Here is a 113,944-nt window from a genome sequence, read left to right as displayed (position 1 = left end):
TCCTTCCTATGCTGTTTGTTGATAAAAATAACTCCTCTTTTTCTTCCAGCTGCCCATGGAACCCAGTAAGTGCCTCCTATTCACCTTCACCCCATCCTAGACCCAGGCATGTGACCTATGTTCGTCCTCTGACTAGAGTTCCTCATATTTCCAGGGGCTATTTTGGGCCATGTCTTTGGGCCAATCCTCTAGTGATATTGCTTTACTGATCTCTCCTCTGGAAGTTGTCCTTTCTCTCCTATCTCATCCACTCCTCTTCCTGTCTCAAACTCTTCTTATATATCAATATTTTGTTTATAAGATGATTCTCAATCTAACCAAAGAGTTAGGATACACAAAAAGATACACAAATGAATGCAATAGAAAGGTCCTGTAGTATATATGGCCCTTATATGCCTTGGGGGCAGGTATTTTTAGTCCAACTCCCACTTACACTGAAGAGTTGGGTCCCTACAATGCTAGTTAGGCATATTTCTCCCTCAAGGTTCTAAGGGTACCCCTAAGGAGGTAATGGGTATTTTCCTAATAATACTAGGGGCTTGAGCACATATCACTGATTAGCAGCCCAATATCATTTAACCAATTAACAACAATTATAATTACAACAATTACAATTTTCAAACTTACTAAGAAGACATACGAATAACAGAAATACAAAACATTTTCCCAACAGCTAAGAGCCAGCCCAGTAGAACCTATATTGTTCTCTTATGGAGTCATTAACTCCTATGTTATCCATTCTAATTTTCTTAGAATGGTCTTAGATAAGTTTTGTACCCCTTGTGCTAATAATTTTGTGACTCTTTAAAAAAACAAACAAAAACCTCTTGTTTCACTTCTTTTTTTTTGTTTTTTTTTTGTTTTTTTTTAGTGAGGCAATTGGGGTTAAGTGACTTGCCCAGGGTCACACAGCTAGTAAGTGTTAAGTGTCTGAGGCAGGATTTGAACTCAGGTCCTCCTGACTCCAGGGCCGGTGCTCTATCCACTGTGCCACCTAGCTGCCCCCTCTTGCTTCACTTCTTACAGGAATTCTAGTTGAACCTGTGCCAAGTTGGGTTTTACTTTGAGACTATGCATGTGGATGTTTGGGAGCCATTCTTTTCTTTTCAGTTTGTGTCTTGGGTGTCCCTGGCACCATAAAAGCTCTTTGTGGTAAGATTCTATTCTTTGCTCATTCTTATTCAAATCCAGCCTCACTTCTGGATTTTAGACTTTGTGTTAGGGCCTTGATACAGGGCAAAGTCTCATAGCTTCCTTCATGGTCTGAGTTGTGCAACCTCCTATTTGGGTTTTGGGTCTGAGCAACACAACTGTGGACTTGTCCCTGGTTGGAGCTCCAGTAGAAAGCTGCAGGACTCAAATACTGTCAGCAATCTGAAAAAAAAAATTGCAGATTCAGAGTGATAGAATTGCAAGCTCTCCTTTGTCTTCAGACTGCTCTGGAGGTAGGATCTGAGATCCTGCTGCACTCCCAGGGTCAGAGCCATACAGCTGCTGTTTGCTTCTGTTCCCACTCCTTTTCTACTACAGGACCTCAGCCCACAACTGCTCTTTGTCCTGGACCCTAGGCCCAGGTCCTCTTCTCAGTTTGCATTGGATCAGTTCTGGAATATGAGGAACAGACCTTCCAGTTGCCATCTATAGATGCTCTTTGGACAGCATCAGAGCCCATTGTGATAGATCTAGGATCTCTTCTTGCCCTGGTGTAAAGCCACCCACCCTCATTCACCATGCCTTCCTAGCTAGACTCTATCCTTAGTATCTGAAGACATTTCTGTTTTCTCGTTCCAACCTGGGTTGGAAAAATTACTCAATATTTTTTTTTCTTGGATCTCCCCATCAAGATTCAGGCTGGTACATTTTCTAGATGTTTGTGGAGTAGTTGTGAAAAGATGGATTATGCTGCTTTCTCTTCTTTTGCCATCTCGGCTGGCTCCTGAGCAATCTATTTCCTGTGAAGCTTAATTGCTGAGTAGGCTATAACACATTTCTGAGGTAAATTTAGTGGGGTGAAAGCTTTATACTCTCTCCAGAGATCCAGGTAGTATATGGAGAAATGTGTTGGGAGGTAATGTTTTGTATCTGTTTGAAGTATGTGCATCTTAACTCCCTGACTAGGTAATACTCTTGTAAAAGGGAGCAGCTAGGTTGCACAGTGGATAGCGCACCGGCCCTGGATTCAGGAGTACCTGAGTTCAAATCCGACCTCAGACACTTAACACTTGCTAGCTGTGTGACCCTGAGCAAGTCACTTAACCCTAACTGCCTCACCAAAAAAAAAAAAATAATAATAATCTCGTAAAAAAGGGGTTTCTCCCCTTTTGCGGTGCGCCAGAGCAGTAGCCGGCGTGGTCTCTGCACAGGTGTTTGCTTGGTCAGTTCTCTGCTGAGAGCGTGTGTGCGAGAGCTTCACGCACAACTCAAAATGGCTGGCGGGAAGGCTGGGAAGGACTCCGGAAAGACGAAGACAAAGGTGGTTTCCCGCTCGCAGAGTGCTGGCTTGCAGTTCCCAGTTGGACGCATCCACCGGCATCTGAAGTCCCCGAACAACGAGCCACTGCCGGCCGCGTAGGGGCCGCCGCCGCTGTGTACAGCGCAGCCGTCCTGGAGTATTTCACCACAGAGGTTCTTGAGCTGGCGGGAAAGATATCAAAAAACTTAAAGGTGAAGCACGTCACTCCTCGCCACTTGCAGCTGGCCATTTGTGGGGACGAAGAGTTGGACTCACTGATAAAGACGACGATTGCTGGCGGTGGTGTGGTTCCACACATCCACAAATCTCTGATTGGAAAGAAAGGACAACAGAAGCTGTTTAAAGGATGCCTGGATTCCATGTTATCTCAGGATTCTAAATACTCTTAACAACTATCGAGTGTTGGTGATTTCCAGTGAGCTGTATAAAACCACAATTTTGCCTTTTTGTAATTCTATTTTGATTAAGTTGGAAGCTTGCTTAGCTTACCAGCCAACCAAATTTCTGCACTGAAGTCTTAACCATATTTAAGTGTTACTGTGGCTTCAAAAAAGCTACTGATTCTGAAATAGTGGGTTTTGATTGAGTTGACTGCTTTTAAAAATCTGGATGTTAATTGTGATGCAGAAGTTATAGTAACTGGTTTTGTTTCCACTCTGGTGGATAAGTTCAATAAAGGTCATATCCAAAACAAAACAAACAAAAAAAAAGGGGGTCTTCCCAGCTTTCTTCCCAGGAGGACATAATTTGGTGGAAAGGGCACTAAACTTGGAGTCAGAAAACTTGAGTTGTAATGACAACTCTGTTACCAGCTGTGTGATCTTGGGCAAGGTATTTCACCCGTGGGCCTCAGTTTTTTCTTCTGTAAAATGGCCTACATAATTGAAAGTGAGGGTCTTGATTCAAATCCCACCTCTAGCACTTACTACCAGTGTGACCTTAGGCCAGTCCTTTAGCCACTTAGTTTCCTCATCGGTAAAATGAAGATTGGACTTAGATGGCCTCTGGTTTCCCCTCCAGTTCTGAAATTATGCTCTGTCATATGACTGCTAAATTTCTTCCAGCTTCAAATCCTAGAAGGCTAAATTTCCAAAACCAGTCACCACTTCCCCATCCCCTTTTTGATCAAGGGAGCACGGAAGATCGTCTGACCCGTAGCAAGGCTGTTTGGCCACTAGGGGCGCTGCGGTTTGGGGTTTGGCCACCAGAGGGAGCTGTGTGCTTGGGTTTGACCGCCAGGAGCCCTGTGAAGCCAGGTCCGGCCACTAGGGGACGCCGCAGGGTCGGTTACGGGGCCCCGCGGAGCCAGAGTTGGCCGCCAGGGGGCGGAGCGCAGCCAGATCTGGTCGCCACCGGTGCTACGGGACGACAGTGGGGCCGGCTGGCCCTGTCGGGAGGTCCGGGGGGCCGGAGCTGCGGGGCCCAGTGTGGCCGCCAGGGGGTGCTGCCGGCTCCCGCTCGCCCGCCTCCCGGTAGGCGGGGCCCCGCTCTCCCAGCAGCCGCTACCGTCGCTGCCGCCGCCGCCGCTGCCCCGTGTCCCCGGTGGAGCCGCCGCCGCTGCCTCCGGGAGCTCGATGCGGACGGAGCCTGGGCCGGGCCATGGGGATCCTCAGCATCACGGATCAGGTTAGTCACCACGCTGGCCGCCGCCCGCCGGGCGCTACCGCCACGCGAGCTCGGGGATGTGCGGCCTAGGCCTAGCCCGCGCCCCGGCCTCCCGCGGCCCCGGCCCCCCGCTCCCCGGCCCCCCGGGCCGGGTCGGGCCGGCCTCCCCGCGGCCCGCCCCGCCCCGCGCCGCCCCGCATCGCGCACACCCAGCCCGCCCGCAGGGCCGTCCGGCCCCGCCTCCGCGGCCCGCTGCCCTTGCGGCGGTGACAGGGCGCCCGGCGGGCCCCTCGCGGCGCCCTCCCGGCCAGCCCCCTGAGCCGCCCGCCCGCCGCTCTCTCCCCGCAGCCGCCCCTGGTCCAGGCCATCTTTAGCCGGGATGTGGAGGAAGTGCGCTCCCTCCTCTCGCAGAAGGAGAACATCAACGTGCTGGTGAGCGGGGGGGCGCCCCTACCGCCGCCCCCGTCCCGGGGGGGAGGTGCCCAGAAGCGGGGGTGGGGGGGGGCTGGCCCTGCCCCGCCCGGGGTGCAGGTCGGGGGTGGGGGGGGCCGGGGTGGTGGCCGGATGCTTCGAGCGGGGTCTGACCTTCCTCCACTCCCCGCCTTCTGGTGGGGTGAGACAGCATTCCCTCCCCTCCGTGAAGACCTGCCTTAAGAAGGTGCAGGGCAAAGGGGAGGTGATGGAGAGATGGGCCGAGCCGGGGCAAGGGGGCATCAGGGCTTGAGCCAGCCACGTCCCTTTCCCTCCTAGGACCAAGAGAGAAGAACCCCTCTGCATGCTGCTGCATATGTAGGAGATGTCCCCATCCTCCAGTTGCTACTGCTGTCAGGTAAAAGAGGATGGAAGGTTTCTCTTCTCCACTCGCTCAGTGAGGCGTTTGGCGGCCGGCGCCGGCACTGGCCGGGCTAGTCTCGGCCTCCTTGGCTTCCCCAATCCCACCCCACCCCACCCCACACGCGTTTATTTACTTCTCCCCAGGTGCTAATGTCAATGCTAAGGACACACTGTGGCTGACCCCCCTACATCGTGCTGCTGCCTCTAGGAATGAGGTAGGGTCAGCTGGGCCCTTCTTCCCAGAAGGAATAGCTAAATAAGGTGCATGGGGGAGGCTCATTCCTCTGTCATCCTCCTTGTGTAGTCTCACCTCTTGTACCATCTGGGGAGGAAAGTCAGGTCTTGGCTCCTCCCTTCTGACCTCTGGGCAGGCTGTTTATGGGGGGCTGAGCTCTGCCAGCTGATTTGACGTCAGGGGCAGCTTAGCACTCTGCTGGCAGACTGCAGGGGGCTCCTATGCCAGGCCTTAATGACTCATCCCTCCCTGAGGGGCCACCCTAGAGCCTGCTCCCCTTTTGGGCCCTGGGAAGAGCAGGGGAGGGCCCCTCCCAGGGCTCCCCTGGCACTCCCCTGGCTTGAGCCATCATCCTGGGGGTCAGAGCATTGTGCTTAGGGGGAGTTGCTGAGGTTGATGTGTTAAAGGGCAGGGGGCTGGCTCCATTTTTCCTGGGGAATGGGGGTGGAGGTCGTCTGTTTTTTTAAGGTAGATACTGGATTTGATTTCAGTGGTTGTGGAAGGGTTGAAGGTGGGTGTATACATGAAGGTGGGAAGCTTTATTTTTCCTGGAATTCCCATGGGGATACGGAGGAGTCTTTAGGATGGTTGTGTTTGCTTGGGGAAGGGATGTGAGGAGTACTGAGACTACCAAGATTGGGAGGATGGAGTTCGTTGTGCTTGAGGAAGGGGGTTAGGGACTTAGGGTCCGTGTTTACCCTGGAAAGATGAGGAAGGAGGTTCTACGTAGATGACTCTCAGTTGATGTTAAGTGGTTTCTGTGTTTTCTCGGGGAACTGGGGTTAAGATTGTGTGGATGAAGAGATTCTGTATTTATTGGACGCTGTCTCTCTTTTCATTTCTGGGGTTAAAGCACCCATGCTAATTTGTCCCCTCACCTCCTGTTCTTTGTTCTTCCTGTCCTGACAAATTCCCACTAACAGAAAGTACTGGGGCTGCTCCTAGCACATTCCGCAGATGTGAATGCCCGGGACAAGCTATGGCAGACACCACTGCATGTGGCTGCTGCCAACCGGGCCACCAAATGTGCTGAAGCCCTAGCCCCGCTGCTGAGCAGCCTCAACGTGGCCGATCGAAGCGGGCGCAGTGCCTTGCACCATGCCGTGCACAGTGGGCACCTGGAGGTACGGACTCTGGATGCCCCAGGTACCCTGGTTATGGGACTTGGTTTTCCATGCCCATTCCCTGGTGCTTTTCTTTCCCTGGTCTCTGTGTTCCCCATTAGTCCCTGTCCATGGTCCTTTCAGCCTTACATCAGTTAGTATAAGATGGCTTTGGATAGTGAAGAGTGGAAAGGGACATATGCCAAACACTGAATGGAAGTGTCCCCTGTTCTCACACAGATGGTGAACCTGCTTCTGAACAAGGGGGCCAGTCTGAATGTCTGTGACAAAAAGGAGCGACAGCCACTGCATTGGGCAGCCTTTTTAGGTGCGGAAAACTCTAGATCGAAAGAAGGGGTTTGGCCTACATAGGCATAATTTAAAGATTGGATGCTCTGGGGTTGGGGACCTGGAACAGTTTATTCTCTGTTCCCTTTAGTCTTGCCTTGTCTCTGATCTTCTTATTCCCCTCTCTTAGGGCATTTGGAGGTCCTGAAGCTTTTGGTGGCACGGGGTGCAGATCCTAGTTGCAAGGACCGGAAGGGTTATGGGCTGCTCCACACAGCTGCTGCCAATGGCCAGATCGATGTGGTCAAGCACCTGCTACGGCTGGGGGCTGAGGTCAGGGGTTTGGGGGACTAAAGTCAGGGACTTAAGAACTGTAGAAGAGGTTATGTGGGGAGATATGGTCAGCATAAGGAAGCTTGGGTTAGGTGGGTCTATGGGCACCAGGGAGGTTTGGGAGGACAGGCCCAAGAGCCACAGATCATAGGAGTTGGGAACCTAAACAGGTGGAAACTGGAGTATTGGGATTCTGGGTTCCTTGGCTAGGCATACCATGCTCCCTATTCTGGCATTCCCCACCATTGCAGATCGATGAGCCCAATGCCTATGGGAACACAGCTCTGCATATTGCCTGCTACCTGGGCCAGGATGCTGTGGCCAATGAGCTGGTGAACGCAGGCGCTAACGTCAACCAGCCCAATGACAAAGGATTTACTCCATTACATGTGGCTGCAGTCTCCACTAATGGTGCACTCTGCTTGGAACTATTGGTCAATAACGGGGCAGATGTCAATTTCCAGGTGACTGGGAAGGAGGAGGCATGAGAACAGTCGGGAGAAGGGAATGGGGCAGAGTTGGAAGATCTTGATCAGAGGAGCCTAGAAAATTCCCATGTTACCAAACTCCTCAGAAGAGTTTCCAGGGTTTTAAGCCATAGTTACTCCCTCTCCTCCAGAACTTTATGCAATACTCTGCTAGTCTCCAGGGAAATGCCTGCTTACACCTTAGGATGATCACATTGAGCCAGGGGCTCAGGGTATCACTGTCTGCTTGACTTTTCTGGACCCAAGGACTGGTCCTTTGGGAGGGAATCTGGGTTAGGCTCTTCTCTGCTTTATTTATACTGAGGGGTCTTGTTTTCTACAGAGCAAGGAGGGAAAGAGTCCCCTGCATATGGCAGCCATTCATGGGCGTTTCACCAGATCTCAGATCCTTATCCAGAATGGTATGGACCCCAGAGATTATGAGTCATCTTCCTTTCCATAGGGATTCTAGATCTCGATCCTCTGTGAGCTTTTCAAAGACTATTATGTTGATCAGTCTTGCCTGTCTTCTTTCTTTTAAATAAATTTTAGTGCTATCTTTTGTTTTTACATTGCTTACATCTTCTCCTTTCCCCTTCTCAGAGAGTTATCCCATATTACCTGACTTTTTATAGGTTTGCTCTCCAAAGCTTGTTACTAGCCCGAGGCCCAAGGTCTGTTCTGTGTCTGAGTTGGTATATATCTCTTTCTCAGGCAGTGAGATTGACTGTGCTGACAAATATGGGAATACACCATTGCATGTGGCTGCCCGCTACGGACACGAGCTGCTTATCAGCACCCTTATGACCAATGGTGCTGATACTGCCCGGTGAGCCACCTCCCTCACCTCCAAACCTCATAGGCTGGCCCGACCAGCTTCCCATGTCTCGGCCAGGCATGTGGTGCTGGAACAAACGGAGTTGCCGCTAGCTCCTCCTAACCCCAGGGCTGACTGGTGTCCTCTCTTTTCTCTAGTCGAGGCATCCATGACATGTTCCCCCTGCACTTAGCTGTTCTCTTTGGATTCTCAGACTGTTGTCGTAAGCTTCTCTCCTCAGGTACCTCCTATCTGGAATTTTAGCTGGGGATCAGTGGGGAATAGCATCAGCCTTTCTCTGCTTATTGCCCAGAGGCCTGAACTCTGGATATTCCTGCCCTTGCAGGTCAGCTGTACAGCATTGTGTCTTCACTCAGCAATGAACATGTTCTCTCTGCTGGTTTTGACATCAACACACCTGATAACCTTGGCCGAACCTGTCTCCATGCTGCTGCTTCTGGAGGGTAAGCTCCCTTTTCCTTGTGCTCCAGGGAAGACCCCTGGACTGGCTCCCAGGAGTCATTGTTTTCTCTTGCCCAATCCCATTTCTTTGCTACCAATGAAGTACCAGCTGTTTTCTGTCCATTCTCAGGCCTTCTTTGGTCTTCCTCAGAGTCTGTTTCTTCTTAACCCTCACTCATCCTTCCCCCTCTTTACAGGAATGTTGAATGTCTTAATTTGCTGTTGAGCAGTGGAGCTGACTTGAGAAGGAGAGACAAATTTGGAAGGTGTGCGGGAAGGGCTAAGTGGGCTCTGGGCAGTGTGGGCCCAATTATGTCTGATTGGGGCAATGTTGTGAGGAAAGCTTCTGACTTACCCCTTAGCAGAATTAGGAGGTCTCCATTAGTCCTTTGCCACCTACTCACCATCTTGCTATCCTCTGCCAGGACCCCATTGCACTATGCAGCCGCCAATGGCAGCTACCAGTGTGCGGTGACGCTGGTGAATGCTGGAGCGGGCATCAATGAGGCTGACTGTAAAGGCTGCTCCCCTCTGCACTATGCTGCCGCTTCCGACACCTACCGGAGGTGAGTCTTCTCTCTTGTCCCCCAACCCCAGCTCCCCTCCCATTTTCCTGCCCCCCCTGAGTCTGCCCATTGTACCTAGAGCGGAGCCGCATGCAGCCACCAGCCATGACCCTGAAGAGGACGAGCCACTGAAGGCATCCCGGAGGAAGGAGGCCTTCTTGTGAGTAGCTTCAGGGACCTGAAGTCCCCAAGGCCCCACATCACCTGTGTCCCTTGTGTCCTGTCCTCTTCTCCTGGGCTCCCCCTAGTCTATTTCTCTACCAACACTCAGTGCTCATTGAGCGGGGTCCCAGATCCTCAGGGAGTTTGAGGCAAGGGGCTCATGCTGTAGCTGAGGTTGAGGCAGCGCATGGGGCTATACTTGTGAAATATTCCACTGTCCAGAGGCATTGTTCAACAAGTGTTCTGTTTGACCCTTCTGAGGCCTGTGGAACAAGAAGCGCAAGGCCACTGTCTCCTTTTTACAGGGAGCAGCTAGGTGGTGCAGTGGATAAAGCACCAACCATGGATTCAGGAGGACCTGAGTTCAAATCTGGCCTCAGATACTTGACACTTACTAGCTGTGTGACCCTGGGCAAGTCACTTAACCCTCATTACTCCGCCAAAAAAAAAAAAGTTGATCCTTTTTACAGATGGCAAACAGGCTCAGAGAGGTTTAGTGACTGGCCCTGGGTCACATGGTCAGGGAGGGAGGGAGTGAGACTCTCCCACTGCCCATTCTGCTTCTCAATGGAATTCCAATTGAGGGTTGCAGGAGATTAAGAGAGATGAGACTAGGAAGGGCCGGTGTAGATGACAAGCTGGCATCTAAGCTGGCTTTGAAGGTGGAAGTAGGGGAGAGCATTCTAGGTGTGGGGAGCCCCCTGAGGAAGAGGAGAGAGGATAGAGTGAGCCTAGAGCATGAGGACTTAGCCTGACTAGAGCAGAGGATGTGTCCTAAGGGGGGGTGGGACATGAAAAAGCATTGCCCCCATGCTGCCTCTGGGTCCTCCCGGGGCCCTTCTCTGAGGTGCTTTCTCCCCCTCAGCTGTCTGGAGTTTTTACTGGATAACGGTGCAGACCCCTCCCTGCGGGACAGGCAGGGTTACACAGCCGTGCACTATGCAGCCGCCTATGGCAACAGACAGAACCTTGAGCTGGTACGTGGGAGGTGGTGCTGGGAAAGGTCTGAAGAGACCCACTGTGGCCAAGGAGGAGGCAGGGATCAGACTTGGGGGGTGGGGGACATGGGAGAAGCCTGGGGGCATCCCTTGGGCAGCTCCCCATCCTCACAGCCACCTCATCCTTTTCAGCTCCTAGAAATGTCTTTTAACTGCCTGGAAGAAGTGGAGAACACCATTCCAGTCAGCCCTTTGCACTTAGCTGTGAGTCCTGCCTGGGTACCGATTTCCTCCATGGTTGTTCCTTTTCTTCTCGGACTCTGGGGTGCCCTCATGGGAGCCCAGCCCTGGGCACCAGCTCCAGTTGGGAGCCCTCTCCTGGCTTTGATTCCTTCGTTTTGCCTTCTTTGGGGGAGCAATCTGGGTAGGCACAGACTTGGCAAAGAGAGTTAACCAAAGATGTCAAGCCTGTGGTGTCCAGTGGTTTGGGAGAAATTTCATCAGGGCCCTTCCCGGCTAGGTGTGAGGGACTGGCCATGTACACGGAGGACAAGGTCCATTTTGGTTCCCATGCTCTCCCAGGCCTATAATGGTCACTGTGAAGCACTGAAGACACTAGCAGAGACGCTGGTGAACCTGGACGTGAGGGACCACAAAGGCCGGACTGCACTGTTCCTGGCCACAGAACGGGGCTCCACCGAGTGTGTGGAGGTGCTCACGGCCCACGGAGCCTCTGCCCTGGTCAAGGAGCGCAAGCGGAAGTGGACACCCCTCCATGCTGCCGGTAGGGGCCTCTCAGAAATTCACCCAGCCATGCTATACGACAGAGGGGTCAGGCAGGTCAGAACTGGGTGAAAGTAGCATTGGAAAACGCTGAACAAAATAAACACAAGTAGAGTAGAACATAGGTAATGTTGATATATGGTTTTCTAAGCCATCATGCAGCCTGTAGGCATCCTTATGCATGGTTTGGTGTGGTCCCTTTTCTGTTTGACTTTGCTGAGCACCCTTGGCATCAAATTCAAATAGAAGCTGACCGCTGCTGCCCACTTCTTGACTTAGACAACCACAAATTGGCATTATCTCTGTTTTACTGTATTTGTATTTATTTTTTGTTAAACATTTCCCACTTGCATTTTTATCTGCTTCCAATAACTGGGGAGTTTTTCAGGCCAGAGATAAACACCTCTACCATACCTTAGCAGGTCCTAAGTATGGGTAGGGGCAATCTGGAGAATACCCACAACTATCTTTGTCAAGCTCTGTGTCCATTGTCTTTGGTGTTATTCTGAATCACGCATTAATAGGATATTAAGTTCCAGTGTTGGGTCACTACTCTACATCTCATGGGGTCCCTCCCTTCTCAGGCTTCCCCAGAACCCCTAAAGAGAATCCCATTTCCCTCCACGCTGCCCCTCTTATGACCTGACTCTGCCTTTCTCGGAGGCCTCTCCTCCATCATCTCTTTCCCTGGTCCCTTTTTCTTTCTTGGCCTGTCTCTGTTCCCCATTCCCTATCCCCATCCTGCTCTGACATGCCTCCTTTTCCCCCAGCTGCTTCTGGTCACACAGACTCCCTGCACCTGCTGATTGACAGTGGAGATCGAGCTAATATCACTGATGTCATGGATGCCCATGGACAGTGAGTGGAGGGGCTGAGGGTCCCCATGCCTTGGTTTAGGGCAGACATTCCCACCTCTTGGCCTGACACTCTTTCCCTTTTCCTGTCCTGCCTTCAGGACCCCACTAATGTTGGCCATCATGAATGGCCATGTAGATTGTGTGCATCTCCTGCTGGAAAAGGGGTCAACGGCTGATGCAGCTGATCGCCGGGGTCGAACTGCCTTGCACCGTGGGGTGAGTGACAGATTTTCCTAGGCAGGGCCATGGTAACACATAGATTTAATTGCATGAGACTGACCAGTATTTGGGAGTCAGTTTGAGGGTCCCAAGCGTGGCTATCAGCCATCTTATCATCCTGTGGGGAGGGTTTTTTGTTTGTTTGTTTGTTTTGGTGAGGCAATTGGGGTTAAGTGACTTGCCCAGGGTCACACAGCTAGTACGTGTCAAGTGTCTGATACGGAATTTGAACTCAGGTCCTCCTGAATCCAAGGCTGGTGCTTTATCTACTGTGCCACCTAGCTGCCCTCCCTGTGGGGAGGTTATTAAAACCTCCATCCTGTTTTCTTGATATCCTGCTCAGAGGCCATGTAGTATAGGCAAAGGAACATTGAACTTGGAATCAGATCATCTTGGGTTCAGATCTGGTCTCCAGCACTTGGTGATCATGGGCAAGTCATTGAATCTCACCAAGCTTCTTCATCTCTCCAATGGGCTTAAGTCTGGCAGAACTTATCTCACAGGGCTATTCAGAGTTAAGTGCTTTGTAAACCTTAACATTATATCCATATATGTACATATAAATGGGAGCTGTTGGGATCTCACTCAGTTATGTATGGAGCTCCTACACACTCCTGCATCCCCATCCCTCACTCTTCCCCTTCCCACAGTAAAGCCACCTGATGGACTTGATGGACTTCAAAGTTTGACCCACCTCATTCCCTGTAGTTTCTGCCTCCTTAGCTCCTTTCTTTTTCTTCTTGTATCTGTCAGCTCCCGTGTCAGGGCCTTGGGATCAATCCTTTTGGTGCCATTTGGCTTCCCCTGATAGGGCGGTGGGTGGTAAAGAGGAGGAGGAATTCGGCCCAGCCTTCAGTGGTCAGGCTCAGGCTCCTGGGACTGGGGGTGAGAGATCGGTTAACCACTCGTGTTGCTGGCTCCTAGGCGGTGACCGGCTGTGAGGACTGCCTGGCTGCCCTTCTGGACCATGACGCCTTTGTACTCTGCCGAGATTTTAAGGGCAGGACACCAATCCACCTGGCCTCAGCCTGTGGCCACACGGCGGTCTTGAGGACCTTGTTACAAGCCGCCCTCTCCACAGATCCCCTGGATGCAGTAGTGGACTACAGCGGCTACTCTCCCATGCACTGGGCCTCCTACACTGGTCAGGGGCCTGGGGATGGGCGGGCACTGGGGACTAGGGGACGGGACTGAGGCTGAATGTGCTTTTGGGCTGAAGAGAGCTGAGGCCTGGGAGCATGATGGGATTGATTTGGCAGATTGCTGAATTGCAGACTGAATGGAAGGAGCTTTGTTCTTACTTCCTCCCTTTCTCCCTGTGTCTCTGTTCTCTCCGCCCCGTCATTCAGGACATGAAGATTGTCTGGAGTTGTTACTTGAACACAGCCCGTTCTCATACCTGGAAGGAAACCCCTTCACTCCTTTGCACTGTGCAGTGTGAGTGACCTCCCTCCTAGCCTATCCCCAGAGTCCGATGGTCAGTTGCTCTTTCTCCTCAGTGAGACAGACCCCTTTTCTGTCTTCCCCCAGAATCAACAACCAGGACAGCACCACCGAGATGCTCCTGGGAGCGCTGGGGGCCAAGATTGTGAATAGCCGAGATGCCAAAGGACGGTGAGTGGGCAGGTCCTGGGGACTGAGAACGGAGGCCCTCCCCACTAGCTGGACTCCCCTTGGCTGAGTAGCCTCTCCTGTGTTTTCTGCAGGACCCCCCTTCATGCTGCTGCCTTCGCAGACAACGTCTCCGGGCTCCAGATGCTGCTGAGGCACCAAGCTGAGGTGGATGCCGTCGATCAGGCTGGTAGAACGGCCCTCATGACAGCAGCTGAGAACGGGCAAACTGCTGCTGTGGGTGCGTGCCAAGGGTGCCCCCGGGGGAGCCGTGAATGTGGCAGGGGGTGTGCAGAAGCAGCCCCGCTGGGATTCCTTCCCGGGCTGGCCTCTACCTGAGAGCAGGGGCTGAGTATTTGGGTTAGGAGGCTGTAGTTGAAAAAAAGAGTAAGAGCTTCCTAATGAGAGATCCCCTGGCAGGCAGATGGGTCAAGCAGAAAGTCCAGTGCCTGTTAAGCTTGACAAGGTGGGGGAGGCTCTGGGGCCCTAAAGTGGGCAGCTTCTGATCTTTCTCTTTCCCCGGCTGGCAGAGTTTCTGTTATATCAAGCAAAAGCAGACCTTACTGTGCTGGATGGGAATAAGAACACTGCCCTGCACCTGGCATGCAGTAAGGTAGGGGGCCGCATCCCTGAGGGCATGTGGGAGGTGTGTAGGGATGAGGCAAGGACACAATGACAGGTTGTCGCCACCAGGAGGAGTAGGAAGGGGACATGTGTTAGGGAGCCTGGACAAGGAAGCTGGAAGCAGCTTTGGGGGGGGGGCGGTCCTGGCACTGTGGTCAGACTGTTTGCCTGTTGTTTCTCCCATGCTCTCATCTTTCTATGCCCTCCCTTCTCCCATTTTTTCTCAGGGCCACGAAAAATGTGCCCTGTTAATTCTGGCGGAAACTCAAGACCTTGGCCTTATCAATGCCACCAACAGTGCACTGCAGATGTGAGTGTTCACGGAAGGGGGCCTAAGGTTGGGTGGCAGATGGGGAAAGAAAGGGGTACTCCCAGGGGCAGCAGACTCCTTACGCCTCTGGATCAGGCTGCAAGGGCAGCCGGGCGTCCCGCTCATTTATTCCTCTTCTCCCTCCAAGGCCACTCCACATCGCTGCCCGGAATGGCCTGGCTTCTGTGGTGCAGGCGCTGCTCAGTCGTGGGGCCACAGTGCTGGCTGTAGATGAAGAAGGTGGGATGGGACCCAGAGCCCCCCCTAGGTTGGGGGCAGGGATGCTATGCAGGAGATAACTTCCTGACCTGGGGTGTCCAAGCTTCTCCTTGCAGGGGCCTCTTCAGGGTAGGGGGCCTGGGCTCCCCCATCACACATTCTGGGGCCACTGAAAGAAAGGCCAAGTGACAGAATGCTCGGGAATGTGTGCTTCCTGCACCCTCCTTTCCTGCCCTCCCATTCTAGACACACAAACATGTGCTCTTTTGCTAACTAAGGATGTGTGTACCTGCACACTTAACATTCTAGGAACACTAGGCTGGTGGGGGTGCAGATGGAAGGGCCTGTACCTCAGTTTTCCCCCAATCTGCCCTGCAGGTCACACTCCAGCCCTGGCCTGTGCGCCCAACAAAGATGTGGCGGACTGTCTGGCCTTGATCCTCTCCACCATGAAGCCTTTCCCACCCAAGGACGCCGTCAGCCCCTTCGGCTTCAGCCTGCTCAAGAACTGTGGCATCGCGGCTGCCAAGACGGTGGGCGGCTGTGGTGCCCTGCCCCACGGGGCCTCCTGCCCCTACAGCCAGGAACGGCACGGCGCCATCGGCTTAGACGGCTGCTACTCAGAGTAGATCCTCAGCTGGTCTCCCCACACCGGTGACCTGATATCTTATTCTATTTATTTAGAAAATGTCTATAAATATAGGGCACTTTAAAGGAGAACACGACTTGGGTGATGGGGGGGCTGGGAGTGGGGAGAAGTGAAGGGAGAAGGAGGGAGAGAGTCGGAGGAAAGCTGCTCACCCCTCTGCCACCCAAACTGAGCAGGGTATTAGTGGGCTACCAGGGAGTCCCGGATGCTCTTGGTGCCCCCAGGGCAGGCCCTTCTGCCAAGTTATCTGAAGAAATTACTAAATGCCTGGCTCCCCTCCTCTCTGCCCATCCTTGCCCCTTTTCTTCCCCCCTCCCAGCCCAGCCCCGTTCTGCTTTCCGCTCGACCCCTCTCTCCTCTCTCTGCCCCTGCTCTTCCTCTTCGGTCCTCTCTCGTTTCCCTGCCTCTGGAGCCAGGCAGATTCCTGTCCCCCATCCTTATCACTGCCCTTCCTGCTCGGCTAGCCTCTCTACCCCCGAAGCAGTGAGAAGCCTTAATTTCTGGTACTGTGTGAGCACTCTGGAGGTGTCCCCCCCCTCCCGGTAGGGGCAGCTGGGGGTGGGGGAAAGACTTAGCACTGAGGCCTGGAGCTTCCTCCTCTCCCCTCCAGTCTCCCCCGTCATCCCCCCTCCAATTCAAATGCAAAACACTTGAAGCAACAACTACTGTACCTGGGACTCTAAAACCTGCTCCCTCCTCTCCCCACTTCCTCATATGCAAATCAAGGGCCGGCTCTGCCCCTTCTCCCCCCAGCTTGGCCCTTCTCGGCCCCCTCACCGTGCACTTTAACCTCGCTGCTTCATTTGAACTTCCTCGGGGAGGCGGCGTCTCGGGCTCCTTCCTCCTCGGCTCGTCATGAATTTTTAAGTAAGCATTTACCCTTTAGTGGAAGAGACAAATGAATTTCCTGCCCATTTCAAAGCCAGGCCCTCTTGTATTCTCTGTGCTTGTGCTTGTATGTGTGTGTGGAAGGAGGGCCATCCCCACCCATAGTTCCTCTGGGTCTCCCTCATTGCCTCTACCATCCCCTCCTGTCCAAGAACACCCCCACCCCCAATCACTGCTGATCTGAAGCCAAAGATGGTGGGAGGGGCAGGGGCAGATAAGAGACCGTCCGAAGCCTCCTCCAGAGCTAGGGCCCTTGGCTCAGGAGCGGGAAGGTAGACCAGAATCCCTGACTCCCAGTGACTGGGGGTGTGTGGGGAGGGCCGGGGGTTGTACCAACAGGATTCCTAAAGCCCCACCCTAAACACCAAACTAGGCAAGGTGAGGGGGGCCAATTTTTCTCTAAATGTAGCATTGAATTTGGCCCTGGTCCCCTTAAATGCCCTTCCAAAATATTCCCCTGACCCCCTTCCATGCAGCACCCCCTTCCTCACACGCAATACCTCAGCCAGGAGCCAAGACACATAACTTGAACAGAGGCCATACCCTTTCCCCTCCCTCAGTCTCCCTCAGTTGCCATCAGTATTGTTTCCTGAAAACTGGACTGGCCTCGTTTACATAGTGCTTTTGTCCCCCGCCCCCGCCCCGCCCCCCAGAGAAACACGAGGGCCCCTGGCCCCCAGCCTTGCTTGCATTCTTCACAATTTGACTTCCTGTCCTGTTCTGGACTTAGTTCTGCCATCTCTGCCTCCAGTGATGTTGGGGCATTAGGGGACATCCCAGGCACCCCTTCCTCTCTAGAACCGCCCTCCCATTCATCCAGTTCTCTGTAGCTTGTCTGCAACCTCATCTCTGCCATTCCTCTTGGTCTTTCCGTTCCCCACTATCTCTCTGTTCCCTCTCATTCTCTTCACCTGCCCCCCAGTCACTGTTCTGAAACCATTTCAAAGCTTCTAAATGACCATTTGTGGTGAGAAGGGTTGTGCAGCTTTTCGTTTTCGATCCTGCTGAAGCCAAAGGGCCTTGTGCTGCCCCTATCCCCGTGTCCTTCCCTAAATGACAATCAATGTGACCTCTCTCTAAGGGCTGCAGCCCCCCCCCTCCCGCTGGCTTTTCCAAGTGCCCTCACCCACTCTGCTGACTCCCTTCTAAGCCTTCTCACTCTCCCTTCCCATTCTCATCTCGATGCAGGCAGTTAGGTAGGAGGGGACAGCACAGGTTCTCCAGAGGAGCCCATCCGTGTGTCAGCCGTGTTCTCCTTTATCGATGCTCAGCCATGTCAGTGAGAATCTGAGTGTTTGCAAAGCGCCCCGTTATTTTGCTCAAAGAGATTGCTGGTGGCTGCCCGGTCTTTGCCCCTTCAGCACAGTGTCACCATTGCTGGGGGAGTAGGGGGAGCCCTTTGCGTCTCCTCCTGTCATTGGTGAGGGGGTCAGAGGATGAGCAGCCTCCTCTCCTTATGCCAAAGGAAATTCCCTGCCCCACCCTGGGCTCCTAAGCCCCCTGTTGTTTTTGAAGCGTCTTGTCCCATACTCATGGCCACTGCATATTTATTTTAATTTTCAGGGTTTTTTTTTTAAACCTTTTTGACTTAAACGGGTGTGGAGAAATTAAACAAAGGCAGAATGGCCCCCAGTCCTTCTCCAGGAAGGGGAGGGAGTAGACCTCTCTTTCTCCTTCCTTCCCTAGGCTCTCCTCCCTCCCCTCCCCCCCCAAAAGCTCTAAAGCACTTGCTTCAAGTAATAAGCACTTTTGTGGAGAAGGCCTCTCTAAAGAGGTCATGGAGAGCAGCCCCAGGGTCCCAGCCAAGAGCGCAATGGAGGAGACAGACAGATAGACAGACAAATGAAGTTGGTAGGAAAATGGAAAGACAGCCAATGAGAGCCAGTTTTTCATTTCTGATTTGGGGGACATTGGGCAGTTGGAGGGGGTGTGCCCTCTCCCCAAAAAGAAAGGCACAAATTGTGGGTCCTGGTAGAACAGATAGACCAGGGTCACTGCCACTTGTCCAGCTGAGACTGATGGGGCTACCTCCCCCACCCTGCAACCCCCGAGCCATAGGACTGCTGAAAACCACTGAATGTACAGCCCAGGTGGGGGTGGGGGGCGGCCCAGAGGGGAAGGGCTTCTATTCTTCTTGTTTGGTGCTGTGGGGGGTGGGGAGATAACACTGAGGGACCCCCACCCCCAATAAGACTTGTGTTTCTTGGGGTGGAAGAATGGAGGAGGGCCCCCCCTTCCTTCATCTCCCCCCAGGACCCTTTCCCTCTCTTCACCCCCTCCGTTTAGACTGTAAGTCCAGCTCACCTTTGCCTTCAATATGTAACCAAAGGAAAACTCAATACTGTTTCCACCAATGTCCGCCAATGTTGCCCCACTGGACCGCCCATATGTTCCCTTGGCCTTGAAGGGGAAATGAGGCTGTGAGGGCCATGGGGAGTGCTCTGCAGAGCTCCAGCATCTCCGCCAGAGTCCTTCAAGTGCTCCTGAGAGCTGGGCTGGAGAGCCGGACGGGGGCAATTGGAGGGGAGAGGGTGAGTCTCTGCATCTTCCGCACACAAGTGTCTCTGTTAACAACAAGCTCCGGCAGACCTCACGTTCCAGGAAGGAAGCCCTTCCCTCCTTTCCCCTCCTTGGCCATCCCCAACCCCAGCCCCTAGTGTGTTCATCCTCTCCCCCTTCCCTGATTCCAGCAAAGGAAAATAGCCTTACAGACAATAGCCCAGGAGCCCCCCTTAGGGGGAAACAATAGTTTGGGGACCTCCCCACCCCTGTCTTTTCAGAATGGGGGGTTGGGGAGAAGAACAAAGCAGCCCCCTCCTCTGCCTGGTAAAAGTGGTTCCAGCCCTCTCCGTCCAAGGGGTCCTTAGCATGGTCAGGTTGGCACTCCGCTGGTGAGCAAGGGTCAAGGCAACAAATACTTGAGGTCCAAGCCCAGAGGTCTGAGAGGAGGGTCTGGCTTGTCTCCCCCAAACCCCTTCCTAGAGAAGTGACCAAACGCCAGACTTGGGGAGGGCTGGGAGTGGGGGGGTGCTGCTTTTTTAACTACTTGAAGGTACTAACTCCAAGGCTGCTGTTGCCCATTTGTGTGAAGTGATAGAAACTGTAGCTAACTAGCACTTGGGAGGAGGGCATGTCATAGTGAGGGTGGATTCTTCCCAGTCCTGGTCCTCCCGCCCCCTCCCTTACCTTGGGCCTGAGCACTGGACTGCCCACCCTGAGCCTCCCTTCCCTAGGGAGCCGGCTCCCCCTCATCCTGGGCACCATCTCCAATTGCACTAAAGTAGCTGTTGTGCCAGTCTTGCCCCCACTACAGGGTGGGGTCTCTGCTTCCAATCCCTGCTCCCCACCCTCAGTCTCCTCATTCCCTTGTCACACCTGGATATCTTGGCATTGTGTATGTGTCCAGGGCAAAGGGAGGGGGGAATCTGGCTGGAGAGGGGTCAGTTAATGAAGATAGGAAAAGAGTGGAGAACAAAACCCTCCCTCGAGCCATGGGGGCCCAGGGGTGAGGGTGCCTACCCTCAATGCTATGTGTCTTGCAGATGTGCCAAATTGGGGTGGGGGCAGGGACGAGGTGGTGCTGCTCTGCCAGCAGCCCCTTCCCCCAAGGTGGCGCTCTCAAAGCAATACAGTTCCCCCTCCTTCCTGGGAGCCCAGCAAGACAGGGGAGAGGGAAGAATGGGGGGCCCGACGACTTCCTCATGTATAGCTGTGTCCATGGGGGCACAGGAGAGTGTTCTTTGTATGGTGCCCACTGTGTGTCTGCTCCTCTCCCCTCATGACCTGCATGACCTGTGATGCTGCAAACACCACCATCCTGTGTGCAGGTGTGTTGGGGGGCAGAGGGGACGGACTGTGTCCCTTCCTCCCCCCATCCCCACCCCGTGACCCATGTACTCGGTTGTAGGAAGTAAAAAGAACTGAGCACAATTCACTGGATTCTAGTGGAATCTTTCTCTAAGCAATTGTCACACCTGCCTCTCCTCCCTGCCCCAAACCCACCCCGTGGTGCTAGTGTCGGAATCGGGGAGGGGTCTGAGGGAGAGGATGTAGAACTACTGGGCCATAAGAACAAGTCTGGATTCTACCTGGGATGCAGACACCCAGAGTGCTGAGGGCAGCGTGGGGAGAGGGCGCTTAGCCCTGGGGTAAAGCACAAAGACTCCCTGCAAATAGACATGCCCATGCCCCCATGGAAGCTAGGCTGGGGGGGAGGGGGGAGGGAGAGGTAGAAGAGAGCCCCCTCCGCCCCCTCCCCGTGGCCTCAGGCCAGACCTTGGTGTGAGAACAACTGTTAAGTCATCATGGCTTTGGGATGGGTTCTGTTTATTAAAGTCCTATTGCTCCTATTGGCCCTGTGTCCGGCCTCTGTTCCTGGGATGGAGGGGGGGCGGTGGGCAGGGGAGAGGAGCCGTGACCCCTTCCTTCTGTGACTCCACTTCAGCCGTCCAAGGGCAGGGGAAGCAGCTGCTCCTCAAACAGGGCAATAGTCAGCATGAGGCATGCCCCCAGCAGCAGGCCCAGCCCCTGCAGCAGGATGTGGGATGTAGGCAGGGGGTCTGGGGGATGAAGCAGGGTGGGTAGCTGAAGGAAAAACATGGTGATCAGATCCATGGCCGTGGGCCGCAGAAAAGGCTCAGAAGTGATATTTGGCAATCTCCAAGGATCCCTTTGGGCACGGGAGGGGGGCAGGGAGCAGAGAATCAGACCCTACCCAACCACCACCACCACTTGGCAATGAGAATGCTCACCACCCCCTCAGTAATCTCCACATTTATCTGTTAACCCCATTTCCCCCCTTACCATATCCACAAGCGCCACATAAAGGAAGACCCCAGCAGTAATCCCGAAAACCCAGGGAGTGAATGGGGCAGGGCCCTGGCTGAGACCCACTCCCAGGGCTGCACCTCCCAGCCCCAGGGCCCCTGACACCAAGCTTAACAGCAGAAGCCTTTTGTAGGGCAGCCCAGCCTGGAGCAGCATAGCGAAATCACCTGTTGGGAAGAGGGAGGTAGTGGTAGAAAGAGACAACTCTCAGCCCAAGCTTAACCCAGCGTCTCCCTACCCCCACCACCCAAGATGGGTCTTTGTTCTCCTTGAGCACTCCCCTCCAACTCAATCCAGAACTGGCATGGGGGGTATTCTGGCCTTGTGTCTTGTTTGTGTCATCTCCCTACCCAATTCATGGGGAAGCTCGTGGCAGAAGACAGCCAAGGTAGTGCTGATGCCACTGGGAAAACCATCAGAGAAGGCAGCACCTGAAAGGAATCTGTTATCAGCCACTGAGAGGTTCTGCTTTATGTAGCCCAGCAGCTCTGCACCCAGGGGTCCTCCCATTCCCCTGCTCCCTCCCCCGTGTCCGAGTCCTCTAAGTCATCCCATCCCTTTCCAATGGGCCCTCTCTTTCACCAATGGCAAGCCCATCAGTGAAGTTGTGAAGTCCATCTCCCAGCAGGACCATCCATGTGACTTGAGTGTTCCCACTGCTTGGGTGCCCGTGGCTATGTCCGTGGCCTTGGTGTCCCAGAGGGAGCAGGGCTGGGGAAGGTTGACCACCCAGCTCCTGTGGCCCTTCCATCACTGTAGTCACAGGGAGAGAAATGAAGGGTGTGGATGCTACTACTAAATTAAGGGAAATTCGACTCCCATTTGTCCTTTCCCCCAAGTCTGGCCCCACCTGGCACTCACCTGGGCCTTCCCTTAGGGGTTGGAGAGCTGTTCCCCTGCCATTCTCTAGGTCTTGCACTTCAGGGTCTCTTCTCATCTGCTTACAACATCTCTAAAACAGGAGTGGGCCCAGGACTTAGGAGGGAGAAAAGTAAAACCAGAGGGCTAAGGGGCAACATCTGGGTCCATCACTGATGTCCATGGGCCGGCCACCTTTCTCTATTGGTTTGTCTTCCTCAGAAAGGAAACAAGAGGCAGGACGCCTGGACACTGTCAGGAGGGGAGGTGAAAGGAACTGCCACCCAACACCCTCACACACGGACAAGTGTTACTGAATGTGGGAGGAAAATGTCTACCCTTTTCTCCTCCCCTTCCTCACCTATTTTGGAAACAGTTGAGTGGATTCTGGGCTCGTGGGCAGGGGTTACTCACCGATCGTAGCCCACCGTGCTGAAAAATCCCTAGCAGATTCTCCAAGACAAAGAGTAGGAAGAGACCTCCCAGCACAGCCAACCCAGGGCCTAGGTCCCCCCCATGACGTCCTCCCTGAGCCTGAGACAAAGAAGTTGGAAGGTGAAACTGAGGCCCCCCTCCCCCAGAGGAGGCCTCACCCAACCTCTCAGAGCAAGCCAGCTTCTTCCCCCAACTCATATTTCTCTCTGAAAAAACCCATGGATGTAGATGGGGGCGGGGTGGAGAGAAAGGGGCACACCGGGGAGACAAGGAAGTGAGATGCTCAAAAGCAACTGGAACAAAAACCAGAGACAGAAACCCAGGGGAAGGTTGGAGAGAGAGTCTCAGAAGTCTGGGGTTTTACTTCACGTACGTGTGGCAGCAGGTGCAGCAGAGCATCTCCACAAAGTGTGCCCACAGCCAGTGCCCCCAAGAAGCCCAGCAGAGGACGCAGCAGCCAGGACCCCAGGAGTCGGAACAGTAGTATGGAGAAGGGAGCCAGAGCACTGAGCACCAGGACAGCCAGGGCACTGTGCGCCAAGGCTGGGAGAGAAGGGGAGGTGGCACCATCAAAGGTCAGCCTGGGGCCAGGAAGGGCTCCAAGAGGAGAGAGTTGGGAATAAGGGCTAGAGGGAGGGGGTTAGGAAAAATAGATCTCTTTGCCCAAGCACGGGACCCAACTCTCCACTGAGAATGAGGTATCCCAGTTTAATGGGGACATCACCACCACCACACCCTGAAGTGAAATTTCTACCCATCCAGGTCACTGACCTGACAGTAAGTCCCCTTGGGGGGCAGGAGCTGGGGCCTGGATGCAGACTCGGCTGTCAATCTGGTACAGCAGGGCTGGGCACAGAAGGGCAAACTGACGAGGGGTCAAGGGAGCAGCGGGGCTTAAGCCAAAATTGACGAGAAGCTGGGAGCCATTTAGACACTGGGGAATTTGGAAGTCAGAGGTCAGGAGACCTTGGGGATTGTGACTGAGGACCCTAAAGCTCTGCCTCCAAGTTCATCTCCCCCAAGGTTTCAACTCTTGGGCCAAGGGGCTCTTGAAGCCCTTGGATAGCATCCACCATGTCTGTCCTGGTGTGTCCAACACAAATGGACACACTAGGAATTGGGAGGAGGGTACTGTCAAGATCAGATAGCTACAGAGGTGAGGGAATACTGGCCAAAGTACGATCTGCACATGCTAACAATGGGAATTACATAGAAAAAGTCCATTTCTCACACATATCCCAAGTCATCAGTGGAGGCCCTATAGGTGAGAAGATGATTTTGTTGCCTCAGCCACTCTCAAATCTGAGAGTCTTAAAGTCTATTTAGACTACAGTCATCTCCAGGGGCAGGAAACTATCAGTTCAGCCCAATAACTGGAAAACACATTTTTTAGAAATGTCTTTGTCACTGTCTCCCAGTAATTATGGTCCATTTGTCTCATTCCACACTCTCTGAACAATTTACCATGAGACATCCCTTTAGATTGCCCCAGTCTGCAAGCTAAAGATCCTCGCCTGGACATTCTCCACTTTGTCAGTGTCTTTCAAATATGGTCACTAAACTTAGGCAGCATTCTCCAGAGACTTTTGTTAACCAAGGGATTATGGTCCTAATGAGCATCTGATCACTTCAGATAACAGAGGATTTCTATGTTCTGGACACCATCCTTCTGTTACTGCAGGTGAAGATAGCTGTTCTTTTATTAGCCACGTTGTTCTGTGCTTAATGAAAATTCCCTCATTTCTCCCTTCTCAGGCTTCCCCTACTCACGTCTTCATTAAGATGGTCAGAAAGTGAGTGGTCCAGGAGTAGTAGTCTGTGAAAGAGGTCAAGACCAGAGGATGGTGGCCCCTGAGGCATGTGGGAGGCTCCTGTCTTCTCTGGATCTCTCCACTCGGAGGGTCCCAGGGGCAGTCCTGCCCAGACATCCACACTCAGCCCAGGGTCCAATAGCCTGGAAAAGGATGGCAATAAGGAATGAACTGGGGGTTCAGAAGACCTCTTCTTCCAGAAATTTTAGAAAATCACTTCTAGGGGGCAGCTAAGTGGGCAGTAGATAAAGCACCGGCCCTGGAGTCAGGAGGAAGGACCTGAGTTCAAATCCAGCCTCAGACACTTGACACTTACTAGCTGTGTGACCCTGGGCAAGTCACTTAACCCTCATTGCCCTGCAAAAAAGGAAGGAAGGGAGGGAGGAAGAAAGAAAGAAAGAAAGGAAGGAAGGAAGGAAGGAAGGAAGGAAGGAAGGAAGAAAAGAAAGAAAGAAAATCACTTATCAGGAAGCCCAGAGGGCGTGAGATTGCAGTGGGGAACTGGGTGGGGGGGTGGCATTTGGGATGTTGCATGGGGGAGATTAAGGAATTCACAAATAGAAAACAAAGTGAGATTGAATTGGGAGATAGTGGGGGGGGGTAGAATTAGGAAACAGCTGAAAGCTGCAGATTGGAAAGCTATGGGAGGGAACAAGGATCAGGATTGATGAAATGGGAAACTAGGAATTATACAGGGACTGAGACTTAGGGAGAATAGTACTGAGGGAACGGAGAATTTGGGGAACTAGAGAGTGGAAGATTGGGGGGCCTTAGCACACATCCGAAGCTAGGTGATTTGGTGCTCTGGGGACTTAGTACCTGTGTGTGAAATTGTCCCCAGGGGAGGGCCCAGCCCTCCCCACTGTGGGGCCCGAGTGTCCTAGTCGAAGTCCCTGAACCCGACCCAGGCCCAGGCTATGAAGGAGCCTGGCAAGGCCACCGACACTCAGGGTTCCGTTCTCTCCATACAAGCCAAACAGCTGTGCCAAATAATGTCCCTGCTCCTGTTCTGCAGGGCCCAGGGGAGCCGCAGCACCTGTGGAGGGGTCCAAAGCCCCCACCCACCCTATAGCCACCCAAATACACAGTCCAGCCAACGGGAGCCCCATGGTGGAGCAGGAGAATGGAAACCACAGGCGAGGTTTCAGGTGTTGGACTTCTAGTCCCCTTGGGGCATCCTGGGACCTAGGCACACCTGAGAGAACACGGGGAGAGGGGAATTCAGAGAAAATGTTCCCCCAGCTTTCAAAGCTATTTAGCGTCCCCCTGCCCATCTCACAACATTGTCATTTGTTCTTTTTTACCTGGGGCTCCCACAATCCAATTTTCCTTTCTAGCCTACCTCTCGTCCAGCCTCACCCCATCTCCCTCCTTTCCAGTGTCTCCTCCTCATAGTACCGTAGTGACCCCTGCATCATCACCACTGCCCACACCCTACCCTGTCTGCCCATATCCAACAGGATTCTTCCTTCTGGACTCCCCTTGGCTTCCCTCCTCAAATAGGATCTTACCCCCCCCCACCCCATCCCTTCTGCCTTTTGCTCTGCCCAAGCCTCCCAAACCTCCCCTTCCCAGGGCCTCACCCACCACTGGCAATCAGTCTTCAGGCATAGACCCTATCTGGTTCTCTTGGGGAGCTCCTGTGAGGGGAAGCCCGGCCTCAGCCTCCAGCTTCCAAAGTGAAGCATAAGACACGTCAGGACGGCCAGACTGACACCCTAACACACCTGCCTGGGGGCGGGGTGAGGGAAGGAGGGCTCATATCTGGAGTTAATGGTTCACTTGACTCTGTGCTAGGGTCGAAGGCCACTGGACAGGGAAGGGTTACCCTCTGCCCCATTTTGGGGAGCCATATGGCTGCGTAAGGCCAGTTTAGGGAGTGCAGGTCTCTGATTCTGAATCTCCTGCCCTACCCTCTAATCCCTGCTTTGCCAGCTGGGGCACACACCAGCTGTTCCCCACCTTGCAGTTCTTTCTCCCAGTACAACACCCACCTCAAACACCCCACTCCCCCCAGGTGGATACTAGCTCATTCATTTCCCTGATGCCCCACTTCCAGGAATAGTTTTGGCTGGGACCGGGATCAAAGAATCTTAAAGCCGGACCAAGGATGACCAGGCTGAACAAGCTGCAAGTCCCAGACTGCTGGGAAGGGCATGGTTTATTACTACTCCTGACCCAGAAAGATCTAGAGACTAGGGAAGGGGAAGCCCTTCTGCAGAGAGAAGACTCGGTTCTTTACTTTTGGCCTAGAGCCCAATGGGCAGAGACTGGCATTACCTGAGCACTGCAGAGATGTAAGGAACCCTGATGGCAAGAGGACCCAGGCTTCTTACTTTCAGCAAAAGGGGTGGGGGGTGTCAAGGGTCAGCAGCTGAAAGCTTGGGGGAGGGACACTACCTTAAAGGGGCAGGCCTGCCTTCCCCAAGGTGCCTTTTCTCTACTTTCTCTCCCCAGATGTCTCCCATCCCAAGGCTACCCCCACACCCCTTCCAAGTCCAGAGGCAGTAACTCTCTGCCTTCCCCCATATATCAAGGCCACAGGAAGCAAAAAAGGCAGGCACACTGGGTGTAAGTATTTATTAGGGAAGTCCCCTATATCACACACATTTAACATACTCACCCCAAATTTGGTTTCTAAAAATGGCAGAGGAGGTTTGGAGCGCTCAGGAGACAAGGTACTCTGGCTTGAGTAGGGGGGTTGGCGCAGGGAATAAGGGGGAGAAATGACTGCCCCCCTACACATCACCTCAGAAAGTCTGAGGCTAGAATATGTCCCCACACCACACACATGCTGCTAGCTCCCAATGGACAGTCTTTGCTCCCGGTGGGGAGATACATGGAAGGGTTGTCTTCAGTAAGAAGGGTGTCTTGCTATCTCTTGCTGCTCCTCCGAGTCTCTTTGCCGTTGCTGACGGGGGTGGAGGAAGGACCTGGAGGGCCAGCAGGTGTGTGGCTAGGCTGACTTCGAGTAATTCGGGTGCTGATAGGGTGAGAAGGGGCATGGGGTGCATGGGAGCCACTGCCTGGGCCAGAAGGGGTGCTTAGGCCGTTCCCATTTTGACTCTCAGAGGCTGGTTTTAGGAAAGGGGGAAGAAATACAGAGGACAGGAATTAAAATAAAGGACCTTTTGTGTCCCTCCCCCCCAAAGAACCAGACAGGTAGGGATGGACCCATGTCTTCAGCCCCCCTGGAAGTGCTGTAGAGTGACCTAGGGCAACCCTCCACACATGCCACCTTGAGGGACAGGAGGGAGGATGCTCTACTGGCTCACTACTGTGGACACGAGAGATGGACGTCATGCAGGACAAAGTGCCCTGTCTCCTCTCAACCTGGGTGGCACTCAGGCTCCACCTGGGGCTTTAATCCTGGGCTAGAGTAGGACAGCATGTTCCCTCCATGGTGGGGGTGGGGGTAGTTAGGGAGTTAGGCAGGGATTGCCTTGAATGGGAAGGACACTCTGGATTCCTGAACTGGTAGATTGGTATCCAGCAGCCTGGAGACACAAGTCACAATGGTGACTTGGAGAGGGGAGAAACTCTACAAAGCCAGAGAGTATTTGGAAGGGGAGACACGAGATTCAGAGCATGAGGACTGAGACACAACCCAAGAAAAGGGAACAGAACAGCCCAAATGAGAGACCTGAGAACAGGAGCTCGGGATGCAGCCCGAGGGAGGGCAAGGGGGGAGAGAACAAGGAGATGACATTCCAGAAGACAACCGAGTGGATGGAGAGGAAGAACTACGGGGCTACTTTGGACCCAAAAGTCATGAGGTTCTCCTTGGAAAGGACTGTACTCTTCTGGATACCCAAGGAGAGGCTAAAGACTAGAGGAACTTCTTTCCATTCTTTGCTGATTTGGGGGACTATGGGTGTGGATCACTCACTGTATATACTAGCAAGACTTGCTTGATGTTTTTTTGGGGGGGTTGGTTTGTGTCCCCTCCCCCTCCCCTGCTTTCTCATTCTATGTTTCAGGGAATAGTTCCCTGCGTTTTTTTGTTTGTTCTTGCGGGGCAATAGGGGAATGACTTGCCCAGGGTCACACAGCTAGTGTCAAGTGTCTGAGGCCGGATTTGAACTCAGGCACTCCTGAATCCAGAGTTGGTGCTTTATCCACTGCGCCACCCAACTCCCCACCCACCCCTCCCAGTTGTTGAGTCTATTTGTTGTTTGTTATCTTGGCAGAGATACTGAAACGTTTTGCCATTTCCTTCTCCAGCTCATTTGACAGATGAGGAAACTGAGGCAAATAGAGTTAAGTGACTTGCCCAGGGTCACACAGCTAGTAAGGCTGGATTTGAACTAAGAAAGTTGAGTCTTTCTGACTTTAGGTCCAGTGCTCTTTGCTACCTAGCTGCCTCAATTCCCTGGATTCCCTAGATATAACTGGAAATGGATGTGGTCTAAAAATTAAAGAGACAGACAGACAGACACACACACACACACAGACTGACTGACTGACTGACTAGCTGGATCTAAGACTAAGAGATTACAAGTATAACCTTAAAGCCAGAAGCTAGAAAGGCTTAATGGATAGGCAGAGCCAGGTGTTGGAGTGGATAGAGTGCTGGACTTGGAGTCAAGACCCCAGTCTGAATCTTGTCTAAGACAAAATACTAATTGGGTGGCTCTTGGGAAGTAATTTCATTTTCCATCTTCAGCTGCCTCATCTGCAGAATAGGTATAATGACTGCACCTAACTCAGGGTTACTGTGAGGATCCAACAAGGTATTTGTAAAAGTGTTAGTTATTATTATTATCATCATTATCATTATCATTATCATAAAAGGGCAGAACTAACAGATGATGGCCTTCACCTGCCAAAGAGAAGAGTAAGTAAAACTTTCCTGGAGTGGAGGGGAATTTGAGGGGTAAACAATATATGGCTGAAGTAGATGAACAAAATCAGCCACACACCTGCAGACTGCCATGAGCAGTATGGGCTGGGAGGGAGGGAGGGGTGCCAGTGACTGCCAGGGAAAAGGTACTGGGGAAGAAGCTGGTAATTAGGGGTTTTTCTTTCTTTCTTTTTTTTTTTGCAGGGCAAATGGGGGTTAAGTGACTTGTCCAGGGTCACACAGCTAGCAAGTGTCAAGTGTCTGAGGCCGGATTTGAACTCAGGTACTCCTGAATCCAGGGCTGGTGCTTTGTCCACTGTGCCACCTAGCTGCCCCTTGGGGTTTTTCTTTAACAGAAAAAATTCCAAATTTTTTGTCCTTAGGTGGTGGTAGCAGCAGGATGACCTAGGACCTAGCAATGAACTGAAGGCATCATATCCATTTTCACCCCATGGACCATGGGGAAGTAAGCAAAAGTAGAAAGGAAAGAGAAGCATTTTGGGAGTGTGAGCCTGAATTCTGAAAGGTTCCTCAAGGTGCTGATTGGGAAGGAACCACCACACCCCCAGATGGGAGGGTGAGGCAACAAAAGGAGGGATGCTGAACCTTCCAAGGCATCTCCTAATGTCTCTCCCACACAGAAAAATACAAAAAGGTTTGGACGTTGCCCTTACCACAAAGCAGAGTGGGGATTTACATTGGTGTGGACTGACGCTACCTGGGCTTACAGGGAATGATGTCCAGAGGGCCCCTTTTCCATTCACTGGGATGGAGGGTAAAGGGAGAATTTTACCTGGAGAGCCAGCAGGAGGGCCAGCTGGAGACTGGGAAGTGGCAGAGGTGCTGTCGTTCTGTACCTGCAGAGACCAAAACTGCACTTAGGCCCTGTTCCCTTGCTAGCCATCCTGAATTGTGAACCCGAATTTGAGCAAGCACCCATGCCAGCCATCCAGTTCTTTTCAAACATCGTTTTGAACCTCCCCTGGCATCCTTTAAGTCCATCTAAAATCCCATCTTTTACGGGAAGCTTTCTCAACCCCTCCTGATCCCAGTGCCTTCCATCTGTTAATTATTTCCTATTTATTCCTTATACCACTTGTTTGTACATATTTGTTTGTATGTTGTTTCCTCCATTAAATGGCAAGCTTCTCGAAGGCAGGAACTGATTTTTTTAAATCTCTTTTTGTGTCTCCAGCACTTAGCACACAGTAGGCACTTAATAAATGTTTACTGAAACCCTAAGCAGCCCAAGATGCCCCAGACCAGTGTATCAAACTCAAATAGAAACAGATTCCTGTGGCTGTTTAAAACTTAGAAAACCACAAATCAACATTGTTGTACTGTAGTTTGATATATTTTTGTTAAACATTTCCAAATTACATTTTAATCTGGTCTGCTGCTCTTAGGAGCTTTGTTCAGCAGCTAACAGCCTGCCAATCTGACCCCTCTGCCCCAGACTTCCTCTCCCTCTTGCCATGGGTACCCTTCCTCCTCCACATTTTCAGCTCCCCTTAATGGTCTGTCTTCTCCTACTAGAATACAAACTCCTTAAAGGCAGGGACAGTCTTTCTTTTTGCTTTATCTACCTATCCACCTCCTGATACCCTTGTTAAAGCAACTGTATCCCTCTTTTTCCTACTGTTTACAGGGATCTCAGGGACTCACCGTTTTGCTGGGGAGCTGCTGGGCACTGTATTCAGGATTTGGCTCACTGAAGTTGGGGACCTCAGAATAGACCATACAGAATCTGCCAGGAAAGGAAACAGCCAAAACCTGGGTCAAATCCTTATGGGCCAGTCTCAGAGGTATCAAAAAATGTGGAATAAGATCATAGTTTTGGAGCTAGAAGGAACCCTAGAGGCCACTGGATCCAACCTCTTTATTTTACAAATGAGGAACCAGACCCAGAGAGATGTTTGTCAAAGTTCATATAGGTAGTTAAGTGGCAGAGCCAGAATCAGAACAGAGATCTGATGACTGCCAAGCCACCACTTCACTCTACCTTGATGGTCCCCCTTCATTACCACCTTCCCTACCTTCTCCCCTTCCTTAGGGGAGAAATGCTTCTCCAACCCAATCCCATCGCTCCAATCTAGCCCTTACTCTCCGATCTTCTGTAGATCACCCCCTCGGCCAGTGTAGAGTGTCAGACAGCCTTTAAACACTGAAGCGTACCTGTGGGGGGAAGACAGCACATAGGGAATGCAGGGAGGACACAGACTTCTGTCCCCGTGCCTTTACTGTGATTCCCACACCTAGAGCGAGGAGTACTTTACTGGCCTTACCCCTTAGTGAGTCGAATAATGTCCCCTGGCTGGATCAGGTTGCCAACATCATCCCAAACAGATATATTGATGCTCCCTGTTTTGTCTGCTACTTTGCAGGTCCTCACTTCGTGTCCATCTTTTGTCTTGGTCACTCGGCCTGGAAAGAGTGGGGAGGTGAGGAAATCAGAGGTAGATAGAGAGATCTCGGTGACAGGATAGGTTTTACAAACCACCCTAACACCACTGAAACGGTTTCATGATGATAACCAGTGGTACCTGGAATACATATGATGCCCGGACAAGAGATAGATACTATCGTGCATCTCAACCCGACCCACCGGCACTGCCCCCAATCCCGACCTTGAGCAGGCAGTCCGGTGGGTAGCCACTCCGAAAGAACTGTCTTGGGCCAATTCACTTTCCTCACTCTGACCTCTGATGCACAGCCAGGTCACAAGTGGCTCTACCCCCCTGACACCCCTCACCCACCTGTCTCGAGCACAATGAAGATGAGATTCAGATTCTTAAGTCCTGGCTTGATATCTTTCACAAAGGTTTCCGTCGTCATGCTGCCCAGGCCTCCACTCCCTGCTAATGGAAAGAAAGGGGTGAGGATGGGGGAATGCAGCAGTCCACTCTCCGGCTCTTCCAGAACATTCACCAGCCTCCTCCCATTGTTAAAACACTGCTTTTTATTTTGACAATATCTCCCAAATTAGGGGTGGGGGCTCCCAGAAAAGGTAGCCCTAAAGCTTGGAGGTGGGGTGCCCAAGGAACGCGTCTTGGGCCGGGGAGGGGTGGGGGGAGGGCCTTCCCATTCTTAGGACAGGGAGACGAGATAGGAGGGAGAACGGGGCCCCTCCCTGCCCAAAGGCCAGGACCTGCCTCCCGTCCCCCCCACCCCCCCACGCTACCACCACCCACCCAGCGGGGAGGATGGTGCACGCCGCTTAGCCACCCCCAGGGGGAGCCAGGGTCCTGACCGCAGCCGGATGCAGCCCGATGGAACGTAGAGTCGCAGACATTCCAGGAAGTATCCCGGTCCGGCGGGTGCGGGCCAATCAACGCGCTCGAGATGCCGTAACGACGCACGCGACCCCTCCTCCCCTGCGTTCTCCCTCCCTCCGCACGGCCGCCCCCAGGCCCCGGCCAATCCGGGGTTCGCGGCGTCCCGGGGGGGGGGGGGGGGGGAAGGGGCGGGCCCTCGCCCTTAAAGGGGCCTCGGAAAGTTAAAGCTCTGGCGGAGGAGGAGCCAGCCCTCGCTTCGAGAGCATCGCCAGTCAATCTGGCTCCCCCTTCTTCGCCGCGGGACCTTTAATTTCCGGGGTCCGAAGTAAAAGCGACAGGTCACGAAGCCGCCGGACGGAGCGGGGTCCTACAGAAGGAAGGCGGGAGAAGCCGCTCTCTGGCCATCCCCAGGCCTCTCTCCTGTCCCCCCGCCCCCAACCCTCAGCCATTTCCCCGCCACGCTCCCTCCCTCCGCCTCCTGGCTTCCCTGGCAGCCTTCGAGTTCCAGTTCCTATCTCCCCTCTCCGGATCCTCCGCATCGCCTTGCCTTGAGTCACCAGTGCCCAACACCGAAGAGGCACTTCACAAATGTTTAGTGACTGACTCCAATGCCTTGACTGTCTTTTACGGTGTAAGCGGCATGAGCGTCTCCTTCCGGAGGCCAGCCCGTCCGCCTCCGGGCAGAGGAGGGAGCTCTAAGACTGACTATTCCTCGGCAGTACCAGCCCAGCCCTGGCTCCAAAGGGATGCGCGCGTGCACGCACACACCACACCCCCCACCCCCCACCACCCACACCCACCCACACACACACGTGAACTTCCACATTTCTCAAGCCTCCCTAATGTCTCATCTGTTCTGCCGGGAGGGGGAAAGGGAGGCTTAATTCCATCGCCTTCGGCATGGGATGTCACATTTACATAGATCTTCAACAATTTTAGGAGATTGCCATATCAACAAAGACGATTGACATCCCGTGCGAGAACCCTACCCGGGAATAAAAATGTTTATATACATAGCAAGCGTCCATAATTTATCATTTAAAACCTAGATTAACTTGAGAAAAACAACCATAATTATACCTTGGATTTACAGGCCACCTACCTTCTCCAGTAGAATTTAAGTTCCTCGAAGGCAGGGACTGATTTAATTTTTGGTATCCCAGAACCATGTACAGAGTAGGCGCACAATATATGTTTGCTGAATTGAATGTCCAGAAATCACGGTGTTTTACACCGGTTACCCACAGACCCCCGAGGATCAAATGAGATATATTTGTAAAGGGCTTAGCAAAGTGCCTGGCACAGAGTAGGCCTTTGATCCCCATTCTATTCTATCTGGCCTGTGCTCATTTAAGAAGCTTGAGTTTCCCCCAAGCACGGGGAGATGGTCGATCTCGGTCCCTCATGTTCCCCACAAGAGTCCCCGAAACCCCTCAGAGCACCTGAGGGAATACATTCAACGAGCGTCCTTGAGAAGGAGGTAGCTTTTGGGGGGCATACGGGAGCATATAAGTGTGACTCCCAAAAAGGGCCGGGGCGGGGGGCATCTCTAAACCTCTTCATCAAACTTATCTTGGCCTCCCCAAGAGAGGCAGGCCTTATTCTCAGAGAGGGGGCTTCGACTTCCGGCTGGGGAGATAGGGAACGCTAAAGGAGCCGGCCACGGAAAGACCAGCGGAAGGCTCCGGAGGACGAGGAGGATCGACGCCCAAAGGGGAGAGCCTAGAGGAGAGAGGAAGTCGAAGCCCAAACGAGGCTCTTCTCCAGTCTTCCCACCACACCTACAGCCAAATAAGCCCGCGAGGCGAAACACGTGCGAGCGAGCAGCTCCATAAAGGAACCCCGCCCCCTAACGACACCCTTCTAGGCAATTCAATAACAAAACATCCTTCCCAGCGAGTGGAGAGGGGGAGACATAGAGTCTTCTCCCCTCCCAGTGAGCTACGTCCTCCTCTTTCGGAATCATGAAAACTTCCGGTCGGGGGAGCTGGGCCTAGCTAGAGTTTTCTCCTTTTTCATTGGCCAGCCGAGCTCTCTCCCACTTTCCGGCCAGAGAGTCCATTAGGAGGAGGGCCGTGACGTGGCGACGTGTTTCCGGTGGGATGCGTAGCAGGGGTGGGCGGAGCGAGAAGTCTAGCTTGGACGGATCCAGACTGGGCTCAGAGTCTTCCCCCCTTCCCCCTTTCTCTGGGGAGCTACGGGGAAGAAGCTTTTAGGGTCCAGCCCGCGGCCGCAGCCGCTTCTCCTCCAACGGGAGCCCGGAGCGCAAGGAGGCTAGGCCAGGCCAGGCCGAGCCCGGGGGGCGACGGGTCCAGACCGCTCCCAGGGCGGTGCGTATTGCGCTTGCGCGCGCGGGGTGTCTGGGAGGTGGGCCTGGAGGAGTCGGGGTTTGGAGGGGTGGGCTGGCAGGTGGGGAAGATCAAAATTGAGTAGGGGCGTTGGCTGGCTTAAAGGTGGAAGGGACTGGCCGGGGAGGAGTCTCGAGGGGCCTGAAGAGGCAGAAAAGCTGAGAGTGGGCAGATGGGGCCGGGGAACAAAATGATGTTAAATGGGTAGTGGTTCTAGTTCCAGGAGAGATTAGGCAAGCCTGGAGTCCCAACTCACCTGGGACCTACCAGCCTTTACTCCCTCACCCACTTTGCACCAGTGGGTGCCTGAGCGGCTCTTCCCCACTTCTTTCCTTCCTACTCCAGGGAGGAAGCCCATATTTTTTTCATCCCTGCCTGTAGTTTTCTCCCTAGCCTTTAAATATGAATGCAAGGAAATCTCCCCAAACAGGAGGCTGAGGGGAGACTAGGGAGCGGGCAGGGGGAGGAGAGGAAGGGCTTTCTCACAGGAATTGACTAACACCCAGAAACAGGCAGCTCATTTTGCCTAACAGTACTCAGGTAACCCCAGTAACCCCAAAAGACATTGTTTAATTAGGCCAGCAAAATGAAAGAACAAGAAAGAGGTATTTTTCCCTATCTCAACTTTTAATGAAGAACAACTGTAAAACCAAAGAGGGTTTACAGGTGGAATTTCAGAAAGTATGTGACTGATTCAGTTATGTTATTTTTTAAGAAGCAGCTTAGTAGTCTCTGGTCCCTCTCAAGCATTTCCACCTTGATACCCAATATTTGTAGGGCAGAGCTCTAGGATGAGCTAGCTGATAGTAAAGTTTACAGGGAAGTAGACATCACCTTACAGAAACACTCCTAGCGTTTAGAGCTGACCAAAAATTAAATGTACTGCCTTAAGGTTGGTGAGTTCCTCATTAGGTGGAGGTTGGACTAGGTGCCCTTTGGAGACAAGTTGGGTTTCAAACTTGTCAATTGAACCTTCTCTGGCATTGTGTTAATATAAGAATACCATCTCACCTGGCTGTATTATGTTTCCCTGTGCATTCCCCTATCTCGTTGAATTCCACAACAGCTCATACATTGGGAAGATATTTTCTGTTTGACAAAACAAAGAAATAGAAGTATGAAGACATTAGCTGACCTAATTGAAGTTGGACAGCCAGTGGCAGAATCATACAACAACTCTGACCCCTTCCTTGTCTTCCAGTTTTGTATTCTTTTGGAAAATTGAGAGATACTATGTCACCATGACCCGACCAAGGTGGCTTACAAATTGGAGGATTTGTGGTACCTAGGAAAGTATTGGCTGAGGGGGAGAATGAGGCTGGTTTAGTGACATACTCTTTATTTTATTTATTTATTTTTTTTGCGGGGCCAAAAGGGTTAAGTGACTTGCCCAGGGTCACACAGCTAGTAAATGTCAAGTGTCTGAGGCCAGACTTGAACTCGGGTCCTCCTGAATCCAGGGCCGGTGCTCCATCCACTGTGCCACCTAGCTGGTCCGACATACTCTTTAGAAACACTATGGGCATGGTGAATGCCTGCTAAATCACCAGTTTTAGGTTTCTACTTAGGCCTGGGCCATGAATTGAACAGATAGTCTGTGGCACTGATGGGGTGTTGTCAGACTGAATGAGAGAAGTATGACATCTGATCTTTGGTATTGTGGAGTTTCCTAAACCAAAGAGCCTCCAAGATGACAATATGAATGGCACTGCCCTCACCCTTTTATCAGAGTCAATCTCTAGTTTAAATAGTACTCCTAATACTTATGTCACTATTGTATGCCAGTGTCAAACTAATTGACATTTACACTAGGCTCAGAAGATGAAACATGCCCTTTATTATACATAATAGCAATAATTATTCTTCTACTTCCCTTTAAGATTATTTAACACGAGAAGTATGTGTTTGGTGTATAGATAAGTGTGTTTAGGGTACAAAAAGTGATTAGTTCTTATCACTTCTTTCCTTAATGCCTTTATCTGGACCTCTTGCCTGTGTGTCTGCAGCCATCTCTTTAGCAAATTAACCTTTTCACTTGAGTCATTTAATCTTCCTTAATATTGTAGGACTACTGGGGGCGGCTAGGTAGCGCAGTAGATAAAGCACCGGCCCTGGATTCAGGAGTACCTGAGTTCAAATCCGGCCTCAGACACTTGACACTTACTAGCTGTGTGACCCTGGGCAAGTCACTTAACCCCCCATTGCCCTGCAAAAAAAACACAAACAAAACAAAAAAAAATATTGTAGGACTACTTCCTCTTGTATTACCTCATCCTTTCTTATCCTAAAACCTGTCCAACACTTTCTGATTAACTGCAGAGTGGGGAATTTCTATCTGAACCAAGCATTCCACAATTATTTCATCACTACATACCTAAGATGCTTCCCCTTCTTAACTTTAACTCCTGGCTTCCTTCAACTCAAATTTTACTGCCCTTCCCTCAACTCCCCCTACCTCTCCCCTCTACCAGTTTCTTACCTCTGAGGTTACCTTCCATTAGGCTGCTAGGTGGTGCAGTAGAGAGAGCACTAGCTCTGAAGTTTGGAGGATCTGAGTTCAAATTTCACCTGAGACACTTATTAACTGTGTGATCCTAGGTAAGTTACTTAACCACAACTGCCTTAAACATCCAGGGCAATCTCCCGTCATCCTAATATATATATATCTATATATCTATATATATATCTTGCTACTGGACCCACATGGCTCTGGAGGAGAGAGTGCCCTCCCTCACTTAAATCCAATTCACTACAAGTCATGGCATCACCCCATGTCCTGGTTCGAGAAAGAAGGACTAACAACAACCTTCCATTTGCTCTGTATTATTGTGTAATACAGTTACATGAATTTTGTTACCCCTTATTAGAATGTGAGCTCTTTGAGGGCGGAAAGTTTTTTTTGTGTGTTGCTTGTATGTTTAGGGTTTAGCACAGTGTTTGACACATAGTAAGCACATGATAAATGCTTATTGATTGACATCTGAGCGAGATCAAACCTGTGAGAAAAGCATCTTGCACCTTCTGTTTGAAGGGAGGATCGGTGCTCTCTACGTGAGACAATGAAACATTTGGTAAACTATAAAGAATGATAGCACTGGAGCAGCTAGGTGGCGAAGTGGATAGAGCACGGGCCCTGGATTCAGGAAGACCTGAGTTCAAATCCAGCCTCAGACACTTGACACTTACCATTAGCTGTGTGACCCTGGGCAAGTCACTTAACCCTCATTGACCCACCAAAAAACAAACAAACAAAAACCAAGAATGATAGAGCTATGAGGGGGTGTTATGGGATCTGGGCAGTGCCTAGCTGAAGGCTTATGGCTTTGGGGAATTGAAATCACATTTCTTCACAGAGTATCTTAAATAGATGATTATCTATTTCTCATGTACCAACCCTGGATTCAGGAGGACCTGAGTTCAAATCCAGCCTCAGACACTCAGCACTAGTTATATGACCCTGGGCAAGTCACTTAATCCTCATTGCCCCACCAAAAAAAGATTGTCTGTTTCTCTCTCTTTGTTCCCTTTTTTCCTCCTCCCTATCCTTTCACTGAAACCTGTGTTTGAGCCTCTTCCACAGTGACTATGATTATATATTCAAACCCTTCTCCCTGATGGGGATGGAGGGAGGGGGGTTCCACTGGAATGCTTGTGCTTGACCTCAGCTACCGGTTCCGAGTCTGTTTACCTATTCCCTTCCCCACCCCCCCCCATTAGGTAGAGTCGAGTTTTCCCTGACTCACTTTTCTTTTCCTTGTTCCTATTAATAGAACAATCCTGATTATGACATCACGACCATCCCCTTGGTGATGGAGCTCATCATTAGGATGGAAGAATGAGTCTGAGCATAACATACAAGATGGGTTACTGGGAGCACACCATGAGAGGCACTGAGTGGAGCCGTGAGGGGGCTGGAGCCTTGTGAACAGGGACCCTGCCCCACACCACCTGCCAGGTAAAGACAGACCATTGGCTCAAGACCATGCCGTAAGTTTCAGCTCCCTTTCCTTTCCCTTCCTCAGAGTTGAGTCTTTCCAGTCAAAAACCCTAATTCCTAATTCACTCCACAGAGCTTTGCTTGTCTCTTTGTTCTTCATTTCCCAACGTTTTATGCTCTGGCACCTATGTTCGTTTTCACTTGTTTTTCGTTGCCTAGGAAATCTTAATGATTTTCACATGTGTCTGGCTTGTCTGCCAGCAGGCTTAAGGCTGCATCTTAGATGATAATTCTTTTGGGAAAAGAAATTGACTTAGATTCCTTTTATCATGCCCAAACACAGAGCAGGGAGACTAAGAGAGTTTCTGTTCTGAGTGTTCAGAATGTTATTTAAGTGATAAATAACTGGCCTTTTGATGTAAATATGCCTTGTTTTATATTAGATTTTTTCCTAGAAAATTGTATACAAGCTGAACTCATTTGTTTTTTTTTTATTTTTTTTATTTTTTTTGCAGGGCAATGGGAGTTAAGTGACTTGCCCAGGGTCACACACCTAGTAAGTGTCAAGTGTCTTAGGCTGGATTTGAACTCAGGTACTCCTGAAACCAGGGCCGGTGCTTTATCCACTGTTCCACCTCGCTGCCCCCTGAACTCATTTATAAATATGATTATATTTTAAATATGCTGAGGGAGTTTAGCCTCTACAGAATTCTATTCTCATGTCCCATGAAAGCATGGCGGTGACCCTAGGACCTTGAAGGCTACTAGTGCTAGCAGAACATAAACTTGAGCCAGAGTCTACTAGGATGGCAGGGTGTTTTTTTGTTTTTCTTTTTTTAGTGAGGCAGTTGGGGTTAAGTGACTTGCCCAGGGTCACACAGCTAGTAAGTGTTAAGTGTCTGAGGCCAGATTTGAACTCAGGTACTCCTGACTCCAGGGCCAGTTCTCTATCCACTGCTCCACCTAGCTGCCCCATGGATACTTTTTAGAGAGACAAAGAAGGGAAGTAGTTTTATCATACTGCCAAAGGCAGTGATACATATCATTTCATGAGCTACCCAATATTTGCAAAAAAATCACCAATGCAACTTATGCACCAACATTGGTTTCAGGGGGAAATAGAGAAATTTCTGAGAAAGACTAGAAAAAGCTCTTGCAATCAAATCAGCATTGTTTGATACACAGTGATTTCAGTGTAGAAGTTGAAATAGGTGATGGTGAGAAATATATAGGTGAGGGGGCAGCTAGGTGGCGCAGTGGATAAAGCACTGGCCCTGGATTCAGGAGTACCTGAGTTCAAATTCAGCCTCAGACACTTGACACTTACTAGCTGTATGACCCTGGGCAAGTCACTTAACTCTCATTGCCCCCCCCCCAACACACACACAAAAAGAAATATATAGGTCAGTAATAAAGGGATGAAAGGTCAAAGCTTCTGTTTAGTCTTATTAATACCTTATTTGAGAAAAGAATCAGGCTCCAGATGTGATGAACACCAAATAACATCACAAAGCATTAAACTGGCTATAATTGAACAGCCCGCCAAAGACCAGGTACTATTGTAAAGCAGGACAGTGCCTGGTACATGATAGGTACTTAATAAATAATTATTTCTTCCCTTCCTGTTTTAGGAGTCATTCTTGGCTTGGTTGTCTCTGTGTTTGTCTCAGTTAGACTTTGTCAGAGCAAAGGTCAAAGTCAGTCTAAAGTTAGAAGAAAAGGGGCGGCTAGGAAGCGCAGTGGTTAGAGCACCGGCCCTGGAGTCAGGAGTACCTGAGTTCAAATGTGGCCTCAGACACTTGACATTTACTAGCTGCGTGACCCTCGGCAAGTCACTTAACCCCAATTGCCTCACTTAAAAAAAAAGTTTAAAGTTAGAAGAAAAAATTATAAAGATGAAAAGACATGGAACTTAGTCCTGACCTAATTGAACAAGTTATCGATAATGAAAATTGGTGGACAAGGAAAAGGACACGGACATTGATTATAATTTTATACAGAAGTTTTTAACTAATATAAATCAATCACCACAGTGAGAAGACCAAATCAACCTGAAAAACATGCCTCAGTGAGCAAACGTTTGACTTGCCGAGAGTAGTGACACCCAAAGCAATGTGATTTGAGACTATAAGCTCATTTGTTCTTTTTTTTTTTTTTGCGGGACAGTGGGGGTTAAGTGACTTGCCCAGAGTCACACAGCTAGTAAGTGTCAAGTGTCTGAGGCCAGATTTGAACTCAGGTACTCCTGAATCAGGGCTGGTGCTTTATCCACTGCGCCATCTAGCTGCCCCTCATTTGTTCTTAACACACACACACACACACACACACACACACACACACACACACACACACACACTCTCTCTCTCTCTCTCTCTCACTCACTCACTCACTCACTCACTCACACTCATATACTCATACTCAGGGCAGCTAGGTGGTGCAGTGGATAAAGCACCGGCCCTGGATTCAGGAGGTCCTGAGTTCAAGTCCAACCTCAGACACTTAACACTTAATAGCTGTGTGACCCTGGGCAAGTCACTTAACCCTCATTGCCCCGCAAAAAAAAGAAATATAGCAGGGGACCTAATTAAGCAGTCATCCTGAAGCCATTTAAGGGGAACAACAAACAGCAAAAATAGGAAAGATCTGCAAAGATTTTATGAAAAAAATTTGCATTATCAGGGCCACCACACATGGATATCACAGTCATAGTCCTAGATGTACTTATAAAAGAGGTAAGAAGCAACTGGATTAAATTCCATTCAATTCAGTAAACATTTATTAAGCACCTACTTGGCTAGACTGGTCTGTATCTTTGGAGGAGATATTTAGATCAATGTAATCACAGTTCCTTTTGAGTTAAGGGAATTTTGGTGTTTTAAAAACTCCTTGTGGTAAAGCCTTTTGTAAAGTAGAATTTTAGTGTTGGAAGACACTTTCCAAAGTGTCTCAGATGACCTCAGACAACTTCTTTATTTCCGAGTCTCAGAAAGATTTTAACAATAGGAATTCACAGCTGTTAAGGGTTAGAGCTTTTGTAATATGAATAAACACCACCTAACTTGGGGGAGGTGGGGATGTGTATGTGTACATACACATATGCATATTTGGGAGGGGACATATCTGTACTCAGTACTTGTATTAGTCTGGTTTTCTTCTGGGGTTTTGTCTATTTCCTAATTGAAAGGTGGTAAAATACCATAACCTAGTTTGAGAATACCCATGATGTCCTTATACAGCTGCTGTTTGCATTGAAATAGCCAGTCAGTTCTCTTAGCTGGAGCACGATGTCTGTGGCTAGTATATAGAAATTCTATTTTTTTTTAAATATAATAAACATTTTTTAAATAGTTTTGGGTTCCATTTTTTATCCTTCCTTCCCTCCCTCCCCTCTCCCCTCCCTTAGGTGGCAAACAATCAGATATGGGTTATACATGTATGATTATGTAAAGCATGACCATATGTGTCATTTTGTACAAGAAAACTTGATTAAATGAAAGAAAGTGAAAAATAGCCTGCTTCAGTCTGTTCCATCAATATCAGTTCTTATTTGGAGGTGGATAGTATGTTTCATCGGTAGTACTTTGGGATTGTCTTGGATCATTGTATTGTTGAGAGTAGTTAAGTCAGTCATAGTTCTTCATCAAACAGTTGCTGTCTCTGTGTACAGTATTCTCTTGCTTCTCCTCCATTCACTATACATTAGTTCATACAAGTCTTTCCAAGCCTTTCTGAAATCATCCTGCTTATCGTTTCTTATAGCACAATAATATTCCATCACCATCATATACCACAGCTTGTTTAGCTTGTTTACCCCAATGGATGGGCATTGATGGGTTTCCAATTCATAGCCTCTACAAAAAGATCTGCTATAAATACTTTTGTACAAATAAGTCTTTCTCTTTTTGGGGATGTCTTTGGGATATAAACCTAGCAGTGGTATTGCTGGATCAAAGGGTATGCCTAGTTCTATGGCCCTTTGGGCATAAGGAACTCTAAGTTTTTAGAGACCTAGGGATTGGTAGAAGGGAAACCCAGAATATCCACAGCTCTCCAAAGACAGCACCCTGGCAAAGAAGAATGCCGAAACCTGCCTGGTGGCCAGAGCATGGGTGTAATTGGGTCCAGGGTGTGTTATTCTCTTCTCTGTTACTACTGGAAAGGTTCCCAAGTGGTTTTCTGGCCCTTGAAGAATGGCAGCCTTCTGCAAATCCTAGGACCTCCTAAAGGACAGAAGCAGGTTAGTTGAGGTGCTGATTGTTCTTTCTTTTTAGATTTTTTTTTTTTTGGTGAGGCAGTTGGGGTTAAGTGACTTGCCCAAGGTCACACAGCTAGTAAGTGTTAAGTGTCTGAGGCCGGATTTCAACTTAGGTACTCCTGAATCCAGGGCTGGTGCTTTTTCCACTGCGCCATCTAGCTGCCCCTGGTGCTGATTGTTCTTTCATCATTTATTGGACATACAACCACCCTGAGAGGGACTCTTAGGAGCAGGCTTGCCTCCTTCAAGGAGTGAGGTGTAAATACAGAGCTTCTCTTCCTTTCCTAGATTCTCTTGTGGCAGGCGAGGCTCATTAGGGAACAAATAGGTTCTCTTTCTCAAATCTTCTCCTTGTCTGGATTTTGATGATTAAAATGTGTATCTTTGGGGCAGCTAGGTGGCACAGTGGATAGAGCACCGGCCCTGGAGTCAGGAGTACCTGAGTTCAAATCCGGCCTCAGACACTTAACACTAGCTGTGTGACCCTGGGCAAGTCACTTAACCCCAATTGCCTCACTTAAAAAAAAAAAAGAAAAAGAAAGGTAATGGGCATAGGGAACAATGCAGTGACTTGGCTTGTCTCCTAACAATGTCCTCAGCAGATGGTAGAGGAAGTGTCTGATTACACCAAGACTGTTGGTTGTTTTCCACTATTTCTGCCAAAGATGATTATTGCGTTTGTGTGAGTGTGTGTACGTGTGTGCACATGCACGCGCGCACGCCCCCCCCCCTACACTCTAAGGGACAAGAAGTGATTAAAAATGAAAGTTCCCAGGTACCCTATTACCCCTGAGGCAGACTAGAAAAGGTTGGTTCAGCTGGAGCCTCAGGATGTTGGAGCTTCATCTGTGCCCCAGTCTGAGGAGAATCTCTGACCTCTCTGATAAGCACGGGAAGGATACCAGGCTCCAGTGTCCACGTGGTGTGCTCCTGACCTTGAGAATAAGGAGTAGGGTTAGTCCATCATCTGCACACCATTTGCAAGACCTTGTGCGCCCAAGGCTGAAAAGGATACTTGGTTACTCAGTAGACATACAGGTAGCTTAGGGCTATAGGTGCTTTTGCCTCTGTTAGCCCAATGCTGTCTCTTCCCTGCCTTCCTTTTGGATTTCTGCGTTTAAAACAAAGCAAAACAAACTCCAGCTTTGATTAGGGTTGCTGAGCCAGAGAATGGGGCTTGGAGATTTCATGGGCCCAGAACTGTTCTCTTTGATTTCTTTCTGCCCGAAATGCTTCCTCTGACTTTGAGGGCCTTGTATCTCCTCTTCCCTTTAGTTTTTTATAACTGAAGTACTTCCTTCTGGAGGAGGGAGGAAAATAGAAAGAGGGTATTGAGTGCCCAGGGGTTTAGAGTGTTCCTCTTCCCCTTTCTGCATTCAGCTTCTCAGAACAATCTTTGTGGGGAAATTGTTCTGTGTGGAAGTGGAAGCAAACTTAGGACCCGCCCCCTTACTCTTCATCATCCTGGCAGCCTGTTCCAGCCCCAGAAGATAGCCTGACCTGGCTAGTTACGACTCCCTGAGATTTTTCCAGATCTCTAGAGCTCCTGGTATTGACCTGGCAGTGAGAGCCCTTGTCGGGGACCTTATGTGCCATTAGGGCAGATGTCTGTGTCTCTGAAGTCAGATTACTATAGAAATCCTCACAGGCACGGGCAAGATTTCACCCAAACCACTGAAATGACAGGTTGCCAGAAGATCCTCAGGTTGAAGGGGGGAAATGTATATGTCAGGGAAGGGAAGTAGATGCCAAGCCTTCCTAGGTTTTGTCTGAATTGGGGAAGCAAATTGAATTCAGAGTTGAGCTATTGAAACACTTTGGAGTTCTTTCCACTCTCTAATTTAGACAGACCTCATTGTGAGACATTGCAGAATCCAGAACAGGTCAGTCTGAAACCTCAGAGGAAGGTAGATTGCATTTGAGATGAGGGGTTGGGTTAAGTGATAACTAAATTCTTTTCTAGTTTTACGTTCAGCATCAGTCCAGAAGATTCTATTTAATCACTTCTTTTCTGCAAAAGACCACCCATATTTTAAAAAATTTATTTATTTAAAAAATTTTTTCCCTATTAAATGTAAAGATATTTTTAAGTCCCAAATTTTTCTCCTTCTCTCCCCCCCTCCCAAAGACAGCAAGCAATCTGATATAGGTTACACATTACCGTCATGTTAAACGTATTTCCACATCAGTTATGTTGTAAGAGAAAAATCAGAACAAAAGGGGGAAAAAGCAAGAAAGAATAAACAACGGTGACCAAAAAAACCAACAACAAAAGTGGAAATAGTATGCTTTGATCTGCAGTCAGACTCCGGAGTTCTTTTTCTGAATGTGGAGAGCATTTTCCATCATGAGTCTTTTGGCATTGTCTTGGATCATTGTATTGCTTAGAAGAGTTAAGTCTATCACAGCTGATCACGCGATATTGTTGATACTGTGGACAGTATTCTCTGGATTCTGCTCACTTCACTCAGCATCAGTTCATGCGTCTTTCCATTTTCTGAAATCCATCTGCTTATCATTTCTTACAGCACAATAATATTACATTTGTATACCACAACTTGTTTAGCCATTCCCCAATTGATGAGCATCCCCATAATTTCCAATTCTTTGCCACCACAAAAAGAGCAGCTATAAATATTTTTGTACATGTGGGTCCTTTTCCCTTTTTAATGATCTCTTTGGGAGATGGCAGTAGCAAATTCAGTATGGCGGCCAGGCCCATCTCCGAACGGAATCAGGATGCCGCTGTGTACGTGGGGGACCTGGATGAGAAGGTCAGCAAGCCGCTGCTATGGGAGCTCTTCCTTCAGGCCAGACCTGTGGTCAACACTCACATGCCCAAGGACAGAGTCACAGGGCAGCACCAAGGCTATGGATTTGTGGAATTCTGAGTGAAGAGGATGCTGACTATGCCATTAAGATCATGAACATGATCAAACTGTATGAGGCCGGATTTGAACTCAGGTCCTCCTGACTCCAGGGCCAATCTTACGCCTTCAAGAAGGACTCTAAGGGTGAACGCCACGGCTCTGCAGCTGAGCGACTTCTGGCAGCACAGAACCCCTTGTCTCAGGCAGATTGGCCCCATCAGCTGTTTGCTGATGTACCACCCCCACCCTCTGCCCCTAATCCTGTTGTGTCTTCCTTGGGATCTGGGCTTCCTCCACCAGGTATGCCCCCACCAGGTTCATTCCCACCTCCTGTGCCACCTCCTGGAGCCCTTCCTTCAGGAATACCCCCAGCCATGCCTCCCCAACCTATGCCTCCCAGGGCTGGAGCCCATGGCCCTCCATCAGCAGGAACCCCTGGGGCTGGGCATCCAGGACATGGACACTCACATCCCCATCCATTCCCACCGGCTGGGATGCCTCATCCCAGTATGTCTCAGATGCAGCTCGTCCACCCTGGTCCCCATGGCTTGGGCCATCCCCATGCCGGGCCCCCAGGTTCAGGGGGACAGCCTCCTCCATGTCCGCCACCAGGAATGCCTCATCCTGGCCCTCCTCCTATGGGAATGCCACCCCGAGGACCCCCTCTTGGATCTCCCATGGGTCACCCAGGCCCCATGCCTCCCCATGGTATGTGAGGACCTCCTTCGTTAATGCCCCCCCATGGATACAGTGGCCCTGGCTACCAAAGAGGACCCCCCCCCCCATGCCCCCTCAAGGTCCACTTTGGGGTCCTCTTCCTCAGTAGAGCCAAATTTCTCTACAACCTACTGCACTCCTCTGAGACTCTCCCTGTCTGGACCAATCAGAGAAACTGTTGCCTCTTGGGCTTGAGGCACCCCTTTCTTCCTTGCATTTGTCCTTTTTTCCAGTGTGATTTTTTTTTCCCCCCACTGGACCTTTTTCTATGTTGGGCTCCATTTCGTCTCCAAATATTGATAGTGAATAAAGCTGAATCCCTTGTTTGAAACAAAACAAATGATCTCTTTGGGATATAGATGTCATAGTGGCATTGCTAGTCAAAGAGTTTCCATGGTTTTATAGCCTTTTGGGCATACTTCCAAATTGCTCTCCAGAATGGTTGGATCAGTTCACAGCTCCACCATCAGTGCTTTGACCACTCATGTTTTTAATAGACTCTTTTTTTTAATACAACTCATGGGGGGGGGCAATTGGGGTTAAGTGACTTGCCCAAAGTCACACAGCTAGTGTTAAGTGTCTGAGGTCGGATTTGAACTCAGGTCCTCCTGAATCCAGGGCTGGTGCTCTATCCTCTGTGCCACCTAACTGCCCCTAGATTCTTTAAAAAAAATTTTTTTTGTTTTGTTTGTTTTTGCGGGGCAGTGGGGGTTAAGTGACTTGTCCAGGGTCACACAGCTAGTAAGTGTCAAGTGTCTGAGGCCGGATTTGAACTCAGGTCCTTCTGAATCCAGGGCCGGTGCTCTATCCACTGCACCACCTAGCTGCCCCTCCCCAATAGACTCTTCATGAAGTTTCATTTATTTATTTATTTGTTTGTTTATTTTTGCGGGGCAATGGGGGTTAAGTGACTTGCCCAGGGTCACACAGCTAGTAAGTGTCAAGTGTCTGAGGCCAAATTTGAAATCAGGTCCTCCTGAATCCAGGGCTGGTGCTTTATCTGCTGTGCCACCTAGCTGCCTCCAGCAATTTATTTTTATACTTCACTAGATTCTGCAGATATACTAGAAAGTTAGGATTTGGTTATTTTCCCATTACTTTTGGGGGGTAGGGCAGGGCAATGAGGGTTAAGTGACTTGCCCAGGGTCACACAGCTATTAGGTATCAAATGTCTGAGGTTGGATTTGAACTCAGGTCCTCTTGAATCCAGGGCTGGTGTTTTATCCGCTGTGCCACCTAGCTGCCCCCCTAGTTATTTTCTTAATCAAAACTATTTCTAACATTGTGAAAGTGGGGGGTAAACTGTCTCAAATCCAATAGATTAATCATAGGTATCGGATTATTTTTGTTATCATTTGGAAAAAGCTGTCAGTTAAAATTAATGCTGCCTTAGGATATCTTAATAGAAGCTTAGTGTCCAAAGCAAAGGAAGTCGTAGTCCTATCCCATGTATACTGCACTGGTCAGACCACATGTAATGTCCTTTCTTGGATGCTAGATTTTATGAGCAACACTGAGGAAGAGGCAACTCCGCTGTGGTGAAGTAAATGGAAACCAGGTCTTAGAACTCACATTGAGATGGTGGTTTGTAATGGTTGAATGAAAGGAATGAATATATTTAACTTGGAGAAGATAGTAACCAGAGGGAAATAATAAAATGTCTTTCTGTTCTTGAAGGTTTGTTGTTCAGGAAGGATTGTACTTGTTCTCTAGAAATCTAGTGGGTGCCTTGGGTAAGGCATTCAGTCTTCTGGGCTTCGTGCTCCTTATCCAAAAGATGAAGCAGCTGGACTGGATCGGAAGCAGCCCCTGAGACTTCTTCCAACTCTGGATGAATGATCTGATGGTCTTATTAGCTGATTAATAGACCTGGTAGGATATAGAGCTAGAAAAAGATGCTCTAATATAGTTCTGACAGCGTTAAGTGATTTTTCCAGGGTCAGATACTAAGTAGCAGAGCCTGAATTTGAACACTCTTCCTCTGACTGGTAGAAGAGACAGCCCCACAGATCTGGGTTCAGTATGAGAAACCAAAACCCTCTGTAGGAATTAGGGCTGCCCACCAGTGAACTTCCTGTCTATTAATATCCTCCAGGAAGTTGTAGTGAAGATTTTTCCCTCGTGTGGAAGGCTAAATGAGGTGACCTCTAAAGGCCCTAAATTCTTAAGAGTCTCTAGTTCTTGGGAGTTTTATTTGACTGACAGAAGCAGTTTGTGTATCTGGGCTATTTTCTTCAGCAACAAAGAAAACATAAATTTTTCAAACTAGTATTATGTGAAATATTTTTTGTTTTCTACGTAAAGATAAACTCAAATTCAGTCATCAGAGATACTTTGATGTTTTTGTTCTTCCTAGGAAAAAGCTGTCACTAAAAATTGCAGCTGGTAATACAGTCTTAGGGTGTATTACCATCATCAGTAGACATTCCCACAGAGATTGGATACTGTGTCTTCAAAGATCTTTAGAGCTTGAACAACGATGGGCTTCATTGTTACTCTGTGAGGAGTCTTCAGGGAGACTCAGAGTTTAACTGTCTTTCCTCAAAGACTGCTGATTGTGATTGCTAGAGATGAGAGGAAAACTTGAGTCTGGAACTGATTCTGTTTTCATCCTTTCTTTTTTAGGGTCTAAAGTCCATTTTCCATTTTTAAAAATTCGCAAATGATTTTTTAATTTAAGAATCAACTGGGGACAGCTAGGTGGTGCAGTGGATAGAGCACCCGCCTGGATTCAGGATGACCTGAATTCAAATCCGGCCTCAGACACTTGACACATACTAGCTGTGTGACCCTGGGCAAGTCACTTAACTCCAATTGCCTCACCAAAAAAAAAAGAATCAACTGGAAAATTAATAAATGAACAGATAGACAAATAAATAAAATAATTCATTGAAGAGGAGAACATTTTTCTTTTCCATATTTGTACTTCTAATCTCTGAATTCACATGCTAAAAGTGTCTTCCACTGGTTCACTTAGGGTCACTTAAAAATTAAGCATTCAAAATTTTTTTTTAATTTAAGCTTTCATTTTAAAAGCATAGTTCTGATTAAGAAATTAGAGTAGGGGCAGATAGGTGGCTCAGTGGATAGAGCACCGGCCCTGGACTCAGGAGGATCTGAGTTCAAATCCAGCCTCAGACACTTGACACTAGCTGTGTGACCCTGGGCAAGTCACTTAACCTCAATTGCCTCAAAAAAAAAAAAGAAATTAGAGTAGCCTGATTTTACAAAAGAATTACAAACTAAAACTTTTTTTTTAAGTGAGGCAATTGGGGTTAAGTGACTTGCCCAGGGTCACATAGCTAGTAAGTGTTAAATGTCTGAGGCTGGATTTGAACTCAGGTACTCCTGACTCCAGTGCCGGTGCTCTAACCACAGTGCCGGTGCTCTAACCACTGCGCCACCTAGCTGCCCCTAAACTAAAACTTTTTAAAAATAGATTTATTCATGTTTGAAAAAGATGGATTTTATTCCACTTTGACTCCTTAGAAGGAACTACAATACCAATTTCTTGCTTATCATTTCTTACAGCACAATAGTATTCCATTATATTCATATATTGTTTTTTCTCATTTGGCACAAAGACAAGGGCAGGAGTTACATTCTCTCTGTCACTATGTCCTCTTCCCAACAAATTAGGGGAGACAAAATCTTTTACAAGAGGCTTTGGGTGGGAGTTTTCTTTTTGGTTCTTTTAAAATCACCCCCTACACATCCATCATCAATATTTATAGATTGAAAGATTAATAACTTTGGTGTCCAGCCTGCTTTATTCTCTGCTTATCTAGCTTTTCTGGATCTAAGAGTAGTAAAACATAATATAAAGTAACTTTCCATCATACACTGCAAGAATCTGGGTGCCAGTTGCTGCTTTGCCCTAAGTCTCCCTCCTCTTTCAGATCTAGTCCTAATTTTGATTAGACAAGATACTAGTGTCAAGTCAACAAGCATTTAAGTGCCTTCTATGTGACTGGAACCCTACTAATTCCTTGTGTACCTGAGGATAATAGGAAGAAAAGCAAAACCAAACAAAACAGTCTTTGCTCTCAGGGAGTTCACATTCTTATGGGTAGACAACATACAAACAAAGATGGAGTTTCGATAAGCTGGAGAGCTTATGTGGGGGAAGGCACTAACATTAAAGGGGATTGGGAGAAGCTTTTTGTAGAAAGTGGGATTTTAGCTGAAAAATGAAGGAAACCAGAATATGAGATGAAGAAATGATGAGAGGAGGAAGAAGAGAATTCCAGGTATGAGAAGCAGACAGCAAAAATGTCCAGGAATGGACTGTCTTATGAAAAATAGTAAGGAGGCCAGCATCACTGATTTGTAAGTGTACAGGGGGTGGAGTAAGATATAGGAAGACTAGAAAGCTAGGAAGAGGTCACATTATGAAGGACTTTAGAAGCCAAGGATCCTGAAGCTGATTAAAGGAGAGAGGACATGATCAAACTTTGCTCTAGAAAAATTATTTGGGAGCAGAGTATGGGCTGGTGTGAGGTGAGACAGCATCTGCAGACCAAACCAAGTTGAACTCTAGGCTTTAGTCACAACTTTGAGGGTTTTACTTGACTCCTTCCCCTCCTCCACCCAGTTTGGACCTCAAAGACCTAGAAATTTGGGTCTGTGTATTTAAATTGGTAAGTATCCCCAAAGGCCACCTCTGCTTGACAGCAGTCTCTTGTGTCCAATCAGCCCTGGCTGCTGGATCACCAGCTCTATTCCCTTTTCATGTTCTCCTGTGGGTGGGGCCATGTGCTTACTCCATACCTGAAGACCCATCTCCAGGTTCTGCTGGTAGGTAGGTACCCTTTTTCCCCCTCCCTCCCTTGTACAAGTTGTTAGCCAGAGATCATTGGGATGATCCAGCAAGCTCCACATGGGGCTGTTTAGATGGTAGTTTCTAAGTCAGATGCTTAGGTGATAACTTCTAACACATCTTTCCCATTCTCCTTCCTCTAAGACTAAAATGGTCAGATTTGAATTTATGGAGTTGTGAGCGGGGTTTTCATTTGCTTATAATTATGTAATTTTGTCTTTAGTTGTTGGCCAAGCCAGAGTGTTCAGGGACCACAAGTATATTCATATGATGGTAGACTACTCCCTCTTCAGGGCTCTGAGAATCCTTGGCCTATGCTTTTTGTCTGGCCCTTATTAGAACCCTACATTAAGCATTTCTGGCACACTCTTCAGTGTGTGCACTTTTGTACGTGTATGTTGGGTTTTCTTCCCAGCTATAGATTAAAACTCCACTTGAGGTGAACACTATATTTTTCCCTCTGTATCCTTGCCCAACACTTTTGGATATGGTGGGAAGTTAGTCAGTGATACTGATTGGGAGAACAATTGTACACAGTAATAGCAACATTGTGTGATGATCAACTGTGATAGACTTAGCTGCTTCTCAGCAATACAGTGATCCAACACAATTCCAAAAGACTCATGATGGAAAATGCTCCACATCCAGAAAAAGAACTGTGGAATCTGATCGCAGATCAAAGCAGACTATTTTCACTTTTTGGCTTGTTTGTTTGTTTTTTCTTTCTTATGGTTTTTCCCTTTTGTTCAGATTCTTTCACAACATGACTAATGTGAAAATATGTATGTGTGTGTATGTATATGTATGTATGTATGTATATACACACACACATATAAAACCTGTATCAGATTGCTTGCTGTCTTGGGGAGGGAAGGGAGAGAGGAAGAAAATTTTGGAACTCAAAACCTTACAAAAATGAATGTTGAGGGCAGCTAGATGGCACAGTGAATAAAACATTGGACTTGGATTCAGGAGGACCCGAGTTCAAATCCAGCCTCAGACACTTGACACTTAACTAGCTGTGTGACCCTGGGCAAGTCACTTAACCCTCACTGCCCTGCAAAAACCCCCCAAAAACCAAAAATGAATGTTGAAAACTCTCTCTATATGTAATTGGGGAAAAAATACTATTAAGTTTTTAAAAAATGATACTCATTGACCCTTTTCAGTAAGTACAAACCCTGACGGAAGAAGATGAAACCTTAAGGGTGGAGTGAGTTTCCCCACATCTCCCAGCTCTTACATTCCCTGCATTTTTTTGGCTGCTCACATGTCCCTTTACGAACTCCCCAAAGTTCTAGCCCAGCGACTCTTTGTTCTTTGGAAAATGAAGGCATCATGTATTACCTCCCTTCATTCTTCCTTTCCTTCAGCATGTGCGGAGGAGAATTAAAGCATGTGGTAGGCAAAGCATTCACTGCCAGAAGACTAGCAATACCAGTCGGGCTGAGCTGAACTAATTGATCTGTCTGTGCAAAAGTGATAAATACAACCACAGTGTTAAAGTGGTTGAGGAGGAATCTCTTCCTTCCACAACAGATCTGTTAATCATTTCTAATAGAGGTGAGAAGTTTAATTACCAACTAAATATACGTCGTCTGCTCCAGCCCCAGACTGTGTACAAAGGCCAGCCCCTGGCTTGGAGAGATGTGGCCTGGCCCATTTGTTGACCACTCCTCATGCTGCTTCTCTTCTCTTCCTGCAGGACCTGGTCTCAGTGATGAGACATGGGGTATGATGTAGCCCGTTTCCAGGGGGATGTTGATGAAGACCTTATCTGTCCTATCTGCAGTGGAGTTCTGGAGGAGCCAGTGCAGGTGAATTGACCAAGTGGAAGGGTAATGGGTGTTGTGTTGGTCTCTCTCACACAGTGCTTGTGGAATTGGAATGAGAGATAGTTCCGATTTTCCTAGGCAGGCTTCAGTTTATCCTGAACCATTCTTTTTTGTTTGTTTGTTTTGTGGGGCAATGGGGGTTAAGTGACTTGCCCAGGGTCACACAGCTAGTAAGTGTCAAGTGTCTGAGGTCGGATTTGAACTCAGATCCTCCTGAATCCAGGGCCAGTGCTTTATCCACTGCACCACCTAGGTGCCCCCTTATCCATAACCATTCTTCATGAAAAGACAGTAGTCATGGAATGCTGAGGCCTAGAGAATGGAACCCCCATGAGTATCAAGAAAGCCAACATTGAAAACACAGGTCCCAGTTTGTGGTTTCATATCCCCCAATATAGAATGGATAACAGAGAAGCAGGGTGGGGGGCCGCCCAAGGTCTGTCTGAGCAGGTGACATGCCCCAGAGGGCATGTTTTTGTTTGAGGCAGAAAAATCTATTGATCTTCTGTTTACCTCAAATACCTTGTATTAACTGAGTAAGTGAAAAGATCCAAGTTGAATGAATAGACACACCTTGGTTCCGCTCTCACTTCTGAGATACTAATTGTATGACCCTGGGCAGATCACTTAACTTCTCAGTGCTGTAACTCTCTAAGACTCTGGCCCAGAGAAGGTGCAAACAGAGTTTCCTCTTCTGGGGGGTTCCCACTATCAGTTGAATAATGGCTTCAGTCCTCATCCCTTTCAGATATTTCTGGGAAGATATTCCAGATACGAATTGATGAATGGAAGAAGTAAGACACTCTATTTCATGTGTGCTGGCAAAGAAGGCTCTAATGAAATATTAAAGTTGTAGTTAATGAAACAAACAACAAAAACAATACCATGTTGGAATCAAGTGGTTTGGGCACCGTCGAGTACCATAACTGCCAGCCTTGCTAGATGGCTGGAGGGATGTTTCAACAATTACCTCCACACAGTTCTGTGGTGTCACAATCTGTGATGCCCTGCTTAGAGTTCCTGACAGGTTCCCCTTAGCTCCTCTCTGTGCCAGTATGGCCACAATCCTCCAGCTGAGCTCTCTCTTCTTGTGCATGGCCTCATCTCTGGCCCCTGTAAGTAGGAACTCAGATTTTATAGATCTTGACAGGCTGCCTGCCTCTGGTGATTACCTTCCCTGTCATCAGCTTATATGAAAGGGGGCCGGGGGGATTGGGGAGAGTTAAGAGTCATACAGCCTCTTAACTGGTCATCATCCCTTGGTCTAGAAGTCACCCTGCCTGTCTTCCTTTCCGAGATCTATCTATAGAGCCAGCTCCTATGTGTATCAAACCAGGATTAGAGAAAGAGCCGGGGCCAGTTAGGTGGTGCAGTGGCTAAAGCACCAGCCCTGGATTCAAGAGGATCTGAGTTCGAATCTGGCCTCAGACACTTGACACTTACTAGCTGTGTGACCCTGGGCAAGTCACTTAATCCTCATTGCCCCGCCCCCCCCAAAAGAAAGAGAGAGCCATTCCTTGCCACTAAATCACTCCTCCTTTTCCTATAAATCAGTCACTTCTGTCTGACAGATGTGAGAAATTAAATTGCCAGCCAGAAAGCATGAGTAAAACAAATTCCTAATGATCATAACCACAAGAAGCCCTGCTGTAGAATCCCTGCTTTCCTCACTTGGTAAATACCAATGGGCAGCTAGGTAGTGCAGTGGATAAAGCACTAGCCTTGGATTCAGGAGGACCTGAGTTCAAGTCCAGACTCAGACACTTGACACTTAACTAGCTTTGTGACCCTGGGCAAGTCACTTAATCCTCATTGCCCCACAAAAACAAACAAACAAAACCTTGGTAAATACCAATGAAAGATGTCCTCTTGTGGCACCTGGGGTTAGGACAAGTAAGTACCCATTTTCACGTCAGACCCACAGAATCTCAAGTTAGAAGACCACTTTAGAGATGTAGGCCCCAGAGTTTTACCCTGAAGGATCCCCTGATCACCTGCCCCTGTAGCTTCAGCTCTTAGATTACCTGTTCTCCCTGTTCCCTCAGAGGAGGAAGGTGTGCTGTCTGAACAAATCCAGTTTGAGTCTAGTTGAAATAAGCTCTGTAAGGGAGAAGGTTCTGAGACCTTTCAGGAGGTTGCTGGGTTTTGGTGGGTTTCCCTGTGCCTCCCACCTAGGTACTGTCATTTAATATGAATCAGGTGGGTATGGAAGAAATGTCAGGCTGTGCTCTATTCTTGGAACACTCTCTCTCCTCTGTTCTTACTACTGACCTCCCTGGCTTCCTAGAAATCCCAGCTAAAATCCCATTTTTGGAAAAGGAAGCCTTCCTCAACCCCTCTTAATTCTAGTGCCATCCTCCATTATCTCCTGTTTATCTCGTGTGTGTGTGTGTGTGTGTGTGTGTGTGTGTGTGTATGTTTGCTTGTTGTCTTCCCCATTAAACTGCAAAGTCCTTGAGGGCAAGGACTGTCTTTTTGCCCCTTTTTGTCTCCGAAGTGCTTAGCACAGTACCTGGCACTTAGTAGGCACTTCATGTTTTTTGACTCATAGATTGAAATGGCAAATGGGTGACTGTTCCTCACCCCCAGACAAGACTTTGCAGAACAAGCCACGCAAATGTCCCACGTTCTAGGAGAGGGAATCAAGTGTGTCTCGTGTGCATGAGAGACTCTCCTCCAGCTATATCAGTAGTATGGAGCATGGCTCTCCTCAGCCTTTTTGTAACCAGGGGTCCCCTTGGTACCCAGCAGGGCCTGATTGTTAGGTGATGACCTCACAAAGGCCCATGGGTTTTTCCTACTTCAAGATTAATGGCCCCTAGGACTTTGAAAGGCTGTCTGGGCAGGAAGAAGGGAGAGGGCAAGAACAAGAGGAACCTTTTTGTGTCTTTTCTGAAGTGGTCTCAAAAAAGCCTAGTGGCCTCTTTGTTGAGGCTGACACCAAGTATTGGACATCAGCAGAGGAGTCTCAAGTGGAAAGGTAGCAAAGTGACCTGCACAGTGGGGATGGGTGAGTTCTAAGCCTGGGACTGTGTTTCAGGTAACACCTAGGAAGTTGTTGGCACTCCTAAGGGGGAAAAAAAAAGCCTTGGTCTGTCTAGAAGGAGACACCTTCAGCAAGTGCAATCTGTTTCTTAAATACGCTTTGCTTTTGCCTGTATTGACCCCTACTTCTTTCCAAATCCTGCCCCTTCCAGAAACTTCCACTCACAAAATTCCTTCCATTCACTAAACATCCTAGCTTCTTGTATCAGCTATTCTCTTTATAATTCATTTGTTAATCAAGTACTGACTTCTGACATCTTTTCCCTTGTGTTGAAAATTATTTAAATCACTATTTAACTTTTGTTTATGTTTCACCTCCCCAACTAGATTATAAACTTCTTGAGAGAATAGATTGCAGCTCTCTATAACTTCCAGAGTGCAAGGTATATTGTAGATGCCCAACAAATATTTGTTGGTTTGACCTGCTTTGACCCTAGAGGGTACTTAGTCTCGGTTAGCTAGATCATAAAAATCTATACTTTGTGGGGAGAAAGAGGGAGGTCTTGTAATCCCTGGGAACTTTGAATAGCTTTACCGAGGAAGGTTCTGACTGGCATGGTCTATGGACATGGTGCCAACACTGCTCCCAGGCCCTGCTGACTCTCCTGGGTAACTCTCTTCCTGCCAGGCCCCTCACTGTGAGCACGCCTTCTGCAATGCCTGCATCACCCAGTGGTTCTCTCAGCAGCAGACGTGCCCGGTAGACCGAAGCGTAGTGACAGTTGCCCACCTTCGCCCCGTCCCCCGGATCATGCGGAACATGCTGTCAAAACTACAGATTGCCTGTGACAACGCTGTATTTGGCTGCAGTGCCGTTGTGCGGCTGGACAACCTCATGTCTCATCTCAGTGACTGCGAGCACAACCCCAAGCGGCCTGTCACCTGCGAGCAGGGCTGTGGGTGAGGATTTCCACCTGACCCCTGCCTCTAGTCCACAGAGTTAAAAGTTCTTCCGTCTTCCCATTGCTATGCCCTTAATGCAGGCTGATGATAGTGAGCCTGTCTTCACCCCTGCCACTGTGCCCAGGGAATGCCAAGATACAGTTGTCTCTTGGGTGAAAAGATCTCTAGGCAGTATAGTGCCTGGTCTTTCTTGGCTCCCCTCTGCCTTCCAGGCTTCCCGATTGGAGTGTCCTTCCCAAAGTTTAAACATCAAATGGAATTTTTAACCCTTTCCCTCTTGCTTTTTCCTTAATTGATATGGTGAAAGGCAAATTCTCTAGAGAATAACCTTTTAGAGCCATGCCAATTGATTGCACATCTCCCTCTTCTTCCCCTCCCTCATCAGGTGGTCACCTTTTCTGGCTTAAGTTCCACCCTTCTCATCCTCATCCTCTTGATTCTCTGCTCTTCTCAGCTCACATGAGTAGATGTGGGTTAGGGATGTGGGGAAGCAGGATTTGGTTATGTATAGTTGTGGCAGTGGTTAGAGGGTTTCTAAGAAAGAGTAACTGTGGCTGGGGCCTGCATACAGGAAGAGAGAACACTACCTAGGTGGACTTTTTAGAAGAAGCTAAGGGATAGCAGAAGGGAACATGGAAGAGTAGAAGCTATAGTAAGCATAAAGGCTTTGCCCAGGAGAAGGCCCAGTCTTAGCCACCGAACCCCCTGTCCTACTCTCTTTCTGCCTTGGGGTTGCAGCCTGGAGATGCCCAAAGATGAGCTGCCCAACCACAATTGCATTAAGCATCTACGCTCAGTGGTGCAGCAGCAACAGACACGAATTGCAGAGCTAGAGAAGACATCAGCTGAGCACAAACACCAGCTGGCAGAGCAGGTATGTCTAAGGGGCTTGGGGAATGTGATTCTTTAAAACAACAATTCTATCACTGAATAAGGTGCATGTGGATGTGAAGACCAGTTGGGTGTCATGTGGATGTTTGGGATGGGATGTGGGAGGAGAGAACCTTTGTAATTTCCCTCTTCCCCATAGTTACTGCTGCGAGTCCTCACTTTGAAACAGCCTTATGTTTTATCTCCCTAAAAATTCCCCTAAGCTAAACAGCCCTTTATCTCTGGTCTCCTGTTTCCTATAACGCTCTGGGTCTCTTTTCTCCCAACAGAAGCGGGACATTCAGCTGCTGAAGGCATACATGCGTGCTATCCGCAGCGTCAATCCCAACCTTCAGAACCTGGAGGAGACCATTGAATACAATGAGATCCTAGAGTAAGTGGAATTCCGGCCTTCAGGGGAAGCGCTAGATAGAGTATAACCCTGCTGGCCACTAGCCTCCCAGGCCTTGGGAGGGGGAAAAAAGACTTCTTGGCAGGGGTGATCTAGGACAGAGAGAGACAGAAAAGATGCGTCTTCACTGCAGCCGAATTCCCCGATGTAGACTTGGGTTGGGTGGCTTAGATAACACTGACCCCAAGAATTCTGTTTGGGGCTCTAGACATAGGTAGAGATTACTGGGTTTGCCCCTTCGAAGCTCATTGTCTAAGGCAAGATAGTATATACAGGATGGGCCAAACATCACGATGTTTTAATAGCTTTTTTTCTTTTTTTGGTGAGGCAATTGGGGTTAAGTGACTTGCCCAGGGTCACACAGCTAGTAAGTGTCAAGTGTCTGAGGCCGGATTTGAACTCGGGTCCTCCTGAATCCAGGGCCAGTGCTCTATCCACTGCGCCACCTAGCTACCCCCCTTAATAGCTTTTTTTTTTTTTTTAGGCAATGGGGGTTAAGTGACTTGCCCACGGTCACACAGCTAGTAAGTGTCAAGTGTCTGAGGCCGGATTTGAACTCAGGTACTCCTGAATCCAGGGCCGGTGCTTTAACCACTGCGCCATCTAGCTGTCCCTCTTAATAGCTTTTTGAAAACTGTTTTTTCTTTTCACCATTTATGAGATTTGATTTTTCACACATCATGTAAATTCATTTCATATATACTGTATGTGATGCTGTGATGTTGTAAATTAAAAACAAAGGCGTTCTTAAATACTGAAAGCTCTTCATGGCTTTTGGCCTACCTGGTACACCCCAGGGAACAGCTTCTTGATATCTAAGATGCACCTTAGGCACAATTTGGTTAAGATCCCCTTCTGGATCGGAATGAAAGTTTAAATCAGGTGGGGCAAAGCAAGAAAAGAAATCCAGAGCCAGTTTTGGAAAGAAGGGATAGACACACACACTAAGCCTTGCATATCGTATAATAATAGCTCACATTGATGTTGCCATTTTAAAGTTTGCAAAAAGTGTTGTACACACACATGTCTTCTGTTTCTCACAATAACACGGATGTAGGTGCTGTTGTCTCCATTTTCCAGATTAGTAAACTTAGGCTCAGAGACGTTACGGGATGTGTCCAGTGTTTATAAAATCATCTAGAGTCTAGGGCAGCCTAAATGGGAAGGGAGCTAGAGTGACATTCTCAATTGCCTTCCACACAGGTGGGTCAACTCCCTTCAGCCAGCGCGGGTGACACGCTGGGGTGGCATGATCTCCACACCGGATGCTGTGCTGCAGGCGGTCATCAAGCGCTCTCTGGTGGAGAGTGGCTGCCCAGCCTCCATAGTCAATGAGCTTATTGAAAATGCCCACGAGCGAAGCTGGCCCCAGGGCCTGGCCACACTAGAGACACGGCAGATGAATCGGCGCTACTATGAGAACTACGTGGCCAAACGTATCCCTGGCAAGCAGGCAGTGGTGGTGATGGCCTGTGAGAACCAGCACATGGGGGATGACATGGTGCAGGAACCAGGGCTTGTCATGATATTTGCGCACGGCGTGGAGGAGATCTAGAAAAGCACAGCAAGACTATAAAGTGAGAGGGAAACCTGAAACCCCCCACTCCACTGGGCGTGTCCCGCTCACCCCCAGCTGCCTGTATTCAAGCTCCAGCTTCCCAATCTCCTGGCACTAAAGTGCCCCAGGGCATTAGTGTCTTCCTCCCTCATACCTCTAGCCCACTGTGCCCAAGAGGGAGATCCAGATATGGATGTTGTTACTCTTACCTCCTTCCCCCCAAATTTCTGTACATTTTCAGCCTGATTGGAAGTCCCCCCCCACCCCACTTCCCCTGGGTCCACATTTGCAGAAGGCGCAGAAACATGCATTGCCTGCAGAGGAGAGGGGTGAGGTATAGCACCGCCTCAGACCAGGGGTTTGGAGCCGGTGAGGCGTTCTGGTCCTCGGCAGGATTGATGGGGAAATATGGAGGGGAGGGACGAGATTAGAAGAAAAGACATAGGAGTGGTGAGTGATGCCAAATAGAACTGATCAGCACTGGCAGCCAGGGGTGGAGTGGGGATGGTGCTTGTGTCCTCTGTGCCAAGCGAGAATCTTCCTCCCCACCCTTGGGGATGTCGAGGGACAGGTTTTAGCTGGATGGGTTGGGGAGTGGGTAGTACTGAAATGTGTCAGAGGAACCTCTCTTCCGTCCTCCCTTTTTCATAAATAGAATGGTGGGTTCTGGGAGTTGGGGGGGTGTGGTGGGTTGGTGCAGCCAGGAAAGATCCCTTCCCTACCCGGCCTTTGCCAAAGTAGGGTGGGCTGATGTCCTTTATGCCTAGGGCAACGGTAGCTCCCAGATTCCCCCTCCCCCTCCCTTGTAATTGTGGTGCAGTATTTTTTTGTAATAATTTGCTTTTAGGTTTTGTTCTGTTTGTCTTTCTCCCCATTTGGCGAGTTTTGTGTTTAAAAAGAGCCACCTCTGGTCTCTACCATTCCCTGCTCAGCCAAGTGCTGGGTATTTAATTTATTTAGATTTTTTTCTTTCCTTTTTCTGCTCCCCCACCAAAAAAAGGCCAAAAAAGTTACCCCTTTCTCTCCTCCTCACCCAGCCTCTTCCCTTCCAAACCCACAAGAATTAAAAACATTGTTCCTTTGCTGTTCCTCCTGTGGGGCATCATCCTGGGTATGAGGGTTGGGATGGGGCCTGTTCTTCCCTTTCTTTACCTCTGAGCTTTCGCTTGAGCATAGGTGAACAGTGGCCCTTGGCTGACAGAAGAGCTATATGTCTGCTTCACCAACCCTAATTTCCCAGATTAGTCTTCTGTCTGACCCCCATCAAAGCCTGTTCAAAGACCAACGTGTCCCTGCTATTCAGAAAGCTGGAGCCTTTGGCCCTCTCACCCTGAAACACTCCTTGGAGTTTGTAGCATTGATTTTTGTAGACAAGCTTCTCTTCTCCCTTGAGTTGTGGGGCTAGGCTTGGGCAAGCTGCTATAGCCACCTTGTCTCTGGCTAGGTTCAAGTTGGTCATCCAGGGCAGCTCTCAAACACTGAACTGGCTATTGGTTGCTTGGAAGCTGGTGGGTGGACAATTGTTTTGCTTCTCAAGGCACAGCTTGAAGTCCTTTCAAATGTATTTGGTTTCTGTTCTCTTTGGAACTTCCTATGTGGGCCTGCTTGTGAAGAGTGGAGCCCCATTTGGGGGGTCTCTAGAACTGGACGCGACAGTCATGAGTTCTAGCTCCCATCTGGAGCTCAGGCATAATTATTGCACCTAGTAAGTCTCCCACTATCTGGCCCTAAGATTCATCCTCTTTGTTTTTTTCCTGAAACCTAACCATGAATGTGGAAAGTGTGATTCAGGTGCTTTCTGACCCTCACCCTGGGGTCTGCAGGTTCCGGCTGTGTTTGTGTTTCATGGTATTGACTGCATAATAAACCTCTGACTCTACTCACCAAATTCTTAATTCAACCTTTCTACCAGGGTTTCTCCTCCACTTTCTACTTTTTCCCTTTTTAACTCTTTGCCACTCCTTTGCTTTATAACCTGCTTTTGATCTCCAGCGTGTAAGTTTCTAAAAGTCAAGCCTTTTGGGGGAGGGGAGGTGTTTTGTATGTATGTGTCATTTTGGGGTGCTTTTCTTAAATCCTTTCTCTTTTGCCAGCTACCTATATCTTTATAGCACAGATTCATACCTTTACCTCCATACAATCCCCTTATTTTTAGCTGTGAATTGTATCCAAGGCCTCGAATCCTATCTTGACCCTTTCCGTCTCCAATTGATACCTACAGTGGGGACTTTGCCCCTTTCTGCCACCTTTGCTTTGGGAACCTAGGTTCTATACTAAAGAAGGGAACTGTGACCCCCTTTCACTTCCCTGATCATTCTTAAGGAATGAAGGGGCAACCTGAGGCTACAATAAATAACAACTGTTACCAAGAGGAGTGTAATGTACTCAATAGAGTTGGCCTCACAGCCACAAAAGAACCGCCCTGTGACTCAGTGCTGGCTGTGTGATCTCGGCTAGTCACCTTAACATCTCAGTGCTCTAAACAGCTAAGGTTCAGACCTATATTGGTAGTAAGAGTCTTTTTATGTGGGGGTTCTTGCTACTGATGAAATCCCAAACGCTATCCCTCTCTGAAGAACGTTGCAATCTCTGGTGCTATGACACATAAATATGAGGTGACCAAAATATAGTGACTGAGCTGTTCCTTTATGGGATGGGTCAGAGGCAGGGACCCTGCTTCTAGTGAGGGTGGGTGCTATTGCTCTCAGAATTGGCTTCAAAGTCTTTGGAATACCATTCAAGAGTACCTTCATTCTTAAAGAGTGTATTTCCTCCCACCCCTTTTGAAGCCAAGACTGGTGACTGGTAAGTGGTTAATTTGGCCTTTTTGTTTGTTTTTTTTTAAATAAAGCCTTGGACTTTGTTGGCCAAGGACCAGTGTAGCTCAGTTTGGAGAGACTTATCAAAAGTAAGTTGGCTACTAGGTGACAAAAATTTTTGGCCATGGGGACACAAAGCAATTAGAGAATTGGGAGGCACTATACAAATGTGATTGTAAAACACTGCATTTGTAAATGTGAAGGGGCTTGTGGTCAGAGGATTGGAGTTCAGTGAGACTTTCTAGCTGTGATACCCCTTGGGAAAATCACTTACCCCCTCTGGGCTTCATTTTCCTCATCTGCAAATCAGAAATGATACTTGCACTGCCTACCTCACAGGGTTGTTGTGAGGAACGTGCTTTGTAAGCCTGAAAATGTTTGACGGTTTACAATGTAAGTTATTAATAAATGTGAGTTAATTCTAAGGAAGAAAAATGGTATTTTAAAAGCCTTTTAGGGCAGCTAGGTGGCGCAGTGGATAGAGCACCTGCCCTGGAGTCAGGAGTACCTGAGTTCAAATCTGGCCTCAGACACTTAACACTTAACTAGCTATGTGACCCTGGGCAAGTCACTTAACCCTAATTGCCTCACTAAAAAAAAAAAAAAGCCTTTTAGAGGCTTGAGCTGTATCTCAAAGGTCTCATCCCATGGTATTTGAGGAAAAGGAGGAGAAACTTAGCAGAGGAGACTACAAAAGTCATTGCTGCTGAGCAAGGAATAAATGGAGCATGTATCCTTGCTTTGAAGTCCAGATGTTTGGGGAAGCAGTGAAAATTAGGTTGGTAGCCCAACTTTGATGCCAAACTCAGGTTTGGATTTAAACTAATTGTAAGTTGTAGCTTTTTGAGCAAAGACGTTATACGACCAAAGTGTTTTGTAATCTGGTACAAGTTTATGGGATGGACCTAGAAATGGAGAAACAGGAGGACAGGGGAGTCAGGTTAGAAGTAGGTTATTGTAATTCCGGCATAAGGTATCTGCTAGGATGAAGACTAAAACATGTGCTTGAAAGAGCCAGGGTGTTCTCCTCCACACATACTTTCAAGATAATGGGGAGTGCACCAAGTCTATAGGGGAAATATTGAAGTTGTTAAGAAGGGGATAAATATAATGGTCCCTCAGGACGAGAGGCTAGCATTAGAGGACTCAGGCCTTCTACTAGCAAAGATTACAATGTGAAAGTTTCCAGCTAAGCTAAGGTCTCCTGATAAATGCCTCAGGAACAATGAAAAAAGTTTCAGATGAAACAAAGATTCCATAAAACCAGAGGAACAGCAGTGAATACATTTATTCATTCCAGGACCACACTAGGAAATTACCTAAAGCCTACAAACATCCTGGTCAGGGCAAGGGCCAGGGCCTGAAGCCAGCACATTTCACTGGTTCATGCTGCACCAGGGAATGTGGTGGAGGCTTATGTCACCTTTTAATTGGGGCCTTACCAGACAGGAGAGCTAGGAACGAACTGCAGGCTGCATCTGGAGCAGGACCTAGCACAACCTGAGCACTAGCTATGCCATCCAAGATAGTGTGAAGCGGCAGAGCATAGCCCTGGCACAAAATCCTAATCCAGGAACCGAGGCTAAATACAAATAGAAAATGCTGTTGATATCACTGGGCTTAAGAGAGGCCCAAGAAGAGATCTCAGAAGAAAATAGTTCTGTAAAACAATTAGAATTAGAACCCCTGAAGGGGGAAAAAAAGATGAATCAGATAACAAGGATTGTAAAGAGGGAATCTAAGAAATCGAGCTGAAATGAAATAGAAAAATGATAAAGCTAAGTTCTTAGAAAACAAGAGACTGAAAACAGCTGAGAAACATGACCCAAATAGTGGACTCTGAAAAATAACATGGAGCAAACAACTCGGAGATTAAAAAAATTAGAATAAAGTTAAAAGGCTGAAAAGTTAGAACTTTTATGGTTGTTTTTTTTTTAATGACCTAGAAAATGGAGAATTTAAAAATCTGAACTCTGCAGGGGGGAATTGTAGACAGATGGTTGCAGACTAGGACCCAGAGGAGCCAAGATCCCTTGTAAAACTCTAAAATGCACCATTAGTTGGGAAAATATGGAAAATCACTGAGACTCATCCACTGGACTTGAGGGTACACAGGTTTGTTTGCTTGGTATCTTGGAAGAGCCTAGAAATAGACAAGTCGGGGTATGCTGAAATTTCTGCACAAAGGCTTGGGCTACCTAAAAAGGCCTAGATCTGCCAGGTAGGAAAAAAGGTCTCGGGCAGGGTGACCCTGAAACTGGGTTAAAAGTCCAGTAGCATGGGAAAGGGACTGAAGTCAGCCCAATGCAAGTGTCTCCCCTAGGGTCCTGTGGCAAGGAGGGCCTAGGCAGAGTACAGATCAAAAGCAGTGCCAGATTCCTTTGAAGGAAGAACTTAATCTTGGCCTTCCCGTGCTATTCAGGAGTTAAAGAAAAATGCCCACCACAAGCACATATCCTCTTATGCTGCCCTCTTGACCCCCCCCCCAAAAAACCCCAAAAACAAAACACCAAAATCACCAAATACTATGAGGAAATAAATACCTTCAACTGAGACATGCCCATAGGGTAAATAAACCCTGAGAAAGAGTTCACTACAAGTCTAGCCAAAGCCTCAGAGAAAAAAAAAACATCCTGGCTATGAGGATTACAAAAATACCTCAAAAAAAAAAATGAAACGGGAGATAGAAAATGGATGAGCTAGGGAGGGAAGAATGGCAAGGAGAACTTACACATCTCAGGACAGTAGAAAGCTGCCTAAGAACTGAATGTCCAGAAAATAAAAGTAGTCAATAAGCCATGAAGAGAGTTGTGTGTGTGTGTGTGTGTGTGTGTGTAAAACTGATCTCCAAAACAGGTTAAGGAGGGAGATGGTTGAAGAATTATCAGACTAAAAGAAAATTGTGATCCACCCTCACCCCCCCAAAAATACCTAGATACCACTATTATTTTACTATTATATACCATTATTTTAAGAAATAATAAACAAAAACTGCCCAGAACTCCCTTAAACTGAGGACAAAGTGAAAATGACGGAAATGGGTGAATACTCAAAAGTATGCTATACTCAGATTAACAAAAGAAACTAGGAAGCCATAACCAAACTGCCAAAGAAAAAAACCTCAAGAAGTAGATGGTTTTATAAGTGAATTCTATCAAATATTCAAGGAACAATTCCAATGTTACATGAATTGTTGGCAGTAATAAGAAAAAGGCACTCTTCCAATTTCTATAATACAAATATAGTCATGATACCCAAACCAGGGAGAAAACAGAAAAAGAAAATGATAGCCCTATATCCATGATGAATGTTAACACAAAAAATTTAAATAAAAGATTAGCAAATAGGCTACAACATATTAGGAAGAAATTAAACTATGACCAATTTGGATTTCTATTAGGGATGCAGGGTTAGATTTCATAAAGAAGACTATGAAAAGACTTTTGAACTTTTCAGGGGTTCAAAAAGTCTTAATGCTTACTAAAGCTAAAATTGCACTGACTTTCCAACACCGTATAACAAATCATGTTATTATAAATAAAACAATATGATTCTATCACTAGATGCTGAAAAGGCTTTGGTCAAATCCAAAACACATTTTTGCTAAAAGTAAAAAAGCATAGGAAAAAATGGGAGTTTTCCTTGATTTAGGAAACTATACATGCAACATTAAAGACAGCTGGATGATTTAATGGATCACTGGGCCAAGAGTCAAGAAGACATGAGTTTAAATCTGGCCTCACACTAGCTATGTGATCCTGGGCAAATTACTTACTTTCTGCCTTAATCCACTGATAAAAGAAATTACAAACTATTCCAGTATCTTTGTCCAGAAGACTCCATGGATAGTATTGGTATTATCTCCCCAAGGGGTGGGGGAGACAGGAATGAAGGGTCGTGGTCCTGGAGTTATCTCAGTCCAGATGAGGTGCCACTCATCTCTTTAGATGTGTGGTTTAGTTTCTCAAGGAGAAGGTTCTTTGATTTCTCCTGGAAAACTCCTGAGGTACCCCGGACCCATAACAAAAACTGACAGTCTAAATGAGATGGATGAATATTTACAAAAAAAAATTGCACCTAGATGGCGCAGTGGATAGAGCACCAACCCTGAAGTCAGGAGTACCTGAGTTCAAACCTGGCCTCAGACACTTAACACACACTTACTGGCTGTGTGACCCTGGGCAAGTCACAACCCCAATTGCCTTACTAAAAAAAAAATAATAAATAAATAAAAATTGCCCAGATTAAAAGAACAGGAATACCTAAATACCCCTTATGGGAGAAAAAGAAATTGAATGAGCTGTAACTAACTCACAAAGGAAAAAATACAATACCTGGGACCAGATGAATTTACAAGTGAATTCTATGAAACATTTAAAGAACAATTAATTCCAATATAAGTTAAGCTGTTTGAAAAAATAAGTAATGAGATCCTGCCAAATTCCTTCTGTTATATGAATATGATTATTACCTAAGCTGGGGAAGTCAACATAGAAAAAGAAAACTAGATCAGTTTTCCTTGCAAATATTGATAAAAAAAATTTTTAAATAAAATATTAGCAAGGAGGCTACAGCAATATATCACAATGGTCATATGTGATGACCTAGCTCGATTTATATCAGGAATGAAGGGTTAGTTCAATATTAAGAAAACCATAAACATATTTGATCCTGTTAATTTTTAAAAATCATATTATTGGGCAGCTAGGTGGCACAGTGGATAAAGCACTGGCCCTGGATTCAGGAGGACCTGAGTTCAAATCTGGCCTCAGACAGTTGACACTTACTAGCTGTGTGACCCTGGGCAAGTCACTTAACCCTCATTGCCCCACAAAAAAACAAACAAAAAAAATCATTATTATTCTAATGTTTCAGAAGCAGCTTTTGACAATACTGTAAAACAAAACAAAACAAAAAAACACTGGAAAAGCATCGGAAGAAATAAAGTTTTTCTTACAATGATGAGTAGTATTATCTAAAACCAAGAGCAAAAGTCTACAGTGGGGATAAGCTAGAGGTCTCTGGTAAGATCTGGGATATAGCAAGGATGTTTATCATCACCATCACTATTCAATATTGTACTAAAAATGCTAGCTATAGCAGTATGACCAAAAATAAAATTAAGAAAAAGCATAAGTAAAGAAGAAACTAAATTATCACTTTCTGGAAATGAGGGTTTACTTAGAAAACCCTAAAATCAAATAAAAAACTAATTGAAGCATCATCAAAGTTTCATAACATAAAATAAACCCCTCTAAATCATCAGTATTTCTATATATCACCCACAAAACCCAACAAAAAAGATGGGAAATTCTATTCAAAATAACTATAGAAAGTATAAAATACTTGGGAGTTTACTTGCCAAGATACACACAGAAAATAAATAAACACAATTCCAAAAGACTATACAGGGGCAGCTAGATGGCACAGTGGTTAAAGCACTGGCCCTGGAGTCAGAAGTACCTGAGTTCAAATCTGGCCTCAGACACTTGACACTTACTAGTTGTGTGACCCTGGGCAAGTCACTTAACCCCCATTGCCTGCAAAAAAACCAAAAAGACTATACATACACATAACATTAAATTATTGGTAGGCTGAACCAATGTAATAAAAATGATAAATTAATTTACTTATTCAATGTTATACCAATCAAACTACTAAAGAAGTATGATATGGGGGGAAAATGGGGTAGGGGTTGGGGTTCTTAGGAATTCCTCTTTAAAGAATTACACCTGGGGCGGCTAGGTGGCACAGTGTATAAAGCACCGGCCCTGGATTCAGGAGTACCTGAGTTCAAATCTGACCTCAGACACTTGACACTTAGCAGCTGTGTGACCCTGTGCAAGTCACTTAACCCCATTGCCCCGCAAAAAAAAAAAAAAAGAATTACACCCTGTTGCACACAAAAGTAGTTAGAATAAGGTGGTAGTTTATTTAGGAGCAAGGGAAGGGAAGGGTGGGAGGAGGGAAACCGTGAAAGAAATCCTTGGACTTCTCATGGGGAGATAGACACAAAGCACATGGCTCAGAGGTACCAAATCTCCTCGAACAGGAGACTGGAAGGTACTTTTATAGAGGACTGATGGGGGTGGACCATCTGCCTGTGAAAAGTTCCTTTAGTGAGGGAGGACCATCCCCCACTGGTGGTAGCTGGGGAAATTGGGTGAGGGGTGGCTACAGACCTCTCTTCAGGACACAAAGGCTGCAGCCACACCCAAATTTATCTCCCCAGGGTAAGGGAGACCAGAATGAAGGGTAGGAATCCGAAGCTAGCTCAGTCAGATTTGGTTCAGTTTATCTCTCTAGGCGTTATCTGTCCTCTGTTTTAGTTTCTCAAGGAGAAGGTTCCTTGATGTGCCCCAGAGAAATTCTGGGGTGCTCTGCACCCCATGACAAGTACTTTATAGAGCTAGAAAAAAATAGTAACACAATTCATCTGGAAAAATAAAAGGTCAATAATAAAAGGCAATCAATGAAAAAATGAGAAGGGAGACCAGCAGTATCAGATCTCAAACTATATACCACAAAGCTTTGATCATCAAAACAATTTCATATTGGGTTAGAAATAAATTGATCAGTAGAACAGATTAGGTACAGAAGCAAATGAGCACAGTAACCTAGTGTTTAATAAACTCAAAGAACTCAATTAGTAGAGCAAGAACTCACTATTCAACAAAATACTGTTGGGAAAACTGGAAAGGAGTCTGGAAAAAAATAGATATAGACAAATACCTTATACCATATACTAAGATAACCTCAAAACACGGATGTGATTTAGATATTTAAAAAAATAAGTAAATTAGTGGAACATGGAAGAAATTACCTGTTTGATCTATGGACAGGGGAAGAATTTATGACCAAACAAAATATAGAGAGGTTCAAAATAAGTGAAGAGGATACTTTTGATTACATAAAATTAAAGGTTTTGCACAAACAAAAGCAATGCAGCTGAAATTGGAAGAAAAGCAGGAAATTTGGTGGGAAAATCTTTTCAGCATATTTTTCTGATAAAGGTGTCATTTCTAAGATATGTAGGGCACTGAGCCAAATTCATAAGAATAAGAACAGGGGACAGCTAGGTGGTGCAGTGGATAGTATGTCGGCCCTGGATTCAGGAGGACCTAAGTTCAAATCTGGCCTCAGACACTTGACACTAGCTATGTGACCCTGGGCAAGTCACTTAACCCCCATTGCCCTGCAAAAAACAAAAAACCAACAAGAATAAGAACCATTCCCCAATTGCTAAATAATCAAAGGATATGAATAGGCAGTTTTCAGTGAAAGAAATTCATCCTATCAATAGCCATATGAAAAAATGCTCTAATCACCAATCATTAAAGAAATATGAAAACAACTCTGGGGTACCATCTTATATCCATAGATTGACTAAGATAAACAACAACAACCAGAAAATGACAAGTGCTAGAGGGGCTGAGCAAAAACTGTTGATAAAGGTGTGAACTAGTTCTATCATTCTGGAAAGCAATTAGAAACTATTCCCCAAAGCTATTAAACTCTGCATTCTTTTTGTTTTGGTTTGGTTTTTTGCAGAGCAATGAGAGTTAAGTGACTTTCCCAGGGCCACACAGCTAGTAAGTGTTAAGTGTCTGAGGTCGGATTTGAACTCAGGTCCTCCTGAATCCAGGACCAGTGCTTTATCCACTGCGCCACCTAGCTGCGCCTCTGTGCATTCTTTTTGACTCAACAATATTGCTTCTAGCTCTATACCCCCAAAAAGATCAAAGAAAGAAGAAAAGGACCCATGTATATGAAAATATTTATAGCACCTCTTTTGTAGCAGCAAAGAATTGGAAACTGAGGGGATGTCCATCAACTGGGCAATGGCTAAATAAGTTATGGTATATAAATGTGATGGATTGTGCTGTAAGAAATAATGATAAGGATGCTTTCAGGAAAATGGGAAGATTTGTATGAACTGATGCAAAGTAAAGTGAGCAGAACCAGGAGACCAGTTTATACAATAACAGTAATATTATAAAGATAATCAACTTTGAAAGACTTGGTACCTCTGATTAACACATTTAACATAATGGCCAACCACAATTTCAAAGGACTTATTATGAAAAATGCTGTACATTTCCATATTGAGAGCTAATATTCTTCTCCCTTGCTTCCTCCCCTTCCTTGTTCCCCTTTTTCCTCCCTTTCTTTCTTTACATAGCTAATGTGGGAATGTTTTGCACTAATAGATAGATATAGATATGTGTGTATGCATATATACTTGTAATTAATTTTATTTTTCTTGCTTTCTCAATGAGGGAAGATGGAAGGGAGAGAATTCAGAATTGAAAATATCAAATTAAATTAAAAAAAAATTAATGACGGGGCAGCTAGGTGGTGCAGTGGATAAAGCACTGGCCCTGGATTCAGGAGGACCTGAGTTCAAATCTGGCCTCAGATACTTGACACTTACTAGTTGTGTAATCCTGGGCAAGTCACTTAACCCTCATTGCCCTGCAAAAAAAAAAAAAAAGAAAGAAAGAAAGAAAAAGAAAAAAAAATTAATGACATAAGGTATAAAAGGAAATCTACGAAGCTACACCTTGGAACTATATGAGTCCAACTATAAAACACTTTGCAGAGATACATGTACCTAAATTACTGAAGAAAGCAATTGCTCAAATGTAGGTAAAGCCAATGTAATAAAAATTCTTTTACTTATTTGATAAATTAACTTACTTATTTAGTACCAATCAAGCTACCAAGGATTATTTTATAGAGCTAGCAAAAAATTTATGTGGAGAAACTCGAGGTAATAATGAAAAAAAGTGGGAAGGAAAGGAATCTATTAGTAACAAATCTGTAATACAAAGCAGTAATCATTAAAAAATTTTATTCTGATTTTTAAAAGGTTGATCTGAAAAAAAAGAAAAGAATCTATATGTTCTAAAATATTTATAGCAACTTTCTTTGTGGTGGCAAGTAATTGGAAATTGAGAAGATGCCCATAAGTTGGGAATGAATATGTTGTGGTATATGATTATGATGGAATACTACTGTGATGAGGTTGATTTTAGAAAAACATGGAAATTCTTGCATGAAATAATGAAACAGTGAAATGAACAGAACCAAGAAAACATTGTATATACTATCAGCAATATTGTTTGAAGAGTAAATGTGAATAACTAAGCTATTCTGAGTTATGTGAATATACAAAGAACCTATGAAGGAAGATGCTATCTACCTCCAGAGAAAGAACAGAAATATGGAACTATGTATTATTGTATAGTTTCATGTATATACCTGTTAAGGCTAAAATTCTAGCTAGACTGTCTAAAATATCTAATGAGTGGTCGCCAATAAATTATAAGCTTTAGCAAGAGTTAGGCTTTTAAGCATTTATTAAGGAGAATAAGAATTTAGTAAAGAGAGAGAGAAAGGGCTACATTCATCTATCTATTAAAGGGAGAGGGCATTTCTAGCTCCCTTCACCAGAGTCTTCAGGAAAGAGAGCGAGTCAGAGCGCCAGGCTCCCCCTTCTTCCTCCCACTAGCAAACGTCACTTCCTGACACCAAAGAAAAGACGCATGGTCTTGCCCTCAGAGACCTTCACCTCATGGCAGAGCTTTTCTACAGTAAGTCTCCAGCAGGTGGCGTCATTCCAATCGTTACATACCTTTGATAAATATTGGCCTTCTCTAGTGCAGGGTTGGGAGGGAGGGAGGGAGGGAAAGAGCTTGGAACTCAAGTGTAACAGCAAAAAATAGGTTGATTGGTAGAAGAGAGTAGGTATACAACATACAGAAGCAAATGTACTCATGAGTAAAATATTTGATAAACCCAAAGATTTCAGGTACTGGGGTAATGACTATTTGACAAAACTGTTGAAAAACCTGAGAAGTTGAGCAGAAATTAGATATTAACCAACAACTTAACCTGTATACCAAATAAAACTCTCAAATGAATATAAGACTTGATATCATAAGTGAATCGGAAGAACAAGGAAGAAATTTTCTTTCATGTCCTTGGAGAGAAGAATTTAGTTCATGACTAAAGAAGTGAAAGGATCACAAAGATAAAATGAACATTTTTATTATGCAAAATTGAAAAGTTTTTTCATCAACAAAACTAATCTGGTTAAAATTAGGAGGAGGAACCAGCCAAGATGGTGTAGGAGGAAGCAATATAGCCCACAACTACTTCATAAAAATCTAAAAAACACACCAGATGGAATTCTGATTGGGAAATCAGAGGAAAAAATATCTCAGTCATTTTTTTTCAGTCTAGGTGAATATAGGGAGACAGTTTGTGGACCCTGGGGATGAGGTCTAGCTGGAAGTACACTTCATGGACCTTTCTAGAGCCAGGACTGAATGAACCAGGTTTAAGATCTGGAAGAGAATGGATTATACTAGGTGGGATTTATACCAGGAATGCAGGGCTGGTTCAACATTAGGAATACTATCAACATAATCAACCACATCAATAAGAAATCTAACCAAAATCATATGATTATCTCAATAGATGCATTCCTAATAAAAACACTAGAGGGCAGCTAGGTGGTGCAGTGAATAGAGCACCAGCCTTGGAGTCAGGAGGACCTAAGTTCAAATCCGGCCTCAGACACTTAATACTTACTAGCTGTGTGACCCTGGGCAAGTCACTTAACCCCAACTGCCTCACAAAAAAACAATAATAATAATAATAAGCAGTATCTACCTAAAACCAACAGCAAGCATTATATGTAATGGAGATAAGTTATAGGCCATCCCAATAAGATCAGGGTATTACTAGATCAAAGGGTATGCACAGTTTAATAAGTTTTTTTTTTACTTTGTTCAAAATTGTTTTCTAGAATAGTTGTATCATTTCACAGTTCCACCAATAGTGCATTAATGTGTCTGTTTTCCTTAGTCCCTACAAAATTTGTAATTTCTGGAAAGCAGTTTGTAACTATGCACAAGAATTATCTAGAAAAATATCTCCTTGGGGGGGGTGGGGCAGCTATGTGATGTAGTGGATAAAGCACGGGCTCTGGATTCAGGAGGACATGAGTTCAAATCTGGCCTCAGACACTTGACATGTACTAGCTGTGTGACTCAGGGCAAGTCACTTAACCCTTATTGCCCCTGACTAACCTTAGGTACCTATGCTGAAGCGTGCTATTCAGTAATGATACCTTGGGCAATTCTCTTCTTGTGTTCTTCTGTGTATATATAAATGTTCAATTTTGTGTGTGTGTTTAAGTTCAGAATAAACAAAAAAAAAATTTAAAGCACATATTAGAGACATGGAGACAAAAGTCTCAGTGGAATCAACATGTGGCTTTCCTATGCCAATCAATAGCTTTACAACCTACCTCCTCCTGTTTGGGCCTGAACCACACCTACCTACTGACTGTAGAGTCTCTGAGGATGGAAAGAAAGCAAACACAATCAGTACATCACATCTCTTGGCTTCAAGAGGAATTAGAGAAAGCTCAGCACCTAGCCACAACTTCAGCCCAAAAGAACACTGAAATAAATAATAGTATGATGATTGAGTTGTCAAGACCTTCACCTAGAAGATAATGTTCTGTTGAGAAGTCATGATTATTCGTGGGATACACAAGTTAGCGATTTGTTTTTTTGGCAGGGCAGTGAGGGTTAAGTGACTTGCCCAGGGTCACACAGCTAGTAAGTGTTAAGTGTCTGAGGCCAGATTTGAACTCAGGTCCTCCTGACTCCAGGGCCAGTGCTCTATCCACTGGGCCACCTAGCTGCCCATAAGTTAGCAATTTGATAGAAAGCTACTCCATACCTAGGCATTGGAGAGACTGGTCAAATTGCTTTGTATACAACATGGTCCCAGGGACTGGTTGTGATTCTGCAAAAGCAATCCACTGTAACCCATTCTTGCCAATAGGTAAATTATTTGTATTATCTAAAAGGCAGACAAAAAGTGATGGGCACTCGTTTCAGGGAATGCCACATGGAAGAGATGATCTTCGGGTCACGAAGTTCTGACTCAATGACTCAGAAAGGCATTTCAAGTGAAGAATATTCTGTGAATTGTACCCCCACCAACTAGTTCAAATGATAGAAAAGATTTAAACTCAACAGCAGTAGCTTTTCTATCCAGCATTCTAGTTGTAGAATTGCTCAGGTTTCTATGTGCCCTAACAGAATATAGTGACCCAGGTAGCCTGCCTGGACCCTGTATAAGTTTAGGTTGAGGAAATCAGGACGATAGTCATGACAAGGATTTATGATTCAAGCACAAAATCAATGTAGGCCAGAGATAGAGGTAGATTTTGAAGAGGGCCAATGACATCACTTGGATGTGAAGTGAGGTGGACTTGTGCAAAGTCGTCAGTCTCTCTCTTTCAGACTCAGTGACAGGACAGAAGTCAAGATGGCCTATGAGTCAGTGTTTGACCTTGGTACTCCACAGCGCCTGCTTCAGCTGCCTTTATGGTCATTGGAAGAAATTGTTCTCATCCCCACATTGTGCTGGGGGAAGTCCTCATGTGCTTGGGACAGACATCCCCCTGACTCCCTGACAAGCTTGAGGCCTGTCATTTACCCTTAACCCTCCATCTGCCAAGATGGTTTTTACAGGGGTGTGGCTGCTGCTCTTCTTTTTAAAAGTAATAAACATTTTTATTTAAAGTTTTGGGCAAGGGCAGCTAGATGGCACAGTGGATAGAGCACCAGCCTTGGAGTCAGGAGGACCTGAGTTCAAATCCAGATTCAGATGCTTAACACTTACTAGCTGTGTGACTCTGGGCAAGTCACTTAACCCCAATTGCCTCACTTTAAAAATAAAAAAATAAGGTTTTGAGCAATAAGAAATCAGATATAGGTTATACATGTGCAATTAGATAAAAATTACATTTTAGTCGTTTTGTATAAACAAATTTGAATAAAAGAAAAAAATGGAAGAAAGTGAAAGACAAGGCACAGCTAGGTGGTGCAGTGGATAAAGCACTGGCCCTGGATTCAGGAGGACCTGAGTTCAAATCCGGGTTCAGACATTTGACACTAGCTATGTGACCCTGAGCAAGTCAATTAACCCTCATTGCCCCGACCAAAACCAAAAAAAATTGAAAAACAGCATGCTTCAGTGTGTGTTCAATCAGTATCAGCTCTTTCTCTGAAGGTGGGTAGTATGTTTCATTATTAGTCCTTTGGGATTGTCCCAAGACAATCATTGTATTGCTGAGAATAGTTGTCATTCACAGTTCTTCATCAAACAATTTTGCTGTATTTGTACACAATGTTCTCTTAGTTCTGCTCACTTCACCATATATCAGTTCATACAAGTGTTTCCAAGCCTTTCTGAAATCATCCTGCTTGTCGTTTCTTATAGCACAATAATATTCCATCACCATCATATACCACAGCTTATTATAGCCATTCCCCAACTGATGGGCATTCCTTTGATTTCCAATTCTTAGCCATCACAAAAAGCTGCTATAAATATTTTTGTACAAATAGGTCTTTTCCTCTTTTTGGGGATGTCTTTGGGATATAAACCTAGTAGTGGTATTGCTGGATCAAAGGGTATGTACAGTTCTATGGCCCTTTCGCATAGTTCCAAATTGCTTTCCAGAATGGAAATCTTTTTACAACTCCACCAACTGTGGATTGCATGCTACATCTTCTTACAGGTGAGAGTTGGCTGAATTAGGTAAATACCAAAGATGGATGAGCAGCCCTGAAAAGGGCTCATCAGCCCTCATACCAGAGGTGATGAGGACCTCCCTGAACACTCCCTATCTAGTGTAGGGATAGGGCAGATAATTCAATAGGAGAACTACAACTCTCGGAACACCCAAGATGGATGAGCAGCCCTGAAAAGGACTAACTTTTGATGTGCCAGGTGAAAGAGGTTAAATGGTTACAACATATAGCTAGGTGATATTAATATTTGTGATGTAATTTCAGTGGATATCATTTACAGCATGTATTATATATGTTACTGTTATTTTTCTTGTTTGTGTTTATTTACTCTTGTATACTGTAGTTACATTTGCAGCTTTACTGTATGCTTATTGACCTCTCTTTTTCTCCATATTTTATTAATTTCTAGAGCCACCAATGTAATTTCAGCTTTAATTTTGCTGTTTATGTATTTGCTTGTGTTCTGTGGATACTCGTGTATTGCTGTGACACTGCATGTACATGGCCTACATATGATTTAAACCTGTAGTCAATGAAGCAGTTTGTTAAGTAATGTTTTGCATGGTGCTATGTCTACTGTATGTATTGTGAATAACATGCTGAGATGATTGCCTGGGATGCTTGTTTAATCATCCGGTTTTTTGTTTTGTTTTTTAGTGAGGCAATTGGGGTTAAGTGACTTGCCCAGGGTCACACAGCTAGTAAGTGTTAAGTGTCTGAGGCCGGATTTGAACTCAGGTACTCCTGACTCCAGGACCGGTGCGCTATCCACTGCGCCATCTAGCTGCCCCTAATCATCCGGTTTTAATCATAAATGTTGCTATTTTCTTTGATTCTCGCCTATGTAACTCCAGAGGCCCTGTACTGGTCAGCTGATCCTTGAAATGGACTGCAAAATTTCAAACCCTGGGAAGAATGCAACCATTTAGCCAGATTTCCAGGTAAAAAGTCTGAAATCTAACTGGAATTCGAGAAAAAGAAAGAACATCTTAAGTTCTGAGTTAGTAGATTTTACTGTAGCAGTGAATTATTCTGGACTCCCGAATTTAACTAAGTCGAACAGAAGGGACTGAGGGGAGCCTGTGTGGAGAAATCAAACAATCTCAGATAAGTCAAACCACTGTTGGATTCACAAGGGCTAGTCTTGTGGCCCTTCCTTCTCCACCCAGCGAGCCCTCTGCTCTGAGGGACAGACACTGCCTCTAGGAAGAAGACTCCCTTTCTCCCAACTCTTCAGCTCCCTAAAGCTCTACCCTGAAACCCTAAGAGACCAACTACTAAAAACTTGAGGGGACATCAAAGGTTTCACAAAAATAAAGGGTGAAGTAATAGAAGGTACTCAACGTATAATGTGAATTAGCTTGTGGAACCGGTAGTTTATTGCTATGCACACACAAAAATAAGACGACAGACTTAAGGATGCACAAACAGATCAATCAGAATTCAATATAACTAGTTACGTTATCTCCTTTGATGCAAGTTTCCCTTTTTTGCTCTACTCTGCCCACGAAGATTAAAGTGGAATAAACTTTAAGGGTTACACATGGTATAATTAACCTTATTTTGACAGGCCAGGAATCAGTCACCCTATAAACGTCGGGGGAATAAGATTTGAACTCGGGAACTTGCAGTTCCAAGACAGTAACATTACCTCGGTGCTACATTAAGTACTGCCGTAGAGCTTTCGCTCCCTAACGCCTGCCTGACTCCAGTCTTCTGTGCAAGGACTTTAAATACATACATTTGTTTGCCCCCATCCCCTCACGCTCTACAACACCCCACTTAAGAAATGCCAGGGGATCCAGCTGCTGGCGCGTCCTGACCATGAGTCACCCTATCAACACCTCTCGCTCTCCTCTCTCCTTTCTCTCCTTAAACTCCCGGAAGGCGAAGTCCTAGCTGGTTCTCATTATACCGACTCTCTAAGAGTCTTTCCTGCCATTTTCCCTAAAAATACCTCTGCCTCACATCCAATCTAACCTCCAAAGTATAAGTATTCACACCCCTAAACCCTCCCCCCTCCAAAAAATTAATAAAAACTAATAAAAAATGAGCAGACCTAGAAAAGAAGGGACTAGCACGGCGGTTTCTCTTTCAACTATCAACGGGGCTGTGTAAAACACGCCCCGCTCCTCTACACCCCGAAAATCCAGGTGTTTGACCTTTTTTTTCCCCCAACCGAAATCGACACAGTATGAATTTGGTTGGGAGCCTCCCTTTTCTTGAGCAAGGAAAAAAAAAAAAAAACGAAACGGCCGTCACGAACAGGATTCGAACCTGTGCGGGGAAACCCCATTGGATTTCGAGTCCAACGCCTTAACCACTCGGCCACCGTGACTCCCGAGCTGAGTATTTGCCACGCGCTTATAGGAAGGGTCGCCAGCGGCGCGGAAAGGGTTTCGAGCCCGGAGAGAAAATGTCTTTTTCTCTTTTCGATCCAGACACCCCCTCACCCCTCACTCTCCGCGGTTTCTCTCCAAAGTTTGAGAGAGAGGACCCGGGAATCCCCTCAGGAAAGGGCGGGGCCCGGGATCGGCCCGAAGTGGGGCGGCGTCGGAGGGAAAGAGGGTCCGAGGGGGCGGCCCGGGGGCGTGGTTGAAACGTGGGGGCTCATCGGGGGGGAGGGAACGTCACTGGGAGCTGGGGGAGGCAAGGGTTTGGAGGGGCTAGAACGCCCGAGAGGGGCTTCCCCGACAAGAGAGAACGGCTTTCTCCTCACGGAAGAGCTTCGACCCCTCCTTCCCCTCACTGACCTTCGACGCTGCCCCTCAAAGACCACCCTCTGTCACTACCCCCGCCCCTTCTTCCCCTGTCCCTCCCTCCCCCGTCCCTCAGTGACCCTGTCATTCTCCGCTCTCCCTGACCCTCAGAGTGACCCCTCTGTCATCACCCCCACCCTTCACTGAGCCCCCCAACACTGCTTCACTGACTCCCCCCGCCCTTCATTGCTTCCCTCGTCACTCCTTCCCCACCCTCCACTGATTCCCCTCCGTCACTCCCCCCTTCCCTCACTCCCCTTGCCATTCCCCCCCCAAGCCCCTCCGTCATTCCCCCCGCCCTCCACTGACCCCCGCTCTGTGACTCCCCCAGCCCTTCACTGAACCGCCCCCCCCCCCGTTACTCTCCCCTTCTCTCCCGTGGGCCCGCACCACTTCGGCCGGGCCCGGCAGGGGGCGCTGCGTTGGGCCCAGGCGGCTGCGGGCGGCGGGCGGAGGAGGAGGCGAGGCGAGGGAGCGGGGCGGGCGGTGGCGGCGGCGACGGTGGCGGCGGCGGCGGCAGCTGGGGGGGGGAGCCAGGAGAAGATGGCGGTGCGGAAGAAGGATGGCGGCCCCAACGTGAAGTACTACGAGGCCGCAGACACCGTGACCCAGTTTGATAACGTGCGGCTCTGGCTCGGCAAGAACTACAAGAAGGTACGGGCCTGAGCACAGCGCGCCGGGCCAGGCCGGGCCGGGCCGGGGCCCCGGGCGCGACAAAGGGCGATGCTTGGACGCCCCCCCCCCGCCGCCCCCCACCGTGGGGATTCCCGCGACCCCCACATGCTGAGGGCCAACCTCGAGGCGTAGGGCCCGGCCCCGCGCGCCTCCGCCCGCTGTCCCCTCCCCCGCTGTCTCCCTCCTCCGCTGTCCCCCTTCCCTACTGTCCCCTCTCCCCCATACCCCTCTCTGCAGTGCTCCACTGCTCCCCGCCCCGCCCCACCGCTCCCCACTGCTCCCTCCTCCCTCTCTCCATGACCCTGACCCCCTCCCCCGTTTTTTTTGCCCCCCTCCTTATTCCTAGACCTCATGCCCCCCCACCCATGTTTTCTTCTATTTGTTTGATTCCCTCCCCGTCCCCCAGCCGCCCCCTCCCCCCAGTCCAATGTCCCTGGTTCCATTGGCCCCCATCACCACCATCCACTGAGATAACACATGTAAAGCGCTTTGCAAAACATAAAGCGCTATGAAAATATTATTAACACCATCATCTTCCTCTTTGTGGTTCATTTTAAAATTCTCGAGAAAGACAGGAGCCAGCCAGGGAGAGAGAGAAGGAAGAAGCCGAGTGGATACTCCCCCGTGCCAGCCCGGGTGCCCAGGAGCTTGGGGGGCTGCAGGAGGGGCTGCGGGAGTTGAGGCCTCCCCAGGCTTTGTGTGTGTATAGTATTGGGAGAAGGCAATGATGAAAAGCACCGGAGTAGACACCCGCAGGGAAGGCCTCGCTCCTGCTCTTTGGCCTGGGAAAGGACCTCCGTGCTGTTACCTGTCTGGCTTGCCTCCGTATAAGGGGACCTCATTGCCTGTTTGGGAAGCCAGAGGAGAGAGGTCGTGGTTTCCTTCCAGGCTCCCTCAGCATTTACCATGAAATCTCCCTTCCTGGCCTCATCTGGACTTGAGGTCCCAGTGCTGAGACCAGGCGCACCCTTTTACCCAAGGCTGGAGGTAGTAAGGGAGTGAACAAAAGGTCTGGAATGTTATCTCCCCCTTCCATGGCCCATTCCTGGTTGTGTTCTTTGTGTGGAAGGCTGATAAAAGGACAGCATCTACCTATATATTGTGTTCTCTCCCTATAATCAGATTCTCAGGGAAGAATCTGCTCCTTTTCTCTTCACCCTGCCCATTCTTTCTTCCAAGGAGGAAGGCAAGGGTTGATTGTTGTTGGGGGGGGGGGGGGGAGGGTTCTTCTTGGTTTTCTGGCTTTCCAGTTCTCCCTACCCATCCTTGTTTCCTGTTGGAGGTTGAAGTGGTGGTACTGTTGGGAAAGCTCTGGTCTGTGAAACCTTTTTCCTCAAGTTCTTGGATACATTTTGGATACAAGCTAACCTTGTTCTCTGGGGTCTCTCCAGGTGTCAGAATCCTGACAGTCAGCTGCTCTGTCTGTTGCTTGTCTGTACCCTGCGTGGGGCTCAGATTCCCAGGCAGTTACTACCTTTGACCTTTGGGAGGGAGAATAAACTGGGGGCTTAGTGGATTCTGGGAAGAATTGATTGCCTGTGATCTTATGGGGCTTTTATACTCCTGGGTTTTTGTCATTTACCTTTCCCTTCTGTGACCTCTCCTTCCCCTGGAGCTATTCTCCCTGCCTCCCACTGACTAGGATGCTGTCTAATGTGATTGGGGTGGAGGAAACTGGGGTCAGAAGGTTAAAAGAAATCCTAGACGTTCAGTTTAACATGAGTTTCAAGATTAGAGAGTTCCTGGAGAGAAGTATTGTATGGGGATGTTTGAAAAAGTCCAGGATTGTTGCCTACAGATATTAGGGTACCTGCCTTCTTACCAGGGCTTGGATCTAGGTTAGTTTGTTCAGTGATAGTAGACCTTTTTGCCTGCCATTTCTCTATTAGGCAGGATAGAAGTAAGATCTTCCTTGTATCATTATTATCATCTAGAGGATCTATACAAACAGACCCCCACAGTCCCATTTGGCCTGCCTTTCTTAATAAGTAATTTTGCCCAAGATTTTCATCTCTCCCTCCTCCCCAGAATAAGTTCCCACAAGTTAGTAGACAGCCTTATCCTGTTCAGTGAGCCCTGAAGAGCTCTCTTTCTCTCCTCTGCCTTCTTCCCTCCCCTTCCCTCCCCTCCCCTCCACATAGGCTGGATTCCATAAAGCCTGAGGCTTTTATGACCCAGAGTACTGTTGTGGCACCAAGATAAGAGGGTCCTGGCAGCTCACATTGCAGGGCGAAACTGGAGAAAGAGAAGGAAATCTTCCCCCTTGGGCACTCAGTACTAAACATCAGTTATTTACTGGCAGCAGGATTTTTACCTCCTGGAGCTCTTTGAGCTGCTCTCAGAAGTAGGTGAAGGTGCCTTCTTTCAGCCTTCCCTTCACAAATAGTTTCTAGCTGTTGTCTGAGGAGGGAGGCTTCCAGAATGTCTCCACTTGACCTTAACACCCTACTAGGGGCTTCTCTCAAAAGCTTAGGGATTGCGGGAGATATAATGGGAGACCTCATTATTCTCTCCCTTAGTATATCCAAGCTGAACCACCCACCAACAAGTCCTTGTCAAGCCTAGTGGTACAGTTGCTCCAGTTCCAGGAGGAGGTATTTGGCAAACACGTGAGCAACGCACCACTGACCAAGCTTCCGGTGAGTCTACGGGGCCAAGAGGAGTGGGTGTCCCCACAACCTGGGGAGGGGTCTAGGCCACTTAAGGGCTAGCTCTGTCCTTCCCCAACCAACCTTAGGGTATTGCTGGCTTAGCTCAGTCAGCCAACATTTGGGCAATAGCTATCTCAGAATATCTCGCTGTACCTTAGGCTACTCTACCCCTAGCTAGGGATTTGGTGAAGGGATATAATAGTTGAAGAAATGCCCTCTGCTTAGGGGCAGATATTATTGCTGTACTTTGCTTTCTGAAGTGAAGCAATAAGGGGGGAGGGAGTAAGTGGCTTTAACCACTCCCTCTTCAGCTGCTTATTCCACATGCCACTTCTGGTTTTGCAGATCAAATGTTTCCTAGATTTCAAAGCTGGAGGTTCCCTATGTCATATCCTTGCAGCTGCTTACAAGTTCAAGAGCGACCAGGGATGGTGAGAGATCTTCCGAGTCTTTTTAGATTCAGTTTGGTGGGAATGGGCCACCCTCCTGATCACCCAGGGTCTTTTAAGGGGGATGGCTAAGAATGGTAGTGACCATTTCATTGTGGCTGTGGCAGTGGCAGTGGGTTTGACCTAGTGGAAGAGCAGGGATTATTTTGAGCTGTCATTTTCTTTCTCCTTTGGCGTAAAATATATTTTTTATACTTTCTGTTCTGAGAGGAATCTATGCCTAGTTTGGGAGTGGGGAGAAGGGCTAAGGTTTTCCCCCAACAGTAAGGTGAGAAAACATAGCAGGTGGGCTAGCCAAAGGACTTAGCAGGAGGGTGGGGTTCAGGGGAAATCTCAACAGGTGAGGGCCTGAGCCTTGCAGATCAGCTGGCCTTGGGAGCAGCAACCTGGGGCCTGCCAGCTAGAAGCTCTTTTAGCACCTTGTTTAATTCCCCAAGTTATGAAGTCATGTGTCCCCCCCCACCCCCCTCCCCAGGCCTGAGCCATGCCACTCACTGGGCTCTTGCCTTCCCACAAGGCGGCGTTACGATTTCCAGAATCCATCCCGAATGGACCGCAATGTGGAAATGTTCATGACCATTGAGAAGTCCCTTGTTCAGGTAACATCTAAGAGTATCCCCCTTGGCTCCTTCCTTATACTGCAGTGAGAATTTAGAGTGCTCCAGCCACCTAACTGCCTGCTTGTCCTTCCTACAGAATAACTGCTTGGCTCGACCCAATATTTTCCTACACCCAGAAATTGACCTTAAACTGCTAGGGAAGTTGAAGGACATTATCAAAAGGCACCAGGTAAATAGATGCATCTGAGGCACCCCTGTGAAATCCCATGCCTCTTTTCCTTTCTAATCTTTCTTCCTAAGAAGTAGCATTGAAGGGCTCACATTTTCTACCCCAAGGCTAGTCCTAGCTGCCCTCCTCATTACCTTAGGAAATAGGAAGAAGAGGAAACTCAAGCCATTGAGCCTCTTCCAGCAATTCAGCCCATTCTCAAGCAAAAATTGGGACCTATATCACCAGTCTAGCTAGGGGTTAGTCTTATACCTTTATTATATGAAGATAGTATGTGAAATGTCTAGTTGACACAGAACACTGAACAAGTATTTGCAATTAAGTACGTTGACTGAAGTTTTTCATTCATAGTTTGTCTTCTTGGTAGGTCAAAAAAATTTAAATCCTCTATAGGTTTTTCCTTACTACCTAATAAATCTCTAGCTGCTTTCCTCTGTCACTGAACTTATATATTCCTAGGGAGTTTAGAACAATTAAAATATCATCCAAAGAAAATTGCCTGTAGAAAGGCAAATCCAGTGTTAAGGGAGCCATTCACAATTGAGACTTGGACTTTCATTTATTTTGGACACAACCATGCTTCCGTCTATTAGTGAAAATCATTGAGACTGAACCATATTTACTTTTTCCTGCCTGATAGTATTGATTTATTTTGATCTCAGGGAACAGTCACTGAAGATAAGAACAATGCCTCCCATATAGTATGCCCTGTTCCTGGGAATCTGGAGGAAGGTAAGCTTTAGCCTGACCCATACCCAGGGTCAGCTTGTTGGTTGTAGACTGAGGAAGAGAGCCTCATCAAACAAACCACTCTGCTCCTCGCCTTCACTCAGGAAAAACTTGGCAGATGAGAAAGAACTTAGAGGGCCTTTTCAGTCCCTGGATCCCCACTCCATGACATTCCTCTTGTCTAGTCTCCTGCTGTATCAGGAGTGGGGTTCAACTTCATCTCTAGGTCCCTTTTCTCTCCCTTTCCATCCATATTCCCAGCTCACACTCCTTTTCTTCCTTTCCCTGTCCCCTCAGAGGAATGGGTACGGCCAGTCATGAAGAGGGACAAACAAGTTCTTTTGCACTGGGGCTACTATCCTGACAGGTAAGAATCTGGCCCTGCTCCCTAAGGGGTTATAGGAACATCAATCAGACTCAGGAGTCCCATAATATTGGACAGAGCATCTGCATGCAGCCATCTTTGGTGGGGCTGGTAGCTGGAGGGTATCGAGGCATTCAGAATCAGTGATCCTCATTGGAGGGATTTTCAGAACCCTTTGTCTTGAATTAATTATTTGGAACTTAAAAGATAAAAAGAAAAGTGTATGTGATTTCCTCCTCCTTTAGTCCTCATTTGTGTGCAATGTCATGCTCGGTTTTCCCATGACAGTTATGACACCTGGATTCCAGCAAGTGAGATTGAAGCTTCTGTGGAAGATGCACCAACACCTGAGAAACCAAGGAAGGTAACTATTGCAACAGGTTTAATACACATTTATTAAGCACCTACTGTGTTTGGTACATTGGGGATAAAAAGAGGGAAAACAACTATCCCAGCCCTTTACTTTATAATCTAATTTGACAGCTCATGACCTATACACAAATAACTATGACAGGGCAAAGGAGAGGTCCAGATAAAAAAAATCCCATAAACTTTGAGGAATAGGGAGTAATATTTTTCTCCCCCCACCCCAATTTTCTTTATTAAGTACTTTATATTTCCCCAATTACTTGTAAAAACATTTTTTTTTTTTAGGTGAGGCAATTGGGGTTAAGTGACTTGCCTAGGGTCACACAGCTAGTAAGTGTCAAGTGTCTGAGACCGGATTTGAACTCAGGTCCTCTTGAATCCAGGGCTGGTGATCTATCCCCTGTACCACCTAGCAGCCCCCATAAAAACATTTTTAACATCTATTTTTTTTGGGGGGGGGGGTGAGGCAGTTGGGGTTAAGTGACTTGCCCAGGGTCACACAGCTAGTAAATGTTAAGTGTCTGAGGCAGAATTTGAACTCAGGTCCTCCTGACTCCAGGGCCAGTGCTCTATCCACTGTGCCACCTAGCTGCCCCCTTTAACATCTATTTTTAAAACTTTGAGTTCCAAATTCTCTCCCTTTCTTCCTTCCCCCCTGAGAAGGCAAGTAATTATTCTATATAAGGGGAGTAATATTTTTCAGCTGGGAGGACACCTATGTAGGACCTTGCAGGAAGAGAAGCATTTCAGCAATTGAAAATGGGGAGAAAATTCATTCCAGGCCTAGAGGAAGGCATTTCTCCTTTTTTTTTTCCCCTGAGGCAATTGGGGTTAAGTGACTTGTCTAGGGTCACACAGTTAGTAAGTGTCAAGGGTCTGAGGGCAGATTTGAACTCAGGTCCTCCTGAATCCAGGGCCAGTGCTCTATCCACTGCGCCACCTAGCTGCCCCTAGGCATTTCTCCTTTTTGCCCTGTTTGGAGGTCCAGGCTTACTCTTTGAGAGCAAATGAGAGATTCTCAAGGCCTCCCCAGATTCGAACCATTTGGGTTCATGGTGTCCCAGGGCAAACTGGAAAGTTGAGGAGGCCTCATATAGGCCTTACTCAGCATGGCTTCTGCTCCACAGGTTCATGCAAAATGGATTCTGGACACAGATACTTTCAATGAGTGGATGAATGAAGAAGACTATGAAGTGAATGATGACAAAAACCCTGTGTCTCGACGTAAGAAGATCTCAGCTAAGACACTGACGGATGAGGTGAGATGCTTTGCTTCCTTATCCCCCTCTGAGTATGTCCACAATGGGTGCCCATTCCTGTAAAGCTGTCTTCTAACATGGGCCCCAATTTCCCATATCCAGGTGAACAGCCCAGATTCAGACAGGCGAGACAAGAAGGGCAGTAACTACAAGAAAAGAAAGCGCTCTCCCTCCCCTTCTCCAACCCCTGAAGCCAAAAAGAAAAATGCGAAGAAGGGGTATGTGACTGACTCACTTCTGCTCATTGGCCCAAAGTAAAACCCGCTCAAACTCAGATCTCTAAATGAAAGACTTGTGCCAGCCTTCATTGTCCTACAGTTTGGGAAGCTTTCCTTGTACCTAGTGATTCTCTTGAAGCTTCGCTCCTGCTTTTCTTCCCTGTGAATCTTTCTGGAAACTTTTGCCAAGATGAAATTGCCCTCTTCCCTCTCTCTATCATATGTAGCCCCTCAACACCTTATACTAAGTCAAAGCGTGGGCATCGGGAAGAAGAACAAGAGGATTTGACCAAGGACATGGATGAGCCCTCCCCAGTCCCCAATGTGGAGGAAGTGACACTGCCCAAGACAGGTAAATATTCACCTGGGTTCCTGGCTTCCATTCTCTTTCCCTAACTTTCTGCCACCATGCCTAGACCCCTCTGCCTAAATATCCCTTAGATAGAGCTGGTGGTTAGAGCTTTCATTCACGTTGAGAATCCCCCATCCTTTGTGTGGGATGCTGTGCTCTGTGGAGTAATCAGACTTAGTCCCTGCCATTTAAGGGTTTGTAGTCCTTAGGACAGACAGATGGACTGAGAAGAATATCACAGAGAAGAGAATAAAGTTGTTGAGGCAAGTGCATTTTAGATCAAATTAGAATGGAAGAGGTTGTTTTTATCTAATTAAATAAGATATGAAGGAGGTGGGATTTGAGGAGCTATTGATGAAAGGGACAGGGGCAGCTAGAGTGGATGGGGTTGGGCCTGGAATCAAGAAGGCCTGAGTTCAGATCAGACCTCAGTCACTTAACTACCTGTGTGACTCTGGGCAAGTCACTTAACCTGTTTGTCCCATTTTCCTTATCTATAAAGTGGTAATAATGGCACCTTCTTTTTAGGGTTATTGTGAGGATCAGCTGAGATAATACTTGTAAAATACTTGGCACAGAGTAGGCATTGTACAAATGTTAGTGATGATTGATGAAGAAGAAAGGCTTGGTCGAACCCTGAGCTGTATAATAAATTATAGTTCTATCTCAATATAGTCAATACCAAAAAGGACTCAGAGTCGGCACCAGTTAAAGGAGGCACCATGACTGATCTTGGTAAGGAGGGAGATGCTCACAGGAATGAAGAAGCACCTGGGGTTGTTGGTAAGAAGGGTGGTTTCCTTTAAGAGAGGGAGAGAGGAGGGCCTTTTAAGGGCCGGGCTACCCGCCTCTGCTGAAAGTGAGTTTGCTCAGCTCTGAGGATCCCTTGGGCATTGTCTTTATTCTCCTGATACTAGGAGATTAACCTTCACACCATGTTCAACTCTTTTTTTTTTTCTCCAGATGAACAGGAGGATGAGAGCATGGAGACCACAGGCAAGGTGGGAACAATAATAACAACAGCAATGATAACTGTGGGATTACAAAGATTCTTACTATCCAGAATTAGGGCAAATCATAGTTCCTCTTCAAACCTCTGACTTTTTTAAGGCCCTGGAGCCCTTAGCTACTTGTCCTCATTCCCTGTCTCAAATGTTCACCTCCCAAGATTGGGGGAGAAATGGGAGATGGTAAAGGGAAGGAAGTGCTACATAGTCAGCAGTCTCCATGCTTCCAGGATGAGGATGAGAGCAGCACTGGCAACAAGGGCGAACAGGCCAAGAACCCTGACCTTCATGAAGACAATGTGACCGAACAGACTCACCACATCATCATCCCTAGCTATGCAGCCTGGTTTGACTATAATAGGTACTAGCATCTCAACTTCTTGGTGAATCTCTATCTTTTTAGTCTGTTAACATCTTCTGGAGCCCCTGCTCTAACCCAGCTAGAAGAGAACAGTTTCCTGTTCTGAAAGATCACCCAGGGGACAGCTAGGTGGTGCAGTGGATAAAGCACCGGCCCTGGATTCAGAAGGACCTGAGTTCAAATCCAGACTCATACACTTGACACTTACTAGCTGTGTGACCCTGGGCAAGTCACTTAACCCTCATTGTCCTGCAAAAAAACCCCAAACTGAAAGATCACCCAGCCTCATCTATAGCCTTCAGGCCAACAAGTTCTCCCTAACACCTAACCTCCCTCCTCCCTCCTTCCAACTTTGACTCCTTTTACCTCTGCCCAGTATAGTGAAAAGAGCCCTGGATTTGGAGTCAGGGGATCTTGTGTCTGCCTCATGTTCTGGTCCACTCCTTTACTGTGTGTGTGACCTTGGGCAAGCCACTTAATTTCTGTGGATCTGTTTCCTCATATTCAGAATAAGAGATGAACTTTATGATTAATGAGCCCCCTTCTAGCTCTGAACCCCATGTCCTAACCCAGGCTTTGCTCAGCAGTTTCCCTTTATCCACCAGTTCCTTCTCTTAAAGCCACCCTCCTTTTTTTTCCCCTACAGTGTCCATGCTATTGAGAGGAGGGCTCTGCCAGAATTCTTCAATGGCAAGAACAAATCCAAGACTCCAGAGATGTAAGGAAACCTCAGCCTCTGTTCTTCCTCTACCCTCTGTGTCAGTGCTTCTAGTGCTAGGGGTAAAGGGCGGTGAGGGGGAGAAGGAGGGAGTCAGTGTTTTTGTACCTAGAGTGTTGTTTAGGGCCGGTCTCAGCTATAGGCTTGAATGGTGCGTTGTCAGAGTTCCCAAAAGGCTTCCCTAGCTCCTCTAAGTCCATTCTAATACTTGCTTTGAGATTCCTTTAACATCAGACAAATCTCTTCACTCTGTAACTAACAACAAGAATACAAAGACCTTCAAGAGAGGAAACAGCATGGACTTGATTCTAAAGAGTAAATATCTGACAGCTGAGCCTTCTCCCAAAGTCCTTACCCATAAGAAACTTTCTTTATATTTGGGTCACAGTTAACACAAAGTCCTTCCAAGATGGAGAGAGAGTATCAACACCTGGAGGAATCAGGACAGGCTCTGAGTATGAGGCAGCCCTTCTGTTATGCTTTGAAGGAAGCTACCTCCATCCCTTTTCATCTCTGGCTTTTTGAAGCCTCCCTTATTCTAGCTGTTTCCTGAGCTGAAAGTCATCTCTTCCTCCTTAAGTTTTCTTTTAGCCCTTTCCTGGATCTCTTTTTTTCCTTTATGACATTCTATCTTATATCATTCTCATTCACACCAACTCTTCAATTAGATCACAGATTCCTTAAGAAGGACTATGTTGTTTTTTCATCTTTTTATCCATGGCACCTAAAATAGTGTGAGACCTTGTTACAACTCCTTAACATACATTAGTTGAATTGAATTTTTCTCAGAGTAAGTTTTGATAAAGAACCAAGAAAGACCAGGAAGACACTGGGTCCTTGAAGAAAGGAGTGAAAGAGTGATTCTCAAGGGTGACAAGGGAAATGTGCAAAAGCAAAGACTTGGGCCATTTTAGATTTCCACATTTCAGGATTTTTTTCCTCAGGCCAACCCTAATGCTATACCAGTCTCCTATTGGTTGAGACTTGGTGTAATTGAGATGTGTTCAGCTTGCATATCCTAAGATATGTTCAGCTTAACTTTTTGAAAAAAATGTTATTCGTATATTTTCGACAGTTTCCAATGAATACCCCCTGCCCAAATCATTTGTTAAAAATGGTTAAGCAGGGGGCGGCTAGGTGGCACAGTGGATAAAGCACCGGCCCTGGATTCAGGAGGACCTGAGTTCAAATCCGGCCTCAGACACTTGACACTTACTGTGTGACCTTGGGGAAGTCACTTAACCCCCATTGCCCTGCCCCCCCCCCCAAAAATGGTTAAGCAAAACCACCTACAAAATGAGAGGATTGGATTCAGTGGTCTTTGTGGTCCCTTCCACCTGTGCCTGTGATTTAATAATTGAGTAATCTCCACTCTTAGCATTACACTGCTTTATATTTGTAGTTTACTGATTGTTGTCAGCAGATAGGAAGGGTGTGTCACTTTAAAGGTTGGTAGCAGTCTTATATTTGACTTGGCTTCTGTTTCCCTTTAGTTTAACTTGTCTTCCTTGCTCAGGAAGAGTTGTTTTCCTTCTCCTGCCCTTCATCCTGCTTTCCTTTTACCAGCTCTTCCATTCCCCCAGATACCTGGCCTATCGAAACTTCATGATTGACACCTACCGACTGAACCCTCAAGAGTACCTCACCTCCACTGCCTGCCGACGGAACCTGGCAGGTGATGTCTGTGCCATCATGAGGTAGGACTTGTGATTGGTGAAAGAAGGTAGTGAGGATGTTGGTTTCCCTTGCCAGACCTGATTCCAGGTTGCCCTCCAGTGTCTCTGGGCAGAAGTAGAAACCCCAGGTAGATGAACTGGGGGGGAAGAAGGGGAAGAAACAGAAAGAAAGCACTCCCTCTGCTTTGGTGAGTGCCCTGGAATGACCTCTTTCTCTGCCTCCTGGCCCTCACAGGGTCCATGCCTTCCTGGAACAGTGGGGTCTAATCAACTACCAGGTGGATGCAGAGAGCCGACCAACACCCATGGGGCCCCCACCTACTTCTCACTTCCACGTCCTAGCTGACACACCCTCAGGGCTAGTACCACTGCAGCCCAAGACACCCCAGGTAGGAGTGGGGTGCTAAAGGGAATAGGTTGGGGGGTAAACAAACTGGACTCCTGGGGCTTTCCATTTCTGGTTTTTGACAGTGGGTAGATTGGTGGGCCAGCAGTATTTTCAGAGTATTATCTTCTCTCCGGGTTAAAAAGGACCAGGCAAATAAGGCCCCTATGTGTGTAATATCATCTTTGTACTACGTGAAGATACAAAGGAAGGAAAAGTTCCTTAGGGGACAGATTAACTAGTAGAGGGGACAGGATAAAGGTATGGAAAAATAAAAATATAAAAAAGAGTTCACAGAAAGCTTTTAAAATGTTTTCATTGGTAGGCATTTTAGCTGTCTCACAGTAACCCTTTGAGGAAAGAAGAGCAAGTAGATACATCATCTCCATGTTACCTATAAAAAGGGCCTAAAGAAGCTCCCCTGCATAAAATTCATGGAGCCAGAACTAAGAATATAATCGGTGTGGACTTATAGGTCAGTTCTCTAGGCACACCTATAGAAAAACCTATACAAATGAGTATTATGTTAACTATTTCATGTAAAGTTGGTGACGGAATGAAGAGGCAACATTGCTCGGAGTAGGGAAAACTGTCCCCACTTCCTGCGCACTCCACACCATTTAATGGGCCTAGTCCCCATGACACCAAGCTTTGTCTACCAGGGCCGCCAAGTTGATGCTGACAACAAGGCTGGGCGAAAAGGCAAAGAGCTAGATGACCTGGTACCGGAGACAGCTAAGGGGAAGCCAGAGCTGGTAGGTGGAGTATAGCACCCCTTAACTTTCTGCTGACCCCTCATGAAGTAGGAAAGAGGGGCCTTCCTCAGAGGGAAGGGATATGAAAACATGAAGTACTGAAATAGTGGGAAAGGAAAACAAACCTCTCTATTAGCATGGAGCTTGCACAGGAAGCTCTCTGTTCCCTTCTCACTTTGCCCTGTCTTTGCTTGATCTTCCCTCTTAACAGCAGACCTCAGCTTCCCAGCAAATGCTCAACTTTCCTGACAAAGGCAAAGAGAAACCAACAGACATGCAGAATTTTGGACTACGGACAGACATGTACACCAAAAAGAATGTACCCTCCAAGGTTTGGAACTCAGGGTGGGGAGCAGGGACAGAGAGGGGACCAGCATGTGGATTGAATGGGAATCGATAATAGAAGCCCGCCTCCTCGTATAGATCCTGTCTTCTTTCCTTTTATCCTTTCCTGCATCCCCTATAGAGCAAAGCCGCAGCCAGTGCAACCCGTGAGTGGACAGAACAGGAGACGCTACTTCTTCTGGAGGTAATTGGGGCACTGAGAGCCTTGTGTCCTGTCCTGAACCTTGGCTCTTACTGCAGATTTCTCCCCTTCCAGACTTGAGAACTCTAGCAATCAGAGTTCAAACCATGAATCCATCAACAAATCAATGAAGAGATGTTGATATCCAAAATGGAGAACTGTCTCCTGTTCTTCATCCCCCTTTCTTGGTGCTGACAGAGAGGAAAGGAAGCTTAGCTAAGTCATGGCTTTCCCCATTTTCAGGCACTGGAGATGTACAAAGATGACTGGAACAAGGTGTCAGAGCACGTAGGGAGTCGCACACAAGATGAATGCATCCTGCACTTCCTCCGTTTGCCCATTGAGGACCCGTACCTAGAGGACTCGGAGGCCTCCCTCGGGCCCCTTGCCTACCAGCCTATCCCCTTCAGCCAGTCTGGTAACCCCGTCATGAGCACTGTTGCCTTCCTGGCCTCTGTGGTTGACCCCCGAGTGGCGTCTGCTGCTGCCAAGTCAGCCTTAGGTAATGTAGAGGGGTTGTTCTCTGCCTCTTCCCCCAGCCAGTTACATCAAAGATTGTCTGACCCCCGTGCACCACTGGCGCCAAACAGATGGACTCTGCACAGAGTCTTTCAGAGTAATACCTGTATTCATCTTTCCCTCTGGGGTGGGGAAGACACTCGAGGCTGTTGAGGTTAATGACATGGCCCACCACTTGTCCTTTCTGGGCATTGCAGAAGAGTTCTCCAAGATGAAAGAGGAGGTTCCCACAGCCCTGGTGGAGGCCCACGTTCGCAAGGTGGAGGAAGCAGCCAAAATGACAGGCAAGGCCGACCCGTCCTTTGGTTTGGAGAGTAGCGGCATTGCGGGAACCACCTCCGATGAACCTGATCGGATTGGTAAGGCCACCTCCTTTCAGTATCATTGTGGGCAATGCATCGGGAGCTGGCGTGCTTTGTTTTCTCTAAAGACTTCCTTACCCACTGTGACACCCCTTCACTTGTCCTCAGCCTGCAGTTGTGACTGGACACTAACTATGCATGTCACATTGCTTATTTTTCCTTCCCCTTCTTACAGAAGAAAGTGGCTCTGATGAGACTCGGGCAGAAGGCCAGGTTGCAGAGGAGAAGAAAGAGCCTAAGGTACAGCCGCACTGACCTCTTGGTATGGTGTTCTGGCTAGACGATGAGGCAGAAAGCAAGTGGAATTGGCATGAAGTAGTGTGTGATATGTCTCCTGTCCCCACATCATCCTCTCTGAAGGCAGAGGAATAAACTTAATACCCAAGTCAGGGTATGACAATATTCATACAAGATTAAGACTTGTATTGACAGATGCTATTTCTGTCCCCTTTTTTCATCGGGACTTCAGGAACCACGGGAAGGAGGTGCTACCACAGAGGAAGAAGTAAAGGATAAACCAAGCGAAGCACCTAAAAAGGAGGAAGAGAAGGGGAAGGAAGGCGACATCGAGAAAGAGTTGGAGAAGAGTGATGGGGACTCCATGGGTGAGGCTTTGGGATGGTGGATCAAGAGTCTAGAAAGGAATGCTGGGGACCCATGGAATTCACTTCTCTTTGTTTTCCGATTTCAAGCAGACCAGGAAAAAGAGAAGGATCCAAAGGAAGGGCAGGAGGAGGTGCTAAAGGATGTGGTTGAGGCTGAGGGTGAGAGGAAAACCAAGGTAGAGCGGGACATTGGTGAAGGCAACCTCTCCACCGCAGCTGCTGCTGCCTTGGCAGCGGCTGCTGTAAAAGCCAAGGTGAGGCATTGGTCTGAAGGTCTCCAGGGCCTTCAAATTACAGGAGCTTAAATTCCCAGCACAACGAGCCTGAGTTGTCTAGGGCTCACTTTTGCTTTAGGTTATCTGGGGAGGGAGCTGACATTCTGTGCTCTCTTCACAACTCTTCACAAGAAATCCTTTTGCTCTCCCATCTCCTTCCTTTCTGCTACCATTTCCTCTTTATCCTTAATAGAGATGGGGAATACTAGGTGACCATCATTTGTAGACCAACCCTTATATTCTGGGTACTTTGGTTACTTCTCTCTCCTAAATAATTTAGTCTCTTTTAACTTTTCTTTAATGCTTCTATTTTCAGTTTAGGAGTTGTTGTTTTTGTTCTTTTCTTGGACTTCATCATATCTTTTAACTCTATATTGAAACAGAAGTGTGGCTAGTTGGTGACCTCTTTGAAGTTGCCAGAGTTTCTCTTGTCTTTGTAATTCTTGGGGTCTCTCCAATGAACGCCTCACAGTTACTTCTTCTGCCCTTTCCCCAGCACTTGGCTGCAGTTGAGGAAAGGAAGATCAAGTCCCTGGTAGCCCTGCTGGTGGAGACTCAGATGAAGAAGCTGGAGATCAAACTTCGGCACTTTGAAGAGCTGGAGACTATCATGGACCGGGAGCGAGAGGCCGTGAGTAGCCTCCCCCAGGGATTCAGCAGGAGCTCTGGAAGCACCCCCATCATTGAGCCAGTGTCTCAGTTTAGGACAGGAAGTGAAGCTGTAGAGCAGAGAGAAAACGGTGTCTGGCAGGGCTCCTGAAATGTGGAGAGTAACCGAGGCCAGAGCAGGGGAAAGTCGACCCCAGGCAGCTAAGAGGAAAGTGAGGCAGTGGGTGTGAGAGTGCAGGTGAATGAAGAAAGGGCCATGGGCTTGGGGGTGGAGAAAGGGTGTGTGGGGGGATTAATGTTGAGAACCAGAGCCGGGGAAGGAGCTGAAGGGGCAATGATGAAAGAGTAACCAGGGGAAGCAACGATGGCCTTTGTGAGAAGATAAAGGAATGGCACCAAAAATGATCTATGCATATAGAGTACTAGGATGCAAATGAATATATTAAGTAGATGAGTCCCAAGAAGACCAGTTCATAGAGTTTAGATGAGATCAGAGTGGGGGGGGCCTTTAAAGCAAAGCTCAGGTGCCTTTAATGAAGCCCTTCCTAGTCCTTCCAGGGCCTTCCTTGTCAAACTGTGCTATGTTCCTTTTGCACATACTCATATGTGTGTATGTTGCCCTTCTTGAGATGAGGAACCGTTCTGGTTTTTGTCTTTGTAGCTGCACCACCAAGCACAGTAGCTAGCACAGTGAAGGGACTTACTTAATAAATGTTTGTGGATTGGTGATTGAAGCTTCCTAGGGTCAGGGATCTTTGAATTAGGGTTTTTTGTTTGGTTTTGGTTTTATTTTTCTCCCTGGGGCAATGAGGGTTAAGTGACTTGCCCAGGGTCACACAGCTAGTAGGTTTCAAGTGTCTGAGGTCGAATTTGAACTCAGGTCCTCTTGAATCCAGGGTTGATGCTTTATCTACTGTGCCACCTAGCTGCCCCCGAAAGGTTTTGAAAAAGGGGACAAACAGCTGAGCATGGTATATAGTACCATGTAGAGTGGCATAGTACATGCCTGTCATCTCAGCTGCTGGGGAGGCTAAAGCTGGTGGATCTCTGAGCTGCAGGAGGCTGGGCTGACTAGCCATCTACACCAAGTCTGGGACCTATATGACTAGCCCCCAAAAGCAAGGGCCCAACAGATTGCCTCAGGATGGGAAAACTGGCCCAGGCTGGGAGTGGAGTAGATCACAGCTCCTTGCAGACCAGTAGGGGATTAGGCCTGTGAGGAAGCCCTTTGCACTCCAGTCTTGGAAAGACGGAGAGGCCCAGTGTTGTTGTATGGGGGGGTGGGAGTGGGAGAGGAGAGAGAGAGAACAGACCTAAACCCTAGTAGTGACATTTTAAAGAGACCAGAGGGTAGGAAGAATGAATAAGTCACATGTAAAACATGGCATGCGAATTGGCTGAGCTAGGCTGAAGAAATGTAAGAAGGGAACCTAGTGAGATGAAGAGCAATTTATTCAGGTCTTCTCTCATTCTACAAATATGAAACCCCATGTGCAAAGCCCTGTGCTAGGTGCTGGCAAATGCAAGGTTTGGGTGAGACCCGATCCCACCTTCATGGAACTCCTGGGGTCTAGCGGGGGAGGAGGGACCACCACAAAGGACTGTCATATGCTCTGGTGTCATAAGCACAGTTGAGGGAGATGCCTGGGCAGTTGGGCCTAGGGCTTTGGATTTGATCTGCTGAATGACTCGGAAGCCACTCTAAGACCATGTAATAGGGGTGGCAGGGTGTTGCTTCTGCCGTCGCCTGGGCTGGAATAATGATGCCCAAATAACATTGACAGCTGGAGTACCAGAGGCAGCAGCTGCTGGCTGACAGACAGGCCTTCCACATGGAGCAGCTCAAGTACGCAGAGATGAGGGCTCGGCAGCAGCATTTCCAGCAAATGCACCAACAGCAACAGCAGCCTCCCCAAAACCTACCCCCTGGCTCCCAGCCACTACCACCCACGGGGGCCTCTGTGCCACCCCCTGCCCACAGCTTGGCTGTGGCTCCACCCTCTGTGGCCCCTACCTCTGCTGCTAGCGGGCCCCCCACTGAACAGATGGGACAGACAGGGTCATCCTCAGGGTCACAACAGCTACAGCCAGCTGGAGCTCCCCAGCCTGGGACCGTCCCGCCTGGAGCACCCCCCACTGGACCCCACGGTGAGTTCTGATCAACTTGGGGCCCTGAACTGCTTGACTTCATGATGGTGGTGGGATTGTGGCACATCTGAGGCCACTGTCCTTTGGAGAACCCTGAATGTTAGCTAAATATTTGAAATCCCCCTCTGTAGGGCCTGGGGAAAGGGAATTAAGTGGCTGAGCCCAAGTATATGTAGAGTGGTCAAGTCACGTTTCATCTGTAGGCCAGTAGAGGTCACTCACTGGCAAGTGCTTTATCTGCTCTCAACATTTGGCAGCACCCAGCCCCATTCCTTATAAACCGAATAATAATAGACATTTACACAACATCTGTCTTATGACAGTAACTTTTAGGTAGGTATGCGAACGTTATGAAAAAACTGAGGTTCTGAGGGATTCTGGGAACCATCCTCGACTGGTCAACATTCTTTCCACTATAATCCTATGGAGGGAAGTCATGGAGATAGCTGCCCCTTGCCCTCATGGCGGGAAAGGGAAAGATGCAATACAGGAGAGAATGGGGAATCTCAGCCAAGCAAACTGGCTAGAAAATAGTGTGAGACTCCTAACATCCTCTTCTTTCTTTTCTAGGCCCCTCACCGTTCCCCAGCCAACAAACTCCTCCCTCAATGATACCGGGGGCAGTGCCAGGCAGTGGGCACCCAAGTGTGGCCGGTAATGCTCCTTTGGGTTTGCCTTTCAGCATGCCGCCTCCTCCTCCTCCGTCGTCCATCATCCCATTTAGTAGCCTAGCTGATTCCATCAATATTAACCTCCCCCCTCCTTCTAACCTGCATGGGCACCACCACCATGCCCCATTTGCCCTGGGAACCCTCCCCCCACCTAACCTGCCTGTGCCCATGGCGAGCCCTCTACATCCTAACCTGCCGGCGACCACCACCATGCCATCCTCCTTGCCTCTCGGGCCGGGGCTGGGATCCGCTGCAGCCCAGAGCCCTGCTATTGTGGCAGCTGTTCAGGGCAACTTCATGCCCAGTGCCAGCCCGCTGCCAGGTGAGAAGGGACCAGGAGGGGACTGGGGGAAAGAAAGGGTGGCATGAGGGAGTGTGGTGGGATCCAGGTCAACTAGGAAGGAGATCAGTGACCGACCAGAGCTTCCCATTCCTTGCTGCATCCTGACTCTGGTAATATCAAACACAGGAGGAGACCCTCTAATACTCCTCCACTCCCCAGACTGGTAGTCTTGGGGTCCACCACCCAGGCTGCCTGGGACATGGCTGTTACAGCTGGGGTGAAGTTAGTTTCTGTTCCTCGTGGGTCAGAGAGGGGCCCTGTCAGAAAACGTTACTGATTTGCATGACTAGCGCCTTATTTGCATGTTAAATGGTCCGATATCTCCAGCACCTGACCCTTTCATGAGAGATTTAGCTGCTCCAAGCTTCAGCTCCTAGTGGACACCCAGGGTTAACCTAGGTCATGTATTGGATTTCCCTGGGAGAGCAAGGGGAAGATTTGGGGTACAGCCACCTCTTCCACCATCTCCATGGAGAGCAAGGTGGTGGCGAGGAGCCTACTCAGCCATTCACTGTGAGCTTCATGTCCTGGCTGTGTTTTGGTCTGGAGTGGCCTAAACCTCAGTCTCATCTTTCAGTTCAGCTGATTGATCTACTCCTTTTCCACAGACCCAGGCACCCCAATACCCCCAGACCCTACGGCTCCCAGTCCAGGCACGGTCACCCCAGTGCCGCCTTCGCAGTGAGGAGCCGGCAGGACACCTCTTCTCTGCCCATTCCTGGCTTGGAGACTTGGCCTTCTGGAACAAGAGCCTGCCCACCCCAAGGACAGAATGTGCTGCCTCCCCCAGACCCCTTTACAAGTCGGACCTCTCCCTAGCCTGGACAGCCCATCACTACGTAAGGAAAGTCATCTTCCCCATTCCCCACCATGTCTGCTTGTGCCTGGAAGGCACAACATTTCTATCTGATTGTATCGAGACTTTTATTGAAAAGAGATTACTAATGTCTGGGGAAGGGGATAGGAGGGTACTGTACCAGAGAGGGGCTCGTAGGGAGGTATTGGGTGTGGGTATTTATACCAGGTTCTGATTGACCACTTCTTAGGGGGGCAGCCCCCTCTTACTGCAGCTTTGTGGAATTTTTTAAAAAGATAATAAATTCAAAACACTTTTAAAGGGAAAGGAATGGGAGAGGAAGCCCACACATTAGAGCTTTCCCCCTTCCCTTCCTCAAATTAAAAAGGTTGAGGCGGTTCTGATGAACAGGAACAGGGTGAGAGTACTAAAGCGAACTCTAGAGGGGAGACAGTGGGCTCTGGGCTCCCTGCTTTCCCCATCTTCACCACCCCCACTCCCCAGATCATTGAGAATAAACTGCTGCTGCTTCCTCAGATAATGTCACTGTTTTAGGCCCTCCCCACCTTTCCCCTCCTGTCCCCAGCTAGGCAAATCCCTCTAGATGTCAGTTATGTGTGTGCTTGTTTTTTCAATTGGCTGCTTAGAGTGTGTGCGTGTGCGCGTATGTGTATGTGTGTGTGGGGTCAGGTGGGGAGTTTAGAGTCCTTCAGTAAATAGTTGGGGAGGAGGGGACTGGAGTTTGTATCCCAGCTCCCTAAACTTAATGACTTTCTCAGCCGGAATGAAAGGTAGAGTTGGCAGAAGATGGCCTGAAATTTACAAAAAGCACTTAAAAGCACCTCCCTTTATGATCTCAGCCCTTTCCCCCATTAAGACCACCAGAAACATTCATTTCTACAAGCGATCACCTCTGGACCTCGGGGGTGCAGGGAGAAAAATGTGGGGGGGGGGTAGGGTATGTAGAGCTGACGGCTATTGCCAACATCTCTCCCCACTGCCGTATATACGGCTCCTTGCTTCACCTTGGATGTCAAGACAAAGCTGACTCTTGGACCTGCCCCCCTGGAGCCAGCATTCCCCTCTGCACCCCGTCTCCTCCCACCTGGGCCCCTTCTTCCATGTGCCCTCTTATGTACCCACACTTATTCTTTCCCTTCTGTGGCTCGGCACCTTCTGTTAAGTCTTCTGTAAATTTCCTTTTTTTTTTTTATAAATTAATTTGCTTTTCACTTCCATCTTGTGGGTTCCTGCTGTGTTGTGTTTCTTGACTTAAGTGACAGAAGTGGAATGAGCTAGAGACAGAATTCGCTTTTTCCCTTAACATTTTTGTTGAAAGCTTCCTACTTTCCAGGATGAGGGTTTTGGGAGGAGAAGCTGATGTTCTCTGAAGAGATCATAAAGGTGGGGTCTCCCCACCCAGGGCAGAATCTTTTTGGCTAGTAGACAAAGCTGTAGATCTGATTAGTTTTTCAAGGCCAGTTTAGTCCCTCCCAAACACGTTTAGTTTCCTTGAACCTTTTAGGGAGTAGGGGCCTTCTGTCTTTCCATATTAGGAGATATGGGAGCTCATTCTCAATCTGAGGCTTGGCCCAGTTTGAATTCAGCTCATCTACAGCTAGGGTGGTGAGGACAACTTGGTCACCAGAGTGAGCACTGAGCCTTTATTTGCCTTTTACTAGCCCATCTCCCCTAGCTGGGTCCACCTCTTGTTTCCTTTTTTTTTTTTTTTTCGTGGGGGCAATGAGGGTTAAGTGATTTGCCCAGGGTCACACAGCTAGTAAGTGTCAAGCATCTGAGGCCGGATTTGAACTCAGAGGTACTCCTGAATCCAGGGCTGGTGCTTTATACACTGCGCCACCTAGCTGCCCGCTCTTGTTTCCTTAAACCGTTGACTTATCCACCCTGGCGCCTCTTTTCCATTAAAAGAAAAGAGGCATCAATAATGTGCCTTCTCCCCAACCACCTCAAAGAACAAGAACAAACCAGATGGTTGGGAGCAGTTAGCAAGTTTAATTTGGTGAAAGCAGAGAGCAGGTAGGCCAAAGAGGACATGTGGGGGTTGGAAGGAAGGACGTTGGTAACCCTGACAATATAGTTAGTTGCTTCAGGGGTGAGAGGATCATTTTCACACTGAGAAAGTTAGGGGATTCTTTGTGGAAAGGGGACTTTTGTTCTCAGCCATTCAGCACCATCCGGACTAGCTCTGTAGAGAAAGAAATGGGGATAAGCTAGGGAGCCGGCATATAGGGGAGGGGCTAGCTGAGGGTGGTGGGACATGACCCCTGAGGTGGCGGGAGTGGGCCTTTCTATCAAGACCAGCCCGAGGGGTGATTATACAGGATAGAAGAGCCACCTCTGGAGTCTGATTGGCCCCATTGCCCCCAGCTTCCCTCCCAAAACTTGTTAGTCACCACCCCACCCTAAGCAGCAAGGACACAGCAGAGGTAGAGAAGGCACCCCCCTCCTCCCCAACTACCACCTCTAGGCAACTGTCAACCCATGGCAGGTGAAGGGGAAGAACACAGTGGGTTTATTTTGGAGGAGGGGGGAGATCACCTCCAAGCTGCCCAGCAAAAGGGGAAAAGGGCAAGGCATTTAACTACAGCAGGAGCTGGACAGGCAACCCTCTCCCATCGCCAAAACCCTCCCCTCCCCCAGGGGGATGGACAAGGGCAAGATAGCACCCTAAAGCAAGACTGTCCCAGGTCTGGTTAAGCTGCCAGACACCTGGGTACCACAGAGCCCAGGGCAGATTTTGAGGGTCATATGGAAATGGGGTAATACCCAGACAGTCTTCCTTTATGCAGGGGGACTACCCTCCCCTTCCCAGACAGGTCCATGCAGAAACATGCCAAGAGAAAGTCGGAGGTGGGAGGCAGAGTCAGGGACAAATAGCGAAAGAGAAGAGAGGGGAAAGTAGGGAAGGGAGCAGGAGACACGGGAAGGTCAACTTGGGAGGAAAGGGAGGAGAGGCTGGGAGGAGCCGTACCCGCCCCATGGGGCCCTTCACCCCGACAGGATATGCCTCACAAACGCTGCAGGAAGGAAGAGACATTAATGGTGAAGACAAGACACAGACATGGGGTGGTGGGGGGTCACACAGGGATGTGAGGGGAGACATTCTGTTCCTTATTTACCTTCTACCCCTCACACCCAGCTCTCTTCCTGCTCTACAGACCTCCCACACCTGAGCTATGCCCTGCCCTTAGCTGGCCCCCAGAGTGCTTTTGAACCATCAGCCCACCTGGAGATGCCACACCTTGTACACTGTAGGGTGGGCGGGCAGAGAAAGATTCTCCAGCCCTCATCACCTGAGGGCAGCAGGGATTTTCTTTTGTCTTTATATCCTCAGAACCAAGGAGGCACTTGATGTCAACTGATTGATTACCCTTTGTCAACTGATTGGTTGATGACCCTATCTCAACTTTCCATACTGCTGAACACTTCCCAGCAAATGCTGAACATGCCCCCTCTCACCTTCATAGTTGATACAACCGTTGCTGTCCTCATGCCCTGCCACCAACACTTCCACTTCTTCCTCGGTCATCTTCTCACCTGTAGAGAGGGGACCAGGCCTCTCAGGCTGGGGCAAAGTAGGGAAGGACACCCCCCCACCCCCAGACTACAGGGAACCTAGAGGTCTGCCGGCTTGGTCAGGGGAGGCCTTACCCAGAGTGATAAGGACGTGCCGTATTTCAGCACCCATGACTGTGCCGTTCCCTTCCTTATCAAACACCCGAAGCCCCTCTACATAGTCTTCATATGTGCCCTGGTCCTTATTCTTTGCTACGGTCTGCAGCATTGGCAGAAAGTGTTCAAAGTCCAACACCTTCACATTCATCTCTGTCCCAGAAAAAAAGGGGAGATAATGGTTAGTGCCATCAGGCCATTTCCCAGAAGCCAGATTATCACTACCTTTGGCTCTTTTTTTACTGGGTTTTCTTTTGTATTTTTCCCCATCACAGACATTTCCCAATATAACCCCATAACAACAATTTAGAACCCTCCTCTGTAACAAACACCACAATAAACAAACAGTTGAACTAAACTACAAATTGAAAGGCCTCTGTCTGCCGCCCCACTCCCCTCCAATGGCTCTTTCAGAACCTGGTACAGCCTGGGCACACCTCCCCCCATAGCTAGGCTCTCCATGAGTGGGTGGCTTCCTCCTTGAGCTGCATTCTTAGAGAATTCCTAAGTGCACCCCCAAAGTGATTCTCTCACCATCACTCTTGGGATTCCCTAAGACCTTGAGCACCTCTGCATTGGTGGGATTCTGGCCCAAGGCCCGCATCACGTCCCCACACTGGCTGTATAAGATCTTTCCATCCCCTGTTCGGTCAAACAGCTGGAAGGCCTCTTTGAACTCTAGAGGTGGGGCAAGAGAGAAGAGTGGCAAAAATGGAGGGATCCCAAACTATCCCAGAGCTTGGCACACATCCACTCTTGTCCCAAGAAAACAGACTCCTTGGGTAACTCTACCAGACTGGGTCCGGTTTCACTTCCTCTGATCAGGTTTCCCACAGGACCTACGTAAGTATATGTAAGTTTCCTGATACTTGCCTGCGTTGGGGGGGGGGGTTCTCCATCTCCCTAATACCCCTCTTACTTCCCCCACTCTTCAAACTGGCTCAGCCCCGCCTTTACTCCTGGGGAGGAATGTGCCACCGCCCAGTTTGGGTTTCCAGGCCTTATAAGGAAGTAGGTGCAGCCCAGAGCTCAGGACATCCCAAAAGGGCCAGGTTTTTTCCCCCATTCCCTAAGGAGACAGTCTTCCTGCTCCCTCGACGTCTTCAAGCCTCTGCGCCCTCCCACTCAAATTCCCAGAGCCCAGGCCAATGCCCCGCACCCTCCAAGAGTTCCAGTTCCCAGGTCTAAGCCAGCAAATAGGGTAGAGTGTCACAAATAGGGAAGAGGGACGGAAGTCGGTTAATAGGGAGAGGGCAGGAGCAGGCAGCCTGGCACCCACTCCCCAAACCATCACGGCACACACAAGGGGGTTATGGAACCAAAGTGCTCACACGCCAACCCCGGAAAACAAACTCACCCAGTGCTTGGGGCTCAGATCTAAAGAGAGGAGGAGGAGGAGAGTGAAGAGGAGAGAGAGTAAGAGAAAATGGAGGAAGCCGGGAGGAGAAAGGAGACAGACGGCCCTGGGTGGGTGTGCGGGAATGGATGCCGGAGGGAGGCCCAGCAGACGGGGACCCCGGCACACCCCCCTCCCCCTGCAGGGGGGGTCCGAGGCTACTCACCAGCAGTCTGATCTTCCGTGAAGTCACACTGCAGCCCAACAGAGGAGAGGAGAGGTCAGCATCCAGGCCCCTCCCCAAACCTGCCACCCCCCCAACGTCCGGCTCCTCTGCGCCCCTTCCTCCCTGCCCTGGGCCCCCAATCTCCACAGGCGGACAGCAGCTCCCACACCCTAAGGCTAGGTTGCCCTGCCCCTCCTGGGCGCCCTCCAGCTCCCCCAGCCCCCGGCAGGCAGCCCGCTCAGGCTCCCTGTCTGTGCACCCCCATGCCCCGGGCCAGGCCTCTCCCGGGCCCCACCATCTTAGCCGTGCAGCTCTGTCTCCGCTGCCGCCTCCGCCGCTACTGCTGCTGCCGTATGTAATGGCTCCGTCTCTCTCCCCAGCGCCAATCTGCCTTTAGAGCGTCCCGTGACGTCGCCTCTACGGATCTAGCCAATCGGAGGCCCGGCCTGAGGTTTATGCAGATGAGCTCACTGGGTTATTCAGTAGGCTTTTCTCGACTTGCTGGGGCGGGGAGGAGGGGAGGAGAAAGTGGGAAGGGAGCTACTCCTGGGAGTGTCATCAGAAACCCTGGAGCTAAGCATGCTCCTTCACCTCCCGCTGGGCGGTCCAGGCCTCCCGGGCTGGAGAGGCCAATGGAAAAAGCCCTGAACTTGGACTCGGCCTCAGGGATCTGACTGAATCACCGGCCCTACGTAGTTGGGGCTAGAGCCTGCATTCAAACCCAGAACCTCTGACTCACTCCCGAACCTTCCTGCTTTTTTTTTTTTCCGTAGCACCTCTGAACTCTTCCTGTGTAAACTGTGTGGCCTTGGCCAAGTCACCAAACTCTAAGGGCCTCAGCTTCCTCCTGGTCTGTGAAAGAAAGGGGCTGAAATTCTAACCCTTGGCCTTTCCACCTCTATAACCAGAAGGTTAGGCACTAGGAAGGATGGCCCAATTATTGTCTATTCTATCCAGGGAGGAGAGGTTCTAGAAGTTCTAGAATGTGGAGAATCGGAATATCATAGGTTTAGGGCCGGAAGGAACCTGAGAAGTCATCTAGTACCCCCACCCCCACCCTCACCAAAACTAAATGAAGGTAAAATGACTTTCTTAACATCACTCAGCAAATGACATTTGAAACCATGGGCTCTGATTCTTAAACACTTTTTTTCATCAAACCTGGTTTAAGTACCAATCACCCTGGGGGCCTGGCAGGGAAAGGGTGAAGGTGAAATCTTAGACACAGGCACAAATCCCCTCCCCATTCCAAATAACAGACAGGAAACCAGAAATCCATAACTTTATTATGGAAAATAAAGAGGGGGGGGGGACTACAGAGCGTCCTCCCACACCATCTTTCTCCATTCTCAATGCAACAAACATTTGTTGAGTGCCTACTATGTGCAAGGCACTGGACTTCCATCTCCCCAGGATGCAGGAAAACACTGTGGCTGGAGAGAAGTAGGATCTATAAAGAAAGAGGTTTGGTTTGGGTAGCTAGTGCACTGCTGCCTCCCCCCACTCCCATCCCCATCCCTCAGGAGCAAGAAGAGGTGGGCACAGCTCTCCCAGGGTAGGGGAAATGGATAGAAAGAGCTTCTATTTACATTCTTTGTTGTTTTCTTTTAAAGCACTTTCCTCACAAGAGCCCTGTGAGACTGATGGAGCAAATATCATTCATCTCATCTCACAGATGAGAGGACAAGCTTACGGAAATGAAATGACATCACCACGGCCCCTTTGTAGCAGAGATGACACTTGAACCCAAGAGTTTGAGTCCGTATTCAGTGATATTTCCAGGGCACTTTAATGCTTCTGAAGCTCCCAAAAGGGACAAAGAAAAAGGTAGGGATGAAGCTGAGGAGATGGGGTGGGGTAGGGTAGGGTATCACTCTACCTCAAGGCCTCAGCTTGACATGATGTGTTTGAGGAAGGCTGCCGAGGAAAGGAAGGGAGGTGGAGGAGAGTGGTCAGAACTGAGCAGCCCTGCTCTCCCATCCCCCCCCTCCCAAGGACCGCAGCAACCCCACTCCCTCCCCAACACACATCCCCACCCCTCTCACCCTCATAGTTGATGGAGCCGTTGTTGTCTTCGTGTCCGGCCAGGAGGGTCTCCACCTCTTCTTCCGTCATCTTCTCCCCTAGAGCAGAAGCAGATAAACTTGGGGCTTTGTCCCCCAACCTCAGCCATACTATTTAGAGGTGGTACTTCTTTCTCTTCTCATCCTGCCCCCCAAACTGAGGCACTGTAGCCTTCTCTCTCCCTTCCTTTTCCCCCTTCCTCCCAAGTTCCATGTCCCCCGTTATAAATACTATCAATGCTGGGCTTTTCATCGAAAATGACTTTACCCATAATAGCAGAATACCCAGAAAGCCCAGGACAAAGAACAAAAGGGACTTGTCCTTGGCCACCCAACCAATTAGTGGCAGGAGAACTGGATGCCGGGTCTTCTGATTCATCTCCTGCCCACTCTGCCCTCCAATTGTCAGAACATTGAGAAAATACCATAGATTTCTCCCTGGAGTTCATCCCTAACTATTCTTGCTTCTTCAAATATATCCCTTCCAGGAAATGTCATCCCCTTGTCTAGACTGCACTGAAATGCCCACTTCCATTGCCATGCCTACCCTTCCCTCCACAACAATCCCCCTTCCTATAACACACCCTCCACAATGGCCACAAAGCCCACCCTTGCCCTGGGTTGTACCTTGTTCTTTTCCCCTGTTCAGTTCCCTAATCTCAAGTGAACTCCTCCTCCACTATTACCTCCACCCAGATGCCACCTTTTTTTAACCCCCCAACCTTACCCAGAGTGGTGAGAACATGTCGGAGTTCAGCTCCCATGACTGTACCATTTCCTTCTTTATCAAAGACTCGAAGTCCCTCCAAATAGTCTTCGTATGTGCCTTGGTCCCGGCTTTTAGCTACTGACTGAAGCATGGGCAGGAAGGTCTCAAAGTCCACCCGCTTGGAGTTCAGCTCTGAGGGAGTGGGTGAAGGGAGATGGAGGCTGCTAAGTAACCCCTTCCTGGGACTCCTGGCTCCAACCCTCATTCCCTGGGATTTCTGGCCATCTGTAGCATTCTAGTTCTGCTTTTCATTAATCCCTTACATTTTATTAGCATAGAATTACAGAAGCTCAGTTAGAAGGTACCTCAAAAGCCTTCTAGTCCCACCTCTACCTGAACTGAATTGTTTCTGCAGAATCCCTAGAAGCTGGGCAAAGAAGCATCCTCTCCTCCAACTTCACTTATCACCACCCAATATCATCAGCTGACTCAGCTGACTCTTGGAGTACCTAAGGAGCCCTTGGCCATCATCTTTTTGGTCCCACTATCATCATTTCTCTTCCCCCTCGTCATCGTTCCTACAATCTCACCATCATTCTTTGGGTGACCCAGAACCTTGAGCACCTCAGCATTGGTGGGGTTCTGGCCCAGGGCCCGCATCACGTCCCCACACTGATTGTACAAGATCTTTCCATCTCCTATGCGGTCAAACAGTTGGAAGGCCTCTTTGAAATCTGGGAATGGGGAGGGAATTAGGGTTAGCCAAAGGGTTCCCTCCTTCCCCAGGTTGGAAATAGGGCTCAGAATAATGAACTAAGATGGAACATAGCAGGAGGAAGAAATTCTGAGGACAGAACTAATGTGGAGGGCAGCTCTGAGGCTGTAAAAAACAAAAAACAAAACCAAGACAGACATAGAGAGACAGAAAGACAAGAATGTGACAGAGGATTTAGGATAGGAGGGTGGGGGTGGGTAGTTATCGGCTCCTCACCCTCCAGTTGGTCCTTGTTAAACTCGATCTGTGAAGGAAAAGATAGTATGAAGATGGCTGGGGTGCCATGAAACCCCCAGTCCAGGCCAGCCCCCCCTCCCCTCCCCTTACAATTAGCAGCCTCTGTGGACTGGCCCAAAGGGACCCAGCTGGGAACTAAGAGTGCCTGAGTCCCATTCCCAGCCCCAAGCCTTAGGAGTCCTTGTGGGAGGGAGACCTTCCTGGGAAACCAGGCTAATCCAGCACCACCTGTTCCCCTCCCCCTGGCTCTCCCAGCCCTGCATCCCTCACATAACCCAGAGTTGAACAAAAGCTAAATTTACCCCCACACCCCCAGCTGTGATTGTCTAACAAGTACCACTCCCCACCCTCCCTTCTCAGACAAATGGCCACTGTCCCTCACTTTCAGCCTCTTTTCCTAGGCCTTGAAAGGTGGGAGTATAGGATGAACCCCAGCCCCTTCTTTCCCTCTTTGAACAGTCCCAGTTGAGCACCTCTGTCCCCAGATTCTTGTGTTCCCCACATCTCTGTTCTCCACTCAAGGTCTAAAGGGGTGCTGTTCTGTGCCGTAATGAGAAGGCAAGAGGGGAAATGTGGACATGGGAGCAGCAAAATCCAGGGGCCTGCATTCAGACCCCTGATAACCCCATTCTACAGATTTAGTACCGAGCTTCTGGGTTTGTTATGAGGGAGCTAAGAAAACCCCCCCACACACATCATGATAGTGCTCCATTAGTTCCTCCTCCATTCTCTCTACTCTATCTACAAGCCCCCCACCACCATCACTCATCTCTCCAAATCCTTACCTCCTAAAGATACCTCCCCAATCTCCCATCCCTGCCCCCTTCCCTTCCTCTTGGCCCTTATGGCTGGGAGACTCACCACCACTTTGGAGAGGTCAATGGGGGGCTCTTGGGATTTGGTGGGAGCTCCTGAGGCAGGGGGAACCGCTGGTTCAACCTTGGGCTTCCCTGGAGGGGCCACTGCAGGCTTGGCAGCAGGTTTAGGGGCAGAAGGTCCCAATGGCCTCTTCACAGGGGCGTCTTTTTTGGGAGGCATGGTGGATGATGGATGACGGGCACAAGGACAGTGCCCGGAGGGGGCACTCAGTTTAAATAGCCAGGGAGTCTGGGATATCAAGGGGGCGGGAGCAGAGATCAGGCTGGGGGGGGGTGAGGTGGAGGAGAAAGACAAAGACAGACAAAGAAGCCTGCCTGCCCTCTACCTCCCCTGCCTCCCCCACTCTGGGCCTCCTGCCCCAACCTCCTGCCCCAAGGTCTCCATCCCTCTGCCCACATTTCCCAAGGCATTTTGCCAAGCTACTGCCCCTCTGGGATTAAGGGAATGAGGGTGTTGGGGAATCTGGTGCCTAGATTAGAAAGCTCATCCTTGAGTGAACAGGAGTCACCCCAACCGAGGGGATCATGGCATCTTAAATTTATAAAGTCACAGATATAGGAAAGTCTAGGGGCAAAAAAGAACTCAAACATTTCAACTCCTGCACCCCCTCTCCTCTGGGAGAAGCATTTTCTCCCCTTGCAATCTTAGTCTCTTGCAGACTAGAAGTGGGATGTATTTGAGAGAAGGGAAGAATTCAAAGTTGAGGGTGAAGTTATGACTCACCACCTCCCCCCACCCAGAGTCCCCAAAGCCTCCTTCCAAATCAGATCCCAGGCTATATAGGAGGTAGGGTGTCAGTGACCATCATTCCTAATCCCTGCTGTTTATGCTCCTGGCTCCCACCCAGCTCCAGAACCAGATCTGGTAGGGAGCAAATTGGGGGGCAGGGGTGAGGGAGGGAAATAGGATAAGGAAAGGACAGTGTGTCATTCTAGGCAGTGGGAGGCTGGGCTTTGTGTTCCAACACACCACCCCCTTGGCCAGCAAAGGCAAGCCGAGGTCAAAGTTAACACACCCCCATGCCTCGGTTTTACAGAAGGGGCTGGAACTACATTTGGTGCCAAGAGATTGTAGCAGGGCCCCGAGGCAGGAAGAATGGCTAATTCTCCATCACTTAGAGAACCCAAGAATGAAATCCTAATGAGCTTTCCCATTATTCATTTCTCACACAGCAGTATCAGAACCCTACCCCACCCCTTGGACTCCAGGCTGGCCAGAACCAGACGTGGGGCAACCCACCCTCACCTAAGTCTGTGCTGTAGATATCAATCTCATTGGGAATCCAAGAGAGGGAAAGAGATGGGGTAAGTAACAAGGCACAGTTGCAAATTCATCAGGTTCTGGATAAGGAAACCAAGGACACTCTGAAGATTAGATGGAGGAATCCTGAAATGGTCACCTCTGAGACTAAGAAGGGGCTGTGGGAGGACAGGGCTTTGAGACAAGAGAAGAGAGGGTAGAACAGGAGGATTTGGGAAAGGAAGAGGACACCCACTATTGGGCAAAGAATGATATCATCAAGAAATCTATGTTTAAATTTCCTCGGATCTAAAACTTCCTGGGACCAGAAAGACCAAGACTTCCTGTATCCCTCAGTGGGTGCAGGACTGGAGGAAGTATAAAGCTACTACAGCCTTTATCAGAGAAGATAAACATCCACTTGAAGATGAGCCCAAGCCCTGGTCTGACTTGCCAAAAGACATGGACCTTGAGGGAGGAGTTGTTTGGACAGACAGCATTCAACAGTTCTAAATGACTCAGGGTTTTATGTTTTAATTGTCAACCTCTCAGGAGAGTATAGTGGAGTTATTGATTAATTGTGTCATATTTCTGTTTTTGTCTGTGTGTACTCTATGTGTACTTTGGAATCTTATCTATTTTTAGCTTTTTTTTTTTGATGGAGGAAATAAATAGCTGTCCTATATCTGGTCTAAATTGTCTATTGAGTATCTTTCCATTTCATATTTTGGGGAGACTCTAGACATGAGCCAAACCCAAGTTTTAAGAGATTTCCCCTTAGGCTCTCAGTTTGGGGTGGAAAGAGCCAAAGAGTATAACAAAGAGAGCCAAGGCTCCTCTCTGAAAAAAAGACCAGGCTCCCCTAGGAATGAACTGGGGACCTTGAGGGTGAGCCTACAGCTGAAAAGGAAGAGGACAAATGCCCCAGGGCTGGCTGACTAGCAGGTGGGCCTGCCCAAGGGCAGGCAGCTAACCAGAGTCAGAGTCAAAATTTTGGACCATGTCCTCTGCCTCCAAATTCAGTGCTTTCCACCATGCCATCAAGTCTTCTTAGCTCAGTGACCCTGAGTTACTTCCCTTCTCCTAAGCCTCTGATTGTCCGTCTATCAAAAGCAGATAAGACTACTGTAAAAAGACTAACCCAGTCTCCCACACAGTGACTTTGATTGATTCATGGAAGTGATTGATTTTATAAATCAAAGCTGTTCTAACCTAGTCAAAGCAACCCTTACACTTAATTTACCTATGCCACTGATTGTTCCTGATAAGGCCACTTTGGGGTTAATTCTGAGCCTGACCAACCTCAAAGCATTCTGGGAGTGGTAGTCTCAGCCCAGGTCTGGGCCTCATGGAAAATGTAGTTCTTTTCTCTTAAAATGGTTGCTGAGTGCATGGTTGTAGACTTTTAGCATTTAAGCCTTTAAACAGTTGGTCTCCAGACTTTTTTGATCACCCACCTTATCACGAAAATTTTTTTTAATACACCTCATATATGGATACTTATTTATACATATGTATGCTCTGCCTTCCGAATAGATTCTTCCTGTATTATGAAACTTTCAAAAAAGGACAGAAATTATTAAAGAATGAGATAAATATCAAATAACCACCTTTTAAAAAATAATTTTTATTTCCGTATCATGATATTCCTAATGAGAGCAATGTGATTGAATAAACTTTATTTTTAAAAAATCTTGATTTAACATCAGTCGATAAGTATTTATCTGAGTCCCAGGTACTGTGCTAAGTGCTAGGGGTTTACAGAAAGGTCAAACACGGTGCTTCCTCTTGGTAAGACAGTGGTTTTCAAGGTCTGGTTCTAAATTCAATTTATTTCTTTATAAAAATAACATACAGATATAGCACTTTAAGGTTTGCTTTCGTACATGTAGTTTTATCTCACTGACTCCTCCTAACAATTCTACCAGGTAAATGCTAGTATGACCATCCCCATTTTAGAGATGAGAAAAAAGGTTTAGAGAGGACAAGAAATTTGCCCAAGGTCACATAGACACTAAGTGTCCAAGAAAGGATTTGAGCTCAGACCTTCCTTATTGTAGGTCTTGAAAGCCATTGCATCATCTAGCTGCCTTTTCACTTAGTTACTGCTGAAAAGATACTTCAGGATGATACATAGATGCCAATGGAAGAAGCACAATGTGGGCTGCTTACTGAATTGTTGTGCTCATTTTTCAATCCAATCCACCAATCATGTAAAGGTAGTGGTGGTAGTGGTGGTGGTGGTGGTAATTCAACTAGTAGATTTCCATCTTCCCTTGATGGGTTGGGGGAAAGGCTTGGTCTCTAGTAATCAGGTCCCTATAATTATTCATCATAAGGGAGAAGGGGGCAGGGGCAGGGAAAGGGTAAAAATGTCCTCATAAGCTTCTATACTTGCTTCCAAGCTGACTCATCAGGTTCAGTGGTCTCCAAAAGGGTCTTGATAGGAGAAGGGCTGTGTGTGTGTGTGTGTGTGTGTGTGTGTGTATGTGTGTTCATGTGCACTCTCAGAGGTGGTATGAGGGCAGAGGAGCTAATATCCTCTGAAAAATGACAAATGATTATTATATATTATATTTAATACAAATTCATTTATCAGTTGTATTAAAATATTCAAATTATGTATTTAAGAGAAAACATATGATACAGAATAACTGTCTGCCTGCCTCCTGCTTGCCCAGGAATACCTATGTCTGACCGCACCCTCCCAGGAAGAAGGAGGAAGGAGAGTCCCCAAAGCCAGCAGGACGTAAAGCTCATAGCAGAGCCAAGCTACTTGCTCTCCTGTGTTCTAGCATTCTCTTCCCATGGCCCAGTGAGTTGTCTTCCCCACACTTGAGATGCCACTGCCTTAAACTTTTAGTTCTGCTGGCACCCCAGGGTTCTTGACTGTCAAGGAATATCAATCACTACCTTACTTCCCTCCTGCTTAGGTTGGGTGAGTTCCGGATAGATTGGATGTGAGAGAAGCCTTTGAGAGGGAAGAGACTGAAGCTCCCAAAGGAGGGAAGGAAGTTAGACTTCAGGAAAGACTTTCTAGGTTGACCACTAAAGTCTTTTCCAACCTTGACCCCAAATTGGTATCCCCTGGTAGGGCATTGATACAGCTTCAGAATGAAGTTTAATCATAGAATCCAGATCTGGAAAGGACTTTGAGATCATCCAGTCAGGATCTTTTTAGAATTGTAGGCTTAGGGGGCAGCTAGGTGGCACAGTAGATAGAGCACTGGCCCTGGAGTCAGGAGGACCTGAGTTTAAATCTGACCACAGACACTTGACACTTGCTAGCTGTGTGACACTGGGCAAGTCACTTAACCCCAATTGCCTCACAAAAAAAAAAAAAATTAATGGGTTTTGGAACCCTAAAGGCCCCAGCTCAAGGGGATTGATTATGTTAAGATCGATTGGATTGACTGACTTAGCTGATTAACTCACTTAAAGTTAATTCAATTAAAACCACATCTGGGGTGGGGCAGCTAGGTGGTGCAGTGGATAAAGTACCAGCCCTGGATTCAGGAGGACCTGAGTTCAAATTTAGCCTCAGACACTTACTAGCTGTGTGACCCTGGGCAAGTCATTTAGCCCTCATTGCCCAGCAAAAAAACCCCAAAACAAACAACAACAACAAAATCCCAACACATCTGCCTGACCCTCAAGAGGGTGTGTACTCAGAGGGTGTGAACTCTGACCTCAACACGGGACCACCCTCAAGTCCAGTGAACCAATGGATTTGATTGATGCTAGCCAATTAGCAGGAAGCAGTGTGTAAAGACTGCCTCTCCTCCAGGCCCAAAAAAAGATTCCACGAAGTTACTCTCAGTTTGGCTCTCAGGAAATGGCTGGTGGTGGAGGACTTGAGGAAGAACCAAGAGAAGCTGGAACACTGGGCTAGATAGGCCTTTTCTTAACTTT

At 47.9% G+C, this 113,944-nt stretch overlaps 7 protein-coding genes, 1 non-coding gene and 2 pseudogenes across 26 annotated transcripts; 5 read left to right on the top strand and 5 right to left on the bottom strand.

Annotated features, from left to right (window-relative positions):
- Nucleotides 1–2,271: 2,271 nt before the first annotated feature.
- LOC122728980 lies at nucleotides 2,272–2,862 on the top strand (annotated as a pseudogene).
- Nucleotides 2,863–3,956: 1,094 nt separating this feature from the next.
- Nucleotides 3,957–20,596, top strand: ANKRD52 (ankyrin repeat domain 52). The gene is made up of 28 exons (XM_043965486.1): nucleotides 3,957–4,099; nucleotides 4,427–4,510; nucleotides 4,829–4,907; nucleotides 5,057–5,127; nucleotides 6,071–6,271; nucleotides 6,491–6,578; nucleotides 6,729–6,871; nucleotides 7,123–7,335; nucleotides 7,682–7,760; nucleotides 8,053–8,167; nucleotides 8,314–8,396; nucleotides 8,502–8,619; nucleotides 8,815–8,883; nucleotides 9,043–9,183; nucleotides 9,263–9,343; nucleotides 10,211–10,322; nucleotides 10,476–10,547; nucleotides 10,866–11,067; nucleotides 11,837–11,924; nucleotides 12,022–12,139; nucleotides 13,067–13,286; nucleotides 13,492–13,579; nucleotides 13,673–13,756; nucleotides 13,849–13,994; nucleotides 14,284–14,366; nucleotides 14,605–14,687; nucleotides 14,836–14,927; nucleotides 15,285–20,596. Exons 1-28 carry the CDS (start codon nucleotides 4,073–4,075, stop codon nucleotides 15,533–15,535), a joined length of 3,231 nt encoding a protein of 1,076 aa, XP_043821421.1. The 5' UTR covers nucleotides 3,957–4,072; the 3' UTR covers nucleotides 15,536–20,596.
- A 156-nt stretch (nucleotides 20,597–20,752) lies between these two features.
- Nucleotides 20,753–26,800, bottom strand: SLC39A5 (solute carrier family 39 member 5). Of its 3 annotated transcripts, none has more exons than XM_043965489.1 (12): nucleotides 26,655–26,800; nucleotides 25,958–26,045; nucleotides 25,194–25,569; nucleotides 24,334–24,517; nucleotides 23,335–23,497; nucleotides 22,937–23,106; nucleotides 22,543–22,662; nucleotides 22,132–22,222; nucleotides 21,853–22,023; nucleotides 21,621–21,701; nucleotides 21,247–21,437; nucleotides 20,753–21,027 (listed from the first exon to the last, which is right to left on the bottom strand). In XM_043965489.1, exons 3-12 carry the CDS (start codon nucleotides 25,481–25,483, stop codon nucleotides 20,884–20,886), a joined length of 1,605 nt encoding a protein of 534 aa, XP_043821424.1. In that variant the 5' UTR covers nucleotides 25,484–25,569; nucleotides 25,958–26,045; nucleotides 26,655–26,800; the 3' UTR covers nucleotides 20,753–20,883. The 3 variants fall into 3 exon arrangements, with proteins under 3 accessions (XP_043821424.1, XP_043821422.1, XP_043821425.1); XM_043965487.1 differs by having other exon boundaries at nucleotides 25,962–26,045; XM_043965490.1 differs by lacking the exon at nucleotides 22,543–22,662 and having other exon boundaries at nucleotides 25,962–26,045.
- A 130-nt stretch (nucleotides 26,801–26,930) lies between these two features.
- Nucleotides 26,931–34,456, bottom strand: NABP2 (nucleic acid binding protein 2). Of its 5 annotated transcripts, none has more exons than XM_043965494.1 (7): nucleotides 33,595–34,456; nucleotides 31,974–32,075; nucleotides 31,503–31,641; nucleotides 31,321–31,392; nucleotides 30,883–30,964; nucleotides 30,011–30,074; nucleotides 26,931–27,448 (listed from the first exon to the last, which is right to left on the bottom strand). In XM_043965494.1, exons 1-7 carry the CDS (start codon nucleotides 33,815–33,817, stop codon nucleotides 27,249–27,251), a joined length of 882 nt encoding a protein of 293 aa, XP_043821429.1. In that variant the 5' UTR covers nucleotides 33,818–34,456; the 3' UTR covers nucleotides 26,931–27,248. The 5 variants fall into 5 exon arrangements, with proteins under 5 accessions (XP_043821429.1, XP_043821434.1, XP_043821432.1 ...); XM_043965499.1 differs by lacking the exon at nucleotides 33,595–34,456 and adding an exon at nucleotides 32,409–32,630; XM_043965497.1 differs by lacking the exon at nucleotides 33,595–34,456 and adding an exon at nucleotides 32,468–32,630.
- A 112-nt stretch (nucleotides 34,457–34,568) lies between these two features.
- Nucleotides 34,569–63,561, top strand: RNF41 (ring finger protein 41). Of its 3 annotated transcripts, XM_043965492.1 has the most exons (8): nucleotides 34,569–34,822; nucleotides 38,611–38,795; nucleotides 39,293–39,333; nucleotides 53,144–53,255; nucleotides 56,947–57,218; nucleotides 57,960–58,095; nucleotides 58,382–58,485; nucleotides 59,707–63,561. In XM_043965492.1, the coding sequence occupies exons 4-8, from the start codon at nucleotides 53,166–53,168 to the stop codon at nucleotides 60,056–60,058; spliced, it is 954 nt and encodes a 317-aa protein (XP_043821427.1). In that variant the 5' UTR covers nucleotides 34,569–34,822; nucleotides 38,611–38,795; nucleotides 39,293–39,333; nucleotides 53,144–53,165; the 3' UTR covers nucleotides 60,059–63,561. The 3 variants fall into 3 exon arrangements, with proteins under 3 accessions (XP_043821427.1, XP_043821428.1, XP_043821426.1); XM_043965493.1 differs by lacking the exon at nucleotides 39,293–39,333 and having other exon boundaries at nucleotides 38,611–38,827; XM_043965491.1 differs by lacking the exon at nucleotides 39,293–39,333 and having other exon boundaries at nucleotides 34,570–34,822.
- Nucleotides 45,738–46,728, top strand: LOC122728979 (annotated as a pseudogene).
- Nucleotides 63,562–78,761: 15,200 nt separating the features above from the next.
- On the bottom strand, nucleotides 78,762–78,843 carry TRNAS-CGA. Its single transcript has one exon. It is a non-coding gene; the product is annotated as a tRNA-Ser (tRNA).
- A 908-nt stretch (nucleotides 78,844–79,751) lies between these two features.
- Nucleotides 79,752–100,113, top strand: SMARCC2 (SWI/SNF related, matrix associated, actin dependent regulator of chromatin subfamily c member 2). Of its 9 annotated transcripts, none has more exons than XM_043969002.1 (29): nucleotides 79,753–79,918; nucleotides 82,459–82,578; nucleotides 82,936–83,021; nucleotides 83,557–83,638; nucleotides 83,736–83,828; nucleotides 84,491–84,560; nucleotides 84,855–84,924; nucleotides 85,210–85,285; nucleotides 86,418–86,549; nucleotides 86,652–86,767; nucleotides 86,995–87,119; nucleotides 87,795–87,854; nucleotides 88,083–88,120; nucleotides 88,357–88,487; nucleotides 89,134–89,205; nucleotides 90,789–90,902; nucleotides 91,117–91,270; nucleotides 91,929–92,021; nucleotides 92,233–92,352; nucleotides 92,488–92,550; nucleotides 92,791–93,049; nucleotides 93,264–93,425; nucleotides 93,604–93,668; nucleotides 93,898–94,033; nucleotides 94,121–94,287; nucleotides 94,805–94,939; nucleotides 96,702–97,065; nucleotides 97,636–98,058; nucleotides 98,688–100,113. In XM_043969002.1, the coding sequence occupies exons 1-29, from the start codon at nucleotides 79,808–79,810 to the stop codon at nucleotides 98,762–98,764; spliced, it is 3,714 nt and encodes a 1,237-aa protein (XP_043824937.1). In that variant the 5' UTR covers nucleotides 79,753–79,807; the 3' UTR covers nucleotides 98,765–100,113. The 9 variants fall into 9 exon arrangements, with proteins under 9 accessions (XP_043824938.1, XP_043824937.1, XP_043824936.1 ...); XM_043969001.1 differs by having other exon boundaries at nucleotides 83,515–83,638; XM_043969009.1 differs by having other exon boundaries at nucleotides 79,754–79,918; nucleotides 92,236–92,352; nucleotides 97,636–97,719.
- A 755-nt stretch (nucleotides 100,114–100,868) lies between these two features.
- MYL6 (myosin light chain 6) lies at nucleotides 100,869–104,556 on the bottom strand. 3 transcript variants are annotated; one of them, XM_043969013.1, is made up of 8 exons: nucleotides 104,426–104,494; nucleotides 104,131–104,158; nucleotides 103,926–103,945; nucleotides 103,103–103,246; nucleotides 102,548–102,721; nucleotides 102,356–102,433; nucleotides 101,868–101,913; nucleotides 100,869–101,081 (listed from the first exon to the last, which is right to left on the bottom strand). In XM_043969013.1, exons 4-7 carry the CDS (start codon nucleotides 103,170–103,172, stop codon nucleotides 101,885–101,887), a joined length of 351 nt encoding a protein of 116 aa, XP_043824948.1. In that variant the 5' UTR covers nucleotides 103,173–103,246; nucleotides 103,926–103,945; nucleotides 104,131–104,158; nucleotides 104,426–104,494; the 3' UTR covers nucleotides 100,869–101,081; nucleotides 101,868–101,884. The 3 variants fall into 3 exon arrangements, with proteins under 3 accessions (XP_043824948.1, XP_043824946.1, XP_043824947.1); XM_043969011.1 differs by lacking the exon at nucleotides 103,926–103,945 and having other exon boundaries at nucleotides 104,426–104,556; XM_043969012.1 differs by lacking the exons at nucleotides 101,868–101,913; nucleotides 103,926–103,945 and having other exon boundaries at nucleotides 104,426–104,556.
- Nucleotides 104,557–105,397: 841 nt separating this feature from the next.
- MYL6B (myosin light chain 6B) lies at nucleotides 105,398–108,987 on the bottom strand. The gene is made up of 7 exons (XM_043968209.1): nucleotides 108,776–108,987; nucleotides 107,894–107,921; nucleotides 107,493–107,636; nucleotides 106,921–107,094; nucleotides 106,176–106,253; nucleotides 106,010–106,047; nucleotides 105,398–105,580 (listed from the first exon to the last, which is right to left on the bottom strand). Exons 1-6 carry the CDS (start codon nucleotides 108,950–108,952, stop codon nucleotides 106,019–106,021), a joined length of 630 nt encoding a protein of 209 aa, XP_043824144.1. The 5' UTR covers nucleotides 108,953–108,987; the 3' UTR covers nucleotides 105,398–105,580; nucleotides 106,010–106,018.
- Between the last annotated feature and the right edge of the window lie 4,957 nt (nucleotides 108,988–113,944).

Source organism: Dromiciops gliroides, chromosome 5 (assembly GCF_019393635.1).
Source record: "Dromiciops gliroides isolate mDroGli1 chromosome 5, mDroGli1.pri, whole genome shotgun sequence".
NCBI classification, from domain to species: Eukaryota; Metazoa; Chordata; class Mammalia; order Microbiotheria; family Microbiotheriidae; genus Dromiciops; species Dromiciops gliroides.
Note: the sequence above shows the minus strand (reverse complement) of the source record. Positions and strands in the feature narration are given on the sequence as shown.

Excerpts from the sequence above, each read along its gene's own strand:
- ANKRD52 (XM_043965486.1), top strand. The coding sequence starts at position 4,073 with ATGGGGATCCTCAGCATCACGGATCAG. Across the intron at positions 9,184-9,262 it reads GCTTCCGACACCTACCGGAG|AGCGGAGCCGCATGCAGCCA; the intron begins GTGAGTCTTCTC and ends CATTGTACCTAG. Across the intron at positions 14,688-14,835 it reads ACCAACAGTGCACTGCAGAT|GCCACTCCACATCGCTGCCC; the intron begins GTGAGTGTTCAC and ends TCTCCCTCCAAG.
- SLC39A5 (XM_043965489.1), bottom strand. The coding sequence starts at position 25,483 with ATGGGGCTCCCGTTGGCTGGACTGTGTATTTGGGTGGCTATAGGGTGG. Across the intron at positions 22,663-22,936 it reads TGCTGCACCTGCTGCCACAC|GCTCAGGGAGGACGTCATGG; the intron begins GTACGTGAAGTA and ends TCTTTGTCTCAG. Across the intron at positions 21,438-21,620 it reads CGAGCTTCCCCATGAATTGG|GTGATTTCGCTATGCTGCTC; the intron begins GTAGGGAGATGA and ends TCTTCCCAACAG.
- NABP2 (XM_043965494.1), bottom strand. The coding sequence starts at position 33,817 with ATGGGGATCAAAGGCCTACTCTGTGCCAGGCACTTTGCTAAGCCCTTT. Across the intron at positions 31,642-31,973 it reads CTTCATTGTGCTCGAGACAG|GCCGAGTGACCAAGACAAAA; the intron begins GTGGGTGAGGGG and ends CACTCTTTCCAG. Across the intron at positions 27,449-30,010 it reads CCCTCCTGCTGGCTCTCCAG|CCTCTGAGAGTCAAAATGGG; the intron begins GTAAAATTCTCC and ends TCCTAAAACCAG.
- RNF41 (XM_043965492.1), top strand. The coding sequence starts at position 53,166 with ATGGGGTATGATGTAGCCCGTTTCCAGGGGGATGTTGATGAAGACCTT. Across the intron at positions 58,096-58,381 it reads AACACCAGCTGGCAGAGCAG|AAGCGGGACATTCAGCTGCT; the intron begins GTATGTCTAAGG and ends TTCTCCCAACAG. Across the intron at positions 58,486-59,706 it reads GAATACAATGAGATCCTAGA|GTGGGTCAACTCCCTTCAGC; the intron begins GTAAGTGGAATT and ends CCTTCCACACAG.
- SMARCC2 (XM_043969001.1), top strand. The coding sequence starts at position 79,808 with ATGGCGGTGCGGAAGAAGGATGGCGGCCCCAACGTGAAGTACTACGAG. Across the intron at positions 87,120-87,794 it reads AGTGACACTGCCCAAGACAG|TCAATACCAAAAAGGACTCA; the intron begins GTAAATATTCAC and ends ATCTCAATATAG. Across the intron at positions 92,353-92,487 it reads AAAAGAATGTACCCTCCAAG|AGCAAAGCCGCAGCCAGTGC; the intron begins GTTTGGAACTCA and ends CATCCCCTATAG.
- MYL6 (XM_043969011.1), bottom strand. Across the intron at positions 102,722-103,102 it reads AGGGAATCCCAAGAGTGATG|AGATGAATGTGAAGGTGTTG; the intron begins GTGAGAGAATCA and ends TTTCTGGGACAG. Across the intron at positions 101,914-102,355 it reads CGGTTGTATCAACTATGAAG|CGTTTGTGAGGCATATCCTG; the intron begins GTGAGAGGGGGC and ends TCCTTCCTGCAG.
- MYL6B (XM_043968209.1), bottom strand. The coding sequence starts at position 108,952 with ATGCCTCCCAAAAAAGACGCCCCTGTGAAGAGGCCATTGGGACCTTCT. Across the intron at positions 106,254-106,920 it reads ACATGTTCTCACCACTCTGG|GGGAGAAGATGACGGAAGAA; the intron begins GTAAGGTTGGGG and ends CTTCTGCTCTAG. Across the intron at positions 106,048-106,175 it reads CGGCTCCATCAACTATGAGG|CCTTCCTCAAACACATCATG; the intron begins GTGAGAGGGGTG and ends TTTCCTCGGCAG.